The following is a 144,179-nucleotide window of genomic DNA, read 5'->3' as shown; positions in this document are numbered from 1 at the left end:
GTTATATTGCACTTTTCTTCTGCTTTGGGCTGATATTTTTGTAGGGAGTGTTGTTAATCTGTAGGGAAGTTTTGTATCTATTTTCAGGTCTTTTTTTTGCCCTTTTGTTTCCCTAGAGCAGCTTCCTTTGAATGTTTTAGTTGCACAATACTTTGTCAATTATATTTAAATAAGTCAGATTTTTCTCAGTTAGAAGGAGGATCTTTTGAAGTGAGGGAAGGGGTAGCTTTCCCAGTTTCTCAGTTCAAGAGCTCCCTCTTCTATTGCTATTATAAATTGCACTTCTGGTACTAAGTCTTACCTAAATTTCAGATCTTAACTTGGTTCACAAAGGCTCCCACCATCAGTTCCAAACTTCTATAGTATCTTCACCACCTCTGGTGAAGAAGCACTTTCACCAAGGAATCTTGTCCTAATTTCCACTTTCTGACTCCCCTCTTATTTATTTATTTATTGTTCATCAAATAACCCTTTATTTAATTATTTTCCTTTGTAGTTCTTAACTAGCTAGGCATTCCACTGCACCACTGTTGATGTCATCTCTGATGTCGTGAGGGTGGCAGCCATCAACATTGCAACCCACGGGCTGGAAAATCCCCAGGATCTCTTTAATGGTTCCAGAGAGTTCTCTAGCTAAAGATCAGTGCCTCATCTGTTGGGCAACGTTGACAATCTCATCAAAAGTGATGTTTCCACCGTGCTTAATGTTTTTCTGTTTCTTTCTTTCTCTTTGCAGTTCTTTGACAGCTTTGATGATCAGGACGGAGGCAGAAGGTACCACCTCAATCTGGGCCTGTGTGTTCTGAATGGTCAGTTTCACTGTAATCCTCAGACTCTTCCAATCACTAGTTGCCTTGGTGATGTCATCACCAACCTCTTTTGGAGACAGACCTAGGGAGCCGATATTGCTCGCCAGGGCAAATGTGGCACCGACTTCCCCATCAGTGCACCTCAGATATACAGCTTTTATCTTGGGGTTGAACTTAGGCGGCAAGGTGGAGGTGGCTGGTGTCATATGAAACCATATTTGGGATGACCCAAGAAAGTTGCACCTTGGCCGCTTCAAGCTGAAAGCTGAAAGCTCCCTTCTGTTTTAAAAGTGCTATTTTCTCAAATCTGCCACCTCTGTGTGACTCCTCGCCCAAACATATTCTAAGCCTTCTATCGCCAACCCTTTCATTGCACCTGCCCTCTTTGATCACAGATGTTCTCACTGGTGATCTGACCTCATCCTTTTGGGAGTGAATATTTACTGTTGATTTCTCACATCTGCCACTTCTAGGACCCTTCTGCACATCCTGTTCTCAGAAACACCTGCAGCACTGTTGTGGCTTCCTGAACTAAAACTTATGACTTCAGATGCCCAAAACCTTTATAATCCGGGATACTTAAAGGAAGATAGTAGAGGAGAAAAAACCCAGTAATAATTGATGTCATAAAGAACACACTAAAATGTTTACTTCCTAAATGTGAGGAATACCCTTTGAGTGCAAAAATCATATCATTTGTCTGCTAAAGAGGGTTCAGGAATAGGGCTATGCTGACAGAAGTTCCTTCGGGAAACATTAGGTACATAAATGCAAAAAGGCAAGCCTTCATAAAGAATCATGAAGACAACCTGGAGTGGAGGAAGGCAGTTGATTTTGTGACTACAGAAAAGAGAGATACTGGGCTTCCCTGGTGGCGCAGTGGTAAAGAATCCGCCTGCCAATTCAGAGGACACGGGTTCGAGCCCTGGTCTGGGAAGATCCCACATGCTGCGGAGCAACTAAGCCAGTGTGCAACAACTACTGAGCCCACGTGCGACAACTACTGAAGCCCACGTGCCTAGGGCCCGTGCTCCACAACAAGAGAAGCCACTGCAATGAGAAGCCCGCGCACCACAACAAAGAGTAGCCCCTGCTCGCCACAACTAGAGAAAGCCCATGGGCAGCAACGAAGACCCAACGCAGCCAAAAAAAAAATAAAAATAAAAATAAATAAATTTATTAAAAAAAAAGAAAAGAGAGATACTGCTTTAGAAAAATATATCAAAATCACTTAGCCTGGATTGCTATCCTGGTCCTTTTTCACCTACAGGAAATTCTTACAAATGGATGATCCAGAAATCTCCAACTCAAACAACAATGATAAATACAAAAGAAGAAGGAGTTGAGGGGGAGAACTGGCATGACATATAGATGTTATTAGAGAAAAAGGAGCAGAAATAAACTACAGTTTATTAACATATGAGGACTAATTTGACATGAACTAGTTGAAAACTGTGAACAAATATTTTAATTTTAGCCATTCTAGTGGGTGTACAGTGCATCCTATTGCAGTTTTCGTTTGCAGTTCCCTGATGACTGTGAAAAACAAATGTTTAAAACAGTTAGAAAATAATACTGGAGAATAACTTTACCTTCTGCCTTGGTCCTCTGTGGGAGCAGAACTGAGCCTGATTAAGAGGAATATTACAAATGCAATTTATTAGAAGGGGAACATACAGACATTAAAGACTCTCCAGGATCCTGCCTGTTAACATTAGAGGTATGACTACTGGGTCACTGCATGGAGGTTTGCTGATGCTCACAGATATTATTACCAGTATTGTTACGTTTACTTTAATCCTGGGAGACACAAGAACAATTACACTTTTGCAAATAATTTATCTGTGCCTCCTTAATTCCTGGCAATATGACGTTACCAGTAGAAAAAAATTTTTCTTAAAAACACTGCAGAGAAACCTTCTTAAACATTAGAAAACAAAATTGCTAGATTTTGTACCTCTTCAGTCATACTAAATTAGCTTAATTAAACAAGTACCTATTGAGCACCTTCTATTTATCATGGACTTAACTTGGATGCTGGGAATACAAAATTGAATGAGCTTTGCCATCAAGATGTGCACTATCTAGTAAAGATGTGCACATATATATAAATAATTAGAATTCAGTGTGGTAAATGCAGCAATAAAAGCCTGTGTGAGGCAGAGAAGAACACAGAGAAAGAGTGACCATTTGTGCCAGGTAGGGGGAATGCAGCATTAAAAAAAAGCATCTGATCTGTGCCTGGATGGATAACTCAAAGTTCAATTGGATGGGGAAGAGGAATAGAGAACTTCAGGCTTAGCCAGTGGTATAGGGTCAGATAATGAAGTGCTTTATAGTATGTTAACATCCCTGGGTTTTGTTCTTCAGAGGATGGGAAAGAAACACGGAGTTTAGACATAGCTATGACTTGATCAGATTTGCAGTTTAGAACAATGACCATAGTAGCACAGTAGCTGATGGTGATGTTTTTATTCTGACATTGCTGTCTGTGTGTATCAATGTGATAAAACGAATAACTAATTATGTTGGTGTTTTTGAGAACTGAGATTTCCTGTGTGAGATAAAAATGTAGGGTCAATAAGTTAAGTAAAAATCCTATAGATATTTAATTGTGAATATCAAAATTAGCTCATGATATATTTATCTTCTCTAAAAAAAATCTTAGCTGTCCATTGAAAAGTCTTAGAAACAAGTGCAATGGGCACCCCTACACCCTCATTTTTTGTCACTAAAAGGAACAAGGGCTCCTTTGAGAAATGGCTGCTTGTAGTTCTGAGTCAGGAAATACATTAAATAATCCTGAAACGTGTTATCATATTAGAAAGCAAAGCTATCAAAAAGAATTCAGAACAGAACAAACTAGTGGTCACCAGTGAGGAGGGGGGAGAGAAGCAATATAGGGGTGGGGGAGCAGGAGGTACAAACTGTTGCGTATAAGATAGGCTACAAGGGTTATCGTACAACATAGGGAATAGAGCCAATATTTGTAATAACTGTAAATGGAGTGTAACCTTTAAAAATTGTATTAAAATTTTTTTAATTAAAAAAAAAAAAGAGGGACTTCCCTGGTGGTCCAGTGGTTAAGAATCCGCACTTCCACTGCGGGGGAACGTGGGTTTGATCCCTGGTCAGGGAACTAAGATCCCACGTGCCGGCGTAGTGTGGTCAAAGATAAATAAATAAATAAATAAATAAATAAATAAATAAATAAAAGTTTTTAAAAAATAGAACTCAGAGCAAACTTGAAGAGGCTTCCTTTGGGTAAGCTTAGTCACTTTGAGAAAAATAATTGCAGTGGACTGAAACATACCATATGCTTGAATTTATTAGTAAAATATTAAATAATAATAAATTATTAATAATACTTATTATTTAAGAATTATAATAAATAATACTAAAAAACAGTGGTCACCTTTGGAGGATAGTAGAGCGCTAACTCATAACTCTGAAGACTGGTAAAGGAAAGAATCAAGGATTTATTTTAACCTGTCTTTCCTACATGAACTACCTTGGAATAACCAAATAGTTATAAGGGAAAGTTTTTTCTTCTGGAAAATAATACAGGGTGAAATTTACCATTTTGCCAATCCTTAAAAATAATTAGGCAATGATAAAAAAAAATTAGGCAATGATCATCAATGGCTATTAACAGAAAGAAAACCAATCAGGCATTTTGTGCCTCCTAATGAAATTATACACTGCTACTTATGAAGTCACTTTGAAAAGAAAAGGTAAAACTACATCATATCAAGCCTCAGGATTTCACTGCCCCCTACATGATATGGGAGAGAAGAATCTATTGAAGAACATAACAGGAATGCAATCAACAAAATCCAGAATGTGGGAAACTATAGAACAAATATCCCAGGTTCTCCAACAAGTAAATTACACGTGGAAAAAAAAAAAGAACAGAAGAGGAGTGTGGCCTTTGCTTGATCCTGATTAAAACAAATTTTAAAAATTTTTAAATAAACATTATGAGACAACCAGTGAAATTTGAACACCGATAGAATATTTGATGATATTAAGGAATTATTATCAATTATTTTTAGGTATGATCATTATATTATGGTTATGTATAAAATAAGAATCTTTATCTTTTAGAGATACAGATTAAAATATTTATGAATGGAATGATAAAATTTTAAAAGGGGGGGAAGAGAATGAGGTAAAGATGAAACAAGATTGGTTATTGTTGAAACTGGGTAATAGGATCCTTGGGGGGTTATTACACTATTCTGTATACCTTTCAATAATAACTTTTAAAAATTGCTTTTGAAGGGCAATTTTATTTCCCTAATATCTGATTCAGAACATGGGGAGGCCAATTTACCATAATCTCCAGGTGCTGATATTGGCACCCTGCAATTCTTGCCCAGGTGTCCATCTTTCCCTCACAGAGCTCTCTGTAATACTCATCACATTAATGTTCACCTTTTTGTGCTTTACAGAGAGGTCAAGAGTTTGGAGAACTAGTCATTAGTCCTCTTCGAGTTGCTATAGTTATCACTGGGCCCAAGGATGTCTGGTTTCTTGTTCCCTTGAGTAAAGCACAGTGCAGATTGCCACCAGTAAATTACTGGACTATTTAAGAGTGTTCTTTTCTGCCTAGTTTTTCTTTAGGACAGAAGGCTTTCCAAAAATGGCCTAGAAACCAGCCAAAACACAGATATCCTTGATGTCTCTGACTTTCACCTCAAATTAAAAGCTCTCCACATAAAATCTGTCTCAACTTGGCTCCCTGTGTAGCCCGTGCATCTGCCACAATTACTGTGTTCTCACGAGCTTCATCTTATGCCTGCATATGAGTGCATTACAGATTTTACTGAAGATTTGGGAGTAATAAATGGGAATTACACAAAGCACAAAAAAGACAAGTTTAAATAGGGGAATAGCTCTTTCACTGCCCCAAAGCCTCTCAGCCATCCTGCCATCTCTAGCAGCTTCTCTTCAGGGCCAACCAGGGTATTGTGGGTCCATGCCTCTCTGTTCTAGGGTTTTTCCAACATCTCAATATTTGGATATACGTCATTGACCTGTGAAGAAACTAAAAATTATTGCTTCTTTAATACGAAAGCACTAAACTCTTCTTAGTCTGAACCTGACCCAGAGGGCCAAAGTCTGTTCACCCATTTTCCTGAACAAATGTGCAACTGTCTAACAGGAATTCAGCCTTCCTCCTAAGCTAACAAGCTCAAACTGTTGCTTACCTTCCACAATAACAAACTTTGAAAATAAACAGTTTTTCTCTTTTCCTTATACAATTTTTCTCTTTAAACTACAGTAGGCACTATGACTTGCCTTACACATTGATAGAACAAATAAGACGGCTGACTGTGCACAGAGAAAAAGAACAGCTAGGTAGGAGCAAACATACCCACGATAAATATACCCAGAAACTATGTAGCTTTTTACTATTTACTTTGTGCTTTAGGATGCTTGTTGACTTAAAATATTGTCTGGAATGGGTAAAATGACCTTCCTGTACTGTGACCGAATTTTGCTTTTTGTTGTGGTAAGCTGACCTACTGTGAAGCTGAAATTATAAACATGTATGCAAAAGCAGCTTAAACTTGCTACTTACTCATAAGCATAAAATGATGGTAGAAGCATGACACATTTTAAAAGCCACTTTCTGGAGATGGGATAATGACAATAACAGCCAACACTTCCTGAGGGCCTGTGATGTATACTTCTATGTGCTTCACAATAATGCTCTTGATTTACCTGAATCATCCTAAATGTTCTCTAGAGTTAGTCCAAGGAATGACTCTTTGATGGAAGTACTGTTGTTAGTCTCAACTACAGTGAGGAAACTGAGAGGCTAAGTAACTCACCAAGGCAGTCTGGTGAGTTACTCCTAATGCCAGACCCCCACTCCATGGTAATAAATCTATTAAGGATCCTCAGAGATTTGAATTAGAAACGAAGGCAGGTAATCTCTTGGTTCCTTGTTCTCTAGAGCTATATCGTCTTTCATCCTGCGTCTCTCTGTGTATCTGCTTCTTTCTTTCTCTTTTTGCAGTTTCCCTACCTTGTTAGCTCATGGTCAACTGAGTCCTCTCAACTTGACATGTCCTTCATTTAAGCAACCAGCAAAAACTGACCACTAGCTTTGAATCCCAATTCCGAAGTAACAATACTAGGAGAAAGACTTCAATTAGCCTTAGGAGTCAGGGGTCCCTCGCCCCTGGGGACAAAGGCAGTGGCTATAGGAGGAAAACAAGGTCTCACACTATAAAGATGGCCACCAGTGTTCACAGAAGGTAATATTCAGAGAAGCGCATGGGTTGGCAGAAAACCGCAACTGCATCTGTTATTAGGCTGGTACACATGTTCACTGCATTGGTATCCTTTGCATATACAAGTCTGTTTGGATTAAGTTTGCAAGAATGTTTGTAGACAGACACACTCTTTCAGCCTACCCTTCCAGAACAAAGCTTGTTTGTATTCTTCCATGGCCTGACAAATACAGAATTTGTATAGACTTAAGACAGAAATCTGTATTAGCTTTCTGGAGCCATCCCAACAAACTAGGTGGCTTATAACAACAGAAATTCATTCTCCCACAGTCCTGTAGGGCAAGGTCCGAAATCAAGGTATCGTATCAGCAGGGTGGTTCCTCCTGGAGACTCTAAGGGAGAAACTCTTTCATGCCTCTCTCCTAACTTCTGGTGTTGCTGGCAATTCTTGGCATTCCTTGGCTTGTGGAAGCATCACTGCAATCTCTGCCCCCATCTTCACATTGCCTTCTCCCTGTGTTTCGCCTCTTTTGTCTCCTATAAGGACATTTGCATTGGATTTAGGGCCCACTCTAACCCAGCATGATTTCATTTTGATCCTTAACCTAATTATATCTACAAAGACCCTTATTGCAAATAAGATCACATTTTGAGGTTCTGGGTAGACATGAATTTGGGGGGACACTATCCAACCCACCACAGCATCCATAAAGCCTCTTTGCCACTAAGACCCCAGCACCCCTATTTATCACCTCTAAATTGATTTGTTCCTCTTTTATCAAATACTTACTATGTGACAGGCACTGTTCTAAGCATTTCACAAATAATAACTCATTTAATGGTTGTTATGAATTGGTGTTGTTTTTCTTCTGGGTTATCACTCCCAGGTGTGAAAGACTGACAAGCCCTTCCCTCGGCAGCTGGTCCAGTGCTATGTGCTATATGCACGGTGATTTCATAGAGACTGATCTGAGACCCAGCTGCAGCTGCCTGACACTGACAGTCCATGTGGCCTCTCACTTAAGAGTAAAATGTCACCTCCTGGAGAGAGCTAAGTAAGAGATTCAGGAAACGGACACATAAGACTTAAGATTCCTGTACAAGAATCTCCTTGGAAAATGAGCAGCAGGAGAGTTCCCTCAGGAAAGAAAGGGACAATAATGAAGACTGAAAAGCATCCACAGCAGGAAGCAGAACTGGTAATTTCATGCCATGCAGTGTTCAGGGATGTTTCCTGAGTTTCAGTGACAGGGAGGAGACGTCCAGACCATGTGCCCCACCTACCAAGTTTTTCTAGATTGCTGCTTTCTTCTCTTCTCCTCCACTCAGACCCAGAGGAACAAGTCCTAATTAAGGTGTTAAGCTGAACTAAACACCTTTTAATATTTGGTTTTTGTTTTGTTTTAAAATACCACGAGAATCTATAATGTAGCAATGTGGGAGACACATTAAGAGTTTAGCAAATGAAACAAAATCCAACAGCACATTAAAAGGATCATGCACCATGATCAAGTGGGATTTATCCCAGGAATGCAAGGATTCTCCAATATATTCAAATCAATCAATGTGATACACCATATTAACAAATTGAAGGAAAAAAACCATATGATCATCTCAATAGATGCAGAAAAAGCTTTTGACAAAATTCAACACCCATTTATGATAAAAACCCTCCAGAAAGTAGGCATACAGGGAACCTACCTCAACATAATAAAGGCCATATATGACAAACCCACAGCAAACATCATTCTCAACGGTGAAAAACTGAAAGCCTTTCCTTTAAGATCAGGAGCAAGACAAGGATGTCCACTCTCACCACTATTATTCAACATAGTTTTGGAATTTTTAGCCACAGCAATCAGAGAAGAAAAAGAAATAAAAGGAATCCAAATCAGAAAAGAAGTAAAATTGTCACTGTTTGCAGATGACATGATACTATACATAGAGAATCCTAAAGATGCTACCAGAAAACTACTAGAGCTAATCAATGAATTTGGTATAGTAGCAGGATACAAAATTAATGTGCAGAAATCTCTTGAATTCCTATACACTAATGATGAAAATTCTGAAAGATAAATTAAGGAAACACTCCCATTTACCATTGCAACAAAAAGAATAAAATACCTAGGAATAAACCTACCTAAGGAGACAAAAGACCTGTATGCAGAAAACTATAAGACACTGATGAAAGAAATTAAAGATGATACAAATAGGGCTTCCTTGGTGGAGCAGTGGTTGAGAATCTGCCTGCCAATGCAGGGGACACGGGTTCAAGCCCTGGTCCGGGAAGATCCCACATGCCGCGGAGCAACTAGGCCCATGCGCCACAACTACCAAGCCTGCGCTCTAGAGCCCATGAGCCACAACTGCTTAGCCTGTGTGCCACAACTGCTGAAGCCTGCGTGCCTAGAGCCCGTGCTCCGCAACAAGAGATACCACAGCAATGAGAAGCCTATGCACTGCATGAAGAGTGGCCCCCGCTCATCACAACTAGAGAAAGCCCGCGCACAGCAATGAAGACCCAATGCAGCCAAAAATAAATAATAAAATTAAATTAATTTAAAAAAAAGATGATAAAAACAGATAGAGAGATATACTGTGTTCTTGGATTGGAAAAATCAACATTGTGAAAATGACTATACTACCCAAAGCAATCTACAGATTCAATGCAATCCCTATCAAACTACCAATGGTATTTTTCACAGAACTAGAACAAAAAAATTGCACAATTTTTATGAAAACACAAAAGACCCCGAATAGCCAAAACAATCTTGGGAAAGAAAAATGGAGCTGGAGGAATCAGGCTCCCAGACTTCAGATTATACTACAAAGCTACAGTCATCAAGACAGTATGGTACTGGCACAAATCAGAAATATAGATCAATGGAACAGGATAGAAAGCCCAGAGATAAACCCACGCACATATGGTCACCTTATCTTTGATAAAGGAGGCAAGAGTATACAATGGAGAAAAGACAGCCTCTCAATAAGTGGTGCTGGGAAAACTGGACAGCTACATGTAAGAGAATGAAATTAGAACAATCCCTAATACCATACACAAAAATAAACTCAAAATTAAAGACCTAAATATAAGGCCAGACACTATAAAACTCTTAGAAGAAAATGTAGGCAGAACACTCTATGACATAAATCACAGCAAGATCCTTTTTGACCCACCTCCTAGAGAAATGGAAATAAAAACAAAAATGGGACCTAATGAAACTTAAAAGCTTTTGCACAGCAAAGGAAACCATAAAAAAGAAGAAAAGACACCCCTCAGAATGGGAGAAAATATTTGCAAATGAAGCAACTGACAAAGGATTAATCTCCAAAATTCACAAGCAGCTCATGCAGATCAATATCAAAAACACAAACAACCCAATCCAAAAATGGGCAGAAGACCTAAATAGACATTTCTCCAAAGAAGATATACAGATTGCCAACAAACACATGAAAAGATGCTCAACATCACTAATCATTAGAGAAATGTCAATCAAAACTACAATGAGGTATCACCTCACACCAGTCAGAATGGCCATCATCAAAAAATCTACAAACAATAAATGCTGGAGAGGGTGTGGAGAAAAGGGAACCCTCCTACATTGTTGCTAGGAATGTAAATTGATACAGCCACTATGGAGAACAGTATGGAGGGTCCTTAAAAAACTAAAAATAGAACTACCATATGACCCAGCAATCCCACTACTGGGCATATAACCTGAGAAAACCATAATTCAAAAAGAGTCATGTACCACAATGTTCATTGCAGCTCTATTTACAATAGCCAGGACATGGAAGCAACCTAAGTGTCCATCAACAGATGAATGGATAAAGAAGATGTGGCACATATATACCATGGAATATTACTCAGCCATAAAAAGAAACGAAATTGAGTTATTTGTACTGAGGTGGATGGACCTAGAGTCTGTCATACAGAGTGAAGTAAGTCAGAAAGAGAAAAACAAATACCGTATGCTAACACATATATATGGAATCTAAGAAAAAAAAAAAAAAGGTCATGAAGAACCTAGGGGTAAGACGGGAATAAAGACACAGACCTACTAGAGAATGGACTTGAGGATATGGGGAGGGGGAAGGGTAAGCTGTGACAAAGTGAGAGAGTGGACATGGACATATATACACTACCAAACGTAAAATAGATAGCTAGTGGGAAGCAGCCGCATAGCAGCGGGAGATCAGCTCGGTGGTTTGTGACCACCTAGAGGGGTGGGATGGGAAGGGTGGGAGGGAGGGAGACACAAGACGGAAGAGATATGGGAACGTATGTATCTGTATAACTGATTCACTTTGTTGTAAAGCAGAAACTAACACACCATTGTAAAGCAATTATACTCCAATAAAGATGTTAAAAAAAAAAAAAAAAGTCAGGGTTCCAAAGTGGAAAGAGAGAGGAGTAGCCTAGACTTGAGGGACAGAGTGGTGGAAGAGAGTCTGACAGTGATGGGGCTGGCCACTTCTCACACGGGGGATGCCTGCATGGCTGCACGGCAGTGAGGTTCCTGACAGTGAAGTTTGGTGTGCAATACGCTATTTAGCTTGGACAAGAAACAGTTTTGACAGTGACAATGAGAGTCAAGGTCAGGGTTCAGGGTTCCATCTCAAATGTCCAATAAGCCCCAGGATTCCTTACAGAATTCTTTTTTTTTTTTTTTTTAATTTTTTATTTATTTATTTATTTTAAATTTTTATGGCTATGTTGGGTCTTCGTTTCTGTGCGAGGGCTTTCTCTAGTTGTGGCAAGTGGGGGCCACTCTTCATCGCTGTGCGCGGGCCTCTCACTATCGCGGCCTCTCTTGTTGCGGAGCACAGGCTCCAGACACGCAGGCTCAGTAATTGTGGCTCACGGGCCCAGCCGCTCCGCGGCATGTGGGATCCTCCCAGACCAGGGCTCGAACCCGTGTTCCCTGCATTAGCAGGCAGATTCTCAACCACTGCGCCACCAGGGAAGCCCCCTTACAGAATTCTAAGTTAAGAAAGGGGTTCCACCCACCCACTCCATGAATAAAATTAGATTTTTCCCCAGATAAAAACTGGATTGTCTCCTAAGCTTGATGGAAGTGTGTGAGGAGAACAGATTGATATGATTTAGAAAAAAAAGTTACATCTCTTTCATCTTGAATGACTGGAGTAAATCATGTTGGTTACTCTCCCATTTCAGCTACATTTAACTGGAAGGGCTCCAGCAAGTATTCCCAGGGTCAGGGTTGAGAGTTCTATTAACTTCTCTGTTACATTGAGAAGTTGCATTCTCAAGAGATTATCTGCAAAGCAAAAACAGATTTATATATTTATATATGATAGATTATTATTCTTTGGAATTTAATTTACATGATTAGATTCAACCATCTAGATTATTTAAATGAAATATTGTCTGACAAGGCAATTTGTGAATTCTGAAGGAAACTATGAGAGACAAGATAAATACGGTACGACAAACAAAAGCTCTGGAGACAGAAAAACACGCTGTGAGAACCTGGACAAGTTTCATACTTCCTCTCAGGCTTGGTATTTTCATCTGTAAAATAAAGATATTAAGAATATTTTCCAGCAGGTTATGGTGAAGAAGAAAATGAATACATACTTTACAGCACAAATCCTTCAGTAAATGCTCATTTTTATCTTCCATCATAAATATACTTGGCTTCTTTTGATCTCCTTTATTTTTAAGTAAACTTTATTAATATATAACATACAGGAAAGTACATCATAAGCATAGAGCTTGATGAATTATCACAGCAGGAACACACCCTTATAGTTACCATGAGATCAAGAAATAGAACATAACCAATGTCAAGGAAGCTCCTCCTTCTTTCCCTCCCAATTGTTACCCACTTTATCTCCTCCCCTAATGTAACCACTATCCTGACTTCTAACACCATCATTTAGTTTGGCGGGGGGGGGGGGGGGGGGGTTGTTTTAGATTTTTTATTGTGATAAGGACACAACATGAGATATATCCTCTTAATTTTAAGTGTACACTGTTGTTGACTACAGGTACAATGTTGTATAGCAGATCTCTAGAGCTTATTCATCTTACTTAATGGATACTTTATGCCTGTTGATTAATACCATCCTTTAGCTTGGCCTGATTTTTATTTATTTTATTATTTATTTATTTATGTATTTATTTATTTATTTTAATGTCTGGCTGCGTTGGGTCTTTGTTGCTGCACGTGGGCTTTCTCTAGTTGGGGCGAGCAGGGGTTACTCTTCATTGCTCTGTGCGGGCTTCTCATTGCAGTGGCTTCTCTTGTTGTGGAGCACGGGCTCTAGGCACTCAGGTTTCAGTAGTTGCAGCATGCAGGCTCAGTAGTTGCAACTTGCGGGCTTAGTTGCTCTGCAGCATGTGGAATCTTCCCGGACCAGGGCTCCAACCCATGTCCCCTGCCTTGGCAGGCAGATTCTTAACCACTGCACCACCAGGGAAGTCCTTGGCCTGATTTTTAAACTTAACACATATTGAATCATACAGTATGGATCAGTTGTATCTGGTTACTTTCACTTACTGTGTTGATGAAATTCATTCATATTTTGCATTAAACAGGAATTTGTTCATGCTCATTGCTGAAGAGTTCTTCCATTGCTTGAATATACCACATTATGTTTATCCATTCTTACGTGGGCGAGCATTCGTGTTGTTTCCAGATGGGGGCCTTTATGAGCAGTGCTGCGACAATTTGTACCTACGTGTATGCATTTCTGTTAGGAATATGCATAAGGGCCAAATTGCTGTGTCATATGGTGTGTGTACAAACAGCTTTCATATATACTGCCAAACACTTTTCTAAAGTGGCCTTGCCAATTTTCTCTCTCATAAGCACTATGAGATTTCCTGTTCTATATCTCTGCACTGGTATTGACAGTTTTTTCTTTTTCAATGTAGCCTTTCTTTTGGGGATAGATTATCTCACTGTGGTTTGATTTAGATGTTCCTTATAAATAATGAGGTTGAACACATTTTTCATAAATTTGCTGATTATTTGGCTATCCTCTTTTTTGAAGGGCTTGTTTAAAGCTTTTCTTGAGCATTTTTAAATTGGGTTGTCGGTCTTATTGCTAATTTTTTTAGTAATTCTTTTTTTTAGTGGAAAAATTCCAGTTTTTTCTGAAAATATAGAATAAGAAAAGAATAATTAAAATCTCAGACCCCAATATATAAACTGTGCAAGGAACTTGCACATTCAATTTGCAATAAAGTAAAATTTTAACAAACCCAAAAATACATGCAGACTCACCAGTAATACAACTGCAAAGTAAAAGTATTCCTCTTCAGACTTATTAAAATAATTTTTTCATGTGAATACGCAACATGAGAGAAGATACTGTGAAATATATGTCTCATGAACTGCTGTTGCAAGGTAGTAATTCTTTATATATAATCTTTTGGCTGTGTTGGGTCTTTGTTGCTGTGCCTGGGCTTTCTTTAGTTGCGGCGAGCGGGGGCTACTCTTCGTTGTGGTGCGTGGGCTTCTCATTGCGGTGGCTTCTCTTGCTGCGGAGCACGGGCTCTAGGCTCATGGTCTCAGTAGTTGTGGCACATGGGCTTAGTTGCTCCGCAGCATGTGGGATATTCCCAGACTAGGGCTCAAACCTGTGTCCCCTGCATTGGCAGGCGGATTCTTAACCACTGTGCCACCAGGGAAGTCCCTATATATAATCTTTTCCAACTCTGTGGCTTGCCTATTTACTATATTAATGACATTTTCTAATAAACAGAAGTTTTAAAGTCTAATGTAACCCAATTTGTCAATCTTGTCCTTTATGGTTAGTGCTTTCATCATGCTGAAGAAATAATTTCCTACCCCCAAAATTATGAAGATATTCTCCTATGGTTTCTTTTAGAAGTTTTATTCTTTTAAACTTTGTATTTGGTCTAAATCTACCTGGAGCTGATTTTCTTTTTTTAATGTGGTGTGAAAAAGGGATTAGGATTCACTTTTTTTCTGCATATGAATATCCAATTGATTCAGTTCCATTTGTTTGTAAAAAAATATTCTTTCCTTACTTCTCTGAAGAACCACCTTTCTAATTAATCCAGTGTCCATGTATACGTGTCTTTGGATGCTCTAATTCTGTCCCAGTGTTCAGTCATCTATTCTTAACTATTGCAATATTATAGTTAATATTGATATTTGGTACTATAAGTGCTCCAACTCTTTTCTTTTTCTTCAAGATTATCTTGGCTTTTTTTGGCCCTTGCATTGTCATATGCATTTTAGAATTAGCCTGTCAATTTTTTCACAAATCCTGTTTGGTCTTTCAGTGGAATTGTATTAGATCTATAAATCCATATAGGAAGCATTTTACATATTTAGTTTGTTAAGTCTTCCAACCTATGAGTATGATTTTTCTTCCATTTATTTATATATTCTTTAATTATTATGAATAATGTTTCATAGTTTTATGTAGAGAGCTTACATCTTTCATTACTTTTTAGCTAGATTTTGCTGTTTTGATGTTTTTGAAAATTTTAACTCCTCAAGTTTTCATTTGTTCTTAGTTTTTTTTTTTTAATTAATTAATTAATTTATGGCTGTGTTGGGTCTTCGTTTCTGTGCAAGAGCTTTCTCTAGTTGCGGCAAGTGGGGGACACTCTTCATCGCGATGCGCGGGCCTCTCATTATCGCAGCCTCTCTTGTTGCAGAGCACAGGCTCCAGACGCGCAGGCTCAGTAATTGTGGCTCACGGGCCTAGTTGCTCCGCGGCATGTGGGATCTTCCCAGACCAGGGCTGGAACCGGTGTCCCCTGCATTGGCAGGCAGATTCTCAACCACTGCGCCACCAGGGAAGCCTTGTTCTTAGTTTTCAGAAATATGGATTCATGTATATTGGCCAGTAACCAGTAATCTTACAAATGCACTTACAAATTGTAATAATTCTCCTGTAGGGTATTTTGGATTTTATGCATACATTACCATTTATTTATTTCTTCCTTTCCAATGCTTACAACTTTTTTCTTGATATATTGCACAGATTAGTACCTCCAGAATAATATTTAATAGAAGTGATAGCAGCAGGAATTCTTGTTTTACTTATGAACTTAGGCAAAATTTTTCAATATTTTACCATTAAGCATGATATTTGTTACAGGTTTCTTGAGAGATACCTTTTATCAGATAAAGTAAGTACCCTTTTATTTCTAGCTTTCAAGAATTGTTCTAATGAAGAAGTATTGAATTTTATCTCACACTTTTTTGTTTCTATTAAAATGATTTTATGATTTCTCTTCTCTATTCTGTTAATGGAGTGAAATCCATTGGCAGATTTTCTTTAATGCTAAACTTGAGTTCCTGGAATATAATACACCTACTCATGATGCATTGTCCTTTTTATGTATCTTTTTGCTAATATTTTGGTTAGGATTTTTGCATCTATGACCATGAGCAAGATTACACTGTAATATTTTCTTAAGTCCTACTTCAGGTTTGGTACTAAATTATGTTAGCCTTATAAAATGAGTTGGGAAGAGTTACCTCTTTTTTTATTCTCTAGAAGAGCTTGCATGAGAATGGTCCTGTTTACTCCTTAAGTATTTGGAAGAATTTCCCACTGAAGTCATGTGGGCCTAGAACTTTATTTTTTGCAGAAAGGATTTTAATTACAGATTCAAAGATCCAATTTCTCAAATAGATATAGGATAATTTGTATTTTCCATTTCTTGTATGTATCGTGATTGGTTTTGATTTTCTAGGAATTCATCTATTTTATCCAAATTTTCAAATTTATCTGCATCGTTTTAAAAAATATCCTCATATTTCTAATATTCATAGAATCTGTAGTGATGTCTTTTTTATTTTGATATTATCTATGACTTCTTTCTTTTTCTGTATCAATCTTACCAGGACTTTATCAATGTTATTACTCCCTTCAAAGAACCAACCTTGAGGGATGTCCCTGGTGGCACAGTGGTTAAGACTCCATGCTCCCAGTGCAGAGGGCCTGGGTTTGACCCCCGGTCAGGGAACTAGATCTCACACGCATGCTGCAACTAGAAGTTCACATGCCACAACTAAGGAGCCCACCTGCCGCAACTAAGGAGCCCATGTGCCCCAACTAAAGACCAAATAAATATTTTCAAAAAAAAGAACCAACCTTGAGTTAATTGATTCTATTATAAATATGCTTTATATTTTATTTAGTTTTGCTTTCATCTTTATTATTTTCTCCCTTATAGTTTCAGTGGGTTTAATTTGCAGCTTTTTTTGGGGGGGGGAACCCCATGAGATTAGAAATTTAGATATTTGGGTATTTAAATATTTAATTTATAGACATTTTAATATTTGCACTTAAGGTTATAAATTCCCTTCTAAACATGGCTTTTGTCCTATTAACAAGTTAGGATATCTGTATATTCACTATTATTCAGTTTAAATATTTGCTAATTTTTATTGTGATTTTTGTAACACATGCATCATTTAGAATTATACTGCTTAATTTCCAAACGTTTAGAAATTTTCTACTTATCTTTATTCGTACGTCTTTTAAGTCCACTTTTCTAAACCGACTCTATTGAGTTATAATTTAAGTACAACACATTGTACTTATTTTAAGTTTATAGTTCAATAAATTTTGACAAATATATGCACCTGTGTAACGTCCAACAAATTCAAAATATTGTACATTGCCATCACCTCCTATAAGGTCCTTCATGCCCTCTTGTAGTCCATTTTCCCGCATTCCTGGGCCAGGCAACCATTATTGTACTTTCTGTCACTATATATTAAGATTTTCCTATTTTAGAACTTCATATAAATGGAATCATACAGAATGTAATCATTTGTTGTCTGGTTTATTTTGTCAGTGTAATGTTTTTGAGATTCATCTATTTTTGTTGCCTGCATCAGCAGTTTGTTCCCATTTACTTCTGGGAAACATTCTGTTGGATGGATACCACTACTTATTCATCCATTCACCTGTTGATGGCATTTGAATTTCTCTGGTTTGGGGCTATTTTGAGTAAAGCTGATACAAACATTTGTGAATACATATGCATATATGTCTTCTTATGCACATATGTTTTCATTTCTCTTGGTCAATGTGAAATTGCTAGGTGAAATAGTACTTAATAAGTAACTACCAAACTGTTTTCCAAATTGATTATACCATTTTATATTCCTACTGTATGAGTTCTAGTTGTTTCACATCCTCTCCAACCCTCCTCCCTGCCTCCTTTTCCTCTCTCTCCCTCCCTCTCTCCTGCAGTCTTTTAAATTAGACTTATTATCCTATTTTTCACCTCTATTACCTTACTAATTATACATTTTTGCTAATCTTTTTAGCTCTTACTCTAGTGATTGCTACATGCACCTTTGACTTGTTAAAGTCTTATAAAAAGTAGTACTTAAATTATTTTCCAAATAATGCAAGGTTCAGGAAACAGTTTAACATCATCTATCCTTTTCTCACCTTTTATGCTGATGTTGTCATGGATTTTACTCCTGTATGTAATGTAAACCCTTCCAGGATTATTATTATTTTTTTATTTCATTTTTTTTATTTTTAACTTTTTATTTTAAATAATTTAAAAATGGGATGAAAATTTCAATAACTATTCAGACAACTATTTATCCTTTCTTTTTTTTTTGTTTGAATTTTATTTTATTTATTTTTTTATACAGCAGGTTCTTATTAGTCAGCAATTTTATACACATCAGCGTATACATGTCAATCTCAATCGCCCAATTCATCACACCACCAACCCCACCCCCCGTGGCTTTCCCCCCTTGGTGTCCATATGTTTGTTCTCTACATCTGTGTCTCAATTTCTGCCCTGCAAACCAGTTCATCTGTACCATTTTTCTAGGTTCCACATACATGCGTTAATATATGATATTTGTTTTTCTCTTTCTGACTTACTTCGCTCTGTATGACAGTCTAGATCCATCCACGTCTCAACAAATGACCTAGTTTCGTTCCTTTTTATGGCTGAGTAATAATCCATTGTATATAAGTACCACATCTTCTTTATCCATTCGTCTGTCGATGGGCATTTAGGTTGCTTCCATGACCTGGCTATTGTAAATAGTGCTAAAATGAACATTGGAGTGCATGTGTCTTTTTGAATTATGGTTTTCTCTGGGTATATGCCCAGTAGTGGGATTGCTGGATCATATGGTAATTCTATTTTTAGTTTTTTAAGGAACCTCCATAGTGGCTGTATCAATTTACATTCCCACCAACAGTGCAAGAGGGTTCCCTTCCAGTATTATTATTGTTTAAGACACTTCATATTCATTTAGATTCACCCATGTACTTATCCTTTCTGTTGTTCATTATGTCTTCCTATTTCATTGTGCTTTCTATCTGGAACCATTTACCTTCTGACTAAAGAATTCCCATTAGTATTTCTTTAGTGTAAGCCAACTAGTGAATAATTTTTTCAGTTTTTTTTCATCTGAAAACATGTTTATTTCACTTTCACTTTAGAAAGGTATTTTTCAGTGGGTGAAAATTTCTAGTACAGTTATTTTCTTCTAGCTCTGACATTAGTTGTCATTTTGATGTTTGTGGCCTACTTTCTTTTGTTGAGAATTCAAGCATCAGTCTTATCGCTGGTATTTTAAAAATCATACATCTTTTTCCTCTAGCTTGTATTAATATTTTCTCTTTGTCTTTGGTTTTGAAAAATGTTACTATGATACACCTATATGTATGCTTTCTCTGTATTTAATTTAAATGATGTTTATGATTTCCTGAATTTGTGGCTCATGTTTATTATGAACATCATTTTGATCTTCAAATTTTATCTCTGCTTCATCTGTCTCTTCTGGATTTGTTTTGGTTTGTTTTTGGTAGGATTTAAATTACATATATGTTAAATATTTTCACTATTTCCCATATATCTCTTATGCTTCCTCTTTTTTTTTTTTTTTTATTTTCCATTCTGTTTTTCTCTCTGTGCTTTGTACTGAAGATTTTCTCCCAATGTATGTTCCAATTTACTAATGCTCTCCTAGATTGCTTCTAATCTACTGCTCTTAACTTTTTAATTTTAGTTATTATATTTGTTCAGTTCTATAATTTCATTTGAAGAATTTTTATATTTTTGAGTTTTATGCTGAAATTTTCCATTTTGTCACCTGATTTCTGGAACATATTAATATGTTATTTTAAAGATCACATATAATAATTCCAATATTTGGATCTCCAGTGAGTATATTTCTATAATCTGTTTTTCTCTTATTTTTCAGTCATGTGGTTTCACCTCCTGGTATACCTAGTAATTTTTGATTAGCAGCTAGAAAATACATTTGATAAAATGTGATATTTTAAGACTCTAGATAATATCTTCTAGAGAGCATTCATTTTTGTTTGGCAGTTAGATAAAAGGAAGATTAATTTTAATCAAATCAAGGATTTAGTTGATTTAATGTCTAGCCCTTATAGAGTTGTAAGTTAAAATTGGAATGTTTGCCGGAACCTCTCCTTGGTTGGCCTGAAGTCCAATTTTTGACCACCAGCACTGTAAGACTGTTAGAAAGTTTGCTCAGCTTCTCAGCCTCCTGGCTTCTACTTACAAACCACAAACATCTAAAAGGAGAACTTAGGGCCAAATTGGGCTCACTTCTCTATTCTTGCATTCTGTCTTAGCCTAGGTTCCCTAGAAAATAGATCCTGAGGTAAAGGTTAAGTGCTAATTTTTAACAGGGAGGTATAACTCTGAGATAGTAAAAGTAAAGGGAAAATAAAGTGGGTAGAAAAGGAGGAAAGGAAATATGAGCTAGTGTATTACTGCAGATGACCACAGCTTCATGAAGAGAGGCTCACTGTATAGAAACACTTTGTCTTGGAGTAGTCTGATAGAGGGAGAAAAAGAGAGGAATTTATTCAATGGCTCCCTCTATTGATTGGCTTAACTTTCATTGGTCAAAATTTACCCACAAGACATTAACTTCTATGCATTCCTGATGTTTCAACTGGTCTCTTCAGACCCACCAAGGAAACCAAATCCCATACCCTACAACATGTTGATTCTTCTAACTCCAGAACTAGTGAGAGTAATCAGATCCTTGATGGGTATGGCGGGGCCTGGTGCCATAGCTGCAGCAACTCATACCACATCAGGAGCAATGGAGTCTGTGTGGAGACTAGCACTCACCTTCGGGGAGGCTGAGGCAGCCTGCAAAGCTTGTTGATGAAACAGTTGTGACATTGTGTTCACAGTAAGTTTGAGGACCTGGAGAACAGATAAGGCCTAGAAGATTTAAGGAGGTTCCTCAATGTGTCCAATGCACCTTCTCCTGGGAATCTTGACCTATCAAAGCCCTTGGTAGGGCTTCCCTGGTGGCGCAGTGGTTGAGAATCTGCCTGCCAATGCAGGGCACACGCGTTCGAGCCCTCGTCTGGGAAGATCCCACATGCCGCGGAGCAACTAGGCCCGTGAGCCACAGCTACTGAGCCTGCGCGTCTGGAGCCTGTGCTCCGCAACAAGAGAGGCCGCGACAGTGAAAAGCCCACGCACTACGATGAAGAGTGGCCCCCGCTTGCCACAACTAGAGAAAGCCCTCGCATAGAAACGAAGACCCAACACAGCCAAAAAGATAAAATAAAAAAAATTTTTTAAAATCAAAACTCTTATTAAAAATAAAAAAAAAGCCCTTGGTAGCTTCATAGTTTCCAAATGTCTTTAAGCAGTGGTTTTATGTATTGTCCAGCATTTCTGATTCTCAGGGGAAGGTTTAGTCTGCAACCAACCACTCCACATTATGAGAAAAGAAAAAAAAACGGCACTGCTATCTTTTAAAGATCTTAAAATAGTAACATATAATGTTAACCACAGGCACAACTGACACCCAAATATAGCTAAAAAACTAGTTGACATCAGCCTCAGAGTAAAACTAGTGGGACACCAAGAAGCCAGGTTCTCACCTGTTAGATATAAATCACCCCTCACCGCTATACTGACTCCTCAGATAAGTTCAGTTGATATTTTCAAAGTCAACTTGCCCTTGATTTCCTCAGATTAGTCACTGTTAGTATTACTCACCCATTGGAAAGTCCCATCCTCAGGAAAGCACTAATCATGGGTGGGGCCATAAGAGAAGGGCACACAATATACCAATTACCTCATCTCTGAAGCAGAGGGTTCACAGTGCCTTTTTTTTTTTTTTTCTGAATGCATAAATTCCTTTATTGAAAATATTGGGTTAGCACTGCAGTACATATACTCAATATCCATAAATCAAGGGCCACACATTTCTGATTGGAAAATACTGTTTTAAATAGAGAACACAGCATCTGGATATGCTCTCACAAGTATAATATCATGGACTAAACTAGGTAGGAGTGAACTATATGCAAAATGACCATTTTGTTAATAGCATATGGTTGCAAATGGCATAAATGGTAAATGTGATCATCATGAGACATTCCTGGTGCCTCACACCAACACATAATTTAACAAGCAGATTAAGGTTAAACTGCCAATAAGTTGTTAATCAAGAGTTCTCAATAGGAGAACTTGGGTGAAAGTACACCCAGTCTATAGATTTAAGATTTTATAGCATTCATTTAAACTTGCATGGAATGTGAGTGGAGTAAAATAATTGTTGATTTGACAGGAGGCCACTTGGCAATTTGTTTGTTCTCTTTTATAAATAGTCTAAAATAAGAGAATATCTAGCTAAAGGAAATATTCTGCCAACTTAAGGCCAACATTCTAAGAACTGTTTACTTCTTTAAAACGCAGTTATATAAACACTACTTTTTATTAATTTTTCCTTTCAAAGATCACTATGTGTTTAATTCTGACTGCTGCTAAAACTCAACTCATACTAATCATTATCTCTCCTTCCTTTTCCCAGCTAAAGTCTATCTCTGGTCTAACCTACAGTCTGTAATTCAACTTCTTGTGACATACTCTAAGAATTTCAGAATCTCCTCATCTGCTGCTGTTCCAAAACATTACTGACCTATATGAACCCTGCAATTTTTAGCCTCTTCCAAATTAGGCCAAAGATTTTAGTTCTTAATGAAACCTCCTTATAGAAATTTACCATTGTATCTGTTCTATATTTTTACGTAATATAAAAAACAGGAAGAATCAGTGTAAGGAGCTCTATTAGGACCACTAAATAAAGGTCTTCTCTTCTACTTGCTACCTTCTCAGGGCACTTAGATGTCTCTCTTTAGAAAAATGTCACCCTTTGGAGAATGGTAAGAGATGCATGCTTAATGATACAGTTCATGGAAATTGAGAAATGTTTCATTAGCTTTCTCCAAAATAACAATAAGTTTACTACAAAGGTTTTAGGATAACGACCTTTCTCTACTTCCTCCCAATCTGTCATTGTCACCACCATGGGTCATCCTTGCCACAGCAATCTGAATATGTGTGGCCAATGGGAAATGATGACTTTTCCAAAGGGAAGAGGACCTTTCTTCAGTAAAGGGAAGATACACGGCTCTAGTTTCCTGCTAGAGCTTAATGTATAGGCCCCATCTCAACATCAAGAAATACTTTATCACAAAATTGCATATGCAGTTAAAAAACTACGTGTGCAGTATGATCTCAGTTATACAATATGTGTGTCTATAAAACATGTATGCATGTATGAGGATATATAGTAAAGTGTTAACCAATTATGGATCATGGAATTATGGGTACAAGCTAATTTCTATGCACTTATCTGTGTTGTCATCATTTTATTTATTGGACATGTAATATTTTTTTCAAAAAACTTTAAAAAAAACTGTTTTGTCAGATGTTGTGCTCTTCCAGGTAAAATACATGCGCTATGCTCTTCTAGGTATGTAAGTCAGTAAATAAACATGAAATGCATAGAACAAGCAAATAGCTTGTTCTCAATAAATGTTAACTATTATGGATATGGCACAGGAAATTAAATTTAACTTTTTCATGAGACGCAATTTTAAAATATCTATATTTAAAGGCATGGGTCTTAAGAGTGTACAGATCTACAAAGCAACAAAGTAATCTACTAAAAGTGCTTGCCTCCTTTTTTATTTTTTTAATTTAATTTAATTTTATTTTATTTTGCTACATTGTGCTGCTCACGGGATCTTACTTCCCCCATCAGGGATTGAACCCAGTTCCCCTGGAGTGGAAGCCCAGAGTCCTAACCACTGGACCACCAGGGAATTCCCACTTGCTTCCTTTTTTAAAATGAGGTATAACTGAAACAGGAAAAAAAGACTTATAATGACTATTAGGCAGAGGATTATAAGAGATTTGAAGTCAACAACTCTTTAGCTGTGAGTGCTGCCCCTCACTGGCTAAGGTTATAATCCGGGTAGAAAAGAATGAAAAAATATTTGGAGAGAAAAATGATGAGCAAAAGAAGAGTAGAAGAGGGAAAAGAGGACAGGAATGGAAAGGAGAGAAAAATGTTGGAGCGAATTATAAAGATTAATAGGAGGAAAGAGAAAAGAGAACAATAAAATGAATAACAATTGGAGGGGACTTCTCTGGTGGCACAGTGTTAAGAATCCACCTGCCAACGTAGGGGGCATGGGTTCGAGCCCTGGTCTGGGAAGATCCCATATGCTGCCGAGCAACTAAGCCTATGCACCACAACTACTGAGCCTGCACTCTAGAGCACGCGAGCCACAACTACTGAAGCCCACGCACCTAGAGCCCCTGCTCCACAACAAGAGAAGCCACTGCAATGAGAAGCCCGTGCACTGCAACAAAGAGTAGCCCCCGCTTGCTGCAACTAGAGAAAAGCCCATGCACAGCAACAAAGACCCAACGCGGCCAAAAATAAATAAATAAATAAATGTATTTATTTTTTTTAAAAATGAATAACAATTGGAAGAGTGGCATCTACAAAGACCAACTAATGTTGGCATCTACAAAGACCAATTAATGTTGGCATCTACAAAGACCAATTAATGTTGTCAGGCCTTCTGCTAAGTGTTTTACAAGAAGTATCTCATTTAGTTTTTAAAATTGAAAACTAAAAATAGAAATTGGTATTATATTATCCCTATTTAACAGAGGAGAAAACTAAGATATTCAGGGTTTAAGTGATTTTTCCCCCAGATCATGTATTACACCTCTTTAATGAGATATGTCCTCTCCTTTTGAGCTTCACTTTGGCCTGATTTGTCTTCTTGGGGTGTGATGTCCCATCTTCCCATATTATAAAATAAATGAACAGAATATCTGCCCCTTGTTTGATGTCCTCTATATTGTCACTATTTTCTATAATCCTGTGAATCAAGCAGGCTTAATAGGGCTTACAATAACTTAATGTGAAGACAAATGCAAAGATCTAACTCTAATACCATATTCATATTTTCCAAACTAAAATTTAAATCATTAATTCTAAGACATTATACTTGCAAATTTATTACATATAAAACTTTACTAAAGTATAAAGAGAAAATCACAGAATACTTTTTTGAAAAGCATCAAATTAAACAAAATGTGTTTGGCCCCAAAATTTTACTGTTGTCACCATAAATGCCTGACATCTGTATCACCACTCACTTAATAAGGAAATTTTTCCCAAAAAAAAAAAAACTAAATGGGAAAAGTGTCTGCTGTGAAGTTTTATACTTTCCCCAATATTTGGATAAAAGAGTTCTGGATTGACAGTCAGAGTCTGGGTCCAGGTTTTAGCTCCTGCTCTGTCAGTTGTGCAGTCTTTGCCCCAGCCCCTAACTTCACTGGGTCTTAGTTTTCTGATCTGTAAAATAAAGTTTTGAGCAATATGTTTGGAAAAATCCTATGACTATATAGTTTACAAAAAAACAAGGCAGGAAATTACCAATGGCATTTTTCACAGAACTAGAACAAAAAATTTTACAATTTGTATGGAAACACAAAAGACATCGAATAGCAAAAGCAATCTTGAGAAAAAAAAACACGGAGTTGGAGGAATCAGGCTCCCTGACTTCAGACTATACTGCAAAGCTACAGTAATCAAAACAATATGGTACTGGCACAAAAACAGAAATATAGATCAGTGGAACAGGATAGACAGCCAAGAGATAAACCCACACACCTATGGTCACCTAATCTATGACAAAGGAGGTCAGAATATACAATGGAGAAAAGACAGTCTCTTCAATAAGTGGTGCTGGGAAAACTGGACAGCTACATGTAAAAGAATGAAATTAGAACACTCCTTAGCACCATACACAAAAATAAACTCAAAATGGATGAAGACCTAAATGTAAGACCGGACACTATAAAACTCTTAGAGGAAAACATAGGAAGAACACTGTTTGACATAAATCACAGCAAGATCTTTTTTGATCCACCTCCTAGAGTAATGGAAATCAAAACAAAAATAAACAAATGGGACCTAATGAAACTTAAAAGCTTTTGCAAAGCAAAGGAAGCTACAAACAAGACAAAAAGACATCCCTCAGAATGGGAGAAAATATTTGCAAACAAATCAACAGACAAAGGATTAATCTCCAAATTATATAAACAGCTCATGCAGCTCAATATTTAAAAAACAAACAACCCAATCCAAAAATGGGCAGAAGACCTAAATAGACATTTCTATTACAGATAGCCAAGAGGCACATGAAAAGCTGCTCAACATCACTAATTACTAGAGAAATGAAAATCAAAACTACAGTGAGGTATCACCTCACAACAGTTAGAATGGGCATCATCAGAAAATCTGCTAACAACAAATGCTGGATAGGGTATGGAGAAAAGGGAACCCTCTTGCACTGTTGGTGGGAATGTAAATTGATACAGCCACTATGGAGAACAGTATGGAGGTTCCTTAAGCAACTAAAAATAGAATTACAGTATGACCCAGCAATCTCACTACTGGGCATACACCCAGAGAAAACCATAATTCAAAATGACACATGCACCCCAATGTTCATTGCAGCACTATTTACAATAGCCAGGTCATGGAAGCAACCTAAATGCCCATCTACAGATGAATGGATAAAGAAGATGTAGTACATATATACAATGGAATATTACTCAGCCATAAAAAGGAACGAAATTGGGTCATTTGTAGAGATGTGGATGGATCTAGAGACTGTCATACAGAGTGAAGTAAGTCAGAGAGAGAAAAACAAATATCGTATATTAACGCATATATGTGGAACCTAGAAAAATGGTATGGATGAACTGGTTTGCAGGGCAGAAATTGAGACACAGATGTAGAGAACAAATGTATGGACACCAACGGGGGAAAGTGCAGGGGGAGGTGGTGGTGGTGGGATGAACTGGGAGATTGGGATTGACATACATACACTAATATGTATAAAATAGATAACCAATAAGAACCTGCTGTATAAAAAAATAGATAAAATAAAATTCAAAAATTAAAAAAAATACAAAAATAAAAATAAAGACTACCTTTTTTTTTTTTTTTTTTTTGGCCACACCACGCAGCATGTGGGATCTTAGTTCTGCCACCAGTGATGGAACCTGTGCCCACTGTGGTGGAAGCAGGGAGTCTTATCCACTGGACCACCAGGGAAGTCCCAAAGACTACTATTTTAAAACTATTTCATTTTTATGTCATTGTATCAATAGATTGAAAAAGTGGCCACAAATTGTATCCATCCTGTAAGCGTGTCCCTTTGCAAAGGTCACTTTGCAGTGACTCCCATGAAGAGGTAAAGTCTATTCTTCTAAACCTCAAATCTGCACTTGACCATGTGGACAATGGGATGGTAGAAATAATTACACAAGCAGAGACTTGAAAAGTGGTTGTACATTAGGGATTGCTCCCTTGCTGCTCTTGGGAACCCTGGAGCCACTGCATGTAAATAAGCGTAAGTTAGCCTGCTGGATGATGACATGTGGCCCAGTACTCATATGAGAGCCAGCTAACTACCAGATATGTGAGTGAGGCCACTGACTGCCCTCTGACCAGGAAAGCATAAGCAAGACCACCTGAGACCAGCAGCAGAACTTTGCAGCTGAGTCCAATCCAAAATGCTAACCCACAGTATCAGGAGCTGGTAAATAAATGATTGCTGTTTCAGGCAAGTTAGTTTTGGATGGTGGGCTACACAGTAAAAACTAACTGATAGAGAAATTAGTACCTAGAAATGGGTTGCTATAGTAAAATGGGTTGCAAAAACCTAAAACATGTGGCCTTGGGTCTCTGAATCGGGCAGACACTGAAAGAACTTTAAGAACCCAGTAGCAAAAATGAGAAAGAGGGTGAGCAAACTATTAGTGGTAGCTGGAAAAACAGTGAGGAAGTTACTATAACAGGCCAGAAAAATGGCAACATGTATCATGTACTTAAAAACAATCGGCACAATGGTTGCCTGCAGAACTTTGCAGAGTTTTAAAAATACATATTGCTAATGAATTATGGACCTTGCAAAATGATTTCCTGGCAAAATGTTGAAAGTGTCAATTGGTTTCATTTAGCTGCCTAAGAAGAAAGAATTTAGAGGGAATATACAGGAAATAGCAGTTTCTCATCCCTAATCTCTTTAGCCAGAAAATCCTCCAAGTGAAAGTAGCCTGAGGTGAAAGATCATATCAAGGTGTGGCTATCAAAGCTTTATTAAGTTATTTGAAAGAATTAAGGTGGCATCTAGTTGATCCTCTTAACTGTAAAAAGGTGGGGTTGTCTAAGAATATTAAGGCTGTTATCTCACAACAGACTGACACACCCACATAATTCTCTTTCTAAAGAATTGTGGGTGTGGCTTTCCTTGGACCAAGTAGACTCCAGTCAGATTCAGAGGAAAACCAAAAAGTTTGTTGTTGTTTTTTTTTAACATCTTTATTGGAGTATAATTGCTTTACAATGGTGTGTTAGTTTCTGCTGTATAACAAAGTGAATCAGCTATATGTATACATATATCCCCATATCTCCTCCCTTTTGCATCTCCCTCCCACCCTCACAAAGTTTTAAGAGCTGTACTAATGAAAGCACCACATAAAGGACTGAAGAAATTAGATTGCTCAAATGACAAAATACGAGTCCTTCCTTACGGAAAAGGAACAAAGTCTCAGAAGACAGCCAAGAGCTCAGAAGGTAGAGCTAAGAGCCCTGGAGAACAATAAAGCAGGGAGATGAAACTAGACCTAATCAAAAAATATTTCCTGCCCCCAGGATGGGAAGACTAGCAACCCATGTCCTACTGGATTTCAGAATTGTTATAGACCAGCAGCTGCTATGTGTTTCAGATCCTTCCCCTTTCTGATGGCAGTGTCTCCTGTAATGATCCTGTGTCTGCCCAGTCCTGTATATTACTGGGTGTGTTGAGGGCAGATAATCAGTCTTTTTTGGTCCATAGGTTGCCAGAACAAGAGGAGCCCCTCTGAGGATACTCATCTGATCTGATTTAGATCACAAGATTCCACACTAGCCTGATGCCATAGTTAAATGAGATCTTGAGGGTCTTACAGTATGGAAGGAATGATAATTATTTTGTTCAAAGGACAGACTGCTAGATTGCAAAAATGGCTGTAATACATTGTAGCTTCTTCCACCAAGAGATGTCTATTTCTCCACCCTTTGAATCTAGACTGGTCTTGTGACTTATTTCACCATTAGTGTGTAACAGAATTGATGTTGTACCAATTCCAGGCCTAGAGCACCTTCACTCTCTCTGATCATGTCAACCATGTGAACATACATGGGCTACCTGCTGCATGATGACAGGTATGTGGCCCAGTCACCATTGCCGCTCCAGCCAACAGCCGACCAACACAGAAGCAGTTTCTTTAGCTGCTCAGAGACACTCGAGGAAGTTAAATGAGCTAGTTGAGAAGAGCACCCAGTTGATCCCAGCCCAAATTGCTGACCTAAGAATTGTGAAATAAACAGATGGTTGTTATTTTAAGGACCTCAACTGGAGGTAGGGGAGGTTGTCATGCAGCAGTAGGTAAGTGACACAGACACCTAAATGTCACAGAGCCAGTTATCGATGTCCTGTCCTTTCTCCTCTGGTCTTCAATTCTCTCTCTGCCATAGATCAATTGTGCATAAATCGGTGGGTCTGTTTTGGGCATTGCAGTCTGTTCCAGTAGTCTATTTATCTGTGTCTACACCAGTTCGACACTATGTTATTCAATGTAGCTTGATATCTGGTGAGGCAAGTCTCCCATGACACACCATTTTCTTCTTCAGGAGAGCCTTGGCTATTCTTAACCTTCTGTTCAATTCTGTAAATTTTGGATGAGTTTATCGAGTACAATAGGAAAAAACACTCTGCTGGGATTTTTTAAATTGAAATCTTATTAAATCCAGGGATAAACTTGGAAGAATTGGCATTTTTTAAAAATTGAAGCACAGTTGACTTACAATGTTGTATTAATTTCTGCTGTACAGCAAAGCAATCAGTTATACACATATATATATTTTTTTATATTCTTTTCCATTATGGCTTATCCCAGGACATTGAATATAGTTCCCTGTGCTATACAGTAGGACCTTGTCCATCCATTCCCTAAGTAGTAGTTTGCATCTACTAACCCCAAACTTGAAGTCCATTCCTCCCCCACTACCCACCCCCTTGGCAACCACAAGTCTGTTCTCTATGTCTGAGTCTCTTTCTGCTTTATAGATTGGTTCATTTGTGTCATATTTTAGATTCCACATATAAGAGATATCATATGGTATTTGTCTTTCTCTTTCTGACTTACTTCACTTAGTATGATAATCTCTAGTTGCATCCATGTTGTTGCAAATGTCATTATTTTGTTCTTTTTTTTATGGCTGAGTAGTATTCCATGGTACCACATCTTCTTTATCCATTCATCCACCAGTGGACATTTAGGTTGTTCCCATGTCTTGGCTATTGTGAATAGTGCTGCTATGCACATAGGGGTGCATGTATCTTTTTGAATTATAGTTTTGTCTGGATATATGCCCAGGAGTGGGATTGCTGGATCATATGTGATTCTATTTTTAGTTTTCCGAGGAACTGCACACTGTTTTCCATAGTGGCTGCACCAACTTCATTCCCACCAGCAGTGTAGGAGGGTTCCCTTTTCTCCACACCCTCTCTAGCATTTGTTATTTGTAGACTTTAATGATGGCCATTTTGACTGGTGTGAGGTGGTACCTCATTGTAGCTTTTATTTGCATTTCTCTAATAATTAGCGATGATGAGCATCTTTTCACATGCCTATTGGCCATTAGTATGTTTTCTTTGGAGAAATGTCTATTTCAGACTTCTGCCCATTTTTTGATTGGGTTATTTGTTTTTTTGTTGTTGAGTTGTATGTGTTGTTTGTATATTTTGGAAGTTAAGCCCTTGTCAGTCACATCATTTGCAAATATTTTCTCCTATTCTGTAGGTTGTCTCTTCGTTTTGTTTATGGTTTCCTTCGCTGTGCAAAAGCTTGTAAGTTTGATTAGGTCCCATTTGTTTATTTTTGTTTTTATTTCTATTGCCTTGGGAGACTGACCTAAGAAAACATTGGTATGATTTATGTCAGAGAATGTTTTGCCTTTGTTCTCTTCTAGGAGTTTTATGGTGTCTTGTCTTATATTTGACTTTACTTTTGAGTTTATTTTTGTGCATGGTGTGAGGGTGTGTTCTAATTTCATTGATTTACATGCAGCTGTCCAACTTTCCCAGCACCATTTGCTGAAGAGACAGTCTTTCCCATTGTATATTCTTGCCTCCTTTGTCAAAGATTAATTGACCTTAGGTGTATGGGTTTATTTCTGGGCTCTCTATTCTGTTCCATTGATCCATATATCTGTTACTCTGCCAATACCACACTGTTTTGACTACTGTAGCTTTGTAGTATTGTCTAAAATCTGAGAGGGTTATGCCTCCTGCTTTGTTCTTTTTCCTCAGGATTGCTTTGGCAATTCTGGATCTTCATGGTTCCATATAAATTTTAGGATTATTTGTTCTAGTTCTGTGAAAAATGTCATGGGTAATTTGATAGGGATTGCGTTAAATCTGTATATTGCTTTGGGTGGTATGGCCATTTTAACAATATTAAAGGAACTGACATATTTTTGATACTGATTTTTCCTATCTACAAACATCTCTCTATTATTGAAGTGTTCTTTGGTCTCTTCTAATAAATTTTTATGTAATTTCCCACATAAATATTTTGTACATCTTTTTAAGATTTATTCATAAATACTCTGTATTTTTATTATTAATATAAGTTAGATTTAAAAAAATTTTTCCAACTGACTATCAAAGTGAAAATGACTCCTTAATTGTAATAATTTGTGGGCATTTGAATATTTTCTATTTAGTAAATAATCTAAAGAAAATAGCTCTCTCTCTACCCCTTATGATTGACAGTGGATGAGTCCAAAGCGAGATCTGCAAATACAAGAAGAAAGAGAGGGAAGAAAGAGAAATAAAGCCAAAAATGCCCCCTTCTTTCATTACAAGTTTGTAAGTCTGAAGCAGACTGAGTGGAGGCAAGGAGTAACTACTTGGATAAGAGTATGTAGTTTTGATATTACACTTGCAGGGAAAGAAGGCAAATTATTATAAGACCAGATGAAACTTTTATTTTCTAAGAGCAACTGTAGGATCCCTGGCACAACAGGACATTTGCTATCCTAAATGTCCCAATCAATGAAAACAATTTAAGCTAACAAAGAAGACAGTCAGATAGCCAACAGGCACATGAAAATATGCTCAACATCGCTAATTACTTAGAGAAATGCAAATCAGAACTACAATGAGGTATCACCTCACACCTGTCAGAATGCTATCATCAAAAAGTCTGTGAATAATAAATGCTGGAGAGGGTGTGGAGAAAAGGGAACCTTCCTACACTGTTGGCAGGAATGTAAACTGGTGCAGCTGCTATGGAGAACAGTATTGAGATTCCTTAAAAAACTAAACAGTAGAGTTGCCATATGATCCAGCAATACCACTCCTCCTAGGCATGTATTTGGAAAAGATAAAAACTAATTTGAAAAGATACATGCACCCTGATGTTCATAACAGCACTATTTACAATAAGCCGAGACATGGAGACAACCAAAGAGCCCATGAACAGACAACTGGTTTAAGAAGATGTGGTATATATATATATATATATATATATATATATATATATATATATACACACACACACACACACAATGGATTATTACTCAGACATGAAAAGGAATGAAATATTGCCATTTGCTGCAACATGGATGGACCTAGAGATTATCATACTAAGTGAAGTAAATCAGACAAAGATATGATATTATATTACTTATATGTAGAATCTAAAAAATAATACAAATGAAACTATTTACAAAACAGAAACAGACTCAGAAACAGACATAGAAAACCAACTTATGGTTACCATAGGGGAAAGGGATGGGGGAGGGATAAATTAGGAGTATGTGATTAACAGGTACAAACTACTATACATAATATAGATAAGCAACAAGGATCTACTGTATAGCACAAGGAACTATATTCAATATCTTATAATACCTATAATGGAAAATAATCTGAAAAAAACTACATGCATATAACTGAATCACTTTGCTGTACACTCAAAACTAACACAATATTGTAAATCAACTATACTTCAATTAAAACAAAAACAATTTAAGCTTTATGAAAAAAAGTATAAGATATATCTCATGTTTCTCTGAGATGGCAAGGAAACTAAAGTATCCATAAAAACCAACAGCAAAGTAAAAGTGGGAAACCTAAGAGGAAAGCAAGAACGAAAACCAGCATTTATCTGAAGGCGTCTCCAGAAACCCTGGTGGCTTTGAGTTTCGGTTTTCATGTCTGGCCAATTCTGGTGACAAATGATAAAGCTCAGGGACCTCCAAGACTGGGAGTCTAGTTAGATCACCCCATACATTGCTGAGGCCCTGTGGGGCAAATAATGGCCCTCCAAATATGTCCATGCCATAATCTCCTAAACCTGTGAGCATGTTGTTACACGGCAAAGGGGAACTAAGGTTGCAGAGGGAATTAAAGTTGCTAATCAGCTGACTTGAAGATAGATTATCCTGGATTATCCAGTGTAATCATAAGGGCCTTTTAAATGTGGAAGAGGGAGACAGAAGGCCAGAGTCAGAAAGAGATTTGAAGATGCTATGCTGCTGACTTCAAAGACAGAGAAAAGGGCCACGAATCAAGGAACGTACATGGCCTCTAGAAGCTGGAGAAAACAAGGAAACAGATTCTTGCACACAGACCTCCAGAAGCAGTGCAGCACTGCTGACATTTTAAATTTACCTCAGTGAGATTCATTTCAGATTTCTGACCCCCAGAACTGTAAGATAATAAATTTGTGTTTTTTTAAACCATGTAGGTGGTGATTATTTGTTACAACAGCAATAGAAAAGTAATACAAACCCAAATACAAATACAAATACAAATTACAAAAGTAATACAAATACAAAGGGATAATATATTTCCAGAACATTTTCAATATAGGATTGTGCGGGAAAATTATGGCTATGGAGATGACAGAATGATTTCTATAATAAATGTTAAAATGAACACAAACATACACAACCCATTCAGGAGTTTAACAAACACAAACTCTTAACTTATTGAATTGGATTTAATCAAATGAAAAGCATTATTTGCCTCTGGGAAAGGTAAGGCAAGTTTCATTAACAATCACAGGGTTTCCCTGGTGGCGCAGTGGTTAAGAATCCGCCTGCCAATGCAGGGAACATGGGTTCGATCCCTGGTCCGGGAAGATCCCACATGCCGCAGAGCAACTAAGCCCGTGTGCCACAACTACTGAGCCTGCGCTCTAGAGCCGGCGAGCCACAGCTACAGAGGCCCACGTGCCTAGAGCCCGTGCTCCGCAACAAGAGAAGCCACCGCAATGAGAAGCCTGCGCACCGCAACAAAGAGTAGCCCCTGCTCGCCACAACTAGAGAAAGCCCGCGCAGCAATGAGGATCCAATGCAGCCAAAAATAAATAAATAATTTTTTTAAAAAATTACATTTACCGGAAAGGAAGAGCTGAGTCACCATAATCCTGAAACATGAAAATGACTTCAGTCATTCTGCAGAATTCAAAACCATAAATAGAAATAGATGCCCTTGTTTGCAGTTGGTTCCTTCCTCGTCTTTCAGATGTTTTGACCTTTTGCCCTAAGCGGAAGAAGTGATTTCTGTAAGTGAAGTACGGTGGTCCCTTGGTGTCTGAGGGAGGTTGGTTCCAGGAGCCCAGCAGATCCAAATCTGCAGATGTTCATGTCCTTTATAGAAAATGGTCTAGGACAGTCAGCTATCCATATCGGCAGATGGGGAGGACCCACTGCAAATGACTCTAATTTCATGGCATTCAAAATATGAATCATGATGGTAATTTGGGGAACACTTTACCTGTAGGAAGTACAACAGACCCTTAAGTTCACAGAGTGAGAGCCCAGTACTGCTTCTGTCTCTTTTTCTAAAGTGCTACTGCTTCCATACATGAGAAGTCTTTTCATCTCCTTTTAACTCCATGGGCATTTGCTGTTACAACAAAAACCTCAGAGTTTCATACTTACCTTTCAGAGCTTATGTCTTGTGTTTTAGAACACTTTTGCTAAAGAAAAGATTCTTATGGTGGGTGGTGTACTGACTTCAAAAACATTTGAAGCAGGACTTCCCTGGTGGCACAGTGGTTAAGAATTCGCCTGCCAATGCAGGGGACATGGGTTCGAGCCCTGGTCTGGGAAGATCCTACATGCTGCAGAGCAACTAAGCCGGCGTGCCACAACTACTGAGCGTGCGCTCCAGAGCCCGCGAGCCACAACTACTGAGCCCGTGCACCTAGAGCCCGTGCTCCGCAACAAGAGAAGCCCACGCACCACAACGAAGAGCAGCCCCTGCTCTCTGCAACTAGAGAAAGCCCGCGCGCAGCAATGAAGACCCAAGGCAGCCAATAAATAAATAAAAAAATAAAAAGAGAGTAACTATTTAAAAAAAAACAACAACAACAACATTTGAAGCAAAGACAAATCAGTTGGCTAAGTGGTAAATAGGTGTTGTAAAAGGAGTCAGTGTTGGGGAGAAAGGAGCTGAAGATAAGGGTGTAACCAAGAGAACATAACATTGGCTTTATCCAGAGCTAAGAAACAGCAAATTGTATTCCTCCTTAATGCCCTTACCCTTGACCTCTGCCCCTTGCTAAGTACTCAGGGACTAATACTGAGCACTGGCAGCCTTATATCCTGCACAGCTACTCTGCAGAACCTTATCTGGGTATATTTTCTTTTTGGCATCCTCACATCCCATTAAGACTCAACTGTTATGACTTTTTCATTCCCCTGATTCCACTTCTAGCTCTATAAGGAAGGAGCTCACAAACTAATAATGTGCAATAGTGCATGTACATGATTGTAGGATTTCCCTTCCCACACAGAAGCGGATGATGACTTAGACTACTCAGTTTCTCTCCTCCAATACCCATCGACCCACCCAGGGAGTGTGTTCTCTGTCCTTGCCAAATCAGTTCCTGGAATTTATGTTGAAAGGTGGCAATGAAGGTAGAACCTGAGCAGTGGAAGGAGAAAGGAAAGAGATTAAGTTAATCTTCAAAATAAAGAGATAAAAGAATTTTGGAAATTTAGAGCAAATGAAAGATACTAGAGTAGTGCAGGTACCAGAAAACTGGGAAAAGGGGGAAACAGGTAAAAGAGTTGTTGCTGGGGGTGAGGATGGGGGTAAAAAATCAACTTTATTACACTTCTAAAAGTACGAAAATTAGAATGTAATTCCATTTTTATGACTAATGGATATTTGATCTATGCTTCTATGAATGAGACTATACACAGTCTGGACCAGAGGTTAGAATGGTTACACACTAAGTTTAGGGTGACCAACTCATCTCAGTTTGCCCAGGATTTCCCCAATTTTAGCACTGAAATTTTCACATCCTGGGACTTTTTCTCTCTTTGTGAACCCGGGATGGCTGGTTACCCCGAGTCATTAGTGACTAATAATGGCTTCAGATGTGACATTTCTTGAGAGAACAGTAAACTCTCATTTTTCCTGAGAATGGTTGCTGAGGATGAAGAGGAAACTCTGATGGGTGTTTGCAGAGAAAAGGAAGAGAAAGAAGGGAGAAGGGGAAAAGGAAGAAGGATGAAAAGAGTGTGTGTGTGTTCATAAGAAGGAATTTTGACTTAAAGCAGCTGTTCTCAACCAGGAATGCTTCTATCCTCCAGGGGTTATTTGGCAATGTCTGGAGATAGTTTTGCTGGTCACAGTTGACATCTACTGGTACCTGGTGAATGGAGGGCAGGGGTGCTGCTAAACATCCTACAATGCACAAGACAGCCTCCCACACCAAAGGGTTATCCAGCCCAAGATGTCACTAGTGATGAGGATGAGAAATACTGAGACCCAAAGGAATGCATAGTTAATAGTGGACTAGCACACATCAGAAAAATGTATGGGGGGGGGGTGGAGATTCAATCACAACATATATAGAGTGACACTGAAAAACTGACTTTGAAGTGTCTAAAATGGTAGTGCTGCTTTTCCCGACTATAAATCTTATAGTTGGCCATCTGTGTCACGAACTTTCTAAGAGATGGACCAAACCAAATCTGCCCCCAAGGACTAGATTACCACAGTCCCTGGCAATCATATATACAGAATAAGTGTTGGTGAGTTAATGTTATTAAAATAAAACACTGTTGGATGCAGACAAAATGGAAAAGGAAATTTAAGTATGAAACAATTTAGTGCTCTGCTAAAGGTTATTTTTCAGGTGGAAAAATAAATAATTTTTCTAGACCTGTGATTAGTAAAGATTATGTATTTGATGCCTGGCTCATATTGGACACCCAAATATTTGTCTAATAAGTCAAATGTTGAATAAGATGTCCCAAATTGCTGATGATGTTAATGGTTACATTTCTTGATCTTGAAGTTATTGGGTAATTACAAGTTAGGTATGGGAAGTAGTTTTTAATATGCTACAAATACCACTACTGTTTAAAGAGGCCTGCTAATCTATCAGTGGAACAAAAAAATCTTAGTGACCCTTGAACAGGTAAACATCAGGCTGGAGAATATTTGAGCACGAAGATGTAAAAGCTGTTTCCCACCTGTAGGGAGGATGGGAGAAGAAAAGTTGCAGGATCAGAATTCTGGTGATCAAAAATCCTAGTATAGAAAAAAAAAATGGGGAGTAAGCTATGTGCATGTGTGGGAAAGTGGCTGAGTGGCTGCTTTACGAGGGACAAAATGGCAACATTTGCAAAGGTTAGGATAAAAGTTTACAGTTTAAAGCACTTGGCATAGTTTACATTATTTCCAGTATATAGTTTGGCTACATCTAAAAAAAAAAAAAAATTGATGTTAATGGTTACATTTCTTCTTTCTAAGGGGTCATTGCCGCTCTTTATTTCAGCGTTCTGTTCCTGTGCTTCTGTTTTCAGCCCCTAAAAGAAATAATGAATTGCCCTCATACTCCCTCACATGGGCCCAAAGGTGCAATCATGTTTGTACAGAGCTGCCTTCTGTTGTGGGCTAGGCGGATAGAGTTCACACTGGCTGTCACAATCCTGCTTTCTTTGGAAGCTTTGCGGAGGGTAAGGTGGATGGGGTATGGGTTTCAGTCCTCTATGAGAAAGACATGAGACAATATATTGGACTTAATTTGGGCTTTTTACTGATAGCTAAGCCTGCAATAGGTTCAACCAGAGTTATCAATAGAAAAGAATTTTAGAATCATGAAAACTTTAAGCTGTAAGAAAGCTCATAATATCATCTTGTCTAATTCCCTGACTCTTGGGCATAATGTGGCATCATTCTTGTTTTATTTTTTTATGTGTTTATCTATTGATGAAGCACTTAGAGTTTATTTATTTAGTTAGTTAGTTATTATTGGAGTATACATAGTTGATTTACAATGTTGTGTTAGTTTCTGGTATACAGAAAAGTGATTCAGTTTTATAAATACACACACACACACACACACACCCACCATTTTTCAGATTCTTTTCCATTGTAGTTCATTACAAGATACTGAATATAGTTCCCTGTGCTATACAATAGGACCTTATTGTTTATCTATTTTATATATATAGTAGTTTGTATCTGCTAATCCTAAACTCCTAATTTTTCCCTTCCCCCAGAGTTTAAATAATTTTCCCAAAGTCACTTTCAAAAAGTGGGCTTTTCTAAAGAATATGAAAATTTCCCAACTAGCCACTCTAATTGAAATTAAGACTGATATATTATATATTATATATATATTATATTTCTTATATCCATCATATTAGAAAACTGAGAAAATTTAAAAATATTTACATATATTTAATTATTAATTCGATTAGAACAAAAATAAGCCCATTACCTGTTATCATAATGTACAATTTTGAAAAATAACTATCCTTTCTAAAACAAACAAAAAATAAGACAGTTCAAAGAGTGAATTGTTTTACAGTTTTGCAAATTTCTTTAATGTTTAGCTTAATAGACAACTGGATTCTCATATCTGTACTTGCATTCAATCTGGTTCTCTATACTGTTTTGGTTGAAATAAATGCAGAAACTCCAGCCATACACAGAGGAGTAATTGACATAGAAAGAGGTATTTAATATCCTTTTCAGACAACTGATATTATTCTTTGGTACTACATCAAAACTTGACTCATCTTAAAGAATAGTTGCAATGTGGAACCTGAAACAATTTGTCAAATCCATACGTGTTATAACTCATATTTTGGGTTCTTTTTTCCCAATCTCATATTTTATAACCCCTCATGTATATATATCCATGTATATATATCCATGTCATACATATATATATTTCATATACACACACGTACATGTAGCAGGCACTGTCCTAAGCTCTTTACAGGTATACCTTATTTAATTCTCACAGCAGCCTTATAAAGGTAGACATCCATACCTCCATTTTGTAAATGGAGAAACTAAGGTAAATAAAAGTAAAGTCTCAGGACTTCCCTGGTGCCGCAGTGGTTAAGAATCCGCCTGCCGGGCTTCCCTGGTGGCGCAGTGGTTGAGAGTCTGCCTGCCAATGCAGGGGACACGGGTTCGAGCCCTGGTCTGGGAAGATCCCACATGCCGCGGAGCAACTGGGCCTGTGAGCCATAATTACTGAGCCTGCGCGTCTGGAGTCTGTGCTCCGCAACAAGAGAGGCCGCGATAGTGAGACGCTCGCGCACCGTGATGAAGAGTGGCCCCCGCTTGCCATAACTAGAGAAAGCCCTTGCACAGAAATGAAGACCCAACACAGCCATAAATAAATAAATTTAAAAAAAAAAAAAAAAAAAAAAGAATCCGCCTGCCAATGCAGGGGACATGGGTTCAAGCCCTGGTCCGGGAAGATCCCACATGCCGTGGAGCAACTAAGCCCGTGCACCACAGCTACTGAGCCTGCGCTCTAGAGCCTGCGAGCCACAACTACTGAAGCCCACACACCTAGAGCCCACGCTCGGCAACAAGAAAAGCCACCTCAATGAGAAGCCCACACGCCGCAACGAAGAGTACCCCCCGCTCACCGCGACTAGAGAAAGCTCACGCACAGCAATGAAGACCCAACGCAGCCAAAAATAAATACATTAAATAAATTAAAAAAAAAAAAAGTAAAGTCTCTTCCCAGAGTTTGCCAAGGTCACATAACAAGTAGGTCTTAGACCCAGAATATGAATCCATTATGCTGTTGACCCCTACTAATACTACTTCCCTTACTATGGATGGAGTAAATACTAGAAAGTAAGTGATTATATCAAGCATATGTCATCAACCCCATTTTGCACCTAAGGAAACTGGGACCTAGACAAGCTAAGTGAGTTATCTAAGGTCACAGAGGTTGTTAAAGGCCCAAACTGGGACCTTTTGCCTTCAGTCTTCTACAATTCAAGAAATCCACAACACAGTAGTCACATAAAAAGGAGACTACAATTTCTTTGTTCATCTATGTTAGGAATAAAGTGGCTAGTATAAATGGGAAGGGTTTTCATTTTCTTCAGAAAAATATATGGACAAATTTTATTTTTCATTCACTGTTTTGGTCCAAAGTTATTGGATCAAAATTAATATTTTAATAAGCACATGCTTGCACACATAAACATGCACATAGAAACTGGCACTTTAATCCTAAATTTTTATTTAAAGGATTTAATCACAGCAAAAAAAAAAAAAACAAAAAAACTACCTCACTCAAGATTTCTTTATTAATGAGTCAAAATAGACAAAATCTAAAACAACTAGAAGAGTTTCATATATGTGCTAGAGTCAGATCTTTACAATTTACTTTCACTGGTAAAGTCACCCTTTCTGTCACAGTCTCTAACTGAAATCTGGTTCTATCCTGAGCTTCTGAACACATAACCTCCTGGGCAGGGCTTTGTATTGGGTTGCTAGAGTCTTTCTTGAGATTATTTTACATCTTCAAACCATCTAACCTTCCCCTCATGAGCAATAGTTAAAGGCCGTTTATAAAGTTACTGAAGGGACTTCCCTGGTGGCGCAGTGGATGGGACTCCGCGCTCCCAATGCAGGGGGCCCGGGTTCGATCCCTGGTCGAACGGGTTCCCCTGGTCGGGGAACTAGATCCCACATGCATGCCGCAACCAAGAGTTCGCATGCCACAACTAAGGAGCCCACCTGCTGCAAGTAAGACCCAGCGCAACCAAATAAATAAATAAATATTAAAAAAAAAGAGGTACTGAAAACAGATCAGAATGAGCCATTTCCTTCACTTACACCCTTTAAAGCTACCACATTACCAAGAATCTCCAAATTCTCTACACATTATTCATGGTCCTCATTATTCTGAGAAACTAATAAACTGCCTTCATGGACTCTCCCTTGGCTCTCATGGGCCACACAAGGTGGTTCACCATTCTCTCTAATGACCTTGTCATGACACACCACTCAGCTCTTGTTCTCTCTTCTTCTCTCACTCCACTCCCAGCCAGTCTTGACTAGTGGTGAATAATACTCACCTCAGTGTACCATGACCTCAGAAACCTGCCCACAACAAGCACCCCGCAACCATCCCCCCTTCTCTTTCCTGCATTTATACAGAAGCATATCCGTGCCTCTTTCGTACCATGAATTACTATTAAATTTGCTTGTGTGTCTGGAGCATGAGCTCTGTAAAGGCAGAGATCTATTATTCATCTTTACTTCCCCTGCACAAAGATTAGGGTCTGACGTGAAGTAGGGAGGTCTGTAGAACTATTTGGTGAAACCTGTGTTTGCTGGCTCGATCCACTTCATAATGTTACATTCCTTCCAAACTGAAGGTTCTTTTTTTTTTTTTTTTTAAATAAATTTATTTATTTATTTATTTATGGCTGTGTTGGGTCTTCGTTTCTGTGCGAGGGCTTTCTCCAGTTGCGGCAAGTGGGGGCCACTCTTCATCGCGGTGCGCGGGCCTCTCACTATCGCGGCCTCTCCCACTGCGGAGCACAGGCTCCAGACGCGTAGGCTCAGTAGTTGTGGATCACGGGCCCAGCTGCTCCGCGGCATGTGGGATCTTCCCGGACCGGGGCACGAACCCGTGTCCCCTGCATTGGCAGGTGGATTCCTAACCACTGCACCACCAGGGAAGCCCGAAACTGAAGGTTCTTAGTCTAATAGAAAGAATGAAGCCTGGGATTCATTCTCTGGTCTGCTAGACATAGGACTTTAGGTAAATTATTTAACCTTTCAGCATCTGTTTCTGTGAGAGTTTTGGAAAAGTAGTAGATAGTATATTGAAAATATATAAAGTACCTATCATTGTGACACATCGTAGGAATTCACTGAAGTGTGGCTATTATTTATTTTGTTCCTGTGGCCCCTGATGGTCACACCCCTACTAAAGGTTGTGTGTGTGCACGTTACACACCTAGCTGGAGAGAGGGCAGCTATCACCTGATCAACACAACATGGTCTTTAGAAAATTTCCTGGCCCTAACTTCCCACTAGGATCAGTTACTAATCAATGACACTATTTAATATTGCCATAATCCTTTGTGCCCTTATTTCAGTGATAGTCATAACCTACGGAGGTTATATTTTTCTTTCTTTGTCTGAAGATTTCTTGTTCTGACATGCTTGCTATTTCACACTGAAATTATTCTGTACGTGTATAAAAGAATCAAACTTTAAAATGTAGAGGGCTTCCCTGGTGGTGCAGTGGTTAGGAATCCGCCTACCAATGCAGGGGATACGGGTTCAATCCCTGGTCCGGGAAGATCCCTCATGCAGCGGAGCAACTAAGCCCGTGCACCACAACTACTGAGCCTGCACTCTAGAGCCCGCGAGCCACAGCTACTGAGCCCACGCGCCTAGAGCTCGTGCCCAGCAACAAGAGAAGCCACCGCAATGAGAAGCCCACGCACCGCAACGAAGAGTAGCCCCTGCTCACTGCAACTAGAGAAAGCCGGCGCGCAGCAACGAAGACCCAACCCAGCCAAAAATAAATTAAAAAAAATATACATATAGGGAACGTTGTCTTTTCAGAACCAACCCTTAAGCACTGACTAAATGCGGAAACTTAAATTTTCTTATCATTATAAATGCACGGTAGCACTCTCTCTATATATATATCTCCCATTCATAAAAAGTAAATAGGTTTCTTTGCTTTGAACTGAGAGATACTTTGGTTAAAAAGCATCAGTTGTGAGTAAACCTTACTTGCTTTCACAATACAGAGAACTATCTGGGCCTCCATTAGTTTAGATGGTCAGATAACTGATCACAGGTTAAATGCTGAGGGCAAGAGAATGACCATTTATTGCAGCCGCCAGACAGAGAAGAGTGCCTGTCACGAAACAGATAAGAAAACTCTATGAACAAATGCATCTTCTCCAGCACTCAGCTATTACCAAGCCCAGAAGGAATTTGGACCTAGGCTTGGCTGATGCCAAAGCCCGTGATCCTCTTACTCTTGCCCCTCCCTGTCTCTGGAAGGCAGGATGCAGTATGTGAGTGGTCCTTCTGACGTGTTGTCCAGCTGCCATTCCTCATATCACAAAGTACAAAATCTATAACCCGTTCCCCTTCTCACTACAATATTGGTAACCCAATTTGTCACTCTACCAGAACTACAGAAGGAAGGGAGGGCTTAAAAGAAATCATCCCCCAAAAGAAATTTCTATTATCTCAAGTATATTTGGAGCTAACTGGAGACTAGAAAGGCAGGTAGTTTCTCGTACATCTATAGATAAGAGTGACCCTGGTAAACCATTTCCTGAAAACAATTTTTTGGTGCTGATCTGAAAGTGAGTGGTTCTGTTTGGTCTCGTGTTGGTTTGTGGGTGGTTGGTTTAGGATGGGGATGAACCATTTTTTCTTTTAAATATTTATTTATTTATTTTGGTTTCTCTGGGTCTTAGTTGCGGCATGCGGGATCTTCATTGCAGCATTTAGGATCTTTAGTTGCTGCGGTATGAGGGATCTTTTTTTAGTTGCAGCACGTGGGTTTCTTAGTCACAGCATGCGGACTCTTAGTTGTGGCATGAATGTGGGACCAGGGATCGAACCTGGGACCCCTGAATTGGGAGCACGGAGTCTTACCCTCTGGACCACCAGGGAAGTCCCGGGATGAACAATTTTATACTTAAGGGGCTGGGGGTGAAGATCACTGCCTTCCCCCCTCCTCAGGCTTGTCAGACTGGCTTGTTGGAAGGGATGGTGAGCTTGTCAGTTGCAGGCAGCAATTTTTAGGCTGTATGGATTGTAGAAGGGATTTGAGTTAATCCATTATTTCCCAAACTTGACCTCCCTCTGCCAAACTTCTATCTGGCTAACCCTCTAATTTCCCTGGGGGTTTTCCTTTTTTAACAAAACGACTTTGTTTTGATTTAGCCTAGGACTAGGCTTGGGTCTTAGGGAGGAAACGCCTTTAAACAATTTGCATTTGAAATGAGGAAGTGAAAAAAAGAAAAAAAAACAAAAAAACGAAGAGGCAAAGCCAGCTGTTTCCTACAAACCCTTGATAACGTGCAGCTGTTCATTGTCCTTCTGCCCCAGTGGAAACTGGCTTCCGTCCTGGCCTTGTCTGCTGCTTTTCCAGCCTCCCTCACCTGTCCAGACAGCTGTAACCTCCCCACTGTCATTACCCCCGCAAGGTAAGATTCTGAGATACGTGTGTGACCTCTGGGACAACTCGGTCTTTACTCAGTTATGAGCAAAGCTACACTTTTCTTGCAATGGCTGTGATAGGTGACACTTTACAAACGCTGCCTCCTTTAATCCTCAAAGTTCCCCAATGAGGAAGACTGTATTATTATCCTCCTTTCACAGAAGAGGGAAGCGAGACTTAAGTCGTGTGTCCAAGTCATTTTTCTGATTCCAAGGCCTGTTCTCTGAACCAGAGGGTTTCAAAATGTCTTCCCATCAGCAGAGTGCTTGTGAGGAACAGAGATTTCCAGGCAGCCAGCTCAGACATCCTGACTGAGTAAACGTGGAGTGAAGCCGGGCAATCTGTTTTGACGTCTCTGATGAAGGCAGGATTTAAATCTTTCCAGTGGTGTTCTCCGTCTTTATATGGCCTGCTTGGTGCAGCCCCTTCACACTTCTCAGTGCTGATTAATCACTCCCTCTGGGTTCTCAGAGCACTCTGATCCCACGGCTAGTATAGCAGGAACCACGGTGTGTTAAAATTAGCTGGTTTTAGTTCTGTCTTCCTGACTAGTTGGGAGCTACTTGATGCCGAGGATACTGTTTCTTTTTGACTTCATCTTCCTGAATTGCTTCTTCCACTGATCTTTACATAGCTGGGTTCTCCTTATTATTGAGGCTTCAACTTAAAAGTTTCCTCCTCAGAGAACCTTTTATAATGACCTTAAGAATTAATTCAGCTCATGCAGCTCAATATTAAAAAAACAAACAACCCAATCCAAAAATGGGCAGAAGACCTAAATAGACATTTCTTCAAAGAAGATATACAGATTGCCAACAAACACATGAAAGGATGCTCAACATCACTAATCATTAGAGAAATGCAAATCAAAACTACAATGAGGTATCACCTCACACAGGTCAGAATGGCCACCATCAAAAAATCTACAAACAATAAATGCCAGAGAGGGTGGAGAACAGTATGGAAGTTCTTTAAAAAACTAAAAATAGAACTACCATACGACCCAGCAATCCCACTACTGAGCATATACCCTGAGAAAACCATAATTCAAAAAGAGTCATGTACCACAATGTTCATTGCAGCTCTATTTACAATAGCCAGGACATGGAAACAACCTAAGTGTCCATCGACAGATGAATGGATAAAGAAGATGTGGCACATATATACAATGGAATATTACTCAGCCATAAAAAGAAATGAAATTGAGTTATTTGTAGTGACGTGGATGGACCTAGAGTCTGTCATACAGAGTGAAGTAAGTCAGAAAGAGAAAAACAAATACTGTATGCTAACACATATATATGAAATCTAAAAAAAAAAAAAAAAAGTTCATGAAGAACCTAGGGGCAGGACGGAAATAAAGATGCAGATGTAGAGAATGGACTTGAGGACACGGGGAGGGGGAAGGGTAAGCTGGGATGAAGTGAGAGAGTGGCATGGACATATGTACACTACCAAATGTAAAATAGATAGCTAGTGGGAAGAAGCTGCATAGCATCAGCTCGGTGCTTTGTGACCACCTAGAGGGGTGGGATAGGGAGGGTGGGAGGGAGACGCAAGAGGGAAGAGGTATGGGCATATATGTATATGTATAGCTGATTCACTTTGTTATAAAGCAGAAACTAACACATCATTGTAAAGCAATTATACTCCAATAAAGATGTTAAAAAAAGATTATATCTCGATAAAACTAGAAAGAATAAATTAAAAAATAAAATAGTTTTAAAAAAAAGAATTAATTCAGAACCCCACCACTCATTCACTGTCGTATCACCCTATTTTCATATAGCATAGAGCACAGAGCTTTGCATAGTAGGTGCTCAATTAGAACTAGATTATCCAAAGGAAGATAAATACATTTGTAGGACACCAGGAAAACAGAGGTACCCTGCTTTTTTTTAAATAGAAATCGACATATAATTATATTTTTAAACTGTAGAAGTCATGTGAAAAAAAAAATTAGGATTTTCCTGGTCTCTCTTCCACTTACATTATGGCTTAAAATTATTTTTATGTAGAATTACTTACTGAAACTGAGCTCCATAACATGTGGGGTCTTTGAGTCTCTAAAGGTTTTAAACTAGCACTGGTATGTGTTTAACATCTTTGTTTTCCAAAACATTTCGAAAATAAATTGGGCAGGTATTATTATTCAGTCCCATGTTGAAGAGGCGGGAAAAAAAAAAAAGGAAGAAAAGAAAAGGAAGAATAAGCACACAAAAGAGGATGTAGCATCAGATCTCACAGATTAAAGGCTCAGTCCTACAAGAGTGCCCCTTCCTCCCCACTTCAGACAGCAGTCACCAAGTCCTGGATGTCACCTATGCTTCTGATCTACCTGCTATAGATTGGAGGTTCCAATGACCCCCTCCTTGGGTTTGGTTTATTTGCTAGAGCAGCTCACAGAACATTTTACTTACTAGATTGCTCGTTTATTATAAAAGGATGTAACTCAGGAACAGCCAGATGGAAGAGATACATAGGGCAAGGAACGGGGAAAGGGTACAGAGCTTCTCCAAGCACACTACTCTCCCCAAATCTTCATGTGTTCACCAACTTGGAAGCCCTCTGAACCCCATCCTGTTCGGTTTTTACAGTAGGCATAATTGATTAAATCATTGGCCAATGGTGACTGAATTCAATCTCCAGCCCCTCTCCCCTCCTGGGAGGTCTGGGGGTGAATCTGAAAGTTCCAACCCTCTAATCACAGAGTTGGTTCCCTTGGCAACCAGCCCCCATCCTTAGGTTAGGTCTAAAATTCACCTCATTAACATAAAAAAAGACGCCTTTGTCACTATCCCTTAGGAAATTTGTGCCAGAAATGGGGACTAAGACCAAATATATATTTCCTATTATAAATAACAATATCACACCAGTCAGAGAGGCGCCAAATGCAAGAGCATCAAGAGTACAGAAAATAAGAAAATATAGCTTATATAGTTTAGTCCTGTAAACTCCAAAAAATGACTGAAACATAGCTGCAAGCTTCTGGAAATCCTCACCTTCTAACTGGCCTGAGAGAAGTGGGAACACCTTGTCTTTTTCCATTGTCTTAGACTTTGTAATTAAAATTTGACTTGACATTCTTCCCTAGACTTGGGGATGACAGACCAAATTTTCTTGCTCTGTCCAGTTTTTTTTTTTTTAATAAATTTATTTTATTTATTTATTTGGCTGTGTTGGGGTCTTCGTTTCTGTGCAAGGGCTTTCTGTAGTTGCGGCGAGCTGGGGCCACTCTTCATCGCGGTGCGCGGGCCTCTCACTATCGCGGTCTCTCTTGTTGCGGAGCACAGGCTCCAGACGCGCAGGCTCAGTAGTTGTGGCTCACGGGCCCAGTTGCTCCGCAGCATGTGGGATCTTCCCAAGCCAGGGCTCGAACCCGTGTTCCCTGCATTAGCAGGCAGATTCTCAACCACTGCGCCACCAGGGAAGCCCTGTCCAGTTTTAAAAGAAAGGATTCTTGTAAATGTGTCATACTTTACCAGTATTCTTAATAAACTTTGGCAAGAATGTGGCTCAGAATGAAACTACTCTTTTCAGATGTAAATGCAGATGTAGGTCCTGTAAAATCTTTAAAGAAAAGTGATGTGAGAAGAGAAAACATGTCCCTGTTATCTCCGAGGAGATGTCCCTTTCCAGAACCTAACCTGGGCCAGTAAACTGTTCCAACTCACCCCGATTGAAAATAAGAATGAGCTGGAGGGGATAGAGGTGGAAATGGAGAAGTGAGAAACTTAAGGAGATTGTAAGGTTATTTAGGAATATATGGTCCAAAAAGGATATTTAGCAGAAATCAGAGGGACAGTTCTCTCTTCCAAAAGGGAAATAATCTTTTGCTCCTGTTGGCATATTTTCCTGAGTATCTCTTGGTTGAATTTCTGCAATAGCAAAATAATCAGTTTATCAATATGTAGTGGGTTTAGTGCATTACTTAGAAATGTTGATATCACAGACTCTTAGACTTGTAGAAATTTTAGGAGTTAGAAAATTAATCCTTCACCTATGCAGGAATTCTGAAAAATAGTTATATTGTTAATACAGGCAAGTTATTCCATCACTAGACACCTTGTGGTGTTAATCTGAATGGCTGGATAAGTACATAGCCCTTTAATGATATGGTTTGATCCAAAAGATAAAATTCAAGAAAAGTAGAGATAAAAATGAACCAAGAAATGTGTCTAACAGAATCTCCCACCTGAAAATCAGGTCAGTAATCTTCATTTAAAATTAGTCAACTCAAAGCCAACATTTCGATAAACCATAGCGAGACCATGGTTATTTTCTGATAAGAGCCTGGATTGTCAGGGTTCTAGACTGCTAGTTGTATATGCGGGATGATTTTTGGGCTGTAAGAAGGAAAAATGTGACTGACTTTAACACTGAATGTATTTTAATATATTACATATTAATATAATGAAAGACATACTTTATAACGATTCCAGGGTCAGATCATTTAGCAGCTGGTCCACCTCATCAAGGATCCAGATCCTTTCTGTCTTCTTGTTCTGCTTTCTCCAGATGCTGGCTTGATGTCTCATAGCTGGAAGAGGGACAGAGAGAGCACTCCCTTTCCTCATTTATCTTCTGAAGAGACAAGGAAAACTTTTCCAAAGGCCCTCCTCTCCTATCGCATTGGCGAGAATCGTGTGGCATGCTGGTTCCTAACCTCCTCGGCCACAAAGGCAGCGGTTGCCATGGTTGGCTCAAACCCATCCTGATTTACACCCCTGGGACTGGGAGAAGCCCAGTCTCCCTTAAAGTTTATGGCCAGCCGAGTCCTTAAAATACTTGGGTTTCTATTGACAAGGGTACAGGGAAAAATGAATTTAAGACAGACCATTGCATCAAGAAGGCAGTGTATTTGACAGTCAGTGGAGCACAGAGAAGGGTTTATATCATTCCACCCACCCCATTAAAGGAATCCTTATTATTCACAAGTTCTTTCAAATATTGAGATGAATGCTGTTATTGTCCTTTCACTTGGGCTTGGATATTTTTCCGGATAGAAGAAAATAAGTCTAATTTCTTTCTGTTGTGTCAACTGCCCAAGCAACAGGATTTAAATGTAGCTCTCATGTGACTCCTAACCCTTTTCCTAAAGCTCCTAAGCTAAGTTCCCCCATTCTGCTCAGCCATTCCTTGTGGTTTCCAAATCTTTCACTATGTCTTCTCACTGTACATCCCTTATTTCTCCTCAATGAACTACAAGAAACTCAACTTTCAAGACCTAGCTCTGGAAAGCCTTTCCAAATTCCCTATGGTTGTTAGGCACTCTACAGTCTGCTGTAGTCCTCTCATGCCTCCTCAATGCCAACATTTACTGAACTCTACATGCCAGTCATTATGCCAAAGGCTTTATCGAGAACCTCACTTAGGAATTCCCAGGCAGTCCAGTGTTTAGGGCTCCATGCTTCCATTGCAGACGACATGGGTTCAATCCCTGGTCAGGGAAGTAAGAGCCCACATGCCACCCGGCATGGCCAAAAAAATAAAAAAAGTATCTCACATAATCTTCATAAGAACCCTATGGGACAGTTATAATTTTATCTCAGTTTCATAAGTGACAAAACTGAGGCACAGAGAGATTAAGTAATTTATGAGGTCACACAGTATATAAATGGTGAGGCCAGGATTCAAAACCAGATGATTAGACTCCAGGCTCCTGGCTCATAAGCATTATATCCTACAGCCTCCTATGTTCTTACAGGCGTCTCCAGAGTTCTTCTTGCCCAGTGCCTGGCACATAGTGAACACTTCACAAATGTTTGCTGAGTGAATGAATGATTCATGACTCTTCTCCTCTATAGAATATCATTTATCAATTTCCTCCTGAAAATGTGATGCCCAGGGCTTCCCTGGTGGCGCAGTGGTTGAGAATCTGCCTGCCAATGCAGGGGATGCGGGTTCGAGCCCTGGTCTGGGAAGATCCCACATGCCGCGGAGCTACTAGGCCCGTGAGCCACAACTACTGAGCCTGCGCGTCTGGAGCCTGTGCTCCGCAACAAGAGAGGCCGCGATAGTGAGAGGCCCGCGCACCGCAATGAAGAGTGGGCCCCGCTTGCTGCAACTAGAGAAAGCCCTCGCACAGAAACGAAGACCCAACACAGCCATAAATAAATAAATAAATAAATTAATTAATTAATTAATTTAAAAAAAATGTGATGCCCAGCATTGAAAACACTACTCCAAGTGGTTTTTGACCAGAACAAAATAAATGGCACATGTGGGAAGCCAGATAATGTCCCCACCCCCTACCCCCAAAATTGTCCACAGCCTAATTCTCAGAAACTGTGAAAATGTTACTTTAAATGGCAAAAGGAACTTTACAGACATAATTAAGTTAAGGAGATTGAGAGGGGAAGATTATCCAGGTGGGCCCAATGTAATTACAGGGTCTTTATAAGAGGGAGGCAAGGAGGGTCAGAGTCAGAAAAGAACATGTGTTGAGAGAAACAGGTGTCACAGAGAGACCTGAAGATGCTATGCTGCCGGCCTTGAAAATGGAAGAAGGGCCACAAGCCACGGAATGCACGTGGTCTTTAGACGCTGGGAAAGGCAAGGAAACTAATTCCCCCCTGGAACCTCCAGAAGGAATGCAGCCTTGATGACATCTTGATTTTGGACTTCTGACCTCTAGAACTGTAAGAAAATAAATTTGTGTTCTTTTAAGCCAATAAAGTATGATTTGCTGTAACAAAGTTTAGCAGCAGGAGGAAAATAATACAGCATAGATACTTTTCTTGATGTAGTTATTATGTTTCTATTAATAACAGCCTAGCAGTGTAGCCCTCTTGATATTAGGTACATTGAGTTTTCAGACTGCAGGCAGATTCATCTAAAAATATAGATTCTCTCTTTTCATTTTTTTTAAAAAGACTCTTGGTTGGCATCTGTCCCCTTCATGTTGCCCAGACCTCCTGTATTGTCACCACCATCCTAGTACCTGTTGTTTGCTCTCATTGATGCTGTGTTAGAAGTTTGTTTCCCAAGAGGCCCATTCACAAGAAATAACAAATTCCCCCACATCCTTAGGACTGTGTTCTCACCACAAAATCTAACATTATGTTACTCATTTGGATGTAGTCAGAATTTCTTTTAAAAATCTAAATTTCTATAACATCTGTCTATGGAAGAGGAAAAGAAGAGTTATTTCAAGTTAAACCATAAAGCATCTCAACCTCAAAGTATTTTGAACCCTGATAATCAGTGATAGCAGATTTCTGACTTCAAGTTAATAGATTCTTGCATTTAGGATATAAAATATTATTTTATTTTGCCTGCCTATCTAAATTTATATTTTATTAATAACCTATGCCTTGTTATTCCTGCTCTGAATCAGAGGTATCATCTGTCTTGCAGTCCTTTAATAATGACTTTAACTTGGGAAGTTGGTATATTTAATTCCCTAAACCATGCTTATTAAAGTGTGGTCCTTGGACAGGCAGCAGCAGCAACTTCTGGGCGCCTGTTAGAAATAAAAAATCTCAGGCCGGGCTTCCCTGGTGGCGCAGTGGTTGAGAGTCTGCCTGACAATGCAGGGCACACGGGTTCGAGCCCTGGTCCTGGAAGATCCCACATGCCGCGGAGCAACTAGGCCTGCGAGCCACGATTACTGAGCCTGCGCGTCTGGAGCCTGTGCTCCGCAACAAGAAGGGCCGCGACAGTGAGAGGCCCGCGCACCGCAATGAAGAGTGGCCCCCGCTTGCCACAACTAGAGAAAGCCCTCACACAGAAACGAAGACCCAACACAGCCATAAATAAATAAATTAATTAATTAAAAAGAAAACAAAAAACAAAAGGGGGAACTAATTAGAGTGAGAAAGTGTTCTAGCATCATCATGATAAGAGAGCATGATAATGTATCCCATCTCTCAGTAGAGATGACTTAAGAAAAAAAAAAAATTCTCAGGCCACACTCTAGTCCTGCAGAATGAGAGACCCTGAGGCGGGGCCAAAAATCTGCGGCAATAATTAGGGCTTGGAGCTATGTTAGGTGATCGGGGTCAGAGTGTTAGACCTCTACAGACCTTTCTGGAAAAGTCATTCATATCTCAGTGACTAAGAATTCTTGGGTAAGATTCTCTTCTGGCAAATTCTAAGTACATGCATGTCTTATTTTAAGCAAAGATAACACTAGAAAAGGAAAACCTTTTGGAAAAAAATAAACAAGGAAGATTATTTTCTGCATAAAGCAAATTACAAATATCATCTTTCCAAATGCTCCCAGGAAGTTGTTTCCTCTAGTTCCCACCACGCTGTTTATGTCCAAGAGTTACAATATCCTGAAAAATAGTGTTTGTCTACATGTCTGCTCATCTCCACTCATCCTCAAGGTGGAAAATCTGTCCTTTCACCACTGTTTTCTTCAAACTTAGCCAATGCATGACACATAGAATCTCAGTGTTTGTAGTCTGAATGCCTATTTCCCTCATATCATTTCTCAAGGCAGGAATTCCAATGTTTAGGATTCTGTATGTCTGATGCCTGCAATGCCATTGTGCTGGGTATATAGTAGGTTCTCAATAAACATATAAATGAATAAATCAATGAAATCATGATGTATATATCCAATTCCATTCCCACTATTAACATGATCATTTCACATTGTGATGTACTATGAAGTTTTAGTAGAAATAAGTAGGCATGGGTTGGTGCCAAAGGAATTTCTGTTGCACTAAGATTTTGATTGCCAAAACATTTGACATTGCACAAGCTACTTCTGTAGAGATGAAGAAAAGCCAGCTAGCGAAAAGATAGATGATTTCAGAAATTAACCTGAGTTTTGACCAGAATTCGTTTTATTATATCTGAACCAAAACACACGTTATTGAGAAAAGACTAATTGTATTAAGTACTAACATAGTAAAATATTAAGAAATGCTGATAACTGTATGGTTCCAAGAGCAATAGGAAGCAATTTTATATTAAATCTGTCACTGCAAGTTTGCCATACGATTTTTTTTCTAAGAATATTTCTCGTGAAGTAAGTGACATTCACGTCCAAACTTATATTCATGGTTGATTTTTATGAAAAGATCCCAGCCCTTGGTTTTCTAACTGGATATACAGAGGATCAAATCTACAGCAATTTTGTCTCCTCTTAACTGGTTTGGGGAGATAGACGAGTAGATTATAATAGAATACTGAAGAAGAGTCTTTTCCCCCACAAAGACAAGCTGGTTTTAAATTTGTTTAACCACTAAGCAAATTTAAACACCGTTCTTTATTGTTGTTTTTATCTGATCCTTTGATATGCTAATATGTATTGCTTGTGGCTTGGAGGAGGGTTAGAACTCAATCTTATTTGCCTCAGATCTTGTATGCTTTTTTTTAAAATTTTATTTATTTTTGGCTGCGTTGGGTCTTCGTTGCTGCGCGGGCTTTCTCTAGTTGCGGCGAGCGGGGGCTACTCTTCCTTGCAGTGCGCTGCCTTATTGTTGTTGTGGCTTCTCTTGTTGCGGAGCATGGACTCTAGAGCGCAGGCTCAGTAGTTGTGGCGCACGGGCTTAGTTGCTCCAGAGCATGTGAGATCTTCTCGGACCAGGGCTCGAACCCATGTCCCCTGCATTAGCAGATGGATTCTTAACCACTGCGCCACCAGGGAAGTCCTGAATCTTGTATTCTTGGAACTCAGATTAGCATCTCCCAACAACACAGTTTGGGAAAGGCTACTCAACTCCAGAAGCAAGTATTTAATTCATTGTGAAATAACATTTACAAAGGGAAGAACTAAAAAGGTCCACAGAACACTGCATCAGACTCTGTTTTTACCTGTTAGGTCACTCCTGGATGGCTCTTTATGTTTAAGGACAGTAAGAAGAGCATCATTTCTACTAGGGAAAAAAATAGAAATGATAATGAAATGGAAATGTTGGTGTTTAGCTTGAAAATAAAAAAAAATTAAAGACATAAATGGATCACTATTTTATCAAAATCCAGAAACTTGAGGATTAAGTTATATCTGTGCACTTTAGTTTTTTTTCTGTGTATGTCAGAGTCATTTGAGGGATTTCAGGACAAAAGCATTAGGTCCCTCTCCCTCTGCCAAATGAATGTATGTGCCAGGGATCAGGACACACCCAGACCTAGGTTTGAATCTGGTTTTGTTCCTGTTTTTGTCCTCTTCATACTATCTCAGTAATATTTAACTCCCAGGTTTGCTATCATTAAATGTGATCATGAATGCCAAGTCCCTCCTTAGGGCTCAAGAAATGTTACTTTCTTTCTGCTTCACCTACCTCTCTCACCTGTCTAGGGTTTTTATTCATTTGGGGCTGCCATACTCTGCCTTGTGTTATTAGGTGACTGTTAATAAGAATTTGTTTTAAACCTCTTTATGTTTCCCCATGAATCCCTGCTATAAATATTCATCCTTCCTCTATCTCTAGAAGGTAACCAAGCTTTGGTGTTCTGTTGTTCAGTGACTTTTCTGTTACAGGATAAAAAGACAAAAGTTACCAGATCCCTAAAAGATGACTGAAATATGTTTTCAAAAGCATAGACTGATGGAGGCAGAGAAAGTGGAGTCCAGTGTTGTTCTCTGTTTGGGTGGGGCTGGGAGTCAGGGTGTTCTAGAGAGAAAGGGACGAGAGGCCTAAGCGAAGTTTGGGGAGATTTGCCTAATGTTGGGAAGTGAAAGAGCAAGTTGTGGGTCTCCAGGATATTATCACACAGAGAGCTGCTCTAGGTGATGGGTTGTCTGATGGGGTGGCTCTGGGTATCTAGGCTGGGGGGTGGTGGTGGTGAAATAAACACCATGTGAGAGGGAAGCACAGGTGAAATGGAGATGAAGGGCTCAACAAGATGACGTCTGAAAGCTCTTTCAGGACACTGTTAATTATTAGAATATAAGCTCCAGGAGAGCAAGGAGTTTTGCCTGTTTCCTCACTGGCAAACTGTATTCCTAGCACCTACAACAGTGTCTGACATATAGCAAGCACTTAATCAATATGCATCTGATGACTGAATGTGGAGTGTTAATGACATGAAGGATAGAAGTTCAGGTAAGATGGGGGAAAAAGAAGGAGTGGTCAAGGATGTCTCTAAGGCTTCAAAAGTGGGAAGGTGGGAGGAAAGCATTATCAGTAATAACAATGAGTCAGTTAAGAGAAAAGGCTGGTTGGTGTGGAAGACGAAATCGTTCAGCTTTCTATTTGTAGACTCTGCTTTTTGTAAAGTACTTTGCATACAGTGGGTGCTGATAAATACATGATGGACAGAATGCTCAGCAAGCAGTTGGGAGTACACGACTGAGAATTAAGAAAGCAGTCAGAGCTAGAAATGGAAGACTCCCCAGTCCCTCTGTGGAAGTGGTGAGTGGGCCCCAGAGAGATCTCAGATATAGAGTAAGTGCGGGGGGGGGGGGGCGGGCAGGGGGTGACAACTGCAAGGACATGCGCATTTCCTGAAGCAATGTACAGATGAACTTATGAATCATCCTGGAGTTAAGTACAATTTAGGGACAACTTCCAAATATTTAGTATTGGATTTTTATTGTTTTCCAGCCTGTGGATTAGAATTTTATCTGAGAGAGTCTCAGTGGCAGGACTCTTGGTGTTAACGGACCCAGGAAGAGTCAACGGTATTCAGCTTTTAAATCTATAGACAGTAAATGTTTTATCAGTTATACAAAACTTGGGGGATCCAAAGTCTAGGATTTGGCTTGGTTAAAATGCATTAATTTATCTTGTAATAGGCACAGAGGCATACAATTAAATCCTGCCTACTCCCATCCCTCTCTCCAAGCAAAACCAAAATTATATGTGCTTCTTTTTAAGTCCCTTAGGCAGGGATTCAGAAACCCTCAATTTTACGGAATAATACTAAAGTGATGGTGAAGATGAAATTTATCAGTATTTGCCACTTCTGAGGCACTGCAGACAGTTGCTTGGATGGTCAGTATATCACCATGTGTTAATAGACTTGTAATAATGAACAGTCATGAACAGGATTCGAAAAAACTGCTGCCAATCTGAACACACACACACAAAATAAATTTAAAAGCTGACAAGAAGATACAGTAAAAATGAAAACTGTAGTAAAACAGACTACTAGTTTAAATCACTGGGAAACAATTGTCAGTTTTAACCCTTCATTTACTTCTACTTCAGATGTTCATAAGTAGTTCCTGTATCTATAGGTTTTCATTACTGATACTGGTCCTCTTTTATTCATAATGTCCTGTAGTGTAATAAACTATTCCCAGTGAGGAATAAAAATAAAGAATTGAGGTACTGGGTATGCATGCTTCCAGGAAGCCGCTGAGCGTGTTTTCTTTGTGATGACCCTGATGCCATTATAGCTACTGCTTCCACTACTAAAATTACCTTAAAAATGGGATCTGCCCCCCAAAGTGAGTTCAGGTGTGAAAGAGAGCAGACTGAGATGGGAGGAATGATGGCTAGGGTTCTGATGAAAAGTTTCAGTAACTTACTTTCTGTGTAACCCTGGAGAAAACATTCTAGGTTTTTGGAAACTGGAAATGACTACAATTCCATTTCAGTTGACATCTTGATACCCATGCACAAAAGGCTAATTAAGCCTTCACAAGATTCTCATTCAATTAACCATGGCTGTGTTTTCCCAAAATGTCCCACTGTAGCATGTCATTGATTTTCTCACATTCTTCATCTCTTGAATAGAAAGGCACTATGTCATGGGTGTGAAGAGTTTAATGTGGGTTCAAAGTTTAGATTTGGGCCCTTGGACAAACTGTGTAATTTCTCTGAGCCTTAATTCCTTATCTGGAAAATGGGAATAATGATATTTAGCTCACGGGCTTGCTATGTGTGGTAAACAATGCAGTCTATAAAATCACCTAGCATCTGGCAGCAGTAAAATATGTCACACTAGAGTTGTCAACTTTAATAATATAATAATAGCCAGTAATTTTACAAGCAAAAACGAGTTTTTTGCGGAATAGCCAGAGGAACTGCAATTTGGGACATGCGAACCATGGCAGACCATAGGCAAATCCAAAGAACGAGGAATGGGAAATTGCTTTTATAGGGAAGGGTGAGGGGGATTTGGAAGGGCTATTATAACCAAGCAGTCGATTGGAGGAAGCTGGGAGTTCAAAGTATGGAGGCCTCTCTTTGGTTGGGCTGCTACAGTCTATGATTGGCTGGGCTGGCCTTGGGCAAAGAGAAGTTTTCTTCTTCCTGCTGGATAGTAAAGTAGGCAAGACCTTTCTGTTTGGAGTAATTGGAGATGCATAGCAGATCATGAAAGCTCCCACTACAGGCCTGTTCTGACTCCAATTTTAGCTGAAGTGTCTTTAATTAACCCTAGTATATCCAGTGGTTCCACCTTGCCCTTCCTTTTTCTCCTACCCTCTTGGATCCCCTATGTTTATCTTCAGCTGTGGTGGCGGAAAGCTGGGAGAGGTTCCTAGTTATGCAGGGGCCAAGGTTCCTGGTGGACTCTCTAGAACCAACTTGGTATCCCACCAGTGTCTCTCTGCTTGACAAGTCAGTCTCTTACAAATATTCTTTGGTGATGTAGAATTCCCTGCAAGTTTGAAATTAGATGAGTTCCTTTTAATTCAAAGGTTGAGAATAATAGAAACCTAAAACACTGTCACTATCAGGGTTCTGATGAAAATGGTGTACAATCCTCCCTTTACAACAGAGCTTTTGTCATTAATTCTCAAAAAACCCACAGACCGCCCCCCCCACTCCCCAACAAGCAAAGTTCAGTTTGATATGTTTCCAAGCAACTGCATGTAAAAATTCCTAAAACATAAAATGCTTTGAAATTTCTACTTTTTTTTTTTTGTTTGGTTACAAATGGTGCTTACTGTGAAAATCAAACATTCTGAAATGAATAATTTAGGAAGGAAAGTCCTCCCATGAATGCATCCTCCAGAGACAGCTAATGTTCATGTCTGGTGTGTATCCTATCAGATACTTTCTGTTTGTGTACTAACATAAGCTGTACTATAAATATCATTATTTCTATTTTTTGTATATCTAACAGTAACAGGATCCTACTAGGCAACTTGCTTAGTAACTTGCTGTTTAAATTTAATAATATCTTGGACATTATTCCCAGTCATTAGATATAGGACTAACTCATGGTTTTAGTGACTATACAGAAATCTACAGTATATGTGAACCCTATTACTCTTACCAATGGCTATTACCCTTACCAATGGCTGTTTGAGTCCTGGTGTCTCTCCATTATAAGCAATATCTAAATGGCAATTCTTAAACGCAACTTTGTTTAACTAGGCAAAGATATCTACAACAAAAGTTTCTATCAGTGGAATTTCTGCAACAAAGTATATAAATGTTTAAAATTATAATTGATTTTGCTAAAATATCCTCGAAAAAAACCTGACCAATTTGCATTCTCACAAAAAGCACAGGAAAGTACTTATATCTCCATACTAAGTTTTTTTTAAAGGTTTTTATATTTAAAAAAAATATTTATTATTTGGTTGCGTGGGGTCTTAGTTGAGGCAGGCGGGCTCCTTAGCTGCGGCACGTGAACTCTTAGTTGTGTCATGCGTGTGGGATCTAGTTCCCCGACCAGGGATGGAAGCAGCGCCCCTGCATTGGGAGTGCGGAGTCTTATCCACTGCGCAACCAGGGAAGTCCCCACACTGAGTTTTAATAATCATTTTTACCAATAAGTGCAAATGATACATAACTTTAAATTTGATTAGTGAAGTCAAGACTCTTCAAATTTACTAGACTGTAAGCTCCACAGGGGCAGAAATTATTGTCTGTTTCCTTCACAGCTATATACCTGCTCAGAACAGTGCCTGGCACATAGTAGGCATACATATTTGTTTAATTAAGTAATGTATATTTTTCTCTTCAGAGAGCTGTTTGTCCATGTAGTTTGCCTATTTTTCTATTAAATTCTTGGGTTTTTTTTTTTTTTTTTTTTTCCCCCTAAGAGCTCTTGGTATAATAAGTAACCATTTGCTGTGTGCTGCAAGTATTTTTTCCCAACTTGTCTTTTTACTTCTTGGTGTGTTTTGCCTTTAGAAACTCTACATTTTTATGAGTTCGAATGTATTAACCTTTTTCTTCAAGCTTCTTTCATGCCTAGTTTTTTTCCACTGCAAAATAAAAACGAGATTCACATAGGTTTTCTTCTTGTTCTTTCAACGTGGGCTTAAGGGTTTTGTTTTGTTTTCATCTGATATTTCTATTTGGTGTCTACTGACTGGAAAAATGCATTGTATAGAATAAAGAGCACACAGGTAGGGAATCGCCAAGTTAGAGAGTTCAAATTTGTACCTAAACGCTGACGCATTTTTATTTTGGATTTTTTTTTACTCTCTTTCCCCAAACACATAAAAATAACTTTGTTAGTGCCTTTTTAAAAATTACAAATATTGCTCGTGTACATTATAAATACTTCAAGTTAGACAGATTTAGAGTAAGCAGCAAAAATCCCCTTTCTTTCTCTACCCCTATAATTCTAGAAGAAATCTCTGTCAACATTTTGGTGTGTAGCCTTCAGGACCTTTTCTTATGTACTCACAAGTATATACACACATACCAGTGGTCCTTTACTTTTCTGCTTGATATAAATGAATCACACCATATGTGTTGAATGTAGAACTTCTAAAGCCAATATACTGTAGCTGTCATCATATTAGTGTATGTATATACATATTTATAATAGCTTTGCAATAGTTGCATTCATTACTAGGATATACTCCCATAATCTAGTTAGTCACTTTCTACTCGTGGGCATTATTTTTCTGTTTTTAAACATCACAGGCAATGCTGCTGTGACCATCCCCATACATATTTTTGTGTTCCTGTGTAATTATTTCTGCAGGATGGAGTCCTAAAAAATGGAATTGCTGATTTGAAAGGTACATGCATTTACAGCAGACTGGAGTTTACGAAATGCAGAGAAGCCTTTGTGCCACTCACAGCCCACTGTAATGACTCCACCTTGCATTCTGCTTCAGGAGTGCTATAGAAAATAGTTTTTTGCTTTTTGTTTTTTAAGCATGAAGTTTTGAACATGAAAATATAAAATAGTTAATTATTTGAGTGTAGGTTTACGTACATTTTGCCCAGCAATTCCACTTTTAGGGATCCATCCTATAACAACACTCCCCTGAAGTGAAGTAGCATAAGTTCAGCTCCGTAAACCAGTTATGATGAAAGGAAGTTGTTAAAAATGTTAAGTATCATTAATGCGCTAAGTGAGTGCTCTGAGTAAAGTGCCCCAGATAGTTTGCCTCAATTATCAGGCATGGGACTGGAAATTAGGAGAGCATCTCCACAGACAGATGGGAAGGGTGAGACATCTCCCTTCTCTCCTGTGAGGTGGCACATCAGCTGTGACAGTGGTCCAGGCTTCTAACGTTTCTCAGGATTGAATAAGAGCTCTGAGCAAGCTGCTCCAAGATACAGCAGCTTTGTACACTGCTCCCACCCCCTCGCCCCACCCACACACTACTCGGGGAGGTGTCCTACCATCTGGGGCTCTGTGCAGGGAGCTACCCAGCAATCAGAAAGGCCAACCTCTTTTCGCTGATGGGGTAACTAGGAGTCAGCTAAGAGATCTCAGTTCCTTTCCCTCCTGGTCCTCATTCCTAGATCACTTGGCTTGAGGCCAGAACTGCCTTCCAGGGAGAAAAGTCAAGGAACTTTAGCATAACCACCGAATTGCCCTCTAAAAAGGAAGTAGTACTTTACACTTACTTGAGTAGCTTCCTTGCCACCTTTGCTGGAAACTCACTAATTTACTCTTTAATCTTTTCAGTTTTTGCCAATCTGATTTCTCATTACTGTCTAGTTTTTCTTACACAGTGTTATTATAAAAAAGACACTAAATTTTTTGCACATGTTTGTGGACTATTTGTATTTCTTCAGTGAATTGCTTGCTTATGGCCTGTGTCCTATTTTTAAATGGGTTGTCTTTTTTATTGATCCATAGGAATTCTTTACATATATTCTGGATATTAACCCTTTTTAATAATACTGCAATTGTTTTCCATCAGTTGTCTTAATTATGGCTCCCACCACATAGATATTGACATGCTCATGTGCTTAGAACTTGCTGAACCCCAGTTCCACCTTCTCCCTTCTCTCCCTCTCCAGCTTGTGGAAGGAGAGTAAATGCAGTTCCTGACAACTACTGGGCCACTAAGACCTCTGAAACCTTGACAGGACTAGTAGAATAAGGAGACACTATCATTTATGAAGTGGCAAATAAGCTTTCTGGTAGATGTGAATTCCTTTTTCATGAACTCACAATACTGGGGAAAACAACACAGTGGTTATTTACATATGCAAACGTGTAGCTGAGCCCTTGCTCTGGAATGGAGATGTTGGAGAAAATAGGGCTCTGCTTGAGAGTACTAAACTGCCATTTGCTAAAGCAATAGTTTTTCTACAGTGTAGGCAGACTCATAGCTCTAAGTTAGGATTTAGACTCCTTACACACTGGCTTATTTTTGAGATGCACATGTCCTCGATTTTTTTTTTTTTTTTTTTTTTTCCACACCACACGGTGTTTGGGATCTTAGTTCCCCGACCAAGGACTAAACCCATCCCTGCAGTGGAAGTGCGGAGTCTTAACCACTGGACTGCCAAGGAAGGCCCTGCACATGTTGTTTAAATAATTGCTTGCAGGAGATAAAGACAGGGCTGGCAGGATCTTTACATAGAGTTGGAGGAAGGATTGTATGTAAAAAGGATTAGCTTGGTCAAGCTCAGTCCTGAGCCAGATATTGTTTAAAACTGAACACCCCAAGCCTTGAGAATGTTACGAAAACTTTCTTTTAAATTATTATTAACTTATAAGGGGATGTTGTGTGAAAGTGGCCTCTTTTCACTTTGTGGGTATCTCCAGTCCTGGGGTTCATCTACTATGATCTGATGTGACTTGCTGACAGCACACCCCTACAAGTAGGTCTCTTCTGCATGGAGTAGACAGTCCTACATCAATCATGCCAAGAAAGCCTGTACTTGGGACGGGGCATGAGAATTTGGAAGGCAGGCTGTATATTGGGGTGAAGAAGAAATACTACTTTCTTGAACCTTACTCTAGACTGTGATTCTACAGAGTGCTGAATGGCACCCCAGGGTAGTACGGGGAACCTGGCTTTCACCTGTCCCTGGATACCCTGGGACACATCCCATGAAACAATATCATTTTAATTCAAAGAGACTGCACCATCCATAATCAAAAAACAAACCTAGCAAACAAGGCCAGCCCTATGTGTACAATGCCTAAATAATATGATTTCAGGGACCTTTAAAAGACCCTGCATGTCCCAATAGTCCTGGCCCTTCCCCTCCCACCTTATTAGAATAAATCTTCTACACAAAGGCTGAGTTATAGTTACATTGTGAAAAATCCCTCCCCCACCCCCAAAAGTTACCAAAAACACTATCCCAGAGAGGGCTACAAATTCACCCTGCTTAATTCTTTATCACCTTCCACAAGAATTCAAAATTTTTACATAGTTGCAATAATGTGCCCATGAAATAATGTATCCTGCATAGTTGCAATCATGTGCCCATGCAATAATGTATCCTGCATTAAAAAAAAAAAAAAAAAGTTTTACAGGTCAAAAGCCCTTACCCCAGATAGTTACATAGTGGTATGACATTCTGGAAAGAAAATTGATTTTGGTTCCGGGCACTTTTTTTTTTTTAATTTTTATTTATTATTTTATTTATTATTTATTTTTTTTGCCTGTGTTGGGTCTTCGTTTCTGTGTGAGGGCTTTCTCTAGTTGCGGCAAGCGGGGGCCACTCTTCATCGCGATGCGCGGGCCTCTCACTATCGCGGCCTCTCTTGTTGCGGAGCACAGGCTCCAGATGCGCAGGCTCAGTAATCGTGGCTCACGGGCCTAGTTGCTCCGCGGCATGTGGGATCTTCCCGGACCAGGGCTCGAACCCATGTCCCCTGCATTAGCAGGCAGATTCTCAACCACTGCGCCACCAGGGAAGGGAAGCCCCCCGGGCACTTTCATTCAAATCACTGCTTCAAAATAGGTGGTATGACCTTGGGCACATTACTTAACCTCTTGACCCCATTTCATCATTTTTAGGATATTATTCTGGTTTGCAGGATGAATGAGAGAAACAGACATGATACATGGAGGGTAGCTGACTCATGGTGGGAAAGGACTGGCAGTTAATATTCCTACTTCCTGGATTGATGTTTCTTTTGAGATGAGCACTGTGCTGAGAATTCTCTATGTTATCATCTATTTTAATCCTCCTAACAACCCCTGAAGATAGGTTGTACTATCTCACTGTAGAGGTGGCCAAAAGGAAGTACACTGAGGTTAAGTCACTTGCTCAAGGTCACACTGCAGGCCGAAGGAGGAGGTGGAATTTGAATTAGGTTAGGGTGAACAGTGCCTTCTTGGTCACTACTGACTATGAAGAAGCACAAATGTCACCTAAGAACAGTGGATTGCCTCTCGCCTTAGCACGTGACGTTGCAGATTCAAAAATCCTAGGAAAGCCAGAGGGGAGGAGGTATACCACTGCTTTAATTCTGAAAGTCATGAACAAGAGAAGGGTAATAAACTCAGGAGAACCTAAAAGAGCAAAGTAACCTCAAGAAAAATGGGCCCAGATGGATAAATTCCCTAAACATCTTTCACTACTCTGATGTCTCAGGAACCACCTTTAAAATGACAAAATCTGTGTGGGTTACTTCAAAGGCAATTTGTAGAAAGGGAAAGGGATAGGAATTTTCTGAACCCTCTGGGTTTTTTGATAGGAGAACTGGGAAAATAACAAGTGCTGCCTCCTAGGGCTGTTGTTAAAATTAATACAAATACCAGAAGGTCCATCACAGACGGAGGACTTTGTTTCAGTGCCTGACACATTACTCACTTTGAATTGCACCCAAGTCTGTGACTCTTCTCAATTGCACCCAAGTCTGTGGCTCTTCTCCCTGGGGTCATTTGATGGCATGTGATTTATATCACAAACACTGAAATTTAAAAAGTATTCACAGAGGGAAGAGATATGGGGACATATGTATATGTATAACTGATTCACTTTGTTATAAAGCAGAAACTGACACACCACTGTAAAGCAATTATACTCTAATAAAGATGTTAAAAAAAAAGTATTCACAGCTATCCAAGTATGAAGACGCTTTTCTCAAGGGAGACCTACTTTAATAAGAAAAGAAAATGCACGTCTCACCTTTGTTCTTCTCCCTCAAGTAACGTTTCCTCCAAAAGATAAAAAGCACTAACACCTTTGTCCTTGAAGGGCAGAGCCCAGGAATTCTGGTCTCTCTGAACACCTCTCCCTTCCTGCTGGGGACCAAACCGCCTGCCCCGCCTCGTGTCACAGAAGTCCCCCACGCGCCAAGCAAAAGTGTTTACTTCTGCCGCCTGCCAGCCCGGCGGGGAGGGGGGGAGCACCCGAGGTGCCCCTCACTTTCGCCCCTGCAGCTTTCCAAACAAACCAGGACGGGATGGGAGTGTCTTCTTGGCTGTGGAACTTGATCCTCCTACCTTGTCCTGAAGCCACCCGCCGCTTTCCCCCGGCCCCCTTCGCGGTGATTTTCCTGTCCGGGACGCCCGGAGAGGGCGCGCGGCTGGTGTCCGCCCAGCCGGAAAGGTAGGGGCTCGGCCGCGCTCCCACTTAGCCGGCCCGGGGACGGGGAGCCCCAGCGGCTCCCTCCGCATTGCACCTTCCTCCGCGAACTCGGGGGCGGCCGCGGCCACCACGCATCTGGCGCCAGCCGCCGAGCGGGAGGAGCTTCTGCGCGGCTCCGGAGGCGCTAGGCGCTTTCGCCGGGGATCCGAACCCGGGCGCGGCGGGCAGCGCACGCGCCGGCGGACGCCTGGGACTCCGGGCGGCGCCGCGCCCTTCCCCGCTCCCCCGCCGGGTCCGAGGGAGCCTGAATCCTTCCCGCGCCGCCCCTTGAACCGCGCCACCTTCCTCCGGTTACCGCCGGCCGCGGTCTTCGGCGGCTCGATGCTTCAGGCGCCGCGGGAGAGGCAGCAGCCGGCTGGGGCGAGCGGCGACGAGCGAGCCGAGAGCAGCGGGCCTCCGGCCCCGGAGCCCGGCACGACTCTGCGGTCTTCGCGCCGGGGCCTCGGCGGGTAACTCTCCCCCGCCCGCTTCGCTGCGGGTTTGCATCGCCGGGGGAGGGAGGTTGGGGGAGCGGAGAGATCCGCGGGCTTTGCAGCCCCTGAGGCTGAGGATCGGGGGCCGGGGGGCGCGCCTCCACGCACCAATCCCCCCTCCTCCCAGGAGCCTGCGTGAGCTGGTCCCGTACCCCCGGGTTTAGGGAGTCGGGGGCGCTCGGCCCCAGGTGCTCTCCCGGGAGGGGCGGGAGGGGCTCTGGAAGCTTGAGCGCAGGAGAGGCCGACGGGGGTGATGGGCGCTTTGCTCACTATTGTTTGCCTGTAAAAGGGTCTGTAAGCGAGCAGGGGCGAGAGGTCTGGAAGGTTCTCCCGTTTTACCTTAGAACATTTTGTTAGAAACCCTTCTTCCCGTCACGGTGGAACTAGACCTAGCAAACACAGCTCCGAGGCAATTTGGAGGAAAAGGCGGCGGTGAGAAAATTTCCGTGACTTGGGCTGCCGTTAGTTTAGGGGGTAGGGGAGAAAACGCTTGTGGTTTTGAGGCGGATTGTTTCCGAGCTCCCTGGCGATCTCAGCCCCTGTGTGCTGTTCTTTTGGCTTGAAAGAAAATCTATCAAAAGCCATTTTCAGAAACTAAAAACAAACCCAAAGCAGTTTTTTGGGGGAGGGTCTTCAGTAGAAGGGCGGGGAGAGAGGTTGGGACGGGGGTGGGCGTTGCTGTTCAAAGATGATGGTTCAGAAACGGTTCTTGGGAGTGGTGATGAGAAAGACATCTTGCATGCCAGCATATCAGAAACTACGTAAACTGCAGATTCTAAACTCAGCAAAGTCGCATGTGCTTAAGAGGAGCGCCGCCGGGGGTAGATAGTTAAGGAAACTGCCGATCGGCCAGAAGCCCCTCGCCCTCTGGCCCCAAGTTCACACTAACCTTCTGGTCTTTGATAGCCGCTTTTACAAGGCTAGCTTGGATATTTGACTTTCCGGTCTTAAAACTTTCTCTCCCGGCTGCAGACCATGAAACTATCTTTTTATTTATATGGAGATGTTAAATATTTAGGAGGATCTGGTCAGGCTGGCAGGTTATTTTCCGTTCGAAAGCATGCTGATTTGACATTTGTAAATTGATTAGTTTTCGCTTCCTTTTCCTTTAACCTACGACTGCTTTTAATACGAAGATCTGCAAAGAACCACTCTTAGTTTGTTATCTATTGATAGTTTGTCGTCTCTGAATAAGTCTAATCGTCCCGGAGGCACATTAGATAATGGCAACTTTGGTTTATGAGGAGAGAACTCTTCTAGAAACTGTGTTTTCCTGTTCTGGCTTCAAGCTGTCCTTAATCCTGGAGGGGGAGGGGAGGTCTTCATTGGTTGCCCTTGTGGCTTCTCTTGAGCAATATTTTTGTCAGTGTCCCTCTCTGATTGTCACAGCCGCAGATTGTACCGTGTCTCCGTATTATGGTGCAATAAAACAAGACTGCTATTTTGATTATGTTTCAGTAGATTTGTTAGAAGTACTCAATTTATTCTTATGCCCCGAATCAATACAAATCTTCGGGGCTCAGAAAAGAATAGAGGAACAGTTTTGGCAGAAGAATGCCATTAAGAGACATAACATTTTAAAAAATCAGTCTTTTGTGGAAATTGTAATTTTCAAGTTTTCTCATTCCAAATATCACTGGCAGCCGTTTTCTTCTGTTGGAGATATTTCTGTGTTCCATGTCATATGGAATATTATGGAGAGAAGTGAAATAATGCCGTGCCTCCCATGTTTCTCTGATAAGCATCATCTGCTAACCACTTGGCTTTCGTGGAAATTTGTGATTCCATTCAGACTGGGGACCAGAGACCTGTTTAAGTGCATTCTAGGCAATGCTTATCAAGGAGGTAAGGAAAACACAAAACTCAGGTGGCCTCCACTATGATCCCCAGTGAGTTCCCCTATGCTATTTTATTAAATCTTCCCAACCACCCTATGAGACAGGAATGCTTAACCTTATTTTATAGTTAAAAAAACTGAGACTGCCCAAGGTTAAGTGACCTAGAATGGATCACAGAAAGGTCACTTCACCTCTGCCTTACACCATTCCAGAAAGCCTCTGTAGCAGACATTCTTCACCAATTCTTCCATTCATTTGCATATCTTTCTCCTTTGCCTTCCACAATGCTCATTTATATACCCCCTGATCGGAACGCAGATTAATTCTTTTGTTTGTTTGTTTGTTTTTTGTTTTCAGAACTATTTATTAAATCAAAGCAAAAATATATACAAAAAACATACTCTGAATAATGGCTACACATATAATTTTCGACAGATACTTACAAATATTCATGTCTCCCTTTCTTTTGATTAATATGTTTTTTTTAACATCTTTATTAGAGTGTAATTGCTTTACAATGGTGTGTCAGTTTCTGCTTTATAACGAAGTGGATCAGTTATACATATACATGTCCCCATATCTCCTCCCTCTTGCATCTCCCTCCCTCCCACCCTCCCCACAGATTAATTCTTAATTACCCCTCATGCTTGGCTTCTTGAGCAGGTGCTCTGCGTACTTTGCCTTTCCTTCTGATAGCTCCAGACTTTCAACAATTAGTTATCGTCTATCTTCTCCACATCTTTGACATGCCCCTTGGGTGTGCTGTGTCTGGCCAGGTTTACAAGGTCATGTTATCTCCATTGGCTTATGTTCTGAAAGTTCTTTTCATTCTGAATACATGTATATTCTCACTGAAGTTCCTGCTTATCCTTCTTGCCTGGAAGAAATCTTCCAAGGGCTACAGCCCCACCCTCACAGCTGAAATGAATCTCTCGTTTCTCCCAAATACAGTGGACAACAGCACACACCACGATTTCCAATCGAACCCTGGTAAGTTAGAAATAAAAAGTATTTAGTTTGGAGAGAGCTTGATGTATGGAACAGGCTGTCTGCCTTGGACATTACAGTGTTTCAGCAGAAGACTGTATTTATGATTCCATGTCAGGGTGTTAGAAGCACAGTTCCCTCACCACAGTGGGGTAGCAGGCGTTCTTTCCCATGATGGTGACTGAATTGGTGGAAGTGTCTCAGACTCGGTCAGGAACTTGGCTGCCATACAGTCAGGCTAAGAAGCGATAATATTATGGGGGTGAGGTTATGAGGGTAAAAGAGAGCGAATAGCAGTAGGATCTGAGTCTCTTCCCCACATCCATATTTCTTTTTCCTTTTCTTCTTTTTTTTTGGGGGGGGGGCAGATCTTTTGGTCATCCAGCTTCCCATTTACTGTCACAACCTTCTGCATCTGATCAGGGCTTTCCTCTTCCTGGACCATTGGGAAAAGGTGAAGGAAAGCACTCAACCCTTAGGAGATTTTCTTACCTTCAACACTGGAAAGCTGAGTGAAGAGGATCTCTTCTTCTGCATTCTCTCTTCCCCCTTACACCTGAAACACAGTGGGCCAATGCCATCGTTTCATCCAGTAGCACAGAATAATGCTGGTCTTTGAAGAGTTCTTTAAACATTGATTTACGTTTTATGTGGTTGGGAATGGAAAGGTCTGTGGGAGATGAGGGAATAAGGCCTCCAGATGAGGAAATGGAAAGGAAGCTGGAAATTTCTCCAAGGGAAACAGCGTTACTCTCACCTTCATGGGTTGTGGCAGCAGGCCCAGAGCTGGTGTAGCTGTGGGTCATGGTCACTATGCTTTGATGGGGCAACAAGGGAGCAGAGAGTGGTTTTGCAGTGGCTCTTGCGTGACTTTCCGCAGTCATCTATACGGTGGGACTTGAGATTTAACCAATATTTACTGCGTACCCACCATGTAATAGATGTTCTAGGTAGGGCATGCGACGTTGAACAAAACAGATGAAGCTCCCACTCTTACAGAGCTTGTGTTTCTGTGGGAAATGGGATCAATAAACCAGATACAAATAAATGGAAAAACGTTTTTCAGGTAGAAATGAGTGTTACAAAGACAATGCAATGTGGGCGCGTGCGAGACAGGGCATGGGGGAAGCCAGTTCAAAGCAGTCAGAGAGCTGCTGGGAGGAGGGGATATTTGAAGTGAGATGTGAATGATGAGAAGGAGCCCGTCAAGTGAAGAGCAGCAGGAAGAGCATTGTAGGCAGAGGGAACAGCAACTGCAAAGGCCCTGAGGCATAAATGAATCTGGGATGTCTGGAGAACTTGTAGATGGAGAAGAGTGCAAAAGGGCAAGAGAGGAGATGAAGTCAGTGAGGCAGGCGGAAGACCGCTTATGTGAAGATTTTAAGTCTTAGAAAGGAGTTTGAATTGTGTTTTTATTAGAATGGGTTGCCACTGGAGACTCAGAATTAGAGACTCAGTCTTCACCTGGTGGGCAATGGGCTTTCCTGTTTCTCTCTCTCTCTCTCTCTTTCTCTCTCTCTCTCACACACACACACACATTTTCACTCTCAGTTTTTCTTCTCCCTATTAATTGTCCATCACTGATTTCCCCTTCTTTGCCCTAGGTCAGAGCACAGGCATATCCACACAGAAAAGCAGGACTCAGAGGACTGTGGACAGTCTTGCTCTTACCCTCTGAAATAAATCCATATACTCAGTTTCAATTTCACGCATGAAACTCCCCATCACTAGCTCTGATTTCTTAGCCTCTCTCCAGACTATCTAGTTGTCTCTAAGTCTCTGGATTGGCTGGTGACATCTGAAACTAGATACTAAAAAGTATCTAGTCAAATCAATCATAGTTGGTATCTTTTGCAAGACAATGATTGTCCCAAAAGGGGATATTCTGTGTAACAAGAAGGTCTTGCCTTTTCCAGAACTCCCACTCCCTTTCCCCAGCCTATGCAGTCTGATATGAGAGGTAGTTTCAGTGGAAATGTGCAGGACTCTTATAATAGTTGCCATGGGACTATACTGTGCCTTAGAAATTTCATTTCTATTGTTCTTTGTAGATGATCCTGTCAGTCTTAGAGTAACACTTAAATCATGAAAGCTTATGTACAAGTCGATATCTCCTAGTAGCACTGGTTTATCAGAAATGAACAGAAGCATTTTATCAGTTATCCTTTGATTCCAGGAAAGCTCATTATTGCCAGTACATAACTCTCTGGGGAAGCTTGGTATACTCTTCAGAGAGAAAATTGTTTTTGAGATTATTTAGCCAGATGCCCTGCTCATTTATTAATTTACATACTTAACATACGTAGTATAATTTTTTTTTTTAAATTATTTATTTATTTATTTATTTATCCATTTATGGCTGTGTTGGGTCTTCGTTTCTGTGTGACGGCTTTCTCTAGTTGTGGCAAGTGGGGGCCACTCTTCATCGCGGTGCGCGGGCCTCTCACTATCAGCCTCTCTTGTTGCGGAGCACAGGCTCCAGATGCGCAGGCTCAGTAGTTGTGGCTCACGGGCCCAGCTGCTCCGCGGCATGTGGGATCTTCCCAGACCAGGGCTCGAACCAGTGTCCCCTGCATTCGCAGGCAGACTCTAAACCACTGCGCCACCAGGGAAGCCCCAATATAATTTACATACTATTTCATATATAACACAATTCACTTTCAGCTTTTCGTGGCTGTTTCTTTCTGACTGATGTAGTGGCATAAAATCTGGAACACGTTTCTATTTGAGAGGGCAGCGATTATGTCTTGTCTCGTTCGCCCCTGTGTCCTCGGTACCTGGTGTGGTGTCCAGAACACTATAGATGGCCATGGATTAACTCACAATGTGAATATATTAGCTCAGCTGTAACATCTTTATAACTCTTAGGATTATAACTATTAGTATCATCAATTTGTCATCTCAAAAACTTAACACGTTGGAGAAGACAGGTGAAAGGTGAATTCATTACTGTGGATTAGTCTATATTAATTAAAACTTCTGGTTTTGAAACTCTTCTCTTTGAAAATAATATAGTATACTTAGGCTGACACTTAAGAGACCGGTATGTGAATATTATCCGGTGGATATTCTCAAATTTGTTTTCGTGTACAGTAAACTTTCAGAACAGTTTCATAATTCATAATTTATGATAATTTGAGTTGGGTTAGTCAGTTAGTTGGGTATGTGATTACATTAGTGAGGAAATACGTGTGCCAAGAGCATGGATAACGAGATCATTTCCCTCTTTAATAGCCCAGCATCTCACATCCATGATGTCATGCCCTTTAGTAGGCAGAGATTTGCACTGCTTGAGTTCCAGTGCTTATTATGATATTTCTTAGGTTTCTGTTATGTATCATTTTGCCTAACTGGAGACACACACAGATGCCCTGGGGATAAAAAGCCCTCCTCATTGAGATTGCCAGAGCCGGGAGGAGTCCCTGCCTGGCAGAGGGAACTGAGAGGGGCCCAGCTGTGGGCTCTTGCTGAGACTCACAGTGACAACGTTTCTCACAAAGAACGGTGCCTTCAGAGGGCATTTTCCTGGTTAATACAGATACTCAAGGACATGCTGTTACATAAACAAAGCCTTCTTGTCTTCGAGCTGATTTTATGCAGTCTCCCTCCCCACACCCCATCGTATTCTAGTCGGCAGAGAAGTTATCAGCCCGCTGCTTCAGACAGCTTGGAGGAGTTTTCTTCTTAGGAAAGATACTATTGCAACTATTTAGGCCAGCACCGTAGAAGCTGTTGCTTTTATTAAAATAATAAAATAAAATCTGTATAAAAAAATACAATATAGGGCTTCCCTGGTGGCGCAATGGTTGAGAATCTGCCTGCCAATGCAGGGGACACGGGTTCGAGCCCTGGTCTGGGAAGATCCCACATGCCGCGGAGCAACTGGGCCCGTGAGCCACAACTACTGAGCCTGCGCGTCTGGAGCCTGTGCTCCGCAACAAGAGAGGCCGCGATAGTGAGAGGCCCGCGCACCGCGATGAAGAGTGGCCTCCACTTGCCGCAACTGGAGAAAGCCCTCGCACAGAGACGAAGACCCAACGCAGCCATAAATAAATAAAAATAAATAAATAAATTGCCATATCTTTAAAAAAAAAAAAAATACAATATAAAGTATGACAAATGAAATAAAATAAGATGAAACGCTTTTATTAAAATCTGTGCAACCCTTTAGTATTTAAGAGTCCTTCATGTATGAAGGGATAGAAGAGGCAAAGGTAAGGGAATATGTACATTTTCTATGTTCAGCATAGAGCCAAAGAATAAAAGACCAGATTTTTTTTTTTAATTCCCTGACTTCTTTTTAGGGATAATATACAGCTAATATAAAATTAGATAATGTAATATATAATAATTATTATAATATAATAAGGATAATATAAAGTTATAAAACTGCACTTAAAAATTGAGAAATGGGTTATCCAGTTGCATTTAGACAAGAGCAATGGGATGATAATCCAGTTGCATTTCAACTGGATTTTCAACTGCTTTTCAGCAACAGCAACTAATTTAATTTATAATTTTATTTAATTGACAGACTCTGCAAGTTAAAGGGACTCTCTGTTGTAAATGTAAATGATCTTTGTGAGATGAAGAATACTGCCGTCAAGATACTTTTGATATTTGGAGCCAATATTTCAAGTAAATGTCAAAGGAAGTTAGCTAATCACTCTTGTTTGATCCCAGCTATGCTACAATTAAATTAGAAATAATTGGATTTTTTTCTTTAGCAGGATGTTAAGGGATATGTGTAATTTCTGATCATGAAGTACCTGTAAATGTTTCGCAGGCCCTGAATTTTTTTGCAGGACAAAACTGGCCCACCTATTGCAAAACAAAAACAAAAACAAAACCCCCCCCACTATTTTTACAGAATCGGTGTGTAGGGCTCTTCTGCTTTAACCATAAGTAACATGATCATATTCTTATAAAAAGCTTCTACCCAAGTTCTCCACCTATGACCACCAATATTCCTGTCCACGCACCTTTTATCATAGCATTCCTCAAGCATGGTTTTTATTATGGAAATTTTTTTCTGCTCAAAAAATCCAGAGAATTTCTCCCACAGGTCTTTGAAGTTTTCTGCCATCTCCTGTTGCTAACTTTCTTTTCACTCTTCCATTTGCACTGCAGTCACTGCAAGCCTCCTGGCGCTGCAGCTTGCAAGGGTCCTTTGACGCTTAGTGCCTTTCTCCTTCCACTCCACACTCCCCCTCCCCCATCCAAGCCCGGTGATGACCTGCCTTCGTTTCCCAGCTTCATGGCCAACAACTGCACGACTCTGAACGCATTGCCTAACTTCTGGGAGCATCACTTTCTTTATCTGTAAACTTGAAATAATGCCCACATCACAGTTATGATAATTAGAAAGAAAACACGTAAAAATAGTTCAGCATAGTGCCTGCCAAATATCATTTAATCAATGTTGTTACATTATTATTATTATTATAACTATTATTATAGCTGTTCTTCCTCGAATAGTTAAAATTTGACTTTCTCCAGAAAGTCTTTCTGTTTGGCCTTCTCTAGCTCTAATTTTTTCTCCAGTCTGTGTCCTCTTAGACCCTGACTTCACTTTGGACTCTATTAATCTACTCATGTTGTATTTCTTTAATTATTTTTCAGTGAACAGCAACAAATATTTGGGCACCTATCATGTGCCAGGCACAGTGCTATTTACAACATAGAAATCCATGGGCATGCAGTGGAGGGATACAGTGTGTGTGTGTGTGTGTGTGTGCGTACACACACACACACACACACACACACACACAAAACACGGGCTTCAGGTGAAGATGGGGGATGAAAATCTGTTGGTTGAATAGCACTGTGAGTTTTTCAGAATAAACTAGGGTTAAGAAGTAAAAACTACTCTATTCAGACATCCATTAAAAAATTAAAATTATTACTTTTCATCTTTTTCTATAGTATAAAAAATATGATAGTTATAGTTTCTGTATTCTTTTTTTTTTTAAAGAATGATATTGGAGGACAACTCCTTTAGATCACTTCTTTTTTTTTTTTTAATTAATTAATTTATTCATTTTTGGCTGTGTTGGGTCTTTGTTGATTGGCTTGGGCTTTCTTTAGTTGCTGCGAGCGGGGGCTACTCTTCGTTGTGGTGCGCGGGCGTCTCATTGTGGTGGCTTCTCTTGTTGCGGAGCACGGGCTCTAGGTGCTTGGGCTTCAGTAGCTGTGGACCTCAGGCTTTAGTAGTTGTGCCTCGCGGGCTCTAGAGCGCAGGCTCAGTAGTTGTGGCACACGGGCTTAGTTGCTCTGCGGCATGTGGGATCTTCCCGGACCAGGGCTCGAACCTGTGTCCCCTGCATTGGCAGGCGGATTCTCAACCACTGTGCCACCAGGGAAGCCCCAGTTTCTGTATTCTTGAAACAGCTTTACATATGCTTTCTTTCTTAGAAGCTCCTCTATCCTCATCCAAACACAGGGTAAAGGTAGAAAAGGAAGTCTTCCTTGAAGAGCAGAATCCCACTAGACCATTCCAGTTTATGGCGGGGAGGGCAAAGGATGGGAGGGAAAAATCCGGGCAGCAGGAACAGCATGATCAAAGGCACTGAGACATGAAATAGTATTGAGTAGGATGGAGAACTGTGCAGAGTTTCGTGCTCATAGAGCATAATGTTCAAAATCAAGCATTTTGGGAGATGATGCAGGAGAGAATGTAGGGCTCAGCTAAATCAGACTCAGAGACCTATGGCCTATATGTTTACATCTCCCTATAAGGATATGCACTTGGGTAGGTCTACATAGACAATTTTAACAAATTTATATATAACAAGTTATAACAGTCAAATTCTACACATTGCTTCTAAAGTTGCACTTGAATTTTACATGTGGCATGGAATACATCTCTTCCATTTGCTGTTTTCATAAGAAAATGATGAAAACATTAGTTACCTGTAATATATAATTGATATTAGAGCTCTCATTTTTAATAACTTAAGTGTTTGAAAGATAGATATGTGAGGGAGTTCCCTGGTGGCCTAGTGGTTAGGATTCCAGGCTTTCACTTCCATGGCCCAGGTTCAATCCCTGGTTGGGGAACTGAGATCCTGCAAGGCACGTGCAGTGCAGCAAAAAAAAAAAAAAAAAAAAAAAATTGTGAAGTATCATTTGAGACTTCTGAAGCCTGGGTTTCTATATGAAAGTTGAGAGTAGAGAGGGACTTCAATAGGACAGAGCCATCCAAGAACCGACCAGAGGACCATTACAAATTCGTAGCCTTGAAACTTTCAGTACCTCCCTAATACATTTCACACCCAAGAAAGCCACAGCTTCGGCTTCTATAATTATGTGATTGATAATTTGTATGTACATTTTGATCAATATTTTTATTTCTTTGTTTGCATTGCAGTTAATGCTTGGCTTCCTTTCCCCCCCTCCACTCCTTTTTTTTACCCCTCTCCTCCTCCCCGCTCCCATTTTTAAGGCAACATGCAGTTTGGTTTTTTAAAAAATTAATTAATTTTATTTTATTTATTTTTGGCTGTGTTGGGTCTTCATAGCAGTGCGCAGTCTTCTCATTGTGGTGGCTTCTCTTGTTGCGGAGCACGGGCTCTAAGTGTGCGGGCTTCAGTAGTTGTGGCTCACGGGCTCTAGAGCGCAGGCTCAGAAGTTGTGGCGCACGGGCTTCGTTGCTCCATAGCATGTGGGATCTTCCTGGACCAGGGCTAGAACCTGTGTCCCCTGCATTGGCAGGCGGATTCTTAACCACTGCGCCACCAGGGAAGCCCCATCAGTTAGTTTTTGATATATCAATATGTTATTTAGAGCTTATGCAATGTCTGATGTTAAATGTCTGAATTATATTTAATTCTAGAAAATCTTATGTGTTTTTATTACAGAAATATGTTTTCCACCAAGTCTGAGTGGTGTCCAGTGTATTTTAACTCTGTCTTTTGGTGTTGATTTCTCTTGCTTAGGAATTAAGCAATAGGACCGAAAACTCCCTAAACGTAAGAGTGTAAAATTCCCAGAGGAAAATTAGATGGGAAAGAAAAAAAAACACTGGAATTTACTTGAGGTGTAATTAGCCTGAAAATGGAATGTGTGGGAGAGGTCCGCAAGGAGGCTAGGAAAACAGAGGGCAAATCAAAAAGTGTCTTACTGCGTTTCTAGCACTACTGAGGGAAGAATGTATCCTTATTATAGGCCTGTGGTTATCAAACAACTTTTCTTATCACCCAGGGATTTGCCTCTAGAAGTTGTCAATCTTCCAGTTTAAATATATGTACTCCTTGGCTCTTATATTTTTCTCATTATAAGTGAATTACTTTGGCATTTCCATTTAGACACGAGCTCCTGGGAGTTGAACATCTCAGGTAAACTGACCACTCAAATGTCTGAACCAGCACAGCTGAGCAGCTAACTCTTGGGTTGGGGCTTCTCCCAGGTAATGCCTTTTTCTGAGGTTCTGCCTAGGCCGCCGATACCTCTATTTCTTGGACAGCTCCAATTTCTCTCTCTCTTTTTTTTAAAATTTATTTTATTTATTTATTTTTGGCTGCGTTGGGTCTTCGTTGCTGCGGGTGGGCTTTCTCTAATTGCGGCGAGCGGGGGCTACTCTTTGTTGCGGTGAGTGGGCTTCTCATTGCGGCGGCTTCTCTTGTGAGCACGGGCTCTAGGCGCATGGCTTCAGTAGTTGTGGCACATGGGCTCAGTAGTTGTGGCGCACGGACTTTGTTGCTCTGTGGCATGTGGGATCTTCCCGGACCGGGGATCAAACCTGTGTCCCCTGCATTGGCAGGCGGATTCTTAACCACTGTTCCACCAGGGAAGTCCCTCTTTTTTTTTTTTAAAGTAAAGTTCTTATGGAAATATATTGGACACACAGAGGAATACACAAACCATGTAAAAGTATAGTTCGATACGTTTCCTCGCAGTGAACACACCCAGGCAACGTGCCTCTGGATGAAGAGCCGGAACATTACCTGCCCTCCAGCGGTGTACCATGTGCTCCCACACAGTCACGGCTCCCCTCCTTGAATGTAACCACCATTCTGACTTTCACCACCATAGGGTGATTTTTTTTTTTCTCTTTCCTTTTCATTTGAATTGACACCCAGGTATTCTGAATGGCTCTAGAGCATCAGGGTCCCTCTGGCTGAGAGTAAGGACTAGGCATCAGGAAGGGTGTTATAGGTTGAAAACTGTGTCTCCCTAAAAAGACACGTTGAAGTTCTAACTCCCAGTACCTCAGAATGTGAACTCATTCGAAAATAGGGTCATTGCAGATGTAATTAGTTAAGATGAGGTCATGCTGGAGTAGGATGGACCCCTAGTCCAGTGTGATTGGTGTCCTTATAAGAAGCATCTGTGTGAAGACAGAGGCACAGAGAGAAAACTATGTGAAGGCAGTGGATCGGAGTGATGATCTATAAGCCACGGAATGCCAAGGAATGCTAGCAAACCACCAGAAACTAGAAAGAGGCAAGGAAGGTTTCTCCCCTACAGGTTTCGGATGGAGCATGGCCCTGCCAACACTTGGATTCTGGACTTCTAGCCTCCAGAACTGTGAGATAATACACTTCTGTTATTGTAAGCCACCCTGTTTGTGGTACTTTGTTGTTGCATCCCTAGAAAATGAATGCAGAGGGTCTGCGGGGGGCCTGGTGCTCTGACCCCTCTTCTCTCTGTCCCCCAGAGTGCACCTGATCCTTGGTTCTGTAATTGCCCTGGCTACACCCTTTCGAAGCTGCTCCTGCCTGGACTTAGCTCACGGAGTGCCCTGTCTTGCCCCTGGTTGTTCCATGTCTGTGTTGTGGAAGACAAGGTTTTATTACTATTGTATGGCTTTTTCTTTATTTCTTCACTCTGCTCTTCCCTAGTAGTTTCAGACTGAATCAGTTTGGTTTTCTGACACACCCCAGACCACGCTTTGTAAATCAGCCCTCTCTGCTTTCCCACCATTGCCTATCTGGGTCTCTGCTGAGGTGTCCTTAATCCATCCTCCCAGACCCAGACTGAACCACCTCCTCCGCCTAGTTGTCCCCAGTTCCTCTGATCCAAAATCATCTTTGATAGGAAACAAAAAGAACTTTATTCTTTAAATGAAATCCCTATTTCCAATAGTATGGCATGCTGTAAATAAAGGTTTCATTTTGTTGTACTTACGCATATCAAAGGCCGGTTCTCATTTCAGAAAATAAAAAAGCCCTCAGATCAAAAAGCAGCCCAACAATTAGTCTTTAGTTAGTAATAACGAACTAGGCAGAGCATATTAGATGATGGAGTATTTTTTTCTTCGGCAAAGGATTGGTTTTAGACTGCCTGACAGTAACTTATCGATTTCTTATTCTGGGCTGAGTTTCTGGTGTGAGGGGAATGATAAGGATCAGACTCTTGTTAAGTCCCCAGGGTGACTTCATAGACTCTGGCCACTTGCTTTGTTCTTTTGTACTGTTGCTTCAGCACCTAGGGATTCTGGTGGCTTTTGTCTTAAATGCTCTTAGCACAGACTCTCCCTTCACCTTATATGTCTATAGCCTAGGGTGGTTACAGAGTGCATGTGCCTTTTAACTGCCCCTGCTTTCTGTTCAGAAGCCATTGCTTACTGCTAGTAACTACTGGGGAAGTCTCTAGACATTTTAAAATATCACAAACATGGGGAAGTTTCAAAAGTTGAAGCATTTCAACTTTTGGTTCCTGGCCTATTGCCAATGTGATTCCTTATTCTCTTGCTAAGAATCTCTCAACCTCTAATTTCGGCTCTTCATACAATATATTTTGTCCTTTGAGGGAGAATGCAAAAAAGTTGCATGTTTTAGGCTTCTCTCTGTGTATTCTCTATAATATACATATTATTTAATTGAAAAATAATAAGAGAGTACACTTTGAAACTACAGTTAAGAGGTTAGAATGAGGCAAAATGTTATGTTCGGTATGTTTAATCGTCTATGTTTTTATGGACTTGCCTTGAGAGCATCTGTGTTGTCAGCTCAGACAGTCCTTGTTCCTTGAGAGCTTGTGCCATGTGACGGATGGGTAATACGTATCTGTGTTGGATGGATGGATGGACAGACGGGCAAGTGGATGATGGAGCTGCTCCATTTGCTTGGCCCGTTATTTCACTGAACTACTGCTAGGATGATTTTCAGTGGAGTTCAGAGCTGCCTCCTGAAGCCTGGGTAGGTTTTCCTAAGCCCTGGGGGTTTTCTTGGGCTGGAGACCAGGGATGTAGAAGAAGTGATATCTCCTTGACTCTCTCCTGTGGAATGTGCTGAAACATTTGGCTAATTGTGACCATGGAGTCCAACAGTCTGACTCCATTGTGATCCCCAGTGCGCTGGAGTTACTTCTTTCAATGGAAACCCAGATTTCTTTTTTTTTTATTCACCTTCTTGGGGGTGGTGTACACTTCTTTGGAAATCTGCTAGGAGAAGAGATGTTTCTTCCCCCTCCCTTCAAAGACAATGCTCTTACTCAAATTTCCTTTGCTCCTTCTAGACTAGGTTTTGTTTTGCTTTGTTTTGTTTTTGGCTGAGCTGTGCCTTGCAGGATCTTAGTTCCCCAACCAGGGATTGAACCCCGGTCTTGGCAGGGAAAGCGCCAAGTCCTAACCACCGGACTGCCAGGGAATTCCCGAGACTAGGTTGTTTTATAGTGTAAAGAATGCAGCCATTAGTAAACATTTATCCATATTTTAAAACATCTGCCTTTTGAGGTTTTCTCAGATTCTTCTTTATAGAAAATGATGCTAAAGGGATAGGAAACCCATAGACAAGTCTTCACTTATTTGTAGACTTGACTTCAGTTTATGCTGGATGATAAACCTTGTTACAATGTCCTTGAGCTAAGAATTTTCACTAATGTAAATAGATCATTGTGTATAGTCACACTGTTTATGGGTCTAAAGACTTCAGGGTGAAAGACCTGGCATTTCATTGTTTTGCTTAATTGTCCACTTTATTCAACATTGACTCTGGCTTATAGTAGGCACTTCCCAGTCCCTCAGTTCTAAAGAGAAATTTGGTTATCTTTCTGTGGGGTTGTACCTTGGATTATTTTCTGGCCAAAACACTGAACAAAGCATTCCAGAGAAACCTTTGGTTTGTTTATCTACTTGCTCAAATGCTCTAACTTTTCTGTCAGTGTGGTTATCAGAAAAAGAAAGTAATTGTAAGAAGGCTATTTTCAGCATCCACTTTTTCTTCAGTGTGTTTTGTTTTCAGCAGGATGAGTATAGATTCACCTTACCTAGAAATGTACTTTCTTATTTAAAATACTATTAACTTTCCGTTTTCAGAGGGTCGTGGTATTTTAAACATCTACGTATTTTTAAACAACTTGAATGATCAAAGTTTATGTTTTAGAAAAAAGACTATGCAAAAGTGAAATTTCAGTTTTAAAGTATTTCTAGCAATTTGTAAGATTCACTGTCTTAGTAAACTGTTTTTTCTAGATTGGAAAAAAAAAAGATTTTGCTCCAAAATGACATTTAGATTAGCAGTTCTCTGAAAACAACCTAAATGTCTGCTGGTAGGGAATGGAAAGCTTTGTGATATATTTGGTTGATAGGATACGCTACAGAACTTAAAAAGAATGAACAAAACCTTTATGCATCAATATGGATGGACCTCAAAACCAAAAGTGTAGAGTGAAAAACGCAAATTTCAGAATACTATGTATTTGTTATGTCAATGTTAAACATTACTTTAAACAATATTATATACCACATAATGTTTATGAATGCATGTGGGTGTGTACACGTGTGTGAATAAAAAGTAGATAAATTTGTAATAGTGGTTGCCTCTCAGAGAAGAGGAACATGGTAAGGAGGGGAACATAAATCTCCATTAAAAAAAAATCCCTGAGAAGATATGGTTATTTTGGTTAATGGGTTAATGGGCATTTGTTATATTAACATTTGGACTTCTGTTAACGGTTTTTTTAAAAAAAAAAATTTATTGATTGATTTATTTGGTTGCGCTGCATCTTAGTTGTGGCTCACCTTCTCCTTAGTTGTGGTACATGGGCTCCTTAGTTGTGGCATGCAAACTCTTAGTTGAGGCATGCATGTGGGATCTAGTTCCCTGACCAGGGATTGAACCTGGGCCCCCTGCATTGGGAGTACGGGCTCTTAACCGCTGCGCCACCAGGGAAGTCCCAGTTAACATTTTTGTAATGAAAAAATTCCATGTAATATTTCCTAATGAAATAGATTCCAACCTAGGAGCCATACATTTATCAAGACTCTGGGAATGAGACTGAAGCTATTCCAATACATCTATATTTCACAATATTATTCTGTGAAAAATGAAAATTGACAGAATGAATCTTGAAGATGAGGAAAGCTCCAAGTTGATCTGGCTCCTGGAAAGCTAGAATAGCTTACAGATTCAGAACAAAGAGCCTGGCAGCCAACTGCCTAGCCCAATCCCTGGCTTGATAACTAACTTTGAGACCTTGGGCAAGTTAACTTCTCTAAGCCTCTCAGTTTCCTCATTTACAGAATTAGAATAACAGGCCCATCTCAGCACTGTTGTGAGGGTTCTATGAGTTCATGCATGTAGTAGGCATGCAACAAAGATTAGCTCTTATCATTTTCATGCTTACTCCTATTATCAGCAACCTCAGTTCTTCCGGTGAACTGTTTTCATTTTCACTTCAGAATCTTCGCAAATGCTGTTTCCTCTGCCTGGGATGCTTTTCATTTCCACCCTGATTTCTTCTGGTTAACTCCTTCTCAGAGGAGTTCTCTGTGAATTTTCTCAAATTCCTCTGAGAAGCTCCCTGTCCTTCCCCACCTGGGTCAGTTTCTTGTCAGACCATAAATGTAATTTAATACTTACTTACATAGTAATAACTCTAAGTAATATTACTTAATAGTAATAACAACTACTTGCTAATTTCTGCTTCCCTCCTGGATTGTAGACTGTTTTTCTTCACTTCTGTATCTTCAGTGCCTACGACAAGGGCTGGCATTAGGAAATTAATTATTGACTAAATCAGCAAAGTTATAGTAGAGGTAAAAACTTTCAGAGTTAATTTTACTAGGAAATGAATTTACTCCCTTTGCCTAGAGGATTAATGTAGCTAGTATTTGGAACTAAATCTAGGACTATGTGATTTAATAAAAAAATATGTATCACATGTACTGGTTTATTTGTAATAATAATTATAAGATACCCCAAATTAAGATTCGCATCATATTTGTAATTTGACTTTGGAGGGTCATCTGATGGATAGTAACATAAGTATCATCACATACTTTCATTTACTGTGGAAAGCAGGAACATTTCCAACACTTTAATCTTAAGATTTGATACATGCTCTTCTGATCGTTTACCCTCAAGCTAACTCACCTTTTTCTTTTAAAAGTAGCAAAAAGAGGAATTAACAAACAGGAAATGATACTTCTCAAGGAGCAGAATAAGCTAGGTTCTTTCAGAATAAACTGATGTAATAAGTAGCTTGAAAAAAAGGGCTTTTGTAAGTCAGATGGAATGTTACTTATAACTTTTAAGCAAACTGTAAAACAGTAAAGGCTTTGGAAGGGGAACTTACAGAGTAGGAGGAAAGACAGGAAACTGGTTCCTTCTTAGTTGTGGGTTTATTTACTCTGGGAGAGAAACCTAAGAAGGCTTTAAAATTTGAGGAAGGTCTGTGTGTTCAGATATTAGCATATTTCCCCAGGAAAGACATCACACAGAAGTTTGAACTGATTAAAAGCCCAAATTTATGAGATAAGTAGGGAGCTGAGCAAAATATGAACAAGAAAGAAACTTTCAAAGCATTGAAAGAATTTTTTGACCCAGATAGGGTGGTGGGGAGGTGAAATTTCAGGGCTAGGAAAATAATGCAAGGCCCTACATTGAAAAAGAAGACTACAAATGTAGGCTTAGGAGTCTACCCCCGCCACCTTTGGAGGCAAATGATTTTGTAACACAAATCACTGGGAAAAATTACTTTATAGCCATATTTTGTCTTATCCTACTTCTCTGTTAACTATTGTACACTGAAATCATAAGTAACTGCATTTTTAATGCTGAGCATATACTCATTCATTCATTCATTCATCAGGACACGCTGCTTATTTGGTTTCAGTTATTTACCAAACTTGGAGTAAAAGCATCATTTTAAAATCCTTTTTTAATTGAAATGAAACATGTATTCTTTAAAATTGTACAAAATTAGTTATTGTTCAAAAGTATCACCTGGGGGGTACTGGATACCACCATACACCTTTTTTTTTTTTTTTTTTTTTAATTTGAAGGTGTGTGCCTGCAAAATTCTGCTAATAACTACTTTACCTATTTATTAATCATCTGCCCCAAAATCAGGGTTGGAGTACTTTTGAAGCCATATGGTTAGAAGACTGCACTTTGGAAAACACTGGTTTAAATAACATTCTAATGCTTGTAACCAAGCTACATCAGCATTGGCACCACCTGGGAACTTGCTAGAAATACAGATTCTTAGGCCCCACCTGCCCTACCGAATAAGGATCTACATTTTAACAAGATGCTCAGGTGATGTTAATGGACATTAAAGTTTATTAAGCACTACTATCCAAAGCCCTCCCAAGTGGTTTTTATTTTTTATTTTTTTAAATTAATTAATTTTTCTCCAAGTGGTTTTTAAAACAGAGTATCTTTAGTAACAAGTGACTCATTATCCAGCAATGGAACCTGTATTATCTTTAGGCAACCTAAGCAAGTTCTTCCCTGCGGAGCTCAAAGCTAAGTCCTTGAATATTGCATTCACTGGCCTTGGCTTAACTCCCCATAGCATTCAGTACCAGGCTAATGCCTCTTTTTCATGAAAGCCATACAGACATGAGAATAGCCATTTTTGTTTTCCTTCCTTGATTTAAGCTTCTCCAGGTGTAACTAAATCCCCATCTCTCTAGCTGTTCCTGGTGTGACATTGTTTGGGGTTTCTTTACTAACGTTTCTATTTCAAATTTGTGATTGCTCCTTTACTCCAGCTGGTAGTAACTAGTAGTAGGTTGAAGATCATAGGAACCCAGGAGTTGTACTTTCTATACATTTAGGGAGAATGATTTTGAGGCTCAACTTTATCATTACCCGTAATTTCCTTAGGTTCAAAATTCTGTCTCGTGGTGGAGACTTCTATTATAATAATTGCCACTAAAGAGCACCGCTTTGCCTTTCTTCTCATTTCTAAATGCACCAACTGCTTAGCACTTCAAAAGTGAAATGCATATAGAGATATATGAAAATAAGCATTTTCAATTTCTCCATAAATTTTAAACTTTTAAGAAAAAAAGTCCCCTGTAATCCACAATTCAGCACATCAACTGATTTCTTTTTTCTCTGTCTTTCAGTAATGTGTTACCACACATACATCTAACACGTGGAAATAATCTTAATGTACTCAGCTTTTTAAAACTTTCTTCACTTGGTAGAATCTAAATATTTTTTCATGTTACTCTATGATTTTCATAATTAAGCATAATCGCCTTCTTATTGTAGGACATCAGTTCATCAGTGAGTTCTGAAATAAAATATTTGCCATATTTTTGTTGGTTTTGTTTTTTGATATTTGTTTCCTAAAAATTTTTTTAAAATGACACTTTCTACTAACCCAAGAAATACAGAGCATGCAGTTTTATTTGTTTTGTTTGTTTTTGTATCAGGGTTATTTAGTCTTGTGTAAGAAAAGCTATAGCAGGAGCATTTCAGATTTTTTTTTTTCAAAAGTTTTTGGAGAAAGTGGCCCATGGCACATTGTTAAAGTAGTTGCTGTTCTAACTTCCCACGCTTCCTTTCCCCTCACTTCCTTCTGGATATTTTTGTTCTTCTTGACCTCCTCCACATTCTCCTGTCTCCCTCCCTCCCCTTCTTCTTCAGAAGGTTTTCCAGCAGCTCCTCCTTCTCTCACCTCTGCATTGAACAATAAAGCTGTGTGTACGTGTGGAGAGAAGCTGAAAAAGAAGACAGATGGTTCTTTCATTACCGGGTTGCTCTGGATTAATTGAGCTGGATATGTTATTTTTTTCAAGGAGACTAAGCTGGATCCCGTGGATAACCAGTCATGGGCTACAGTCATGTAATATATGCAGCCGGTTTTGCTGTTGGATTTTTTTTGTTTTGTTTTTGGTAATTACATCATCCTGCAGAGCATTTTGGGAGGGGCCAGTAGTGAGTTTACTAAAGTAGTATTTTCATTCAAAATTTTTTTTAATGGCTTAAGATTTTTCTCGGGGAGCCAAACCATCCTTATAATCATGCTACCTTTGTGTTTTATTTCAGCACTTACAAGTGAAGAAGCAGCACGACCTTTTGCCTTGGATAATTTCTAGTGCAGAGGCTCCGACAATTTAGCAGCGGCCTTCTGGGCCTCCGGCACCCTTACCACATTCTACATCCTCAGGGGACAGAGGGCCTTTGGGAACAGACCCCTAAAAGAGTAGGTAAGCAAAGGCAACAGGACTGTCTTCTCAGACTTCCTAGCTGTTAAGTTGGAACACTTGAAATATTTTTATACAGTGTTTCCCTCTGGCAGGTGACTTTACCCTCTCCTTCTTTGTATACAGCTGCCTGTTAATTTATCTCTTACTAGCTTAACAGCTGGCCGGAGGGCCTATGAAACTACATATTAGGTAACCAGTGACTCTATAGCATATCCCAAAATTGAGCTATGAAAGTTTTAATTATTATTTTTATTCTCAGTCTAAATGGGCCTTTTTGGGACTGTTCTAAACCAACATGGAAGTGAAAGAGTAAGTAAACTGAAGTTACAACTAGAATATTACATGCATCGCAACTATTGTAGTAAGTGCTGTTAACCAGCTGTGTTACAATGAACTCTAGTTCCCTCTCTGTCTTTAATGCTACAATTAATAATAATTTCATTGAAGTACCTTAATATAATTTGTGTGTATATTCTCCTTACTATGCCTGGAATCCCATGTACAAATTTACACCTGTTTATAAATTCATTCTGAAAAGCTCTGGAGCTCAAATGTCTTCTAGGAATTAGCTCCATGTTTTACCCATGAATCCATAGCCTTTCTGATTTGTTGAGGTTCATCAGAGAACAATTATTCTACTAGCAAATTTGTTACGTTACTACTTTGTTTGGAAATCATTTTATGAAGGACACTTATTGACTTGCAGTATTATGCTTTAGTACTATTGGTACATCTGGGCATTTACAGTGGTTTTGGGATTTAGTCCTTGGGAATCTCTTGAGCTCTTCATTGTTCATACCAAGATTATGAGTGGATTCAAAGTCCTTCCCTAGTGTCCTGAGGCACTGGTCTTGCAGAACTTTTGAGCACCGTGAATGTGGGCTGAAGGTAGGGCTGGAGCTTCAGGTTTCTTACTGCCAGAAACATCTTAATTGAAGGAAATCTGGGCTATAATCATCTTGGAGATTTCTGGAACTGCCTTTCCTGTCAATCTATACATCTCCTTGCATCAAGAATATGGAAATATTTTGAGTCCTTATAGCCTAATGGTGAAGAGCATGGGTTCTGCTATGTGCCTGGGTTCAAATCCCAGCTCCATCGCTTACTACTTGGGTATCCTTGGGTACATTATAACTTCTCTGTGCTTTAGTGTCGTCATCTGTATGATAGGAATGACCTTTCTTAAGGGATGTTTTTGAGGATTAAAAGAATTATATACCAAGAGCATTTAGAAGAGTTTCGTCACATAAGTGTTCAGAAAATTTAACCTAGTTGTATTGCCATCTGTTGTGCTGTTTTTTCTTCTTCCTCCATTCTCTAGTCTAGGGCTAACAGGTATTCAACTCTTCATCCTTACCTTGTTAGATGTTGCTGACTGACCCTGGCATTTGCTTCTGAGCCTAGAGCACCATATTTGAATCCTTCTCAACGTTTTAATGGATCCAAATCAGAGTGTAAGGTGAAAACTATTTGCCAAATCAGATTATTTGTAAAGTTCTTGATTTTCTTTCTTGCTTCAAGACATAAAGTTGATATGCTGATTACAAACCTAGGTTGTTTGGTTTTACTAGGACTCAGAGCAGTTTTATTATGAAAAGCATAGAAAGGTATGGCTTCTATAGCCAGAAATAGAGTCTAAGATGAGTTTTGCTAATGAATTACTATTATCTTGAATGCCTTTTGTTTTACATTTAGAAGCAGATGGGTAAGCCTTCCTATCACAGATACTTTGAAATGTTTAAATAAATGTGGAGAAATTATAGCGTAGTAATGGAAGCTTAATTTTCTTTTTTTTTTTTTTTTGTGGCTCTTATTGTACACTGTCATGAATTCTTCAGTATCTTTACCAGGATGTTATGAAGTTAGTTTTGCTTTTTTTTAATAAATTTATTTATTTTTGGCCGCGTTGGGTCTTCGTTGCTGCGCGCGGGCTTTTTCTAGTCGTGGTGAGCAGGGGCTACTCTTTGTTGCAGTGCGCGGGCTTCTCATTGTGGTGGCTTCTCTTGTTGCAGAGCACGGGCTCTAGGCACGTGGGCTCAGTAGTTGTGTCTCACAGTGCAGGCTCAGTAGTTGTGGTGCGCCGGCTTAGTTGCTCTGCAGCATATGGGATCTTCCCGGACCAAGGCTCGAACCCATGTCCCCTGCATTGGCAGGCAGATTCTTAACCACTGCACCACCAGGGAAGTCCCCTGAAGTTAGTTTTTTAGTGAAGCCTTGGTGTATGGGCAGCTTATACTTTATTAGTTTTAAAAGCAGAATTAAAAACAAGACTAGGAGAGTCCTTACCATGTGCCAGATATTTTTCTAAGTGCTTTATATTTACAACTTATATAGCTCTATTAGGTACTATCTTTATTCCCATTTTACAGGTGAGGTATAAAGAGGTTAAGAAACTTCCTAGGGTCATACATCTAGACAGAGGTAAAGCTGAGACTCAAACCCAGGGTGTCTGATTGCTAAGCAGACAACCTTAACACCTAATTGCGCTGCTACCTGCAGAGAAGAAATTACATGAAGAAGATGATGAGAAGGAAGATGGAAGGGCCAAATGAAAGAAGTCGTAAATGCCAGGCTAAGTGATTTTATGTGTATTTGGCAGACAATGGGATAACACTGAAGGTTTTCCTGTGGGGTGGATGACAAAATGAGAACTGGGCTTGCTTTGAGGAGTTTATGCCAGCGCAGCACATGGGCTGATTTAAAGGGAAGATAGATTAGAGATCATTGCTAGTAGCTGAGAAGTAATGAGACCATGGGTTTAGGAAATAGGATTAAGATAAGAGCTTGAGAACACCTGTATTTAGGTGTGCCAAGGAGGAAGAGAAAGATTTAGAAGCTCAGGCAGCAGGAGTGAGACGCAGGGCCACCCGAGGGAGGTGTTTCAGGAATTGAAAACCATAGAGATTTGAGAAGATTGGAATGAAATGAAGACTAGTGGGTTATTGTTGTGTACCCATGATGAGCCCGGAATCATGCTGGAGGAAAATCCACATAAAAGTGTTCTCCTGCACTGCCAACTCTGCTACTTATGAGTGAGGTCACCTTTGGCAAGTTTTTACTTTTTTCTAAATCCTGTCTGCTTCTTCTGTAACGTGGTGACATACATAAGACCTTACTCTGTCTAAATGCCCTGAACTCTTGCAGTCTTTCCAGCTCTAAGATCTGTAATTCCTGGGTCCCAGGTATGAATAGCAATAATTGGAAATGTTGTTGTGAGTGAGTGGTGATGCAGTTGGCCCTTTTAGGTGAATCAGGAGGGGATGCAGGATGAAGTGTGTGTCATGTAGATGTAATCTGTATATTTTCTCTCAAAAATAGCAGTGGTGATACTGGTAGTAGATGGAAGGTGGAAGGATAAGGCTGTAAACAATATAGGAATGAAAATATCCAGGGAATTTACAGAGAGACCACAAATATCCCCTAGAATGATGATGGAAATTTTTCTCAAAGCCGCTTATTTTCAAAGAGAGTCTCACTAGTTTGTTCAGGGGAAATTTTGTTGATTGGAAATTTTAAAAGGTCAAGCCCAAAAGACTCTTAAAAGAGGTAGCATGGACCTTAGAATGAGCTTTTAGTTCCTCTCAACAACTGTTTTTTGTGAAGCCCTGACCCTCTCCATGGGCTATGATTCCTCTTTCTTCTGACCTTCTCCAGCAGTGCTTCTCAAACACACAGATCACCTGGGGATCTTGTTAAAATGCACATTTGACTCAGTAGATCAAGGGGTGGAGCTGAGATTCTGCAGCTCTACCAAGTTCCCAGGTGATGCCAATACTGTTACCAAATGCAAGTTTGTGTGCCCAACGCACAGTGAGGCCAAATAAACCGAAGTTTCGGAGTTTGGAACAGAGAAAGGTTTATTGCGGGGCCAAGCGAGGAGAACAGGTGGCTTGTGTTCAAAAACCCCAAACTCCCCGATGGTTTTTGGGGAGAAGTTTTTATAGGCAAAATTTGGGTTGAGGGCTGCAGGGTGTGTGAATTTCTTCTGATTGGTTGGTGAGGTAACAGGGTGGTGCTCCAGAACTCTTGTGCTCAGCCTGAAGTTACCATCCTCCACCTGGGTGGGGGCCTTAGTTCCTGCAGAAGAATTCAAAGATATATTGTTGTGTATATTCCTTGAGGAGGAACCAGGACCCTGCCCCAAGGCTGCACTATTGTTTCTTGATTGCTCCTCCCTTGTTTCTGCATGCCCTCCCTTGTTTCTGCATCCCCTCCCTTCCCTAATTAGCAACTGTTTGAATCTGCCCTTTGGAACTCAGGGAAGGTCTACGAGGCAGAATGAAGCCTATTTCCTACAAACAAGAAATGGGGGACACAGAAAGGTTTTGTACCAGGGAGGGACCCACAGGGTCCTGCTTGGTTTCAATACTGCTGGTTTGTGGACCACACTCTGAGGAGCAGGGGCCTAAAATATTTAATTTTACTTCCCACTACAGATAATCATAGTCATCTTGGAACAGTGTAACTTCCCTCGCCAGACTGTGAGCTCTGTTTGCCATGTCTTAAAATAGACTACACATGCATAATGAACGCTCAATAGTAATAGATTAATCCATTCTTACCCCTGTCAGTGATTTGTATTATTCAGTGGTGTCAATAATTTGAATTGTTACAGATAGGGGATTTTTCCTTTTAACTGAGCAATTGAAGCAAATCTGTTGTTCAGAAATAGGCACCGGAATGTAATATAAAATTTTCATATAAAGTTAAAAATACATTTACTATATGACCCATGAAAACACATGCCTACCCAAAGTCTTGTGCTTGAATTTTCAATGTAGTGATGCCAAAATCTCGGCCTCTGTGCTCTGGTGCCAAATTGAATCTTGGAGACACTTTTGGGTGAAATAAAAAAGAATAGCTTTATTGCTTTGCCAGGCAAAGGGGAACACAGAAGGCTCAGCTCCACCTGGGAGGATTTGGTGAGGAGTTCTATAGCAGTAGTTCAAGGGTGGGGTTGCTGATAAGGATCAGGGTGTGTGCAGGGCCTATACTCCTTTAATCTAGCCTCATGTGGTCTTCTGATGAGTTTTGAGGTTATCATACTGTGATCTTCTCTCTGGAACATCTTGCATTTTGTGGGTGTTTTAGTTTTTCACCATTGAGGACAATGTTGGCTGTGGGTTTGTCATATATGGCCTTTCTTATGATTGTGGGTGTTTTAGTTCTACAGAAGAGCTTAAAGATATTGTTATGTGTGTCCCTTGAGGCAGAACCAGGACTCTGTTCCAAGCAGGCTGCACCACTGTTTCTTGACTGTTCCTCCCTTGACTCTGCATCCTCTCCCTTCCCTGATTAGCAACTGTTGGAATCTACCCTTAGGAACTCAGGGAAGGTCATGGAGGCTAGAGCCTGTTCCCTACAAACAAGGAACAGGGGACACAGAAATGCTTCCATGCCCAGGGGCCCCACAGGGTCCTGCTTGGTTTCAGTAGCTGTATTTATAATAACTAAAACCAAAAAGTAACCAAATGTTTATTAACTGGTTAATTGATAAACAAATTGTGATTGTGGTGTAGCCATACAATGGATTACTACTTAGCAATGTCATCTGATTTAAAAACGTGCACAACCTAGAAGCTGAGAATTATGTTTTATTCAGTGCCCTATCTGAGTACTATAACCTGAGAGACAGCGCCTTAGATAGCTCTGAGGACCTGTTCCAAAGAGGTAAGGGAGAAGCCAGGATATAGAGGAGTTTTTTCTGAAACAAACCTACAGACGTAGTTGAACATCAAAAGATTACTGCTAAAAAACAGACATCTCAAGTTAATGATTTTAGTACTTTTCTATGTGTGGGAAGATGCAAAGTCTGGACTCATTGAAATTATTCCTTTGATATACATCTTAACTGTCTAGGGCCCATATCCTGTTTTTCTCCACTTCAGGGTGTACTGTTGGGGGACGGGGGGTGTTGGAGGGGGCGGTGGCTGCAGTGGCTGATGGTTTGCTGGTGGGCAACATTGCTGTTTGCTGAAATGGTAGGCAACTTTTTTTTCTTGTCCACAGCAATAAAAAGGAAAAAGGCATGAATTCCTGGTAGAAGTAACAACATGAACAATTTTTTTCAAAAGCATTATACTAATATAAATAAACCAGAAATAAGATACATACTGTATGATTCCATTTATATGAACTTTTAGAGAAAACAGAAGTATAGTGATAAACAGATCAGGGGCCAGGAACTAGGGGAAGAGAGTTGGCTGCAAAGAGGGACAACACAGGAACTTTTAGGCTTGTTGGAAATGTTTAGTATGATTTTGGTGATTGTTACACAACCATACAGATTTGTCAAAACTCATGAAATTGTACACTTAAAATTGGTGGATTTTATTATAATTTTCTTCTCTCTATACAGTTAATTTTAATTTAATTAATTTTTTAAAAGTTTATTTATTTTTGGCTGCTTTGGGTCTTCATTGCTGCGTGCGGGCTTTCTCTAGTTGTGGTGAGCAGGGGCTACTCTTCACTGCGGTGCGCGGGCTTCTCATTGTGGTGGCTTCTCTTGTTGCAGAGCACAGGCTCTAGGCACGCGGGTTTCAGTAGTTGTGGCATGTGGGCTCAGTAGTTGTGGCTCGAGGGCTCTAGAGCACAGGCTCAGTAGTAGTGGCTCATGGACCCAGTTGCTCCACGGCATGTGGAATATTCCCAAAGCAGGGATCAAATCCGTGTCCCCTGCACTGGCAGGCAGACTCTCAACCACTGCACCACAAGGGACGTTCCACAGTTAATTTTAAAAATTGGCCACCATCATTAACCTGTTAACAATATCTATTACTCTTTAGAGTCTATCTTATCAATAGGACATTAATATAAGAAATAGAGAAAATTTCCACTCTGGGAAAAGAAATGGGTCTCTGGGAGAAAATATGAATAAATAGTAGGATCATAAGAAGTTCCCTTAAAAGCTTCTTTGTGTATTTTCAACGAAGCTGAGGCTAAAGGGAGAGATCTTGAAAACAGGAACTTCAGTTCATTTATTTTTTTTTTTTTTTTTTTTTTTTTTTAAATGAGTTGCCTGTCTTTTGATCACTGAGTTTACGAGCTTTTTTTTTTTTTTTTTTTTTTTTAACTTTTGAGTTTATTTATTTATTTATTTATGGCTGTGTTGGGTCTTCGTTTCTGTGCGAGGGCTTTCTCTAGTTGCGGCAAGTGGGGGCCACTCTTCATCGCCGTGCGCGGGCCTCTCACTATCGTGGCCTCTCTTGTTGCGGAGCACAGGCTCCAGACGCGCAGGCTCAGCAACTGTGGCCCACGGGCCCAGTTGCTCCGCGTCACGTGGGATCTTCCCAGACCAGGGCTCGAACCCGCGTCCCCTGCATTGGCAGGCAGACTCTCAACCACTGCGCCACCAGGGAAGCCCCAGTTCATTTATTTTTAACATCTAATACAGTGTGCTATTAGCTGAATGATTTTAGTCTGTCCTGCTGCACTATTAAGAAACAAAATTCTGCTGAAACATCATTTCTCTTCTTTTTATATTCTTTGCAGTGAGCATACCCATTTTGGGGGCAGGATTTGGTCATCTGCTTCGGCAGTGACAGCTTAGCTTTTATTAGCTGAAAAGATCTATCTACATATGCTGAGGATGAAATCTGGGAAAAGCATTGGCTTTCTTTTATTTATATTTTAAATTTTACTTATTTATTTTTTATACAGCAGGTTCTTAGTAGTTATCTATCTTATACACATCAGTGTATACATGTCAATCCCAATCGCCCAATTCATCACACCACCATCCCTACTGCACCGGGGTTTTCCCCCCTTGGTGTCCATACGTTTGTTCTCTACATCTGTGTCTCAACTTCTGCCCTGCAAACCGGTTCATCTATACCATTTTTCTAGGTTCCACATACATGCGTTAATATACGATATTTGTTTTTCTCTTTCTGACTTACTTCACTCTGTATGACAGTCTCTAGATCTATCCACGTCTCAACAAATGACTCAATTTCGTTCCTTTTTATGGCTGAGTAATATTCCATTGTATATATGTACCACAACTTCTTTATCCATTCGTCTGTTGATGGGCATTTAGGTTGCTTCCATGACCTGGCTATTGTAAATAGCGCTGCAATGAACACTGGGGTGCATGTGTCTTTTTGAATTACGGTTTTCTCTGGGTAAATGCCCAGTAGTGGGATTGCTGGATCATATGGTAATTCTATTTTTAGTTTTTTAAGGAACCTCCATATTGTTCTCCATAGTGGCTGTATCAATTTACATTCCCACCAACAGTGCAAGAGGGTTCCCTTTTCTCCACACCCTCTCCAGTACTTATTGCTTGTAGATTTTCTGATGATACCCATTCTAACTGGTGTGAGGTGATACCTCATTGTAGTTTTGATTTGCATTTCTCTAATAATTAGTGATGTTGAGCAGCTTTTCATGTGCTTCTTGGCCATCTGTATGTCTTCTTTGGAGAAATGTCTATTTAGGTCTTCTGCCCATTTTTGAATTGGGTTGTTTGTTTCTTTAATATTGAGCTGAAAGAGCTGTTTATATATTTTGGAGATTAATCCTTTGTCCGTTGATTCGTTTGCAAATATTTTCTCCCATTCTGAGGGTTGTCTTTTTGTCTTGTTTATGGTTTCCTTTGCTGTGCAAAAGCTTTTAAGTTTCATTAGGTCCCATTTGTTTATTTTTGTTTTTATTTCCATTACTCTAGGAGGTGGATCAAAAAAGATCTTGCTGTGATTTATGTCAAAGAGTGTTCTTCCTATGTTTTCCTCTAAGAGTTTTATAGTGTCCGGTCTTACATTTAGGTCTCGAATCCATTTTGAGTTTATTTTTGTGTATGGTGTTAGGGAGTATTCTAATTTCATTCTTTTACATGTAGCTGTCCAGTTTTCCCAGCACCACTTATTGAAGAGACTGTCTTTTCTCCATTGTATATCTTTGCTTCCTTTGTCACAGATTAGTTGACCATAGGTGCATGGGTTTATCTCTGGGCTTTCTATCTTGTTCCATTGATCTATGTTTCTGTTTTTGTGCCAGTACCATATTGTCTTGATTACTGTAGCTTTGTAGTATAGTCTGAAGTCAGGGAGTCTGATTCCTCCAGCTCCGTTTTTTCCCCTCAAGACTGCTTTGGCTATTCGGGGTCTTTTGTGTCTCCATACAAATTTTAAGATGATTTGTTTTAGTTCCGTAAAAAATGCCATTGGTAATTTGATAGGGATTGCATTGAATCTGTAGATTGCTTTGGGTAGTATAGTCATTTTCACAATATTGATTCTTCCAATCCAAGAACATGGTATATATCTCTCCATCTGTTGGTATCATCTTTGATTTCTTTCATCAGTGTCTTACAGTTTTCTGCATACAGGTCTTTTGTCTCCTTAGGTAGGTTTATTCCTAGGTATTTTATTCTTTTTGTTGCAATGGTAAATGGGAGTGTTTCCATAATTTCTCTTTCATATTTTTCATCATTAGTGTATAGGAATGCAAGAGATTTCTGTGCATTAATTTTGTATCCTGCAACTTTACCAAATTCATTGATTAACTCTAGTAGTTTTCTGGTGGCATTTTTAGGATTCTCTATGTATAGTATATCATGTCATCTGCAAACAGTGACAGTTTCACTTCTTCTTTTCCAGTTTGTATTCCTTTTATTTCTTTTTCTTCTCTGATTGTCGTGGCTAGGACTTCCAAAACTATGTTGAATAATAGTGGTGAGAGTGGACATCCTTGTCTCGTTCCTGATCTTAGAGGAAATGCTTTCAGTTTTTCACCGTTGAGAATGATGTTTGCTGTGGGTTTGTCGTATATGGCCTTTATTATGTTGAGGTAGGTTCCCTCCATGCCCACTTTCTGGACAGTTTTTATCATAAATAGGTGTTGAATTTTGTCAGAAAGCATTTTCTGCATCTATTGAGATGATCATATGGTTTTTATTGTTCAGTTTGTTAATATTGTGTATCACATTGATTGATTTGTGTATATTGAAGAATCCTTGCATCCCTGGGATAAATCCCACTTGATCATGGGGTATGATCGTTTTAATGTGTTGTTGGATTCTGTTTGCTATTATTTTGTTGAGGATTTTTGCATCTATACTCATCTGTAATATTGGTAAGTAATTTTCTTTTTTTGTAGTATCTCTGTCTGGTAGTATCAGGATGATGGTGGCCTCGTAGAATGAGTTTGGGAGTATTCCTTCCTCTGCAATTTTTTGGAAGAGTTTGAGAAGGATGGGTGTTAGCTCTTCTCTAAATGTTTGATAGAATTAACCTGTGAAGGCATCCGGTCCTGGACTTTTGTTTGTTGGAAGATTTTTTTTTTTAATAAATTAAAAAATAATATTTATTTTTGGTTGTGTTGGGTCTTTGTTGCTGCACGCAGGCTTTCTCTAGTTGCGGTGAGCAGGGGCTACTCTTCATTGTGGTGCACAGGCTTCTCATTGCTTCCCTAGTTGTGGAGTACGGGCTCTAGGCGCACATGCTTCAGTAGTTGTGGCTTGCGGACTGTAGAGTGCAGGCTCAGTAGTTGTGGCACACAGGCTTAGTTGCTCTGCAGCATGTGGGATCTTCTCAGACCAGGGATCAAACCTGTGTCCCCTGCATTGGCAGGCGGATTCTTAACCACTGTGCCTCCAGAGAAGTCCCTGTTGGAAGATTTTAAATCATAGTTTCAATTTCATTACTTGTGATTGGTCTGTTCATATTTTCTATTTTTTCCTGGTTCAATCTTGGAAGGTTATACCTTTCGAAATATTTGTCTGTTTCTTTCAGGTTGTCCATTTTATTGGCATAGAGTTGATTGTAGTAGTCTCTTATGATGCTTTGTATTTCTGCAGTGTCCGTTGTAACTTCTTCTTTTTCATTTCTAATTTTACTGATTTGAGTCCTCTCCCTCTTTTTCTTGATGAGTCTGGCTAAAGGTTTATCAGTTTTGTTTATCTTCTCAAAGAACCAGCTTTTAGTTTTATTGATCTTTGCTACTGTCTTGTTTATTTCTATTTCATTTATTTCTGCTCTGATCTTTATGATTTCTTTCCTTCTACTAACTTTGGGTTTTGTTTGTTCTTCTTCCTCTAGTTCCTTTAGGTGTAAGGTTAGATTGTTTATTTGAGATTTTTTTGTTTTTTGAGGTAGGATTATATTGCTATAAACTACCCTCTTAGAACTGCCTTTGCTCCATCCCATAGGTTTTGGATCATTATGTTTTTGTTGTCATTTGTCTCTAGGTATTTTCTGATTTCCCCTTTGATTTCTTCAGTGATCTCTTGGTTATTTAGTAACGTATTGTTTAGCCTCCATGTGTTTGTGTTTTTTACGTTTTTTCCCCTGTAATTGATTTCTAATCGTATAACGTTGTGGTCAGAAAAGATGCTTGATATAATTTTAGTTTTCTTAAATTTACCAAGGCTTGGTTTGTGACCCAAGATGTGATCTCTCCTCGAGAATGTTCCATGGGCACTTGAGAAGAAAGTGTAATCTATTGTTTTTGGATGGAATGTCCTATAAATATCAATTAAATCTATCTGGTCTATTGTATTATTTAAAACTTGTTTCCTTATTAATTTTCTGTCTGGGTAATCTGTCCATTGGTGTAAGTGAGGTATTAAAGTCACCCACTATTATTGTGTTACTGTTGATTTCCTCTATTATAGCTGTTAGCAGTTGCCTTATGTATTGAGGTGCTCCTATGTTGGGTGCATACATAATTGTTATATCTTCTTCTTGGATTGATCCCTTGATCATTATGTAGTGTCCTTCCTTGTCTCTTGTAACATTCTTTATTTTAGAGTCTATTTTATCTGATATGAGTATTGCTACTCCAGCTTTCTTTTGGTTTCCCTTTGCATGGAATATCTTTTTCCATCCCCTCACTTTCAGTCTGTATGTGTCCCTAGGTCTGAAGTGGGTGTCTTGTAGACAGCATATATATGGGCCTTGTTTTTGTATCCATTCAGCGAGCCTGTGTCTTTTGGTTGGAGCATTTAATCCATTCACGTTTAAGGTAATTATCGATATGTATGTTCCTGTGGCCATTTTCCTAATTGTTATGGGTTTGTTTTCGTAGGTCCTTTTCTTCTCTTGTGTTTCCCACTTAGAGAAGTTCCTTTAGCATTTGTTGTAGAGCTGGTTTGGTAGTGCTGAATTCCCTTAGCTTTTGCTTGTCTGTAAAGCTTTTAATTTCTCCATCGAATCTGAATGAGATCCTTGCCGGGTAGAGTGATCTTGGTTGTAGGTTCTTCCCTTTCATCACTTTAAATATATCATGCCACTCCCTTCTGCCTTGTAGAGTTTCTGCTGAGAAGTCAGCTGTTAACCTTATGGGAGTTCCCTTGAATGTTATTTGTCATTTTTCCCTTGCTGCTTTCAATAATTTTTCTTTGTCTTTAATTTTTGTCAATTTGATTACTATGTGTCTCGCCGTGTTTCTCCTTGGGTTTATCCTGCCTGGGACTCTGTGCTTCCTGGACTTGGGTGGGTATTTCCTTTCCCATGTTAGGGAAGTTTTTGATTATAATCTCTTCAAATATTTTCTCTGGTCCTTTCTCTCTGTCTTCTCCTTCTGGGACCCCTATAATGCGAATGTTGTTGCATTTAATGTTGTCCCAGAGGTCTCTTAGGCTGTCTTCATTTCTTTTCATTCTTTTTTCTTTACTCTGTTCCACGGCAGTGAATTCCACCATTCTGTTTTCCGGGTCATCTATCCATTCTTCTGCCTCTGCTATTGATTCCTTCTAGTGTATTTTTCATTTCAGTTATTGTATTGTTCATTTCTGTTTGTTCTTTAATTCTTCTAGGTGTTTGTTAAACATTTCTTGTATCTTCTCGATCTTTGCCTCCATTCTTTTTCCGAGGTCTTGGATCATCTTCACTATCATTATTCTGAATCCCTTTTCCTTATCTCCACTTCATTTAGTTGTTTTTCTGGGGTTTTATCTCATCCCTTCATCTGGTACATAGTCCTCTGCCTATACGTTTTGCCTGTCTTTCTGTGAATGTGGTTTTCGTTCCACAGGCTGCAGAATTGTAGTTCTTCTTGTTTCTGCTGTCTGCCCTCTGGTGGGTGAGGCTATCTAAGAGGCTTGTGCAAGCTTCCTGATGGGGGGGACTGGTGGTGGGTAGAGCCAAGCACTGGCTTTCTTGAAAGACTGAAAGAGGAGGTGTGTTTATACATATAAGAACTAGCTGCATAGCACTGTATAGCAGAAGAATTGGGGGGGAAGAAGAGAGAAAGAAAATTATGCATATTCTTCTGCTATGCCGAAAGGAAAAAACTATGTATTTAGAAATCAGCCAGAATGTATACAGTTGGTCCAATTTGTTGAAACTATACTAATAGCTTTTCCGGGGGGGAGGTACATAAATCAAATTATAATTTTCTATTAATTTATTCAGTAATGTCAGATTTTTTCCCCCTTAATTTGTATTAAATAACAGTAGCTCAGAACTTCAGATTTAAATTTAGCTTTTTTAGGTGGTGTAATATTGCATACTGAATTTTATATGTGCTATTCTTTATTTTTAAATTTTGGCCTATTGAGAATTTTCAGATCCTTCTAGTAGAAATCTGATCAACGAGACTACTAATTCTTTAAGATTTATCTCTTTAATTTTGAAATGAACAGCTTTTTCTTTTGTATTTTAATGTTTCTAAGTAAGTATATTTTATTTATTTATTTATTTATTTATTATTTTTTTTAAAGATTTATTGATTGATTGATTGATTGATTGATTGCTATGTTGGGTCTTCGTTTCTGTGCTAGGGCTTTCTCTAGCTGTGGCAAGTGGGGGCCACTCTTCATCGCAGTGCGTGGGCCTCTCACTATCGTGGCCTCTCTTGTTGCGGAGCACAGGCTCCAGACGCGCAGGCTCAGCAGTGGTGGTTCACGGGCCCAGTTGCTCCACGGCATGTGGGATCCTCCCAGCAGGGCTCGAACCCGTGTCCCCTGCATTGGCAGGCAGATTCTCAACCACTGCGCCACCAGGGAAGCCCTAAGTATATTTTAATAAATGCATACTTTAATGTGTATCATTCCCTTGCTTAACAAGGTATTAAGTGAATACATTAAGTTCTTGCTGTTATAGTTAAGAAATACAGTAATTATAGTTCTCCAGAATGTAAAATTTAGAAGTTTCCCATAATGTACAATATAAAAATACAGAGAGATCTCTTGAGTGGGGATGATAGCACCCCTGTTTTCATCATCGTATGTGAAAAGGGCTTAGTGCAGTGCTGGGCATTTTGTAAGTACTTAATGAAGTGTGCTATTATTTATAGGATCATCAGCACCAGAGGGTGGAGGTCCTTGGTATATAAATGAGGCTTCCAGACACATTTGGATCATACCATTAATAATAAGGATCATTACTTGAAAGAGGGGTAATAACTGAGTTAAAGAGGACTGAGGCCTTTCCATCCATTGCTGCGAGGTCCTGTGTGTCTTCTTTAAGGCTTGGGCTCTATGGAGACGGCTAGATCTAGGAGGCTTAGGGGACCCATGGGGCTGGACTAAGAGACTTAGACATTAATGCATAGGTAGAGCTGCAGCTCATGCTCACAGGGGCATGTGATTGCAGAGAAGAGTCATAAGCTGAGCAGTAAATACATCCTGCCTTCCTTCCTCTTCGTAAGATCTGTTGCCAAGTTCAGACAGTCTCGGGTATGTGTCAGTGTGAGCTGAGGTCTGGTGGAGACCTGAATGAAGAAGAGCCTCTCCCAGGGTTGAATGGACACAGGCTGAGAGCAGGGCCACCTGGTAAGATTGTGGAGGTGACCCTTGAACAGGGGCACCTGGCTGAGAGGAAAGTTGTGGTTGAAATCCTGCCCGTGCCAAGCTATGTGCCCACAGGGCTGTGTGGAGGCAGATGGGGTGTCCTTTTCTATTTCGCACAAAGATGCAAGTTATCGAGTATTTTTGCTGAGCAGAGGTACGCTGGATGAGAGAGGAGACCGAGCAGCAGCAGAGCAAGACCTCTGTCACTGGGGAAGCAGAGGGTATCAAGGGATAGAGTGGATGGGTATGTGGTGTTGGATCCTAGTTACTTAGAATTGGATGTTTGATTGCTGAGCTGCCGGGGTAGCTGAGAGAGAGAAGAATGAAGACCTTGGAAAACTAGGATGTAATTCAGGGACCCGGCAACGGGAACTCAGGCCAGGTGAATGACATGTCCAAGTGTGGGATCAGTAGGAACCTGACCAAACTGTTGAGCTGCTGCTGGAGGCGTCTCAGGCTCCCTTTCCTTTGGGCCAGGATCAGGCTCACAGGTTGGGGTGGAGCTGAGCCTACAGATGGGCACCAGGACGTGTCTGCAGCTGAGCCTAGAGGTCACTGGGTGGAGAGAGGCCGGGCAGGCTGGGTCCATCTGTGTGTGGAAGCATGTTTCTTCCTTGGAGTCATGTGATATTGACTGAGATACCCACAGGGTTTTTGTGCTTAGAGAATAGAATGATGTTTCCAGAATTATTGCTGAATGTGCTTTTTTCTAACTGGTTGTTGGAAAAACAAGCCTCTTTAGGTTTCAAAAAGCATTAGAGAGTCTAAAAATAAGAATCTGACCATTTTCAAGTGTCATTCCATAGGGTTTTTGTTTTGTTTTTATAAGCAATGCTATTATGGTTGCCCTGGGGCTCAAGAATGTGCATTGAAATAGGAATCCTCCAGTTTGATTCTTAAGGATACTGAAGTTTGAGGATCACTGCTCCAGGACACTCAATAGAACCATGGAGAAAAAAAAAAAAAAAGGATTTACTGAAATCCAGAATAGGGTGGGGAAGAACAAGGTTGTGAGTAATAGGGTTTTATTTAAGCACAGTTTGTGACTATAAACTTTATCTCCATTTCAATTCCTAGAATTGATACTGCTTAGGGAGCTGGTAGGATGGGCAGATGAGATATTCTGTCATGTTTAGTCTGGTATTAGGAGGCTGGACCTGCACCAATTTGTAAAAGCTCACATCTGGAGAGCAGCAGTACAGTGTGTGGACTCTGGTCTGATAGATACGGGTTTGAGTCTGTTCTGCAATTTATTAGCTCAGGTAAGTTAATATTACTCTCAGAGCTTCAGTTTTCTCATCTGTGAAATGGGAATTGTAAGTTTACTATTTCCCTCACAGGGCGGTTGTGAGGATTACATGAGGTAATACACCAAAAGCATCTGTCGGGGGCCTTGACAAATGCTAAGCACTGCTATATCTTAATGATTCTAATCAGCCATGATTCATTAGGCATTTGCCATGTGCTAGGCATTTTGGATAAGAAATCAATACAAAGCATCTAGTTATGAGATCTGTAACTGCATTCAACGATTATCTACTTAGCATCTTCTGTGTGACACGTAGAAGTAGATAAATAAAATGATTGACAAGTCCTGCTCTCATGGAGTGGGGTCATTATTGTAACATCTGTTATGGTCTCTGTATTTCAGTACATTCCTCCATGGTTCTCTTGAGAATCCTAGAGCAGTGATTCTCAAACTGTAGTTTGGGTCGGCATAAGAATCAGACTGGAGTGTTCTTGTTTCAATATACTTTGCCAAGCCCTAGAGACTCAGATGAAGTAGGGGCTCAGGAATGCGCATGTTAACAAGCCCTCGGCTGGTGCTGACCCTTGGACCTGCCATGTCACTTTGGGGAACGCTGTCCTGCAGCCCTCTCCCCGCAACCCGTGTCTGTATTTTCTCTTTCGGAACTCTGCCCATCAACAGCGCACTGTCAGGAAGTTGTCAATTAGAATTTTCTCTTTTGGGTTCTCCTCATGTATTCTGTCTTGATAGACAGGATGACACCAGTAATAGAACTGTGAGAAAGAAATGGTCAGACTTAAGTCTGTTTCTGTCTCTTAAACTGTGTGAGTTGGGACAACTCACTGAATCGCAGAAACTGTCATTTCCCTCGTTCATCAAGAAGATGATGCCTGCACATCTGGTATTTTTTTTTTTTTTAACATCTTTATTGGAGTATAATTGCTTTACAATGGTGTGTTAGTTTCTGCTTTATAACAAATTGAATCAGCTATACATATACATATATCCCCATATATCCTCCCTCTTGCTTCTCCCTCCCACCCTCTCTATCCCACCCCTCTAGGTGGTCACAAAGCACCGAGCTGATCTCCCTGTGCTATGCGGCTGCTTCCCACTATTTTACATTTGGTAGTGTATATATAAGTCCATGCCACTCTCTCACTTCCTCCCAGCTTACCCTTCCCCCTCCCCGTGTCCTCAAGTCCATTCTCTATGTCTGTGTCTTTATTCCTGTCCTGCCCCTAGGTTCTTCAGAACCATTTTTTTTTTCTTTTTTTTTTAGATTCCATATATATGTGTTAGCATACGGTATTTGTTTTTATCTTTCTGACTGACTTCACTCTCTATGACAGACTCTTGCACATCTGTTTATCAAGCTTGTTTTGAGCCTTAAATGAAGTGATGGACATACAAGCATTTTATGAACTTATAAAATATACTGTTATTATTAAAGAGAAGGAAGACCTGTTGCCAAGATTGAGCTCACTTTGGCATATGCAGATTATTCATCTATTGGGTTATGTATCATAATTTGGGAAGAAATAAACATTTGATCTCTGCCAGTGATTCCTGCTCTCCCTTGACACCCTCTACTCACACTTTCGGTGAATAATTGCTTTATGGCTTAAACTTTGTGAAGGATGTTTTAGGGACTCTGGTCTTAGTAGCATCTGCAGCCAAGAAGCTGATATGTGTTGTTTAATGTCAAGATCTTGAAACTTGTTTGTTTTGGTAATTGAAGCTATATTGAAGGGGCTTTTTTTTTTTTTTTTTCCTCCCCTTAAGGCAGGCACTCTATGTTAAATTCTTACTGGTGTTCCTTTGAGTCTTTGGCTCAAAGCAAAATGGTTGTTTCATTTATAGACTTATAATTAGAGAATTCAGTTATTTGTGGAAGTTTTTGCTGTGAGCAAGCAGAGGCACTCTACATGTTTATCACAAGGATATCCTGGCTGGCCCCAGTTTGCTTTGCAACTTGAATATGGATGTTTTGAATTGCCCATGACATGTGAGAGAGTGGCAAAGCTTCCAAAATTTTTCTCAGGCGGTGTATGCAGTGGCTCTTCACGAATAGGTTCATTTTACTTTTTGAAGGAAAAAAATGTTTTCTCACACTTCTTTGTCTTCAGCTAAACCACAAACTGGTGAGGAAAAAAACAACATCTCGCTTACCCATATTTTCGTGCTCTGTAAAGTGATATATAAATTTCCCAAAGAATATGTTTTGAGGGACAGATAAGCAAATTGAACTGTAAATACTGAGTTGTTTCTCTAGACTTTCATATGCTGTCTTACCTTAGATGTAAATATGTTTTTAAAAAATTGCTGATACTGATAAGTGGCATCCTTGTTGGGTGTTTGCAAAACTGATGTTACTCTGGGTGGAGTTTTAAATATTTAATCTGAGTATTTAAGCAGATTGTTTGGTGACTATTTTGGCCCATGGTAAAATGCCTTCCAGGACAGTCTTAAGCCTGGTATCAGTAATTTCTAAAACTCTCTCTGTCCAAGTCTAACTTGTGGATTCTAGAACTTCCAGAGTTTCCAAACACCCCTGATATCTGAGACTGTCCAATGTACAACAAAAAAGGCTTAATTCTAGTGTATTTCAGCTGAGTCACAGGGTATAGAAAGAATTCCATTGTGTTCTTTGGAGTCTTTTATATTTATCCTACATTCATGTTTGCGTGACACTTGAATGAAAAAAACAAAAAACATTTTGCAGAGGCCAGTTCAGTCAAAGGGCTGAATGAGCCAAGGCCAGGCCACGCCAGCTCCCTATGTCCTGCCATCATGAATCATGACTCGTGGCCTCTGGCCAAAGTGTTTAATATTAGCACTTCTCTCACACATGAAAGGGAGGAAGCAGAGCTAGCATTTGTTGAACATGTCATAAGGGCCGGGCTCTGGGCTAGCTATCTTGCTGTCTTTGTTTCCTCGATTAACCAGTTCAGTGATGTGTCCAACATCTCCCATGCCTCACTGTCTTAGACTTTTACTCTGATCATCCCAAACCTTAATTCTCTCCATTACTTGGATTTTACCAATTATTTCTCAAGAAGCACAGAACCATACTTTTTCTTTTTTTTTTACCCACTAATGATCATGCAATTTATTTCTTGCTTTTTACCAAGAATTTAAGGTGATTTCTAAAAGAATGCACAGTACATCAAGACATACATTGCAAATGGGCAAGGAAGACAGAATAAAGTGGAAAGGGAAGCACAGGCCTGAGGTGATCTATGAGTCCTTGCCATGCTCTACTCCCTTTGCCAGCAGAGGACGTGGCCTTTCCGCCACAGCCGTGCCCAACTGACTCTTTCTGTCAGACCAGTAAGAATACTGCACAGGCTACATTAAGGGCAGGTCAAGTTTCCCTCTGGTTTTCGCAAAACCCATGCATTTTACTGTATAGAAAAAAAGCACAGCTGGCTTTAGCTTTAGAAAACAAACAACCATAAAATATACAAACTTATTCAGCACATATTCTTGTGTCCTAGGTTATGCCAGACTCCCATCATTTTGGCCACTCTATCTAATAGCCCAAAGAGGTTGGCTGTGTGCTCTCACTCCTCAACATGTGAGAACAGTCAGGTTGGAAAAGGGAGACTGATTTACCTAAGGCCCCTCTCCAAGCCAGGAATGATGTGGAGTTGGGCCATGATTCCTGTCTTCTGATTTCTAACCTGTGTTGACTCTTCACGGGGATTATGTCTGCTAAATTAGAAGTATGTGTAAACTACTGCCTTAACTGCAGTGAGAAGCAACAGCTGACACCAAGGGAGGTGTGCCCAGCAATCTGCACGGGATAATCCCTACAGTTTAGGGTCAACTCCAAACAGCCCCACACCCTCATTAGCTCCAGAGGGTCTCAACTCTAATGGAGCCCAGAACAATGATTACATTTGTTACGATGACCTCACATGATCAAGAACGGCTTCATTTATGTTTGGTAGATTATACTTAAGAAGGCAATGGAGCTCTTTAAGAATCTAACCAATCAACTATACTTCAATAAAATTAAAAAAAAAAAAAAAAAAAAAGAATCTAACCAGACTCACACGTTCGACACTGCCTTGCCCCAACTGAGGTTAATAGAGACGGACAGGAGTGAGCCCAGTGGTACATTCAAGTATCTAGATGGACTTGACAAGAGATGCAAAGAGATAGTATATCTGTTTAAGCAACATGCATTGAAATAGAAGATCCAGTATAGAAACATATATTAAATTTGTCTTTTGCATTTAATTACATGTGGAAGTGGGAGCATACTCATTTCTGCCTTTGAAGCAGAAGTGGGAACTAAGCAAAATGTTTTAGGCTATAAAAAATATATTTTGTAAAGGGTTTTGTTTTTGTTTTGTTTTTTTTGCATTTATACTCTAGAGAGGATTGTGTCCAGGTGTGTGTCTATCTATAAATGTACAGTGAACTATACTGTCCATTTAGTATAAAAACAAGCAAATAATTAGCTAAATTTACCTGTGCTGTGATATGGTGCATCTAAAAGTGTGTAAAAAGTGAGGATGTGGGAGGACTTCCCTGGTGGCACAGTGGTTAAGAATCCAGCTGCCAATGCAGGGGACACGGGTTCGAGCCCTTTCTGGGAAGATCCCACATGCTGCGAAGCAACTAAGCCTGTGCGCCACAACTACTGAGCCTGCGCTCTAGAGCCCGTGAGACACAACTACTGAGCCCACGTACCACAACTACTGAAGCCTGCATGCCTAGAGCCTGTGCTCGGCAACAGGAGAAGCCACTGCAGTGAGAAGCCCGCGCACCTCAACTAGGGAAAGCCCGTCAGCAGCAATGAAGACCCAAAGCAGACAAAAATAAATAAATTAATTAGTTAATTAAAAAAAAAATTGAGGTTGTGGGAAATATTTTTTAGTAGCTTTTTTCCCCCAGTTTTTTAAAATGAGAAAATGACTTTTAGCATAAATAGCATTTAAAAGTCATTTCGAGCACTGACAAAACAAAATGTTTGTTTACATCTTAAGGCATATATTCATTTTCTCTTGAGATAGAGAAAATAGGTATTTTTTAATATTTCTGAAAAAAGTTTTGGATATGAAATAGATGTGTAAAATTTTGTTCTGAATGAATTTTTTTCCTATCTAACATAGGAAAGTATTGGTCTAAACGCGAATCACGTTGTGTTGATTAAAGAGGATGAGGAGAGACAGAAAAAATATTTTCTGAAAATTTAGTGGGTGTTTCCAAAATAACAGTCTGATGTCAGTTTCTTCTCCTCTTCGCTCTATATGTTTATTCACTAATGCTTGTATGTAAGCCATTGTGTAAATCACCTGTATAATGATCTTGCCTTTCCCTTGGCCTTCATCCCCTGTGTTTCAGGTGGGCCAGCCATGAGAGGGTACCTTGTGGCCATCTTCCTGAGTGCTGTCTTCCTCTATTATGTGCTGCATTGTATATTGTGGGGAACAAATGCCTATGGGTAAGTTTTATTTTTGCTGTTTAAAAATGACTACCAAACTGGTCTTTCACATAGACCTGCAAATGATATTAGAGGGACCTAGTAAAAAAAACAAAAACAAACAAATAAAAAACAAACCCTGTAACATTTTGAACCTTTTCTAGCTTTTCCATTATAAATTAGAGTTTTACCATTCTAGTATCTTATACATTACATCTAACAGTTTAAATATTGATAAACAACAACATCTTTTTATTGACTTTTCAGTGAAGCAGTGGTGTTGACCATCTTTGGGACATCACATTCTTATTTATATAATTCATCTTTTTGAATGGATGGAGTAATTCTTAGACTCAGTGGCACTTGATTCTTAGAGTCTAAAATGCTTGGATAAGAGACTGTTGATAAAATGTAGACACTACATATGGTTCCTTTTGTTTAAAAATATTTGGTGAATAATGATGTATGTACAATTTGAAATGACTTTGACTTGAAATGTCACATATAAAAGTTGAAGAGGCACAGGTAGTTTTATTAAAGAGAAAACTTCTGTAATAAGAGTTTTATCATTTTTCCTTTTTTTTTCTATTTTGAAAAGTACTTAGTTTGAATAAATTAATTGCAAATAAAAATTAGCTACAGTTTATAGCCTGAATAGAAATGACTAGAATTAATACCACACAGGACTTGGTTTCCTTGCATTAGTCACAAAGCATGTGACAATCTAGAAAACTTCAAAATCAATTATATTTCTTTCAAAAAGGAGTAACAGTAGTTACTGATACATCACAACTCGTCAACTTGTAATACAAGCTTCCCGACATGCATTTCCTGAGTGAACCCAAATGATCTTTTTTTAAAACAAGGAAATTTTGACACGTTGAAGTAAAGTAAAATAGTTCACGGCTTCTAAGCAACAGGTTTTGTTTTTTAAAAACCAAAAGAAAATTCAGAACAGCATTGTAATAGGATAGGTTAAAGCTATGCTACCACATACAAAATTTTGCTAGAGTCAATCAAGTATAACACAACTTTTCGAACCAAAGGAAAACAAATCAAGAGATTAAAAAAATGATTCTGTCTAATCTAAAAGAAAACTACTGATTTCTACAAGTGTCACAAAGGGTTTGAGGTAGTGCAACTGTCTGTACTTTCCTTGTGGTGTGTTTAAAAAACGGGGGTGGGGTAGGGGGAGGGGAGAAGAAATGTTTTCTTGCTTCTGAAAGCAAAGAACTTATTGGAATTAGAGAATAAACTGACCATGCAAGTGTGTCCCTCCATTTGGCTGTCACTGGTGCTCATCTGCCAACCGAACATTTCCTTGCGTCCCACTGTGGCAACTGTCCTTTTAGGATTCAAGCCCACAGTTAAGGCTGGTCTGTTAGATTAACAACAACAAAAAAAGAGCACTGTCGTCATTCAACCCTTTATACCTCCCTAAATTTCTTAACACCTGAATAAGTCCAAATACAGGATAGTCGATTAAGCATTTCTTTTTCTAAAAGCAAATCGAGTCACTCTCCTTTCTTGTTAATTTATGCTTTTTCTCATGAGAAAGATTTTTTTCTAGAAAAGTGAACAGATGAACCACAGTTTATATCTAAAAAATAAACTTGCCAAATGTTGCTGATACTAAAAACAGATTAGTTATTATGGGAGGAAAATTAGATAATCTAGATTAAATTGCATACTCAAAGGTGCATATAAAATGTTTCTTAGCATTAAGTTTTTGTTATAGTTCTACACTCGGGAGAAACATTAAGGAAAAAATCTTTCCCGATTATCTTCAATGTGGTTAAAAACAAAACATCTCGTACATAATGGTAATTAATATGAATTTGTTTTTACAAAGTATTCTAATTTACCAAATTTCATAGTTAGATGGGGGTGGGGAGAGAGGCTCTCTTGTCCTTCTTCCTAACTTTGCAAATCCTTGAGCTATGCTTTGCTAAACTACCATTCACACCGAGTGTGAGACCATCGTTACCGTGCTACTCTATCAAGAACATTCTAAGATATTTTCTATAATAAAGATAAATAGAGAAAAAGTTAATATACATGTTGCTGTATTCTACAATGTTTGCAACAAACTGTAAGCTAACATAGTTTGAACCAACAGTACCCTCAGTTATACAAAACAATTTTTCAACCCTGAGGATGGGTGATTCAAAAACACTAAAGGCATCAAATTAGACTATGTCTATTTCTCCTCAAAATATATTTTCAAAACTCAGAATTCAGAAGTCTGGTACTTTTGGAAATTCCTTTGCTTGAGTTTCCCAGATTTTTGCTCAGAAATTGCTACTATGTATTATAAATGTTTAAAAAAATTCTTCATCTTAATGCAAATGACCAGAGCAGAAAAGCTGACGTGGACAACAGGTTGGAAAACCCAAATCACTTAGCTTATAAATGTATAATGTAGTCCTGGAGGACAACGGTCTGTTAGTGTAGAGGTATCCTTTTTCCTATTGTCAGTCCTTCCGTGAGGAGTCAAGTTTTGATGACCTTTAAATCCTGAATGAGTGGTGAGTATAGGATGTCAAAATAAACCACATAAAAACTTCCTGTCTTAGACAAAAATTCGGTACTTTTTGCCAGTATTTGAATAGTAGATCCTAGATCATGTTTCTAGGTTTTGTTTTGTTTTACTAGATTAAAAAAATGATGCTTCTGTATTTAACTTCATCACTGGTTGATTGTAATGATCTTTACGGTCACTGGAAAAACTCAATGCCAGGTGGGTCGGTTTGGACACAAGTTTTGAGGTTTTGGACTTAAATAATGAGCCATAGATCTTAGAAGTCTGATTTTATACCACATGAGGATCCTACTGCAGGCATCTCTCCCTCCATCTCTGCCACTTCTGTCTCTGTCCTGTACTTAGTAATGGAAGAAAAGAACAGAAAAGAAAGCACGAAGTTTACTAGATTGCTAATTCCCTACAAATCCTATTCTTGGTCACAGGGGAAATGATAAAGAAGACAATGAAAAGGGTCCAAATTCAGCACATTTTTCTTGTCATCAGAATTTGAGGAACGTTCATGTCACTCCTAAGCTAACACATTACTCCAGACGCAGAAAGTATCGTGAAATTACCTCGGATGCTGGTAATTACCTCGGAGCTGGAAATTACCTCGTAACTTGCTTCCTTAAAAACTGTTTAAGACAAGTAATTGTCTTTTTTTAAGAAAAAACACCCACAGTCTTCACAATATCCCAAAATAGTTTGTTTTCTGGTTGAATAACCTTAGAAACCAAGTAATATCTTATACTTTATTTTGTCCTCTGACTATAATTTGGTTTTTGTGGCTTGGTGTGCTGGCCCACCATATTTATGTACCTTCCTTACATATAAATCAAGAGATTTTTGCCATTTGGGGTATTTACAAAAGATGATTCTCTGCATCTGGCCTCAGAGTTCAGAAACCTAGCAGTTTTAACTGCGGATTTTGTTCCAAAAACAGTTTAAAATTGAGTCAATCCATGAAGGGTTTAGGCTGTTTCTCTTTGAATCCTGTGATTGCAGAAGAGAATTGATTCGTTTTCTTTTTTAGATTAATTCTCCACACAACTGATGATCGTTAATAGTTTTTTATATTAGGCTGTTTTGCTCTTTCCTGGCTGAGTCTGGATCCTGTCCCCTTCATTTGTTTTCATTGTTGTGCTCTGTCTTGTATCACAATACCCTTTGAAATTGTGGAGACAAGTGCTCCATTCAGGGAACACACAAGCGCCTAACCTGTGCCAAGTATAGAGGGGAGTTAGACATGTGACTCTAAATGGTGGGATTTGTGGAGTCCCCGGGGCACGGGCAGGGGCTACGGAACCTGCTCGGGGCAGTGTCTCTGTGGCGTTTGCTGCCCACGGGTGTGCCCGCGTGTGGCACGGAGGACCCACATAGCCGTGTGCATTTCTCAGGCTTTCAGGAACTTCTAAAACGTGAGTCTGGTCTTGGCTTCCACAGTGTGATGATCCTAGTTCTTCTCACAGGGTCCTTTGAGTCACTGCTCTTTGACCCTTCTGGGCCACTCGTCACCTCAGCCTTTTCCACTCTCTCTTGCTTTGCATCCATGAATCCTCAAATGTGTCCAGGACTTAGGAGAAGCTTCTGTCATACCTCAGGGGCTGCGGTGAGCGTTTCTATTCCCTGCCTGAGAAGCCTCTCACTGGTGGCACCGCGTGGGTTCCCAGGGCATTTTCTTCCCTTTGGGCCGTCTTCCTAGTTCTGGTTTCTGACTGATGCTATTTTTGTCTCATAGGGTGCCACCTGTGGAAATGAAGAGGAGAAATAAGATCCAGCCTTGTTTATCAAAGCCAGCTTTTGCCTCTCTCCTGAGGTAAAAATACAAAAGAAACCGTGGCACACAAAATGTTCAAAATGTGTTTGTAATCATTCTCCACACTTGTTTGCCTTTTTTCATGCCAATCTTAGCAGTATAAGTACATAATGTGGTTAGCCTACATTTCAGGAAGAGCTTGACTATCCTGTGTCTTTTTGTGCTTTTAGTCAGAACTCTGCATATATTTTAAGAAAAGGCATTGAAGAACTCAGTCAGACCAGTATTCTTTTCACACAGGTGAGATTAGAGAGGTCTATTTGTGTTTGATCATAAAAGAGTGCACTGTCCTTTTAGGGTTTTCTTTCCCCACCCTTGTTCCCGTGTTATTTTCCACCCTTGTTATTTAACTTCTAGGTTAAAGTTTACAGTAGATATTTTCCTTTCCCAGACTTTTAATGAACTACATAGAATGTAAATAATGATTGTTCATTATGGTTGTCAGGACTTGTAGAGAATTTACTCTTCCATCATAAATATTCTTTTCCTTTGTCACCACTGCTTTGATAGAGTGCTGGTCAAAATGCTTCCAGATTAATAGAAATCAATGACAGTCGGGTCTGGGCATGTTGAAGTGTGTAAAACACATACAGGCTTTTCAGCATTTTATCTTTTAAGGATCTAAAGTTCATATTGTCTTTTCTTATTTTCTTTTATCGTATTACTGTATCTCTCCATGACTGGTTCTTAACCTTTTGGGGCTACAGGTCCCTTTAAAAATCAGCCAACCTTCTGGAAAACTTTAGATACATAAAATATTTTTACATCTGACTACAGGTGTGCCGCGGCTGCCTGTAGTCAATCTGTGGGTGTGTGTCCAGTTAGGACCACTGCAAAACTAGAAGAGTGATGTTAAAATTTTTTTTTTTTTTTTTTACCATGACCCATAGTAAGAAATACATTTTGCTTTGGAACTTAGTATTCATACATATTTATAATAAAAAAAAGAAAGAATTTTTACCTTTCCTACTCCAGATACCCTGTATTCTGTTCTATTCACTTTTTAAAAATGAGCTGATCATGACTCGCAAAATTGACTTCATGAGCCACCTATGGGTTGCAGACTGCAGCTTCAAAGTGCTACTCTAGAATCAAGGTACTCTTCAGCTTTCGAGAGAAAAGGCATTTTCTTTCTGAGAAAACCCAAAAGGGTTTAAGTATTTATGAAAGATTGCTCAGCAGGTGTGCAAGTCTGCACGTTTGTCACGTGAATAGTATTCCCTGGAGGCAGAGCTCCCTCCTTTGCGGTAGCCATCAGGAGAAGCTCTGCTGGGAAACCTGGCGGAGTTACCTGCAGTGCTATGAAGAGGACACCTTTCCTTAGCACTGAGCTTGGGTGTGGTTTCATCTTTGTCAGGTATGGGTTAGTGACTCCAGATAATAGTAACTTCACTTTTTATAGCTTCGGTTTCTTTGTCTCGTCGACTGAAAAAAAAAAAAAAAAAAAAAAAGCACAGCCTAAAAGTTGAGAATGTTTTATTTGGGGACCTTACTGAGGACTGTAGCCTGGGATGGCAGCCTCTCAGATAGCTCTGAGGGACTGTTCCGAAGAGAGAGGAGCCAGGATTTATAGGAGTTTCTGGGAACAAAAAAACAGGGAGTCGAACATCAAAAGATTACTGCTGGACTTGCCTGGTGGCGCAGTGGTTAAGAATCTGCCTGCCAATGCAGGGGACACGGTTTCAAGCCCTGGTCCAGGAAGATCCCACATGCCGCGGAGCAACTAAGCCCGTGCGCCACAACTACTGAGCCTACGCTACAACTACTGAGCCTGCGCTCTAGAGTCCATGCTCTGCAACAAGAGAAGCCACTGCAATGAGAAGCCTGCAACGAAGAGTAGCCCCCGCTCACTGCAACTAGAGAAAGCCCATGTGCAGCAACGAAGACCCAATGCAGCCAAACATAAATATAATAAATAAATTTTTAAAAAAAGATTACTGCTAATTAAAGAAAAACCAGACATCTCAAGATAATGAATTTACCCCTTTTCTATGTGTGGGAAGATGCAAGAAACTGTATTATTGGAATTATCCCTTTGATATGCACCTCAGCTATCTGGGGCCAGTATCCTGTTTTCCTTCCTCCTGAATTCCCCTCAGGGTGCACAGTTGGGGGGCAGCTGCAGTAGCCGAAGGCTTGATGGGCTTCAACATCCTTTGTTTACTGAAATGGCAGGCCACGTTCTTTGCCACAGTGCTTAACAGTTATTTCGTTTAGAAATAAAATGTAAGTCACCTAGTACAAGGTCTGACTGGCAGTAGACGTTAATCATCAGTTACCATCATTATCACTCCCACCAGCTCCGAAGAATAGCGTCCTTTATTGCTTTCACCTCAAGGTGCAGTCTTAAGTCAGGTGACCTGACACTTCCTCTTCCCAGAGCAGATCCTAAGCTTAGGGATCAACCCTGATACAGATAATGACCTTTTGAAGTTGGCTGGACCCCTGAGGCTGCTAACACTTGTCACAACTGAATCTAGCACACACACCCTTCTCGAGTAGGAAGGGCTGGTTTCTCACCTCTTTGCTTAGTCTGAATATGGTGTAAGTTCTTAGCTCAGCTCTAAAGATCTTGAGCTCCTGTGACTTGCCAAGGTTAGTGGTTCCTGGGTAGCAAAGCCAGGATCAAGCTGAAGCTAATTTGTCCCTACCCTACTGCTGTTTATTTCCATTTTGTCATGCAGCCTCTGAAACCCCAGGGGCGCTCTTATCTCCACCTGCAATTTTTATACTAAGGAAGATCAAAACTGATAATGCCGGAAAGAAGGGGCCATGTGTTGGGGATGGGATAAGGATTAGCTTGACTTGCTCTGCAGTACTTAGTCCTGGTAGGTGGAAATGGCATTTTAATATGTGCTTTACCTCTTCCTTATCTCGCTCTCTTTATTTTTTGATGTGGACATTTTCAAAGTCTTTATTGAATTTGTTACAATATTGCTTCTGTTTTATGTTTTGGTTTTTTGGCCCTGAGGCATGTGGGATCTTAGCTCCCTGACCAGGGATTGAACCCGCACCCCCTGCATTGGAAGGCGAAGTCTTAACCACTGGACCACCAGGGAAGTCCCAGTTCCTTCTCTTTAATTAAAAAAAAACTTATTTCTTTCTACTTCATAATGGTCCCATAAAGAATTAGTTTGGAGTTGAAACTCATTCAGTCATTTCTCTTTTTTAAAAAATTTATTTATTTATTTATATTTATTTTTGGCTGTGTTGGATCTTTGTTTCTGTACGAGGGCTTTCTCTAGTTGCGGCAAGCGGGGGCCACTCTTCATCGCGGTGCGCGGGCCTCTCACTATCGCGGCCTCTCCTGTCGCGGAGCACAGGCTCCAGACGCACAGGCTCAGTAATTGTGGCTCACGGGCCCAGTTGCTCCGCGGCATGGGGATCTTCCCAGACCAGGGCTCGAACCCGTGTGCCCTGCGTTGGCAAGCAGATTCTCAACCACTGCGCCACCAGGGAAGCCCCCATTCAGTCATTTCTTAAATGTATGTTGTCTGCCTACTCTGTGCCAGGAGCTACAAGTGAGGGAAAAAACAGAGGCGCCTCATCAAACATTGTTGTCTGAGAGAGTACCTGAGTGGAGCAGGGGGGCAGGGCAGGCAACAAGAAGACAAATACCCGTAGTTCTTGTTCTTGAGTAAATTTTAACTTAATGACCTCAGGAAAGAGTTCAGTTCTAGCTACCTCTAACTTTCAGTGTGTTTTTATTTTCACAGCTGACAACAGCTTTATGGTACGTTTTCTTTTGGGAGTGGATCAGCATCTGTACTTCTACTTTCCCTTATTTCTTCCTTTATCTCTCCCTGTAGATGGCTGTCACTGGTGTTTGCTGGCTTTTAAATTTTGTGCCCCCCCCCCCCCCACTCCCCACTCAAAGCTGTTACATAATTTTGGTTTTACTACTTGGAAAGCGTTTCCCTTCCGGGTGTGTAGTTCCAGTGCACATCCCCTTGTAGGTAATAGTTAAATAGTGTTTAAGATGATTTTTAAAGAATCTTAAAAATAATTATACATTCATGTATAGTTAATACAACAATAGGAATGACATACTACAGTTATTTACAGTTCTGATTTTAAAAACATGCAAATATTATACACATTTGGGAAAATCATTCTTTATCCTTTTCTTCCAGGTTTCATCAGTTTCACCCTTTTCTGTGTGCAGCTGATTTTAAAAATACTGCTTCCTTGTATGGTAGCGATAAGTTTGATTTGCCCTATGGGATAAGAACATCAGGTCAGTAATATTATTCTTACCCTGCCCTATTAATATGAGTGGTGTTTGATGTGAATCACATGTTTATATAATTTTAAGGCCTTTTAATCTTTCTGTTTCATAATGATTCCTAAGGATAAGATTTGGGGATTGGGTGAAAGGAATTAAATTTTAATACATAAATCCCCATTCATTTTGAGTCAGTGTGGAATAAAAGAATGAAAAAAGGTGGATTTTTTTGTTTTTGAGAAACTGCTTTTCACTTTTGTTTTGCCACCGTATTATTCATGAGTTTCAATGCCTTACTTTATTCCAATTCAGAATTAGCAAGACAACCCTATGGGTTAACTTCCTCCCTATTTCCCATTTCACCTCTTTACCTATGAGTTTTATTTTATGTCATCAGCACATTCTAGGTCCTTGGTCAATCTTTTAATTTAATCAGAGGATATTTTATTTTTGCTAAATTTAGAGAGAATTACTCCATTTACTAATGATGAAACGATTTTCCCTCTGCTTGGTGACAACTGCTTTGCCTTGCACACTTTTATAGTCTAGATTTTGAGAGACCCTGAAAGCCTAGGAGGTGACAAGCCTGTAGTTTCCTGAGTTAGACTTTTCTTATTCAGCTGACCCTGGGTGTGTGTGTGTGTGTGTGTGTGTGTGTGTGTGTAAAATACATTGCAGAGAGTTTGATAATCTAATAGGTTTAAAGTTGCAGAATATTGATTTCTATACCAATGTCAGTTTCAGAATCATCTGATATGATTAATTTTTGGTTATGATTGTTTTTAGATTAAGCATCTTATTTTTCTGGGGTTTTTGGAGAATGTCCTTAGAGCATTTACCATTTTGAGTGCGCCTGTTAAGTAGTGCTGGCTAATTGCAGTTGTAACATGAATTTTCACCACAGAATAAATCACAGGTGGCCATACCAGTTTGAAGTGGGTTTTGGGGAGGGCAGTAGATAAGGTGGTTTACTGTGTACCTAAGAAGTCATGATTGCTTTTATTCATAATACTCCCATTTGTTTTCTAGCCGAATACTTTCGACTTGCTCTTTCAAAACTGCAGAGTTGTGATCTCTTTGATGAGTTTGACAAGTGAGTTTGTTTTCTTGCTTCTGTTTTACTTTTAGTTTTAGCTAAGTTGATTCAATATACGTACCCCAGTGTAAAATATATTCACTCAGGAAGATTCCATAGCTTTTGTGCATAACTAAAATGCCTAGGAGTTATTTCTATGACACTTGAAGTAAACAAACTACAAATATAGTTTAGAAGTTGCATAATTGGTTGGCTCAAAAGATTGCAGACAGTCTTGATGATGTGCCATGCTAGTCCCAAGTCAGGACATTTTTAACCCACCTTCATCTTTTCTAAGTTGTTGTTACTGAAGAATTAATTCACACTCCCTGTTAATCAGCTCACAGCCTCCTTCCATGGCATGGTTCCCATACCTTCCCATACATCTTCTAAACTGCTCCCTCATGAGGATCTTTTCTGTTTCACTTGAATATTGGATTTCAGAAGCAGCTCTCTTCCTTTTGTTCAGAATTACATTTGAGGGAAGTGAACAGCTTGCTTAGATACACATTTTCTTTTTTATTTATTTATTTATTTATTTATTTATTTATTTATTTATTTATTTATTTATTTATTTATTTATTTATTTATTTATTTATTTATTTATTTATTTATTTATTTTTGGCTGTGTTGGGTCTTCGTTTCTGTGCGAGGGCTTTCTCTAGTTGCGGCGAGCGGGGGCCACTCTTCATCGTGGTGCGCGGGCCTCTCACTATCGCGGCCTCTCTTGTTGCGGAGCACAGGCTCCAGACGCGCAGGCTCAGTAGCTGTGGCTCACGGGCCTAGTAGCTCCGCGGCATGTGGGATCTTCCCAGACCAGGGCTCGAACCCGTGTCCCCTGCATTGGCAGGCAGATTCTCAACCACTGCGCCACCAGGGAAGCCCTGTCAGGATTCTTGATGGGACGTGACTGGAACTTTTGTTCTTGCCTGTTTTTTTTTCTTTGACAAGTTTTTTTTTTTTTTTAATTTTTATTTATTTATTTATTTTTGGCTGTGTTGGGTCTTCATTGCTGCGCACGGGCTTTCTCTAGTTGTGGCGAGCGGGGGCTACTCTTCGTTGCGGTGCGCAGGCTTCTCATTGAGGTGGCTTCTCTTGTTGCAGAGCACGGGCTCTAGGCGCGCGCGGGCTTCAGTCATTGCCTGGTTTTTATCTTAGAGCTAGCTGTGCTTTATTTAGCTGCTTTCAGAGCCTCTTCCTGCACAGGTGTCCGTCATCTGTATGTGCCTCACCCAGGCTACCTCCTCTCTTCTTGCTGACTTGGTCTGGCCGCTCCCCACGCTTTCCTCCTGCCCCCCACTCCCACCATCAACCCACATCGCGTCCTCAGCATCACTAGCATTGGGAGGGAGGTGGGTGTGGGTGGTGAGGGAGGACGGAAAATCATGCTGATTGCACAAAGGTTCTTGAGTCTGAAGTTGTTAAGAGATGGAAGTACCGTCAATGTACAAGCAGAAACTGTGCAGGTGTACAGTGAATGGAGACGATCCCTGTAGGATCCTCCCAGAGTGAGGGCAGTGATGCACTAGACACTCAGCATTGCTGAATTGCTTGTGCGATGTGTGCAGACTTGGTCCCTAGAGACCTCGGAAAGAGTGTTTTGAAAGTGGATAAGAATATACTTGTGACACTGTTATCTTCATTTAGATAATAACTTTTAGGAGGCGTTCACGTGTAATAATAAATTTTACCTACATTTTTTTTTTTTTTTTTTTTTTTAAATAAATTTATTTATTTATTTATTTTTGGTTGTGTTGGGTTTTCGTTTCTGTGCGAGGGCTTTCTCTAGTTGCGGCGAGCGGGGGCCACTCTTCATCGCGGTGCGCGGGCCTCTCACCATCGCGGCCTCTCCTGTTGCGGAGCACAGGCTCCAGACACGCAGGCTCAGTAGTTGTGGCTCACGGGCCCAGTTGCTCCGCGGCATGTGGGATCTTCCCAGACCAGGGCTTGAACCCGTGTCCCCTGCATTGGCAGGCGGATTCTCAACCACTGCACCACCAGGGAAGCCCTTTACCTACATTTTAAGTAAGTCATTCTACATTTGTCTGAAACCCACAGTACAATCCAAAGATCATAACAGGCCAGCCCATGCCTGAGCAATAAATATATTTTAAGTAAACCCCAGAAAGGCAGAATACACTAACCTGCCTATCACTGCCTCGGAGTCAACTCAGTCTATCCCCCCAAATAACCTTATACATTTCCCATCTCTCCTCTCTGCCTGGGGAAATGCTGTAGAAGAAAGAGGCGTGAGAACAGTCTGTCCTTCTCTGGCAGAGGATCTGGACCGCCCTTAGGTGGGGAGTCCTCCCTGAGCCCTCGCTGTGGAGCCGGGAGCTGTGACCCTCGTGTACCAGGAGGAAGCCTTGCTGGCTGAGGCTTGCTCACTCTCTGCAGGGGTCTGTAGATCAGAGAGGAGGGGCTCAGGTGGAGAGAGGTGAGAACCTCATTTTCAAGTCCCTTCCCCCTTTGGCTGTTCTGTTCACCTTCTATCCTCTTTGTCCCTCCCAGAAAGGTTCAGACATTTTTTTGTTGTTTCAAATCTGAATCCTTTACTTATCTCATTTAGCATGCGTGATGCCCTTGGTTGGGATAGATTTTACTGTGAATGGGAAAACTCCAAATATCAGTTGCATTTGCAAGATACAACTTTTCCTCTTTCTCACAATTGTCATGTAAATGAAGCCTGCAGGTAAGCAATCTCAGGACAGTTTAGCAGCTGTTGATCGTCAGAGACCAAGGCTTCTCTATTGTGACTCTGTTATTCCTCCTTATGGTCCAATCTGATGGCTGGACTTCACCAGTCATGTGTACATTCTGGCCAGCGGGGAGGATGAAGGGGGAAGGGCATGCCCCCAGCCATTAAGACTTGCCTCCTTCTTTAAGGACATTTCCCAGAAATTACATATAACACTTTATTACAGCCAGTGATGTGCTGGAGCCTGTTGGTACCAACTTGTGAGAGCTGCCGCTCTTCCCCAGTCCGTGTTCAGTGCCATCAAGGTAGAAGCTTGAAATTAGCCATGGTGGGAGTATATTTATACCATGGAAATTGGCAAACGCTGCAAACTAGGGCTTCCCCATCACCCCCGTCTCTCCCAAAGAGGACTGATTGTTAAAAATTTGCTAGCAACCACCAATTATATCCCATTGGCTAGGGGTATAATCACAAGGCCTTTCTGGAAGATAGACTGGAAAATGTAGCCTCTATTCCATGTGGCTGTGTACCCACCTTAGAGAGAGAGAGAGAAAGTCCTATTTTAAGAGACAAATGAAACATAATTATTGAGGGGCAAGTAGCAGTCTTTATCAGTGTTGTCCACCGTTTTCTGTTTCTGTGCCTGGAAATATTCAAGATTCTGAAGTCAGTTACGTAACACTATACCAGCCTAGCTCCGTGCTTGAAGCAGCCAACTGTGGTTTCTCTCTTGGAAATGAAAGCTGTTGCAACATATTGGTGTTGCAGATCATTTCGAAGCGGGGTTTCTTATGAGGTCTTATTTATGCCACCTTTGTAGGTAATGCGAGTAAAGTAACTCAGTGAGGCAGAGAGAGCCTTTTTCTAAAGTCACTACCATGAAGAACTTGGGCCAGAAATAAAGAGGGAAGGGAACAGGAGTGTGCATGTTTGGCCATAACTCTGTGTGGAAGAGCCCAGGAGAAGAAGCCCATGCTGCTTCTTTGCTCTACCTCCCCTCTTCCCTAACCTCTCCATCCCGCCCCCCCCCCCCCCACCAAATCTGTTCTTTTTCAAAGTTTTTGGTCACTTAGTAATAATCGTAATAATTTGCCTCCCTTCTTGTAATCACATCTGTTAGAAAAAGTATTTTCATTATAGAAAGTTGCCTTTCGCCCTAATTTTGTGATAAGAGTTCTCAATTTTCCTTGTGAAAAGATTAGAACACATGATAGGCCATTTACATACCCCATTGTATTTTATTATTTTATTTATCTTTTTGGTATGTATTTTTTTTTGTATAAATTTATTTATTTATTTTTGGCTGTGTTGGGTCTTCATTTCTGTGCGAGGGCTTTCTCTAGTTGCGGCAAGTGGGGGCCCCTCTTCATCACGGTGCACGGGCCTCTCACTATCGCGGCCTGTCTTGTTGCGGAGCACAGGCTCCAGACGCGCAGGCTCAGTAGTTGTGGCTCACGGGCCTAGTTTCTCCGCGGCATGTGGGATCTTCCCAGACCAGGGCTCGAACCCGTGTCCCCTGCATTGGCAGGCAGATTCTCAACCACTGCGCCACCAGGGAAGCCCGGTATGTATTTTTAATAGAGGGTTAATCTTGGACTTTTTCCTTTATATTCTTTCTGAGTTTCTCTCCTGAGCAGTGGTCCAGCAGGTTGGGATGGGGTGAATACTGAGGCTGCTAAACTGTTCCCTAAAAAATCCCAGTTACCTCACCTCACCTGTTCCTGCTCAGTTGTGTGGACGGAGGGCCAGACCCAAAAGCACAGTAAAGTCACAGAGAGGGTCAGAGGCAGGAAGGATGGAGATCGTTAGTCCAGTCCCCTCATTTTAAACATGAGAGGACTGAGGTCCATAGAGGTTAAGAGGTCTCCAGACTTCCACTCTTCTCCAGTTCCTCCCTTTGCATTTAACCAGCAGCACAAAAACAGAAGACTCCACAATTAAATGTCTTAGACTGAGTGTCATCTGAAGAGGTAAGGGGGAGAGAATTCTGGAACTGTGAATTCTTTTGGGTATATTCTTTAGGATTTCCAGGGCTATAAATCGCCCCCCCCCCATTATGTAATGTGGCTTCTGCCTTTATCCTTAACCTCAAACCATTTTTAATTCTTTGACAGGGCTAAACTAAAACATCTCCAGGGTACATGTGTAAATTCACCAAAACAGATGTACGTTAAATAGGGTTTTTCGTTTGTTTGTTTTTTGTGGGGTTTTTGCCTCTTAAAGATAAATGATCTGGATAGAATCTTCTCTGAGTAGATACTACTGAAAAAGTTTTCTTTTCTCAACTCTCTTCCTGAAGATCACGCACAGTAAATATGCCAGTTGGCTTTCTCTGTCATTTGCCGCTGAGCCAGAGGATCCTAAGTATGGGGGGAAAAAAAAGTCTCAAAGAAATGTTGACAAATCATTTTTTTTCTCGTTCAGGTGAAATTCACGCAACATAAAGTGAACCATTTGAAAGAGAACAATTCAGTGGCACTTAGTGCATTCACAGTATTGTGCAACCACCTTCTCTAGCTAGTTCCAAAAAGACAAACCATTTAAAAACAATGATTAATCTTTTCGTGTTTGTTTTCTTTTCCATGTTCCTCCTTTTATGGGAATACTCAAACTAGCCGTCTGACCAGAACTTCGGCAGCAGAGGAGCGATGCTAAGGCTAGAAAAGGATAGCTTAGAAAAGTTTGTTTTTATTCTTTTGTCGGGGAGAGGGGAGGGCAGGTGGTGGGCATGGGCCGTCTGAAATAGAGGGGCGGTACTGGTGAAAAGTTGCTAGAGTCAGCGGGTCAGGCGTAACTGCTCTGGGACCTTGGGCAGGTTTCGGAGTTTCTGAACCTTGGTTTCACAAAAGAGGAGGTGGATCTGTATATGCACATTATACCGATGTCAGCTTTACTAGTTAATAAAGTTAAGTTAATAACTTAAATCAGTGTAACCACTGGAAGAAACTGGGTGAAGGTTACACAGGACTTCTCAGTACTATTTTTGCAACTTCCTGTGAATCTAGAATTATTTCAAAATAGAAAGCTTAGATTGAAAACATATAACCACGTGAAACTTGTGCATGAATGTTCATAGCAGCATCGTTCATAATAGCCCCAGAGTGGAAACAACCAAATGTCCAGCAACTGCTCAATGGATAAATTAAATGCATAGCCATGCAATGGAATGTAATTCAGCCATACAAAGCAACACGGTACTGATTCCTGCTGGAGCATGAGTGAATCTTGAAAACATTTTGCTCAGTGAAAGCAGTCAGTCACAGAAGATCACATATTGGATGACTCCATTTATATGAAATGGCCAGGATAGACAAATCTATAGAGATAGAAAGTGGGTTAGCTGTGCCACAGACAGGGGTTGGGATGGGGGTGGAAATGGAGAGTGACCGCTACTGGCTGTGGGGTGTCGTTGTCGGGTGATGAAAACGTTCTGGATTGGATAATGGTGATTGTGGCGCAGCTTTGCAAATATGCTAAAGCCTGCTGAATTTTATTATTTAGATGGGTGAATTTTAGGGCATGTGAATTATAGTTCAATTTAAACAAAAGCTTTTAAAAAGGAGGGGGGATGGTTGAGGTGCCCTCTAGATTCCTTTCTAGCCACTTTGTTCAGAGGGCACCATGATGCCACACCTAGGACAAACGGTTTGGAGTGACACACCTCTAGTTCTCTTGCCATCGTTTCCCTACGCTGTCGCTGTTGATTTCTCAGGACTCGGTTCCTTGTTAATCTCCAAAGCACAGCTCACACAGTGTGGCCGTGCTTTTTTATAAACTTCACTAGTGATTGAGGATATTTTCAGGGAATTGCATCACAGAGAAAGAATACTTAAAATGTGCCCATGTTATGAGGTCCTGACCCTTCCTGGCTGTGTGTGGAGCTCTGTAGCACCAGCTTGCACCCTGGTCCTGGGGATTGCTGCTTTCTCCTCAGTGGGAGCACACCCTCCCACAGCCAGAGCAGCGAAATCCTGGGTCACAAAATCTCTGCTCTCGCTTAACATACAGGAACCAGCTCTCCACCCCTGGCCATCACCATCGCGTTCCGCAGGCCCGCCAGATTCTGTGAAGAGTGCTTGAGTCCTGCATAGGTGGTTATAGAGTAACTAAACATAAATATCTTACTTAATGGAAGCACCTGTGTTAAGTCAGTTGCTTGCTAAATGGATGGGGATTTGCGAAGGCTGCCTAGTTGCTCACCCAGGCAGAATCCATTATGTCAGCAGCGGCAGAGCCAGGTTACACTGGCAACCAGCCAGGGTGGGAGCATGGTCTTTGACAACTTAAGACGTCAGCAGTGTATTTATTAAAAAGAGCCCAAGCTCTATAAGGGATATCAGTGTCTGCATCACTGCTCTGGCCATCCTCCCGCTTTGCAGTTTCTCTACAAGGCAGCGTTTTCAGCCAGGAGGAGGACTTGAGGGTGATGGGAGGTTGTGATTCTACATCAACAAAGTAGTCATTTGTGGCAGAGAGGAACACATACGTGTTCTGTAGCAACTGCGGTGGTCAGATGTTGGATAGTGAGAGATACAGAACCCATGCCATGGTACACATGCCGGAGGAACTGACAGATGGCTCTGTGCGACATAGGTTAACAACATTTGAGACCTCAGTGATTCCCTTACTTCGTAAAAGGGCATGCTGAGATCCAAGAGGTTAGGTCATGAGGCCAGGGTCCCAGAGGTGCTGAGTAGGGGAGCTACAGCTAGCAGTGAGGTCTCTACCCCGGTCCAGTGCACAGGGTTTTAGGATCTCCGGGCTGCAAGTAGCACAATTCCTAACTAAGCGTGATTTGAACTAAGTGGATGTTTATCATCTCCCATATCACATAGATGTGTGGATTCAGATGTATAGAATCAGGTTTGTGGAGCTAGCTCGCACGGCAGGCCACGTATGGCTGCACAGACTGGATTGCACAAACCGAGGGAGTGCCGACGTACTGGGTACCACCTGCACGTCTGTATGGATCGGCTCCGGTTATGGGATTGAATTAGTGGCTCAGTAATGTCAGGGCAGCTTCTTGGTGGCTGTCTCTGGCTTTCCCTCTTAGGTGCAAGATGACTGCAGCTGCCCTAACCTTGTTATCACATGTCAGTATCTAAGCAGAAAGGACGGGTAGATAAAATCAGTGTTCTGCTCAAACCATTCTCTTCCTGGGGGTAAAATCTTTTCCAGGGCATTTAACAGACTTCCCTAATATCTTATCGCCCAGGGATGGTTCACGTGACCACATCTAAACCAACCATTGGCACAGGAATACACTCACCACTGTTAGGCTTGTGAAAGCAGGGCTCTGCCAGCAAAGGTACAAGGGGTAATGGGTGTTGGGAATATGACCAGTGGGATCTGCCAATGGGTGTTGGGAATATGACCAGTGGGATCTGCCAGAGATTGCTACATTGAAGATGGAGTGATACATTTTAATGTATACTATGCTGCCAAAAGGAGTCATACAGCATTTAGAAAAGAAGACAGATCACAGATCACTGGAAGTGGGCAGTTGAAGTTTACTTTCTCTATACTGATGATGATGTTTCACTCTGCATAGGCCAGCAGCTCTTCTGGATCTGCCTGACTTGATGAGAAACACGGCTTTCACCTAGGGGAAGTGTGACCTCTTACCATTACTATTTCAGCAGCTTTCCAGATTTTCCATTAACAGGTTCAGGCACTCTGGAATGATCTTGTTTTCTGGGTGAGCAATTTGAGGCACATGGATTTCCCTACCTGCTTCCAGAGTGGAGGAAGGAAGAACAGCTACCTGTTTCTCCAGCTACAAAGTCACACTTAAAGTCACAACCAAATCAGTTTCTAAAATGCACAACCTGTGAATCAGGAAGTTTTAGATTGGAGGATGCAGAAATATAAATATATTTATAAGTAAAATATAAATATAAATATAAATAAATATAAAATTTTAGATTAGAGGTTGCAGAAATATAATATTCTTGCCCATTAGGGATTCACAATTCACTGCAGCTGTTTGTGAATGAAAGTTGTGTTAATTAAATATCTTGAAGTTATACAGTCACCCAAAGGACACTGGAAGTTATTGATTCACACTAGGGAAACAGGGGAAGCCAGGAGCCCAGGCCAGGTGGATGAAGCCAAGGAGACGATGAATCACTCCTTTGGTAATATGGGGGTACCTGCTGCGGAGGGAGGGAAGCAGTGAATTACAAGGTATGTGGTTCAGACCGTGGATCTGTTCCATTTCACATTTTCCAGCATCATGGGGGCACTGTGAATACCAGCGGCAGAGAAGATGTTATTGCCTAAGAGTCGTCTTAGGCCCACCCCTAGAGGAGTTTCTAGTGTCATGTATGATATTCAGAAACATGTGTGGATCTTTGCAATATCCCTTGCCAAGAGGAAGAGTAAAATTTCATTGACGAGATTTCCTTTTAAAGGCATCAGCAAACTTTTCCTGTGGTGAAGGGCCCTCCCCTTTCCACCTGCCCCCTACAAAGCTGACAGAGAAAAAAACAGACGGTGAAATTTTAAAAATGCGGTGACCATGGAACTGTAAAGCGTCTTTGGAACTGGAGTTCTCTTGAGTGAGGCAGTGTCCATATGATTTCTCTCCATTCTTCCCAAGCGGGAGGGGGCCGGAGAGGCTGAGTAGAAGGAATGACCCTCCCTCTGGAACCAGTCCTTGGGGCTCCTGTGAAACAGATCTGCTTGCACCCTTAACTCCCCCTTTTCTTCTGGCTGGAAGGCTTGTTAGGGTTTGTGAGAGGAGGCTCAGGACCTGGAGTTTGAGAGGGGACCAGGGATGTGACCTGAGTATGACAGATGGTAGCTTCTTGTATTGCGGTGCTCTTTTGGCCACACGTGATCTGGGGCTTGATTACCAACTGTAATCCCGCCTGATACAGGTAACACTGAGGGAAACTTCTGGCTGAGTGTTTATGGAACCGGCTGTGTCTGGGACTGAGCTGAGTTCCCTCTTTCTGGGGTCAACTTCAGAGATTAGGCCTGTGGGGCAGGAGTCCTTTGTGGAGGTTCCAAGATAAGAACTCTGGGGACACACGGTGGTGGCCTGTGCTCCTGGCCCCGCCCCGGCATGTTCGGTGGTACTGGAGGCAAGCCAGCTTTAGGCTGGGGACCCCAGTCCGGGATGGTTGCTGGGAGGGGAGTGGCCTCCAGCCTTCTTTGAAGGGAGAGGGTTAGTCTACATGCCATAAATTACAGATATTCCTCCTTCACCTCCACACAGGTGACCTCACAGGAGCAGAGCTGTTATTTCCATCCTGTCCGTTCCTAGCTACTCCCTCCCTGGTGCCCAGCCTCACCTAGCGTTCTGGTAGGGAGATGGAGCAGGGAGGTTCAGCCTCTGATTTTGCATCAAACTGGCTGTGATGTCATGGAAAGAGGAACCGCGCAAGCTGTGTGCGTGGGAATTGCTCCCTGCTGTACAGCCCTCATGGGCTAGGTCTGCTCAGGAGGATGGCCGCAGACCCAGAGAGAAAAGGGTTTTGAAGTTGACCAGCATCCCCATCTTCTCCATGCCACCTGGCTGCAGAGCACCGTGGACAGAGTAGCTTCCTGGAATTGGGATTTACGTCAAACTTGTATATAAGAGCACCTAGAAATGTTACTTTCATAGTTAAAGACAAGCAGACTTAGGAAAGAAACTTCTCTAGAACACATTGTGACATGTCCGTCATAGGAGGTCTGTGGGTACAGACTCAAGGAGGGCCTGTTGGACGATTGCCCCCCAGCCCCCATCAGTACCATCTGTGAAACCCTGGATCTTCTTGTTTTTGTAACAAAGTAGACACTGATTATGCATGACTCTTTAATATTTGGGAGCTGAAAGTCTCAAAACATAAAAAAAAGTGTTTTTACAAAGTTTAAGGTATAAAAACATCAAGCAAATAGATGAACTAAACAAATTCTAAATAAAAAAGGGAAGTTTACATGTGTAGGAATGTGTATCCTGTCTCTCCTTAACCTGACAGGACCAACTCCTGGCTCCTTTCGTAGTTCCTGTATTGCTGTGTTCTCTACGTTTAAATATTCTACAGCATTTGTGCAATTTTGCTACTGATTAATTTCCTAAGAGCCTTACGGTCTGAAGTTCATCTGGTCTGCTGATTTCATGGTTCTTAGAGAAACGGTTTTTTCCTCATACTTCTGTCATGAGGGCCCTGCAAGGACAGTCTCAACAGCCTTCTCCTCTGTAGTTTTGTCTCCAAGAGGAGAAGGACATGATCTGTTTTGTCATTTCTCCAGGCCTGGCTGAGTGGTGGTGAGAGCTTGGAGTTGGATGGACCAGGCCATTTTTTTTTTAATTAATTTTTATTGGAGTATAGTTGATTTACAATGTTGTGTTAGTTTCAGGTGTACAGCAAAGTGAATCAGTTATACATAGACATATATCCACTCTTTTTTAGATTCTTTTCCCATGTAGGTCATTACAGAGTATTGAGTAGAGTTCCCTGTGCTGTACAGTAGGTTCTTATTAGTTATCTATTTTATATGTAGTAGTGTGTATATGTCAATCCCAATCTCCCAATTTATCCCTTCCCTGCCCCGCTCCCCCTTGGTAACCATAAGTTTGTTTTCTACAGCTGTGACTCTTTTTCTGTGTTATAAATAGGTTCATTTGTACCACTTTTTTAGATTCCACATATAAGTGATATCATATGATATTTTTGTCTTTCCCTGTCTGACTTACTTCACTCAGTATGACAATCTCTAGGTCCATCATGTTGCTGCAAATAGCATCATTTCATTCTTTTCTATGGCTGAGTAATATTCCATTTTGTGTGTGTGTGTGTGTGTGTGTGTATACCATGTTGTCTTTATCCATTCCTCCATTGATGGTTGCTTCCATGTCCTGGCGATTGTAAATAGTGCTGCAGTTAACACTGGGGTACGTGCATCTTTTTGAATTTTGATTTTCTTCGGATATATGCCCAGGAGTGGGATTGCTGGATCATATGGTAGCTCTGTTTTTAGTTTTTTAAGGAACGTCCATACTGTTCTCCATAGTCGCTGCACCAATTTATATTCCCACCAACAGTGTAGGAGGCTTTCCTTTCCTCCACACCCTCTCCAACATTTATTGTTTGTAGATGTTTTGATGATGGCCATTCTGACCGGTGTGAGGTGATACCTCATTGTAGTTTTGATTGGCATTTCTCTAATAATTAGCAACGTTGAGCATCTTTTCACGGGCCTCTTGGCCATCTGCATGTCTTCTTTGGAGAAATGTCTGTTTAGATCTTCTGCTCATTTGATTGGGTTGTTTGTTTTTTCGATATTGAGATGCATGAGCTGTTTATTTTGGAGATTAATCCCTTGTCGGTCGCTTCATTTGCAAATATTTTCTCCCATTCTGTGGGTTGTCTTTTTGTTTTGTTTACGGTTTCCTTTGCTGTGCAAAAGCTCTTAAGTTTAATTAGGTCCCATTTGTTTATTTTTGTTTTTATTTTCATTACTCTAGGAGGTGGATCAAAACAAGATCTTCCTGTGATTTGTGTCAGAGAATGTTCTGCCTATGTTTTCCTCTAAGAGTTTTACAGTATCTGGTCTTACACTTAGGTCTTTAATCCATTTTGAGCTTATTTTTGTGTATGGTGGTAGAGAATGTTCTGATTTCATTGTTTCACATGTAGCTGTCCAGTTTTCCCAGCACCACTTATTTAAGTGGCTGTCTTTTCTCCATTGTATATTGTTGCCTCCTTTGTCATAGATTAGGTGACCATAGGTGCGTGGGTTTATCTCTGGACTTTCTATCCTGTTCCACTGACCTATATTTCTTTTTTTGTGCCAGTACCATACTGTTTTGATTACTGTAACTTCGTAGTATAGTTTGAAGTCACGGAGCCTGATACCTCCAGCTCCGTTTTTCTTTCTCAAGATTGCTCTGGCTATTCGGGGTCTTTTGTGTTTTCATACAAATTGTAAAATTTTTTGTTCTAATTCTGTGGAAAATGCTATTGATAATTTGATAAGGATTGTGTTGAATCTGTAGATTGCTTTGGGTAGTATAGTCATTTTCACATTATTGATTCTTCCAGTCCAAGAACATGGTTTATCTCTCCATCTGTTTGTGTCATCTTTGATTTCTTTCATCAGTGTCTTATAGTTTTCTGAGTACAGGTTTTTTGCCTCCTTAGGTAGGTTTATTCCTAGGTATTATATTCTTTTCTTTTGCAATGGTAAATGGGATTGTTTCCTTAATTTCTCTTTTGGATCTTTCATTGTTACTGTATAGGAATGCAAGAGATTTCTGTGTGGTAATTTTATATGCTGCAACTTTACCAAATTTATTGATGAGTCTAGTAGTTTTCTGGTAGCGTCTTTAGGATTTTCTACGTATAGTATCACATCACCTGCAAACAGTGACAGTTTTACTTCTTTCCAATTTGGATTCCTTTTATCTCTTTTTCTTCTCTGATTGCTGTGGCCAGGACTTCCAAAACTATGTTGAATAAAAGTGGTGAGAGTGGACATCCTTGTCTTGATCCTGGTCTTAGAGGAAATGATTTCAGTTTTTCACCATTAAGAATGATGTTTGCTGTGGGTTTGTCATGTATGGTTTGTATTATGTTGAGGGCCAGGCCACGTTGGCTGAGAGCTGAACAGTAGATAATCCACTGGCCTAGGCTGATTCCGGCCAGCAACAGGAAGTCCCACTTCATGTCCTACTTTAAAGCTCTTTGCCAGGAACACACAGTAAACTTTTCATTTGTGTTGGCTAAGCTCCAAGAACCAGTACCTGTTTGGGGAATTGAAGTGAGCACGGGCAGGTACAAGGAAGCTGCACTTTGCCAACCAGATTCTATAATGTCTGTCTCCAAACTTATAAGACGCAGCAATAACCCAGAGCTGGAATCTCAGGGGAATGGGTAATGCTGATGGAAAATACATACACATCTAATATGAAACACACTTGTATCAATATTAACATGCAGAATCCTATATTGAGGGGTATTTTTGTAGTCCAAAGGTCTGGACTCAATCCTAGTTTTACCTCTTTGGAGTATGACTTTGAAATGTCACCTAACAGGTTTTTGAATCTTTCTTCATTTGTAAAATGGAAATATCAGGCTTACTTATCTCAGTGGGTGGTTATGAGAATCAAATGAGGGGATGTATGTGAACTGATATGCCTTAATAGTTGCTAATGATGATATACTTCCTATGGAATGTTATTTCTTGAATTTTATATCTTTCTAATACATCCCTAGACCTGTAAGTTACAACTGGTTCTTTTTCTACTTGTGCAACAAGTGAAATCTTGTATTGGGTTCCTCAAAGTATGAATGGGTTCTTGGAATCACCCAGTTTTGTAAAAGATGGCTCAATCTCTCTCTTGTCATTTGCCCAACAGTGTGCCATGTAAAAAATGTGTGGTGGTTGGTAATGGAGGAGTTTTGAAGAATAAGACGTTAGGAGAAAAAATTGACTCCTATGATGTAATAATAAGGTAAATATATCTTCTATTTGCTAACCTGGAATTGTTTCAAAAGAATCTAGTTTCCTGCTTTAGTACCGCTGCGTTTTAAAAGGAAGTAGAGTTGCTGTAGTATGTTTAAGTACATTACACATTACTCGAGTTGTTGGCTGGAGTAGGCCTAGATTTCAGGTCATTTATTTAGCACATATTTATGAAATCCCCTTACTATGCCAGGCACAGTTCTAGCTCTAGTTCTAGCACAGTTCTAGGGGGATATAGCAGGGAAAAAGAATAATGTTCTTGCTCCCCGAGGAGCTTACATTCTAACGAGGGGAAGAAAACAGTAATTAAATACAGAAATGTAGTAATAAATGCCGTGCAAACAACTAAAACATGTGTGATAGAGAATGACTGAGTGGCTATTTTTGAATTGATGACTGTTTTGAAGGGGCGACATCTAAACTGGACCTAAGACCACACAGTACCGGCCATATGAAGACTAGGGAATACAGACAGAGAGGATGTTTACTGCAGGTCTTCAGGAGGGTATGATGCTAGGTTTAAGAGCAGCAGCAAGAAAACCAGTGAGGTTGGAGGGCAGCAGGCTGGGGGGGTGGTGCAATTGGCAGCTGAAGAGGTAGGTAAGGAGCAGGCTATGTAGGACTTTGTAAACTGCGACTAGAGCTTGCGTTTTATTTTAAGTATAACAGAAAACTTTTGAAAATTGTTAAGCAAGAGAGCAACTCTATCTGGTTATGTCCTTAAAATACCCTGGTGATGGCATGGACAATGAAACAGGAAGGACAAGCTGTGGAAATGAAGAGGCCAGTTAGGTTGCTGCATTTGGGTAGAGAATGGTGGCTTGCAACAGGATTGTCATGGCGTGGAAGGAGATAAGGGGCTAGAATGAGGCATGTTTCAGAGGTAGAGTTAGCAGGATGTTCTGATGCATTAGATGTGAGCAGAGATGGGAATAAAGGAATGCAGGATACCTCCTCCTAGGTTTTCAGTGTAAGAGATTGGCTGGATAGTGGTTGAGTTGGGGAGGACCAGGGTAGGAACAGGTTTAGAGGAGAATCAAGGCTACTGTTTGAACATACCAGGTTTGATATGCTTATTAGATTTGCAGTGGATAAGTCAAGTAGGCAGTTAGATAAACAGGTTAACATCTTCATTGCGAGCAGCCTGTAAGTTGTACTTAAACCATGGACTGCGTGAGATTTCCCAGGGAGAGACAGAGAAGAGGGCCCAGGACTGAGCTTTGAAGTAGTCAAAACTTAAAGGTTGAGCAAAGAAAAAGGAGTTAAAGAGTTGGAGAGGATCTACCAGTGAGGTAGGAAGAAAGACAGGAAAAGGTGATCACAAAAGCCAAGAGATCACAGTGTTTTAAGACAGAGGGAGGTTTCAAGCATGACAAAGGCTGGTGCGAGGTCATGTAAGATAAGGACAGAGTTCACCATTGGACTGGCAAGCTGAAGCTCACTGTTACTCTTGACAGAAGAAGACTTGGAGGTACAGTGTGGGGGAGAAGCCCAAGTGGAGTGGTTTGAGGAGAGAATGATAGGTGAGAAAGTGGAGAAACCAGTAGAAGCAACTCTTTAGAGAAATTTCACTGTGGAGTTGAGAAATGAGATAGTCGCTGGAGATGATTATGGACTCAAAGGAGATTTTCTATTTTGTTTCCTTTTATAAAGATAGATTCTAAAGCATATTAGTAAACTGATGGAAATGAATAAGGAGGTTGGTGTGGTAACGAGAGAGGGGATGGGGTTCAGAACACCAGTGTCGTTATCTCTGCAGTGGAAGGGAAAGCTGGGTTTGCGGTTACAGCTACCAAGAGTCCTATAGATGTAATGGTGGGGAAATGCGGACATTTCAAGTTCTATTTTCTCATTGAAAGGGTGAAGTCAGGTCATTATCCGGGATAAAGTTTGTGTGTGTTGGGAATGGCTATGAATAGTCTTCTGAAGAGTGGGAAAGCTTCGCGCTGGGCAATGCATTAGGATGACCTGGCAGTGCTAGGGCGTTTTGCTGGGTTACAAGCTGAGGGTTTCTGCATAGAGTGGTCACCTTATTTTCTGTTGATTATTCATTTTGAGGAAGCTGTGAAAATTTATCCACAAAACAATGTTGAAGCACTCACAAATTTCTTTGTAATTGTCTAAAATCTGGCCACCTAGAACCACACCAGGCCCTTGTGGGAAAATGCCATTAAAGACATTATGAAAGTCATTTCAGGTGTTACTAAGGCTGCCTTATATCACACAGTCAGTGGCAAAGGGTCAAACAGTATTTATCTCCTAGGAGACAGTGTTTTGGGAACAATGCATTCCTTTTCATAGCACACCTTCATGGTGTGTGCATAAATAGTATATGTCTAACCTTGGCTTTGAGTATCCACAAACCCAACACTGGATCCTTTGTGGTTCTTTGGTTCATGCCAGAGATAGTCATTCATTTGGTTGTGCTTGGGTATAAATATAGCAATTTTATGTTGTTACTTTATTTCAGAGCACAACAATTTTGGTGGGTTTTCAGATCACCTTAACTGTGACTCTTGCCTGTTAGTCACTGAGACACACGTCCACCTGCTACATGATTGTGTAACCCTGGGCAAGTAACTTTATCTATATGTACATTGGGGCCCTCATCTACAAACACAAGGGGTTTTGTCTGGATGTCCTCCCAGGTCTCTTTTAGCTTTGAGTATTCTGTGGTTTTATGTTCCCATTTGTTTCATTTTGTCTTCAGTTTTTCTGGAGGTAAGAATGAATTATCAGTGTCCCCACAGTTAATTTTCAAACACAAATGAATGTTTCTGCCTTTGATCAAGCAGCTGTTTCACGAAAGGGAGTTATTTCCTTGGCTGTTACCTGTGAAAGATTGACGGATTGCCGTGTGGCTTTAGAGCCCTGGCTACACGGCTGACCATGTTTGTCCAGCTCTGAAAGCTCTGAGAACTGTGATGGACATGACCCGTACTGCGCTTGGTCTACATATCTTGTGTGTTTTACTACCCACAGAATGAATAATGGTCCTGTTTTAGGACATGAAGAGGAAGTTGGGAGAAGGACTACCTTCCGACTTTTTTATCCAGAATCTGTTTTTTCAGATCCCAATCACAATGATCCTAATACTACGGTGATTCTCACTGCTTTTAAGCCGCTTGATTTAAAGTGGCTGTGGGAATTGTTGACAGGTGGCAAAATAGTAAGTTGGCAAAATTGATCTGGCTTCCAATTACCTTCATTTTTTTTTCATTAAAAAAAAAGAGACAACAACAAGTTGTATTTTCTATTTTCTTACTTTATTTCAGAATACTAATGGTTTTTGGAAGAAACCAGCATTAAATCTGATCTATAAACCTTATCAAATCAGAATATTAGATCCTTTCATTATCAGAACAGCAGCTTATGAACTGCTTCATTTCCCGAAAGTGTTTCCCAAAAATCAGGTATGTATTTTCCTTTGTACAGTTTCAAACTAAAGACCTCACTGGGGTGGGATAGAGGGTCCTTGGGGCTCTTGGAAACTGGATGAGAACCACGACTCGTGAGGTGGCTTCACTCATGTCTGGGTTAGTGAAATCACGTATCTTTGGATTTTAGCTTTATGTTTTTCAGGTTGCAAGGAAAAGAACCTTAAGTGGGGTGGGGGTGGGGTTCTGCCATTAATTAATTAATTAATTAATTATTTTTGGCTGCTGGGTCTTTGTTGCTGCCCACGGGCTTTCTCTGGTTGCGGCGAGTGGTGGTTACCCCTCCTTGAGGTGCGTGGGCTTCTCATCGCGGTGGCTCCTCTTTGTTGCGGAGCACGGGCTCTAGGTGCGCGGGCTTCAGTAGTTGTGGCATGTGGACTCAGTAGTTGTGGCGCACAGGCTTAGTTGATCTGCGGCATGTGGGATCTTCCTGAACCAGGGCTCGAACCCGTGTCCCCTGCATTGGCAGGCGGATTCTTAACCATTGCGCCGCCAGGGAAGTCCTGGCAGGCAGATTCTTAACCACTGCACCACCAGAGAAGTCCCTTTTCTGCCCTTTTGGAGCCTTTCTGGGGTCTCCCTCTGCACGTCCAAGTGGCTCATCTCTCATGACCTCCGCTTCAGTGCTCTGTAGGGAGGAGAGTCTTGATGGGGGTGCTAATGGGCAGGCTGTGTGCAGAGTAGCAGGACTGGATTCTTTAATTCTTTTTAATTATTTTTTTTTAATTAAAAAAAATTTTTGGCTGCCTTAGGTCTTCACTGCTGCACGTGGGCTTTCTCTAGCTGCAGTGAGCGGGGGCTACTCTTTGTTGCGGTGCGCGGGCTTCTCATTGTGGTGGCTTCTCTTGTTGCGGAGCACGGGCTCTAGGCATGTGGGCTTCAGTTGTTGCGGCACGCGGACTCTAGGGTCCATGGGCTCAGTAGCTGTGGCACGTGAGCTCTAGAGCGCAGGCTCAGTAGTTGTGGCACACGGGCTTAGTTGCTCTGCAGCATGTGGGATCCTCTCGGACCAGGGCTTGAACCCATGTACCCTGCATTAGCAGGTGGATTCTTAACCACTGCGCCACCAGGGAAGTCCCTAATTCTTTTTAATTATAAGGAATCTCATTGACTCTGACTCTTGCAGCCCTGTTTGTCTACATTCCCTAGGGAAAAAATACTCTTTAGACCCATACAGTGGCAGGCTGTGTTTTTCACTTGAAGTTTGAGTAACTGTGTAATGTGATATCTCAGCTGAAATGAGGCTTTCCCTTTTGTAATTGGGTAAAATCCAAAGAAATAAACGCATATTTTGTATCTTTTCTTCAGCATGATAAAGAAATTCTAAAATATTACATGCTTAAAATCAAACAGCTTTTACAAAGGAGTATTTTTTAAAAAAGGAAATCATCCTTTTCTCTTCTCTCCGTAACTCAGATTATCTCCCAAGCTTTATTGCCTTTTATATCCTTCTAGACTCTTGTCTATGCATTTACAAACACAAGTACTTTTTTTTTTTAAGTTAATTTTTATTGGAGTATAGTTGCTTTACAATGTGTTAGTTTCTGCTGTACAGCAAAGTGAATCAGTTATACCTATACATATATTCCCTCTTTTTTTTTTATTTTTTTATTTTTTTATTTTTTTTTAAATTTTTTTAAATTTTTTTATTTTTTTATTTTTTCCATATATTCCCTCTTTTTTTGATTCCCTTCCCATTTAGGTCACCACAGAGCACTGAGTAGAGTCCCCTGTGCTATACAGTAGGTTCTCATTAGTTATCTATTTTATACATAATAATTATATATGTCAATCCTAATGTCCCACTTCATCCCATCCCCCCTTCCCCCCTTGGTATCCATGTTTGTTCTCTACATCTGTGTCTCTATTTCTGCTTTGGGAGTAAGTTCATCTATACCATTTTTCTAGATTCCACATATAAGCTATATTATACGATATTTTTCTCTTTCTGACTTAACTTCCCTCTGTATGACAGTCTCTAGGTCCAGCCATGTCTCTGCAAATAGCACTAGTTCGTTCCTTTTTATGGCCGAGTAATATTCCACTGTATATATGTACCACATCGTCTTTATCCATTCCTCTGTTGATGGGCATTTAGGTTGCTTCCATGTCCTGGCTATTGTAAATAGTGCTGCAGTGAACATTGGGGTGCATGTATTTTTTTGAATTATGGTTTTCTCCAGGTGTATGCCCAGGAGTGGGATTGGCAGTTCATATGGTAGTTCTATTTTTAGTTTTTTAAGGAACCTCCACACTGTTCTCCATAGTGGCTGTATCAATTTACATTCCCACCTACAGTGCAAGAGGTTTCCCTTTTCTCCACATCCTCTCCAGCATTTATTGTTTGCATAGACTCTTGTCTATTCATTTAGAAACACAAGCACTTTTTGTTTGTTCAGTATAATTGTGATTATACTATAGATACTGTTCTATTTCCCCTCTCCATTTAATTAACCCTTCCCCTATTTATAGACCCTTAGTTTTATGTCCAGCTTTTTTCCTCTATAGGTAATGTAGAAATGCATGTACTTATAGAGATTTTCTGCACACTTGTGTGATTTCTGTAGGAAGGACATCTGGAAGTGGAATTCCCAAGTCAAAAAGCATAAATAGTTTAAATTTAAACCCTATTTCGTAGTAATTTTGAGGGGAAAGGACAGCTTCTGAATGTATATTTTGTGACTTTTCAGCTCTTACTTTACTATGTGAAGTAAGATCAGATTTGTTCCTTGATTTTTGTCTTAGGTGGTGCACAGGAAGACCCTGGTCTTACTTAGAGATGATCCTAGAACTAGTTGTAAGTAGACTGAAGTTCTAGTAGGACACAGTGTCCCAGAAGCCAAGGGAGGGACACAGCTGTATTTAGAGAGTTCAGCTATGTCAGATGTGGTCCTGGAAACATGGAGGTCATATTGATGTGGACAAGGATAAGAGAAAGAAAGCCTGACTGAACTGCGTTAAAGAGAGAGAACATGGGACACGAGTGAGCGGAGGCAAATCTTTAATGGAGTTTTGCTAGAAAAGAAAGCAGAGAAATGGTTGGAAGATATAGGCTCAAGGTTTTTTTTATTTTAAAGAAAGATAGATGATATGTTTGTGTGCTGAAGGGGATGATTCAATAGAGGGAAATATTGATGATGAAGAGAGAAAGGGGATACTTGTGAAAGCGAAATTGTTGAGAAAAGCAATGTGATAAAATAGAGTGCACGAGTGGAGAGGCTGGCCGTAGGTAGGAACAGGGACATATCATCCACATAGGAGTGAGCACTGAAAACAGGGGTAAAGACGAAGGTAGATTTGGAATTGGGAAGATGATGTAGCTCTTGTCTGATCGATTCTGTTTTCTAAGAAAAATAAGGATTAAACTGACAAAGTAGGAAGGAGGGTAGAGCTGTTGGATAGAAAGGTATGAAATTGTCATCTTGGAGAGTAGGAATGGAAACTTACTAGGGGAGTGAAATGTAAAATAGATAGCTAGTGGGAAGCAGCCGCATAGCACAGGGAGATCAGCTCGGTGCTTTGTGACCACCTACAGTGGTGGGATAGGGAGGGAGGGAGGGAGACGCAAGAGGGAGGAAATATGGGGATATATGTATGCATATAGCTGATTCACTCTGTTATACAGCAGAAACTAACACAACATTGTAAAGCAATTATACTCCAATAAAGATGTTAAAAAAAAAAAGGCTGTTAGGCTTTCAAACAAATTTGCTTCCTAGAGTTTATCTGATTTTATTGTGCTGCTTTGATTTTTTTCTTTTTCTCAAAATCATAATTAATCATATGTAATTTCCATGGGATCTGTAAGAAACATTTAATCAAAAGAAAATCTCCTTGAATTTTTGTATTAGTAAATTTAAGATATATCTTGTTTTTGCCTCTGAAGGCCATCCAACGAGAATGAAAACTTTGAATGCCAAGACCCTTCTGCCAAACATCTACTATAGTGTTTTTCAGGATATATGTACATGTGAAGGGGATGCTTGGTTTCTTTCTTTTTAGTTAAAATTTAGTTAAAATTATAATCGATTTAAAAACAAAATTGAGATTGTGACTTTAATCTGTATATACATCTAGAATCTTTATTTTTCTAGTCAGATCATTACCATGGCCATTTGTGATTGAAGTTACTTGATTAAAGCCGTCTTTCCCTAGAGCTAAATTATCAGCATTATAAAATAGAACCATTTTAAAGCTAAATTATTTGAAGCCTTTTAGCATGATCTTATCCGCTAGTGAATTAAGCTGTCCTTACGTTTCACACATGGGTTTAACATTCTCAGGCTTTGCTTTTTCCACAAGTTGCTTGACTCAGTGTGTTTTTTAAAAACAAGGCAGCAGAATCCTTTTCCTCAAAGGCTTCATTTGATAGCTGTCTTCTGGACTAGTACTGCAGGTAAGTTTTACCTGAGAGACTTTCTAAGATTTCAAGCAATGCTTTATATTCAGAGTTAGGGTATTAACTGTTTGGGGCTTGAGCCTTAGGGCATGACAAGGATTTAACTGAAGTATTTCTGTCCTGATTAAATGTTCAGAAGATGCTATTTTATAAGATTAGGTCACCCAAATGTTTTGGAAACAGGTACCTTGTTTGGATTTTTTCCCTAAATTTTCATTTCCTCCCCCAGAAACCCAAACACCCAACAACAGGAATTATTGCCATTACATTGGCATTTCACATATGTCATGAAGTTCACCTTGCTGGTTTTAAGTACAACTTTTCTGACCTCAAGAGTCCTTTGCACTACTTTGGGAATGCCACCATGTCTTTGATGAATAAGGTAATATATATATATACACCCTTTGGTATAATCTTTGATCTTTAGAGTTGGAAAGCTTATATTCTCCCTTTTCACCCTGTCATTTTACTGAGGGAACAGGTTTCGAGGGGTTGATGGCTTGATAAGGGTTTACAGAGATAGCACGTGCTGAAATCAGGACTCAGGTGCAGAGTTCTTACTACAGCAGCAGTTCCCAATCTGTTGGCCTCAGACCCTTGGGAGAAACTCATCAAACCTATATAGGGACCAAGCCTTACCCTAGATACTGTATCATATTTGCACTATTTGAATATATAGAAACCTGCTGTTTGAGATATTTCAAATTCACCTAAAAGCATGGCCATAATCATACGAATTATTTTCAGGTAGTTTTTCAGTTAAGTCGATGAGAAGGTCCGTAACATTTTAACCTCATGAAAGAATCTTCATGGTCAGAAAAGTTGTAAACCTTTATACTAGATCATTCTTCACTTGAATGGGGATTAATGGTGGTGGATTTGATCCTTAAGATTTTTTTACTTCAATTGATTAAATGGGAAGGAATTTCCTATTTTCCTAATTATAACTTAGATGAGTGGCACAGTGATAGGATTAAAATGTTACCTGTACATTTTAAATATTGAACTGTGAATGATTTGCTGTTAAGTATATGGATATATCCCATGACATGAAACCAGTCCCCTTAAATCTTCATCCCTAAATACTATATAAGCTGAAAAAGTGGTATTATTCAGGTTAGAGCTTAACACTTTGAGATTCTGGTTTCTAGATTTATACCATAATTCAGTAGAGCAGAAGATGATGTGAGGGAGCCTCTTACTTATGTGATGGTTTAAGTGGAAAGAGTGGGCAAGCTCTGGCATAAGAATGAGCAATGAAAAAGAAATGAGAAAGATAAGTTAAAAGTCCATGCCACTTGTTACTTGAGTTTTTAATTAAGCTTTTTAGATACAGCATATTCTGTTGCTGCTGTTGTTAACATCTTGAGATTGGGATAGATGGTGATTTTATTTTTCTTCTTTAGAATGCGTATCACAATGTGACTGCAGAGCAGCTCTTTTTGAAGGACATTATAGAAAAAAACTTTGTAATCGACTTGACTCAAGATTGACCCTACAGACTCAGAAGATGATGCTAACAGTATTAGTTTTATTTTTACACTGCAATTTTTTAGTTTATTTTTAAATATGTTGGATGTACTTGTCAAGAAATTATGTATATTAAGTCTGTTGCTGCCTGGTGCTTCATAACCACCAGCTTAATTTCTGTGAATATATTTAATTTATGGAAACCAAGACATGCTAAGATATCAGGGAGAGTGAATTTTTCATTGCATTGTTTTAAAAATAAGCTAGTTTTCTGATGTGTTTTTAAAGTATCTTTTTATAGTTACTTCATCTTAGACTTTTGAAGGGATGTGACTTGCTAATAAGTAAGGGGATTTAGTTTACCACAGCAGATTTTGAATGTAACGTGACATTTTGAGAGGCTTATCTGGCTCCTGTAAATTGGTGGGGAGCTGGCATGTGGCGGTGCCTTGAATGCGGCATACTGGAACCACTTCAGGCCTCTGTATCTCTCTCTCTGGATGATTGTTTGGTTCCTTTTTGTTCTACCTGAGCAACCTGACTGGAATCTTAAACCAGACCCTAAGCGTGGATGATTGATTAGGGAAATCTAAGATCATACTGGCTTAATTAAGCATTTTTTTCCTACAGTTGTTAAACCATGATTATGATGAGTAGTTTGGTAGAATGAAGATGTTTTTTAAGTCGACAGAAATAGGATAAATATGAAACTCTGGATAAGTAAATAACCAAAGAAAGAATGCAATTCCTAAAGTCTGGTGACTGCATTATTTTAAAGAAATAAAGTTTATACAAAGAAGCTGAACTAGGCAAGCTCAAGAAGGAGAACATTCTTTAAACGTTTTTTGCCTGGCTTAATTTATTCATTAAAATTTCGAAGTTTATTGGAAGTAAATTAGGAAAGACAAGACATGAATGAGTAAACCTTTAAGAAGAGTCTAGCTTTTTCTGGATTTAAATGGCATTTTCATGAAAAACCAATTGTCCACATGATTCAATCGCATCTTCAAATGGAAAGAAGCTTACCTGGGGTGCACCAGAGAAGAGTGTTGTGGGATGCAAACAAACAAGCCAGTTGGACAAAAGTGGTGAGCTAGTCGTCTCCCTTTTCATTTTAATGTCTGTCTGACTGTAACCAAAGGCTATGGGGAGGGAGGGGGACAAAGGGTGAAGAGAACAGTGGAGGTTATAAGGCTGGAATCAAAAGCTGTCAGAAGAGGTAGGAGTGGAAGGAACTGGCATCTTTTGAACAATAATTATCACTGGGAGACAGTGGTAATTATCACTGACAGACAACTAGCCTGCATCTCTAAAGAGAGTGTATAAATAAATATTAGATCAGAAACAGAAATAAGTGACTGACTGACTGACATACTTGCAAGTGGTGTAAAAGGGGACAAAACTATTAGCTGATTTAACCCAGACCTAGACAATAAATATGGACTCTGTTCTGTTAACCCCAGCATATGTTTGCACCGTACCAGTCTCGTTTGATTTTGCTCATAACTAACTTCTTTCTTTGAGGTGGAAAAGGCACAGCTGTTCAGTGTGATCTTTCCCTCGTACCACACAGCCATAGGCTGCAGCTGGGCTGCTGAGTTTGGTGTAAAGTAATTCCGGCTTCAGAAAGGATGGCACTGGCTACAGAAAAAGTCAATGTCAAAAACCAATGGTAGGGACTTCTTCCCTGGTGGTGCAGTGCTTAAGAATCCGCCTGCCAATGCAGGCAACACGGGTTCGAGCCGTGGTCCGGGAAGGATCCCACATGACGTGGAGCAACTAGGCCCATGTGCCACAACTACTGAGCCTGCGCTCTAGAGCCCGTGAGCCACAACTACTGAGCCCGTGTGCCACAACTACTGAAGCCCACGCACCTAGAGTCCGTGCTCCACAACGAGAAGCCACCGCAAATGAGAAGTCCGCGCACCGCAACAAAGAGTAGCCCCTGCTCGCCACAACTGGAGAAAGCCCCTGCGCAGCAACGAAGACCTAACGCAGCCAAAAATAAATAAATGAACTTATAAAAAAAAAAACCCAAAAAACAAAAAACCAAACCCCCAAAACCCCCCAATGGTGGCATTTTCAAATGTTACTGTAAGTAAGTACTATAATATTGGCCATAAAAATCTGATCTTAAAATTGAGGGATCTGGCATTTTGCATGGTATGAGAAAGGTTACAAACCTCAAGGTTGTTTTATTTAAGCAAAAAACAAAACAAAAAACCCTGAACAAGACACATATATACAATTTATTAAAAACATGAACACATTAAAATCTCACTATTATTTATACAATCTAAATTCTAGCAACATATACAAATACTGAGTGACTACAGTACATGCCGAGGTAAGAAAAGTACATTCTGGGAGAATATCACTGACACTCAAGCCATTTTTATTTCCAATACGTATTTCAATACATGTTTTGTTTCTACCTTTCCCAGTGCCAAAAAAGAAGAGGAGATGAGAAGAAACTAGTCACAAGTTGGATTAAATGAGAATTGGTGCCACAGTTGACCTAAAAGTATCCAACTCTTCCTTAGATTTTGCAGTTTAGGGACTTCAAGTTCAGAACTGAAAGGCAGAGCCAGTAGGTAATTTTTTTTTTTTTTTTTTAATAAGCAGAGCTTCATTGATTTCTCTTAAGAGGGGCTGAAAAGCTTTTATTGTCCCACCTAATCTATTCATTCTTTCGAATTGTATTATCTGACATGGTGTTTCTGTAACCCTCTTGCTCTCCAGGTAACAATGTGGAGCCCAGGGAAAGAAGTTCAAGCTTTATCACATTCCATAGAATTACAGCCACATTCATATTTAAACGAGCTCATTTTCTGTTCCCTCCAGGGCGGGGGGGGGGGGGGGGGGGGGGGGAAGAATTGGGGGGCAAGTGTATACATAACATCCTAATTTCAGTTACTGTATAAATCCTCTGCTCGAACCATTTCAACAGCGAATAAACCCATTGTTCAATACAAAGTGCAAACAGTGACACGTGAACTTAAATAACTGGGCTAGACCCTGCATACGCAATAGGATCTATTTAGATTTACAGCGTTCAATAAAATATAAATCAGCATTCACAATATCTTCCCTTTAACTGCCGGTTCCCAAGATCAAGTAACAGCGAAGCCAGTGTAATTTTATGAAACCTTAAGGGCCACATTTCCTGCACCACTGTCTGATTCTACTTTTATAACTGCATTAACAGGAAAGAATTTAATCCAATAAGCCACAGTGAGTTAAGTCTTTTACATGTTTCAAGCAAAGAATAAAAATTCCAAGGGAATTTTGTAAAAAATGGTTACTTTCACATTTTCAGTTGTTACTTGATTGTCTCCAAAGCTGTAT

The 144,179-nt window shown here is 40.2% G+C and overlaps 2 protein-coding genes across 10 annotated transcripts; one reads left to right on the top strand and one right to left on the bottom strand.

Moving 5' to 3' along the window:
• Positions 1-640: 640 nt before the first annotated feature.
• On the bottom strand, positions 641-1,015 carry LOC118894032 (60S ribosomal protein L12-like). Its single transcript, XM_036849697.1, has one exon. The coding sequence runs from the start codon at positions 1,013-1,015 to the stop codon at positions 641-643; it is 375 nt and encodes a 124-aa protein (XP_036705592.1).
• Positions 1,016-65,359: 64,344 nt separating this feature from the next.
• On the top strand, positions 65,360-143,682 carry ST3GAL6 (ST3 beta-galactoside alpha-2,3-sialyltransferase 6). Of its 9 annotated transcripts, none has more exons than XM_036849830.1 (11): positions 65,360-65,581; positions 86,150-86,310; positions 107,652-107,751; positions 111,993-112,070; positions 116,204-116,307; positions 117,325-117,388; positions 131,419-131,514; positions 134,508-134,694; positions 134,801-134,938; positions 139,591-139,743; positions 140,768-141,584. In XM_036849830.1, the coding sequence occupies exons 3-11, from the start codon at positions 107,663-107,665 to the stop codon at positions 140,852-140,854; spliced, it is 996 nt and encodes a 331-aa protein (XP_036705725.1). In that variant the 5' UTR covers positions 65,360-65,581; positions 86,150-86,310; positions 107,652-107,662; the 3' UTR covers positions 140,855-141,584. The 9 variants fall into 9 exon arrangements, 8 of the variants coding, with proteins under 8 accessions (XP_036705725.1, XP_036705728.1, XP_036705733.1 ...); XR_005019653.1 differs by lacking the exons at positions 65,360-65,581; positions 139,591-139,743; positions 140,768-141,584 and adding exons at positions 65,780-66,069; positions 143,276-143,425; positions 143,574-143,682; XM_036849831.1 differs by lacking the exon at positions 65,360-65,581 and adding an exon at positions 65,792-66,069 and having other exon boundaries at positions 86,150-86,306.
• The last annotated feature ends 497 nt before the right edge of the window (positions 143,683-144,179 follow it).

Source organism: Balaenoptera musculus, chromosome 4 (genome assembly GCF_009873245.2).
Source record: "Balaenoptera musculus isolate JJ_BM4_2016_0621 chromosome 4, mBalMus1.pri.v3, whole genome shotgun sequence".
Taxonomy (NCBI): domain Eukaryota; kingdom Metazoa; phylum Chordata; class Mammalia; order Artiodactyla; family Balaenopteridae; genus Balaenoptera; species Balaenoptera musculus.
The sequence above is the reverse complement of the archived record's forward strand: the minus strand, read 5'-3'. Positions and strand labels throughout refer to the sequence as shown.

What these genes read in the sequence shown, in the direction of transcription:
- LOC118894032 (XM_036849697.1), bottom strand. Translation starts at nt 1,015, where the DNA reads ATGACACCAGCCACCTCCACCTTGCCGCCTAAGTTCAACCCCAAGATA.
- ST3GAL6 (XM_036849837.1), top strand. Translation starts at nt 107,663, where the DNA reads ATGAGAGGGTACCTTGTGGCCATCTTCCTGAGTGCTGTCTTCCTCTAT. An exon ending in TCCTATGATGTAATAATAAG is followed by an intron (nt 131,515 to 134,507) that starts GTAAATATATCT and finishes TACTACCCACAG; the next exon opens with AATGAATAATGGTCCTGTTT. An exon ending in AAGTGTTTCCCAAAAATCAG is followed by an intron (nt 134,939 to 139,590) that starts GTATGTATTTTC and finishes TTCCTCCCCCAG; the next exon opens with AAACCCAAACACCCAACAAC.